The following is a 144,179-nucleotide window of genomic DNA, read 5'->3' on the forward strand; positions in this document are numbered from 1 at the left end:
TGAACCGGTAAAATTATTTCATTAATAGCTCGTGCGTCTAACACTAACCTAATGCTTCCATTTGATTTTTTGACAACAAGTAGAGGACTACAATAAGGTGAGGTGGATGGTTCAATGACCTTCCAGTCTAACATTTGTTTTAATTCTTGCCACACAGCAGGTCGTTGAGATAACGGTACGTTATATGTCTTATGGTAGAAGATCTTGTGAGGCTTAACTTCAATCTTGTACACATACGTGTTGATAACACCTAACCGTTTGGTAAAAACTTGTAAATATTTGGATAACACTTCCTGTAGTTTTATACGTTCATGTACACTGAGAGCTGTAGCTTCACTTATCTTATGATCAAGCAATGTTTTCAAGTCCATTAGCTCTGTGTCAGATGAGTGTGTTTGCATGTCTTGAATGCCATTGTCAAGTACTAACTGAACCTTGTACCCTGTACAGTGTTTGTCATGCTTTAGAGTTCTCCTGTCCAAATCAATAATAATTACACTGCTTTTATCATTTAAAATACATTTACCTTTGGAGAAGTCTATAATGCAGTCCTTCTCGCTCATAATATCTATTCCTAATATGCAATTTGTCACAAGGTTTTGTACAACCAGGAATGGCCATTGTACGGTTCCATTACCTATTTTAACGTTTACAAAAACTTGCTTCGTAACCCTACATGACTTATTACCTAGTGCAGTAGTTATTTTACAGTTTTGGGCAGGAAACTCAGGCACAGGTTCCAATTCACACATCTTTTTATAGAAATTAGAAGACAAAACGCTTACAGCTGCACCTGTATCTAGGATAATAGTAGTTGGAATCCCACCTACTACACCAGTAGTAGATGCTAAAACAATTTCATTTGTGTTTAAACGACATTGTGTACTGTCTTGTAAAAGTTCATCTGATATATTGTTATTGTGGTTGTATCTTATAAATAAAACAGGTAGTTTTTGTTTAGAATTACTCGGCATATCATTATTCCGTTGTTCAAGTGTGGTGTCAAATAACTGATTAACATTGAAGTCGCCCCCCAAGAATTCTTCAGCCACGACCTGGGGCAAAGTAGTGACTGTTTCTAGTTTGTTGGATTAGCATTTGTACTAGGTACTGACACAGATTGAGGTTGTGCATCAGGTGTCATTTCTATTATATTCACATTCGGATATTGCCTATTATGATCTCCAAACTTTTGCGGTTGTTGTTGCTGTTGCGCATTATAACTTACCTGTCGGTCGTAATGTATGCTCCAATTTTGACCTGGTGGCTGCTGTGGTAAAGCAGAGTTTGAATGAAAGTACTGATCGTTACGAGTCCAACCTTGATGCTGTCTTGGCTCGTAGTTACTATTATTTCTATTTCTGTTTGTGTTTTTGTTATTACCATTGTATCCGTTGTTACCGTTGTAGTTATTACCGCGGTGCCTTTTGTATGGATTGCCGCATGAAATGTTATTACTGTTGTAACTATTGTTAGCATTGGAATACGCGTGTTGATTTTGATTTCCGTACTGAGACGGCATGTGAGTTTGCTGTTTTTGTTGTACCGCGTATCCAACTGTGGACGCGCCAGAATTGTGTTGGCAAGCCTGCATGTTTTCCATACCACTAGTGTAAACATTGTGGCTGCTGTTTTGCCGCGCGAAGCGCTGATCTTCAAGTAACATGTCAACCGAATCTAAAGCTGTTAAAAAATAATCTGAATCGTCATCCGGGATATGTAGAAGTTTTTCCTTAATGTTGAAAGGCAATTTGGCCTTCAACGCTCGGAGTATATCACGCGTTGCGACTGGTTCGTCTAAAAATTGTCCCATGTTCAAGTATTTTTCAAAATATCTGCGTAAGTTACCATTTTTACTGTTAAAAGTTGCAGGTTCTAAAATTTGTCTTCTGAGTCGCTCCTGGACGGATTGCGACCAGAATTTGTTCAGAAAAGCACGCTCAAACTCACTGTACGTGGTACATACGTCTGCTTCACTGTATGCCCAGACAGCTGCATCCCCTTGGATGTAACCGACAATATATGAAATCTTTTTCCGGTCACTCCAAGTGCGTGGAAATGCGTTACTAAAAGATTTAAGAAAAATCACCGGATGAATGGTTCGTTTTTCTGGGATAAAAATCTGAAATTGCCTGTGTTTCATTAAGCTTTCATCTTCCTTCGCATTGTGATATGGATTTATTCCACTGTAATTACTGGTATGTTCAGCTGGCGAGTAATTACGATAATGTTGCTGTGGTTTACCATGATAATAGCTTGTGTTTGTGTTTCCACATCGTGGTATGTGTTGTAGTCGTGGTGTGTTTTGTTCTTGTGTATTTGTCGTGTGCGGAATGTGTGTATCATACTCGAATGTATATTGGTTTCTGAACTGTACATTTTGACTGATATTTTCGTTACATTCAGACTGTAGTTGATCGGTGAATTGTCTCATGGGTGCAGTGACGGATTGTACTGCGTCACTGATCAGCTGTTTGTTATTAGTAATGTATTGCGCTACGGAGTCGTGCACAATTGTTGGTAAATTTTCACGTAAGCATCTATCAAAATGTTTGTCTTTGTTCTCAACCCAAACATGAAATTCTTTATTAATATTTTGAAAATGAGCTGTGGCATCTGATTGTAAGATGTCAGTCAGGTGTTGTTCAACATTGTCAAATTTATTCTGTACGTCAGTAATTCGTTTTTCAAGGTTGTCATGTACTGAAGGATATGTTTGAATTTGTTCAGTAAGAACTTCACACGTGACATTAAGGTTTTTTACTTGTGTCTGTAAAAGTGCTACGTCAGTTGTAGTCTTTTCTTGTCTCGTATTGAGCTGGGAAAATTTAGTACTGAGTTCGGTCATCTGTTTGGTCAGTGTGGCGTCTATAAGTTCCACACGTTTACACAAAGTGTCATTACCTATCTTGATTGCTATGAGATCAGATTTGATTTCGTCATTTTGTGTTTTTAACTGTTCATTTAAGGTTGCCATGTTTTCAGCGTTTTGTTTCATTAGCATTTGTAACATGTCGGCAATGTTTACCGTTTGCAATGTCTCTGCCCCCGCCGCGTCATTAGACGTGACGTCATGCATTAACATGGGCTCTGATTGAGATTTTGAAATTTTTGTAGTGGACGTCCTATTGTCAAAATTTTCGTCAACACTTGCGTCAATGTTTGATGAATCGTCACTACCGGTTGCTGTCGTAAAGTCATTTTCTAACACTTGTCTCACGTCCGTGTCGGATTGCGTCTGAATAGTACGTCCTTGCTGTTCCATTTTTGCGTATTGTTTTCTAGTTATTACCATGCCACACGTGATATATGTTTCAAGAAAATTTTTGACACTGATTTTAAAATAAAATGTAGTTGAGCATGAATCGCTCGTAGCAACAATGGCTGTCTGTTAATTTAAAAATGTAAACTGAATTTGAGATTATTGGTAATGGCTGCTGGCCATGTTACATGATATCGTACAGAAGTCGGCCATATTATACACTCGTGTATTGGTATTGTTGCATACGTTATTGTTTAGGGAAAAGTACTGAGAATGAAATTTATCACTGAAAATGTTATGCGGAAAAGAAACACTACAGAATTTACTGAAAAGCTAATACACTGAATTATACGTCTGGTCAAGCCTGCTAATGCAAAGATGCTGCGTCTTACCTTATTTTGCTGGAAGTTTCATTGCGTCTTCCCGCAAAATTTCAGAATTGGAAAATATCTTCAGATTTTGTTATCTCTCATACATTGACGTCCAGGTCCAGAAAGTTGATTTTTTACATGACACAAAGAGAAGAATGTAACAAATGACAAAATAACAAGTCCGACACGCAGTCGCCAATATAAAATAAATAAAATAAATAATAAAAAAATATGTTGTTATTTTAAGTATGTTGATTATTCCATCTGTATGATGGTGATTGTGATTGCAATTGTGTTTGCTTATCTGGAACGTAAACGTTTGATTATCCGTTATCAGACGCTTGACAATGGCTTTTTCTTAAAGGCAATGTTACTCGTAGTTGACCGTGAAATAAAACTGAATAATCGGACTTCGTAATTAAATCGTTTCCAAAGACTGCTGCGGTAGGTGCGGACTCATAATCTAAATCTCAATATTACAATAATTTGCCAGCCATGCCAATACGTCGTACAGAGGTGATTGTCTACTAAACATAAAAAAGTTACACAATTAGTTAAATCAGATATATTCAATGAATAAGCCTACAGTTCATAATCCTACTTACTTTTATAAATATAAATTCTTTACAGAATCGAGTGCCTAGAGTGGTTGCAATTCGCAGTATTGTTCTATTACATGAAATATGGCGGTGTGCCAGACAATAAAATAAAATACGTGCTACTCGCACCACTTCAACCAGAGCTCTCCCTTTCTTAATCAAACATAAGAGTAACGTAATTGTGCTTTTGTTTTAATAGCGACACAGCGCTGCAGTTGTGTGCCATAGGCTTTATTTATTTGTCACTGATTATTTATTTAATTAATATTTCGCGTTTCCGAGGAAACTCACGCTCAGCATGCAAATGTGCCTTTACACACTGCAGGTTCAATGTATTCCTTGGACATACACACTGACGATGAAACACTGAAATTAGATCGGAATTAAATAAAAAAGGCTCAATGCCGCCTTAAGTGCAAGAAGAGTGAGACTTCTTATAGTCTGTGCTTTGATTCTTTCCTGTGAGACCAGTATTAGTTTCCGATACACCACTGCAATTTCAATGTATTCCTTGGACCTTCACATTGACGATGAAACACAGATATCGCATCGGAATTAAATACAAAAGGCACAATGCCTCCATAAGTACAAGAATACAGACTCTTCTTACAGTCGGTGTCTTGAGCACTCCCTGTGAGACCAGTATTAGTTTCCGTTACACCACTGCAGGTTCAATGTATTTCATGGACATACACATTGACGATGAAACACTGACATTAGATCGGAATTAAATAAAAAGGGCTCAATGCCGCCTTAAGTGCAAGAAGAGTGAGACTTCTTAGAGTCTGTGCTTTGATCCTATCCTGTGAGACCAGTATTAGTTTCCGATACACCACTGCAGGTTCAATGTATTCCTTGTCCTTCACATTGACGATGAAACACAGAAATTGCATCGTAATTAAATACAAAAGGCACAATACCTCCATAAGTACAAGAATAGAGACTCTTCTTACAGTCGGTGTTTTGAGCACTCCCTGTGAGACCAGTATTAGTTTGCGATACACCACTGCAGGTTCAATGTATTCCTTGGACATACACATTGACGATGAAACACTGAAATTAGATCGGAATTAATTAAAAAAGGCTCAATGCCGCCTTAAGTGCAAGAAGAGTGAGACTTCTTAGAGTCTGTGCTTTGATCCTTTCCTGTGAGACATGTATTAGTTTCCGATACACCACTGCAGGTTCAATGTATTCCTTGGACCTTCACATTGACGACGAAACACAGAAATCGCATCGGAATTAAATACAAAAGGCACAATGCCGCTTTAAGTGCAAGAAGAGTGATACTTCTTAGAGTCTGTGCATTGATCCTTTCCTGTGAGACCAGTATTAGTTTCCGATACACCACTCTAGGTTCTATGTATTCCTTGGACCCTCACATTGACGATGAAACACTGAAATTAGATCGGAATTAAATAAAAAAGGCTCAATGCCACCTTAAGTGCAAGAAGAGTGAGACTTCTTAGAGTCTGTGCTTTGATACTTTCCTGTGAGACCAGTATTAGTTTCCGATACACCACTGCAGGTTCAATGTATACCTTGGACCTTCATATTGACGATGAAACACAGAAATTGCATCGTAATTAAATACAAAAGGCACAATGCCTCCATAAGTACAAGAATAGAGACTCTTCTTACAGTCGGTGTTTTGAGCACTCCCTGTGAGACCAGTATTAGTTTGCGATACACCACTGCAGGTTCAATGTATTCCTTGGACATACACATTGACGATGAAACACTGAAATTAGATCGGAATTAAATAAAAATGGCTCAATGCCATCTTAAGTGCAAGAACAGTGAGACTTCTTAGAGTCTGTGCTTTGATCCTTTCCTGTGAGACCAGTATTAGTTTCCGATACACCACTGCAGGTTCAATGTATTCCTTGGACCTTCACATTGACGATGAAACACAGAAATCGCATCGGAATTAAATACAAAAGGCACAATGCCGCTTTAAGTGCAAGAAGAGTGATACTTCTTAGAGTCTGTGCATTGATCCTTTCCTGTGAGACCAGTATTAGTTTCCGATACACCACTGCAGGTTCAATGTATTCCTTGGACCTTCACATTGACGATGAAACACAGAAATCGCATCGGAATTAAATACAAAAGGCACAATGCCGCTTTAAGTGCAAGAAGGGTGATACTTCTTAGAGTCTGTGCATTGATCCTTTCCTGTGAGACCAGTATTAGTTTCCGATACACCACTGCAGGTTCTATGTATTCCTTGGACCTTCACATTAACGATGAAACAATGAAATTAGATCGGAATTAAATAAAAAAGGCTCAATGCCGCCTTAAGTGCAAGAAGAGTGAGACTTCTTAGAGTCTGTGTTTTGATCCTTTCCTGTGAGACCAGTATTAGTTTCCGATACACCACTGCAGGTTCAATGAATTCCTTGGACCTTCAAATTGACGATGAAACACAGAAATCGCATCGGAATTAAATACAAAAGGCACAATGCCTCCATAAGTACAAGAATAGAGACTCTTCTTACAGTCGGTGTTTGCATCACTCCCTGTGAGACCAATATTAGTTTGCGATACACCACTGCAGGTTCAACGTATTCCTTGGACATACACATTGACGGTGAAACACTGAAATTAGATCGGAATATAAAAAAAAAGGCTCAATGCCGCCTTAAGTGCAAGAAGAGTGAGACTTCTTAGAGTCTATGCTTTGATCCTTTCCTGTGAGACCAGTATTAGTTTCCGATACACCACTGCAGGTTCAATGTATTCCTTGGACCTTCACATTGACGATGAAACACAGAAATCGCATCGGAATTAAATACAAAAGGCACAATGCCTCCATAAGTACAAGAATAGAGACTCTCCTTACAGTCGGTGTTTTGAGCACTCCCTGTGAGACCAGTATTAGTTTGCGATACACCACTGCAGGTTCAATGTATTCCTTGGACATACACATTGACGATGAAACAATGAAATTAGATCGGAATTAAATAAAAAATTCTCAATGCCGCCTTAAGAGCAAGAAGAGTGAGATTTCTTAGAGTCTGTGCTTGATCCTTTCCTGTGAGACCAGTATTAGTTTCCGATACACCACTGCAGGTTCAATGTATTCCTTGGACCTTCACATTGACGATGAAACACAGAAATCGCATCGGAATTAAATACAAAATGCACAATGCCGCCTTAAGTGCAATAAGAGTGAGACTTCTTAGAGTCTGTGCATTGATCCTTTCCTGTGAGACCAGTATTAGTTTCCGATACACCACTGCAGGTTCTATGTATTCCTTGGACCTTCACACTGACGATGAAACACCGTAATAGCATCGGAAATAAATACAAAAGGCACAATGCCTCCATAAGTACAAGAATAGATACTCTTCTTACAGTCGGTGTTTTGAGCACTCCCTGTGAGACCAGTATTAGTTTGCGATACACCACTGCAGGTACAATGTATTCCTTGGATATACACATTGACGATGAAACACTGAAATTAGATCGGAATTAAATAAAAAAGTCTCAATGCCGCCTTAAGTGCAAGAAGAGTGAGACTTCTTATAGTCTGTGCTTTGATCCTTTCCTGTGAGACCAGTATTAGTTTCCGATAAGCCACTGCAGGTTCTATGTATTCCTTGGACCTTCACATTGACGATGAAACAAAGAAATCGCATCGGAATTAAATACAAAAGGCACAATGCCTCCATAAGTACACGAATAGGGACTCTTCTAACAGTCGGTGTTTTGAGCACTCCGTGTGAGACCAGTATTAGTTTGCGATACACCACTGCAGGTTCAATGTATTCCTTGGACATACACATTAACGATGAAACACTGAAATTAGATCGGAATTAAATAAAAAATTCTCAATGCCGCCTTAAGAGCAAGAAGGGTGAGATTTCTTAGAGTCTGTGCTTGATCCTTTCCTGTGAGACCAGTATTAGTTTCCGATACACCACTGCAGGTTCAATGTATTCCTTGGACCTTCACATTGACTATGAAACACAGAAATCGCATCGGAATTAAATACAAAATGCACAATGCCGCCTTAAGTGCAATAAGAGTGAGACTTCTTAGAGTCTGTGCATTGATCCTTTCCTGTGAGACCAGTATTAGTTTCCGATACACCACTGCAGGTTCTATGTATTCCTTGGACCTTCACATTGACGATGAAACACCGTAATAGCATCGGAAATAAATACAAAAGGCACAATGCCTCCATAAGTACAAGAATAGATACTCTTCTTACAGTCGGTGTTTTGAGCACTCCCTGTGAGACCAGTATTAGTTTGCGATACACCACTGCAGGTACAATGTATTCCTTGGAAATACACATTGACGATGAAACACTGAAATTAGATCGGAATTAAATAAAAGAGTCTCAATGCCGCCTTAAGTGCAAGAAGAGTGAGACTTCTTATAGTCTGTGCTTTGATCCTTTCCTGTGAGACCAGTATTAGTTTCCGATAAACCACTGCAGGTTCTATGTATTCCTTGGAATTCACATTGACGATGAAACACAGAAATCGCATCGGAATTAAATACAAAAGGCACAATGCCTCCATAAGTACACGAATAGGGACTCTTCTTACAGTCGAAGTTTTGAGCACTCCCTGTGAGACCAGTATTAGTTTGCGATACACCACTGCAGGTTCAATGTATTCCTTGGACATACACATTGACGATGAAACACTGAAATTAGATCGGAATTAAATAAAAATGGCTCAATTCCATCTTAAGTGCAAGAACAGTGAGACTTCTTAGAGTCTGTGCTTTGATCCTTTCCTGTGAGACCAGTATTAGTTTCAGATACACAACTGCAGGTTCAATGTATTCCTTGGACCTTCACATTGACGATGAAACACAGAAATCGCATCGGAATTAAATACAAAAGGCACAATGCCTCCATAAGTACAAGAATAGAGACTCTTCTTACAGTCGGTGTTTTGAGCACTCCCTGTGAGACCAGCACTAGTTTGCGATACACCACTGCAGGTTCAATGTATTGCTTGGACATACACATTGACAATGAAACAATGAAATTTGATCGGAATTAAATAAAAAAGGCTCAATGCCGCCTTAAGTGCAAGAAGAGTGAGACTTCTTAGAGTCTGTGCTTTGATCCTTTCCTGTGAGACCAGTATTAGTTTCCGATACACCACTGCAGGTTCAATGTATTCCTTGGACCTTCACATTGATGATGAAACACAGAAATCGCATCGGAATTAAATACAAAATGCACAATGCCTCCATAAGTACAAGAATAGAGACTCTTCTCACAGTCGGTGTTTTGAGCACTCCCTGTGAGACCAGTACTAGTTTGCGATACACCACTGCAGGTTCAATGTATTCCTTGGACATACACATTGACGATGAAACACTGAAATTAGATCGGAATTAAATAAAAAAGGCTCAATACCGCCTTAAGTGCCAGAAGAGTGAGACTTCTTAGAGTCTGTGCTTTGATCCTTTCCTGTGAGACCAGTATTAGTTTCCGATACACCACTGCAGGTTCAATGTATTCCTTGGACCTTCACATTGACGATGAAACACAGAAATCGCATCGGAATTAAATACAAAAGGCACAATGCCGCTTTAAGTGCAAGAAGAGTGATACTTCTTAGAGTCTGTGCATTGATCCTTTCCTGTGAGACCAGTATTAGTTTCCGATACACCACTGCAGGTTCTATGTATTCCTTGGACCTTCACATTGACGATGAAACACTGAAATTAGATCGCAATTAAATAAAAAAGGCTCAATGCCGCCTTAAGTGCAAGAAGAGTGAGACTTCTTAGAGTCTGTGCTTTGATCCTTTCCTGTGAGACCAGTATTAGTTTCCGATACACCACTGCAGGTTCAATGAATTCCTTGGACCTTCAAATTGACGATGAAACACAGAAATCGCATCGGAATTAAATACAAATGGCACAATGCCTCCATAAGTACAAGAATAGAGACTCTTCTTACAGTCGGTGTTTTCATCACTCCCTGTGAGACCAATATTAGTTTGCGATACACCACTGCAGGTTCAACGTATTCCTTGGACATACACATTGACGATGAAACACTGAAATTAGATCGGAATAAAGAAAAAGGCTCAATGCCGCCTTAAGTGCAAGAAGAGTGAGACTTCTTACAGTCTGTGCTTTGATCCTTTCCTGTGAGACCAGTATTAGTTTCCGATACACCACTGCAGGTTCAATGTATTCCTTGGACCTTCACATTGACGATGAAACACAGAAATCGCATCGGAATTAAATACAAAAGGCACAATGCCTCCATAAGTACAAGAATAGAGACTCTCCTTACAGTCGGTGTTTTGAGCACTCCCTGTGAGACCAGTATTAGTTTGCGATACACCACTGCAGGTTCAATGTATTCCTTGGACATACACATTGACGATGAAACACTGAAATTAGATCGGAATTAAATAAAAAATTCTCAATGCCTCCTTAAGAGCAAGAAGAGTGAGATTTCTTAGAGTCTGTGCTTGATCCTTTCCTGTGAGACCAGTATTAGTTTCCGATACACCACTGCAGGTTCAATGAATTCCTTGGACCTTCAAATTGACGATGAAACACAGAAATCGCATCGGAATTAAATACAAAAGGCACAATGCCTCCATAAGTACAAGAATAGAGACTCTTCTTACAGTCGATGTTTTCATCACTCCCTGTGAGACCAATATTAGTTTGCGATACACCACTGCAGGTTCAACGTATTCCTTGGACATACACATTGACGATGAAACACTGAAATTATATCGGAATAAAAAAAAAAGGCTCAATGCCGCCTTAAGTGCAAGAAGAGTGAGACTTCTTACAGTCTGTGCTTTGATCCTTTCCTGTGAGACCAGTATTAGTTTCCGATACACCACTGCAGGTTCAATGTATTCCTTGGACCTTCACATTGACGATGAAACACAGAAATCGCATCGGAATTAAATACAAAAGGCACAATGCCTCCATAAGTACAAGAATAGAGACTCTCCTTACAGTCGGTGTTTTGAGCACTCCCTGTGAGACCAGTATTAGTTTGCGATACACCACTGCAGGTTCAATGTATTCCTTGGACATACACATTGACGATGAAACACTGAAAATAGATCGGAATTAAATAAAAAATTCTCAATGCCGCCTTAAGAGCAAGAAGAGTGAGATTTCTTCGAGTCTGTGCTTGATCCTTTCCTGTGATACCAGTATTTGTTTCCGATACACCACTGCAGGTTCAATGAATTCCTTGGACCTTCAAATTGACGATGAAACACAGAAATCGCATCGGAATTAAATACAAAAGGCACAATGCCTCCATAAGTACCAGAATAGAGACTCTTCTTACAGTCGGTGTTTTCATCACTCCCTGTGAGACCAATATTAGTTTGCGATACACCACTGCAGGTTCAACGTATTCCTTGGACATACACATTGACGATGAAACACTGAAATTAGATCGGAATAAAGAAAAAAGGTTCAATGCCGCCTTAAGTGCAAGAAGAGTGAGACTTCTTAGAGTCTGTGCTTTGATCCTTTCCTGTGAGACCAGTATTAGTTTCCGATACACCACTGCAGGTTCAATGTATTCCTTGGACCTTCACATTGACGATGAAACACAGAAATCGCATCGGAATTAAATACAAAAGGCACAATGCCTCCATAAGTACAAGAATAGAGACTCTCCTTACAGTCGGTGTTTTGAGCACTCCCTGTGAGACCAGTATTAGTTTGCGATACACCACTGCAGGTTCAATGTATTCCTTGGACCTTCACATTGACGATGAAACACAGAAATCGCATCGGAATTAAATACAAAATGCACAATTCCGCCTTAAGTGCAATAAGAGTGAGACTTCTTAGAGTCTGTGCATTGATCCTTTCCTGTGAGACCAGTATTAGTTTCCGATACACCACTGCAGGTTCTATGTATTCCTTGGACCTTCACATTGACGATGAAACACCGTAATAGCATCGGAATTAAATACAAAAGGCACAATCCCTCCATAAGTACAAGAATAGATACTCTTCTTACAGTCGGTGTTTTGAGCACTCCCTGTGAGACCAATATTAGTTTGCGATACACCACTGCAGGTTCAACGTATTCCTTGGACATACACATTGACGATGAAACACTGAAATTAGATCGGAATAAAAAAAAAAGGCTCAATGCCGCCTTAAGTGCAAGAAGAGTGAGACTTCTTACAGTCTGTGCTTTGATCCTTTCCTGTGAGACCAGTATTAGTTTCCGATACACCACTGCAGGTTCAATGTATTCCTTGGACCTTCACATTGATGATGAAACACAGAAATCGCATCGGAATTAAATACAAAATGCACAATGCCTCCATAAGTACAAGAATAGAGACTCTTCTTACAGTCGGTGTTTTGAGCACTCCCTGTGAGACCAGTACTAGTTTGCGATACACCACTGCAGGTTCAATGTATTCCTTGGACATACACATTGACGATGAAACACTGAAATTAGATCGGAAGTAAATAAAAAAGGCTCAATGCCGCCTTAAGTGCCAGAAGAGTGAGACTTCTTAGAGTCTGTGCTTTGATCCTTTCCTGTGAGACCAGTATTAGCTTCCGATACACCACTGCAGGTTCAATGTATTCCTCGGACCTTCACATTGACGATGAAACACAGAAATCGCATCGGAATTAAATACAAAAGGCACAATGCCGCTTTAAGTGCAAGAAGAGTGATACTTCTTAGAGTGTGTGCATTGATCCTTTCCTGTGAGACCAGTATTAGTTCCCGATACACCACTGCAGGTTCTATGTATTCCTTGGACCTTCACATTGACGATGAAACACTGAAATTAGATCGGAATTAAATAAAAAAGGCTCAATGCCGCCTTAAGTGCAAGAAGAGTGAGACTTTTTGGAGTCTGTGCTTTGATCCTTTCCTGTGAGACCAGTATTAGTTTCCGATACACCACTGCAGGTTCAATGAATTCCTTGGACCTTCAAATTGACGATGAAACACAGAAATCGCATCGGAATTAAATACAAAAGGCACAATGCCTCCATAAGTACAAGAATAGAGACTCTTCTTACAGTCGGTGTTTTCATCACTCCCTGTGAGACCAATATTAGATTGCGATACACCACTACAGGTTCAACGTATTCCTTGGACATACACATTGACGATGAAACACTGAAATTAGATCGGAATAAAAAAAAAAGGCTCAATGCCGCCTTGAGTGCAAGAAGAGTGAGACTTCTTACAGTCTGTGCTTTGATCCTTTCCTGTGAGACCAGTATTAGTTTCCGATACACCACTGCAGGTTCAATGTATTCCTTGGACCTTCACATTGACGATGAAACACAGATATCGCATCGGAATTAAATACAAAAGGCACAATGCCTCCATAAGTACAAGAATAGAGACTCTCCTTACAGTCGGTGTTTTGAGCACTCCCTGTGAGACCAGTATTAGTTTGCGATACACCACTGCAGGTTCAATGTATTCCTTGGACATACACATTGACGATGAAACATTGAAATTAGATCGGAATTAAATAAAAAATTCTCAATGCCGCCTTAAGAGCAAGAAGAGTGAGATTTCTTAGAGTCTGTGCTTGATCCTTTCCTGTGAGACCAGTATTAGTTTCCGATACACCACTGCAGGTTCAATGTATTCCTTGGACCTTCACATTGACGATGAAACACAGAAATCGCATCGGAATTAAATACAAAATGCACAATTCCGCCTTAAGTGCAATAAGAGTGAGACTTCTTAGAGTCTGTGCATTGATCCTTTCCTGTGAGACCAGTATTAGTTTCCGATACACCACTGCAGGTTCTATGTATTCCTTGGACCTTCACATTGATGATGAAACACCGTAATAGCATCGGAATTAAATACAAAAGGCACAATGCCTCCATAAGTACAAGAGTAGATACTCTTCTTACAGTCGGTGTTTTGAGCACTCCCTGTGAGATCAGTATTAGTTTGCGATACACCACTGCAGGTACAATGTATTCCTTGGAAATACACATTGACGATGAAACACTGAAATTAGATCGGAATTAAATAAAAAAGTCTCAATGCCGCCTTAAGTGCAAGAAGAGTGAGACTTCTTATAGTCTGTGCTTTGATCCTTTCCTGTGAGACCAGTATTAGTTTCCGATAAACCACTGCAGGTTCTATGTATTCCTTGGACCTTCACATTGACGATGAAACACAGAAATCGCATTGGAATTAAATACAAAAGGCACAATGCCGCCTTAAGTACAAGAATAGAGACTCTTCTTACAGTTGGTGCTTTGAGCATTCCCTGTGAGACCAGTATTAGTTTCCGCTACACCTCTGCAGGTTCAATGTATTCCTTGGACCTTCACATTGCCGATGAAACGCTGAAATCGCATCGGAATTAAATACAAAAGGCACAATGCCGCCTTAAGTATAAGAATAGAGACTCTTCTTACAGTCGGTGCTTTGAGCATTCCCTGTGAGACCAGTATTAGTTTTCGATACACCACTGCAGGTTCTATGTATTCCTTGGACCTTCACATTGACGATGAAACACAGAAATCGCATCGGAATCAAATACAAAAGCCACAATGCCGCCTTAAGTACAAGAATAGAGACTCTTCTTACAGTCGGAGCTTTGAGCATTCCCTGTGAGACCGGTATTAGTTTCCGATACACCAGTGCAATTTCAATGTATTCCTTGGACCTTCACATTGACGATGAAACACAGAAATGGCATCGGAGTTAAATCCTAAACGCACAATGCCGCCTTAAGTACAAGTATAGAGGCTCTTCTTACAGTCGGTGCTTTCAGCATTCCCTGTGAGACCAGTATTAGTATCCGATACACCTCTGCATGTTCAGTTTATTCCTTGGACCTTCACATTGACGATGAAACACAGAAATCGCATCGGAATTAAATACAAAAGGCCCAATGAAGCCTTAAGAACAAGAATAGGGACTCTTCTTACAGTCGGTGCCTTGAGCATTCCCTGTGAGACCAGTATTAGTTTCCGCTACACCTCTGCTGGTTCAGTTTATTCCTTGGACCTTCACATTGACGATGAAACACAGAAATCGCATCGGAATTAAATACAAAAGGCACAATGCCGCCTTAAGTACAAGAATAGAGACTCTTCTTACAGTCGGTGCTTTGAGCATTCCCTGTGAGACCAGTAATAGTATCCGATACACCACTGCAGGATCAATCTATTTCTTGGACATACACATTGACGATGAAACACAGAAATTACAACGGAATTAAATACAAAAGTAACAATGCCGCCTTAAGTACAAGAATAGAGACCCTTCTTACCGTCGGTGCTTCGAGCATTCCCTGTGAGACCAGTATTAGTTTCCGATACACCACCGGAGGTTCAATGATTTCCTTGGACATTCACATTGACGATGAAACACTGAAATTGCATCGGAATTAAATACAAATGCACAATGCCGCCTTAAGTACAAGAATAGAGACTCTTCTTACCGTCGCTGATTTGAGCATTCCCTGTGAGAACAGTATTAGTTTCTGATACACTACTGCAGGTTCAATGTATTCCTTGGAACTTCACATTGACGATGAAACACAGAAATCGCATCGGAATTAAATCAAAAACGCACAATGCGCCTTAAGTACAAGAATAGAGACCCTTCTTACAGTCGGTGCTTTGAGCATTCCCTGTGAGACCAGTATTAGTTTCCGATACACCACTGCAGGTTCTATGTATTCCTTGAACCTTCACATTGACGATGAAACACAGAAATGGCATCGGAATTAAATCCAAAACGCACAATGCCGCCTTAAGTACAAGAATAGAGACTCTTCTTACAGTCGGTGCTTTGAGCATTCCCTGTGAGACCAGTATTACTATCCGATACACCACTGCAGGTTCAATGTATTCCTTGGACCTTCACATTGACAATGAAACACAGAAATGGCATCGGAATTAAATCCAAAACGCACAATGCCGCCATAAGTACAAGAATTGAGACTCTTCTTACAGTCGGTGCTTTGAGCATTCCCTGTGAGACCAGTATTAGTTTCCGCTACACCTCTGCAGGATCAGTTTATTCCTTGGACCTTCACATTGACGATAAAACACAGAAATCGCATCGGAAATAAATACAAAAGGCACAATGCCGCCTTAAGTACAAGAATAGAGACTCTTCTTACAGTAGGTGCTTTGAGCATTCCCTGTGAGACCAGTATTAGTTTCCGATACACCACTGCAGGTTCAATGTACTCCTTGGACCCCTCACATTTACGATGAAACACAGAAATGGCATCGGAATTAAATCCAAAATGCACAATGCCGCCTTAAGTACAAGTATAGAGACTCTTCTTACAGTCGGTGCTTTGAGCATTTCCTGTGAGACCAGTATAAGTTTCGGCTACACCTCTGCAGGTTCAGTTTATTCCTTGGACCTTCACATTGACGATGAAACACAGAAATCGCATCGGAATTAAATACAAAAGGCACAATGCCGCCTTAAGTGCAAGATTAGAGACTCTTCTTACAGTCGGTGCTTTGAGCAATCCCTGTGAGACCAGTAATAATATCCGATACACCACTGCAGGTTCAACCTATTCCTTGGACATACACATTGACGATGAAACACAGAAATTACATCGGAATTAAATACAAAAGGAACAATGCCGCCTTAGGTACAAGAATAGAGACTCTTCTTACCGTCGTTGCTTTGAGCATTCCCTGTGAGACCAGTATTAGTTTCCGATACACCACTGGAGGTTCAATGAATTCCTTGGACAGTCACATTGACGATGAAACACTGAAATTACATCGGAATTAACTACAAAAGGCACAAATCCGCCATACGTACAAGAATTGAGACTCTTCTTACAGTCGGTGCTTTGAGCATTGAATGTTAGACCAGTAATAGTATCCGATACACCACTGCAGGTTCAATCTATTCCTTGGACGTACACATTGACGATGAAAAACAGAAATTACATCGGAATTAAATACAAAAGGCACAATGCCGCCTTAAGTACAAGAATAGAGTCTCTTCTTACAGTCGGTGCTTTGAGCATTCCCTGTGAGACCTGTATTAGTTTCCGCTACACCTCTGCAGGTTCAGTTTATTCCTTGGACCTTCACATTGACGATGAAACACAGAAATCGCATCGGAATTAAATGCAAAAGGCACAATGCGGCCGTTAGTACAAGAATAGAGACTCTTCTTACAGTCGGTGCTTTGTGCATTCCCTGTGAGACCAGTATTAGTTTCCGCTACACCTCTGCAGGTTCAGTTTATTCCATGGACCTACACATTGACGATGAAACACAGAAATCGCATCGGAATTAAATATTAAAGGCACAATGCCGCCTTAAGTACAAGAATAGAGACTCTTCTTACTGTCGGTGCTTTGAGCATTCCCTGTGAGACCAGTATTAGTCTCCGCTACACCTCTGCAGGTTCCGTTTATTCCTTGGACCTTCACATTGACGATGAAACATAGAAATCGCATCGGAATTAAATCCAAAACGCACAATGCCACCTTAAGTACAAGAATAGAGACTCTTCTTGCAGTCGGTGCTCTGAGCATTCCCTGTGAGACAAGTAATAGTATCCGATACATCTCTGCAGGTTCAGTTTATTCCTTGGACCTTCCCATTGACGATGAAACAGTGAAATTACATCTAAACTAAATACAAAAGGCACAATGCCGCCTTAAGTACAAGAATAGAGACTCTTCTTACAGTCGGTGCTTTGAGCATTCCCTGTGAGACCAGTATTAGTTTCAGCTACACCTCTGCAGGTTCAACTTATTCCTTGGGCCTTCACATTGACAATGAAACACAGAAATCGCATCGGAATTAAAGCCAAAACGCACAATGCCACCTTAAGTACAAGAATAGAGACTCTTCTTACAGTCGGTGTTTTGAGCATTCCCTGTGAGACCAGTATTAGTTTCCGCTACATCTCTGCAGGTTCAGTTTATTCCTTGGACCTTCACATTGACGATGAAACACAGAAATCGCATCGGCATTAAATACAAAAGGCACAATGCCGCCTTAAGTACAAGAATAGAGACTCTTCATACAGTCGGTGCTTTGAGCATTCCCTGTAAGACCAGTATTAGTTTCCGATACACCACTGCCGGTTCAATGTATTCCTTGGACCTTCACATTGACGATGAAACACTAAAATTACATCGGAATTAAATACAAAAGGCACAATGCCGCCTTAAGTACAAGAATGGAGACTCTTCTTACAGTCGGTGCTTTGAGCATTCCCTGTGAGACCAGTATTAGTTTCCGCTACACCTCTGCAGGTTCAGTTTATTCCTTGGACCTTCACATTGACGATGAAACACAGAAATCGCATCGGAATTAAATACAAAAGCACAATGCCGCCTTAAGTACAAGAATAGAGACTCTTCTTACAGTCGGTGCTTCGAGCATTCCCTGTGAGACCAGTATTAGTTTCCGCTACACCTCTGCAGGTTCAGTTAATTCCTTGGACCTTCACATTGACGATGAAACACAGAAATCGCATCGGAATTAAATACAAAAGGCACAATGCCGCCTAAGCACAAGATTAGAGACTCTTCTTACAGGCGGTGCTTTGAACATTCCCTGTGAGACCAGAAGTAATACCCGATACACCTCTGCAGGTTCAACCTATTCCTTGGACATACACATTGACGATGAAACACAGATATTACATGGGAATTAAATACAAAAGGAACAATGCCGCCTTAAGTACAAGAATAGAGACTCTTCTTACCGTCGGTGCTTTGAGCATTCCCTGTGAGACCAGTATTAGTTTCCGATACACCACTGGAGGTTCAATGAATTCCTTGGACATTCACATTGACGATGAAACACTGAAATTACATCGGAATTAAATACAATAGGCACAAATCCGCCTTAAGTACAAGAATAGAGACTCTTCTTACAGTCGGTACTTTGAGCATTCCATGTGAGCCCAGTAATAGTATCCGATACACCATTGCAGGTTCAATCTATTCCTTGGACGTACACATTGACGATGAAAAACAGAAATTACAACGGAATTAAATACAAAAATCACAATGCCGCCTTAAGTACAAGAATAGAGACTCTTCTTACAGTCGGTGCTTTGAGCATTCCCTGTGAGACCAGTATTACTTTCCGCTACACTTCTGCAGGTTCAGTTTATTCCTTGGACCTTCACATTGACGATGAAACACAGAAATCGCATCGGAATTAAATATTAAATGCACAATGCCGCCTTAAGTACAAGAATAGAGACTCTTCTTACAGTCGGTGCTTTGAGCATTTCCTGTGAGACCAGTATTAGTCTCCGCTACACCTCTGGACGTTCAGTTTATACCTTGGACCTTCACATTGACGATGAAACACAGAAATCGCATCGGAATGAAATCCAAAACGCACTATGCTGCCTTAAGTACAAGAATAGAGACTCCTCTTGCAGTCGGTGCTTTGAGCATTCCCTGTGAGACCAGTATAAGTTTCCGCTACACGTCTGCAGGTTCAATGTATTACTTGGACCTTCACATTGACGATGCAACACCGAAATTACATTGGAATTAAATACGAAAGGCACAATGCCGCCTTAAGTACAAGAATAGAGACTCTTCTTACAGTCGGTACTTTGAGCATCCCTGTGAGATCAGTATTTGTTTCCGATACCCCACTGCAGGTTCAATGTATTACTTGGACCTTCACATTGACGATGCAACACCGAAATTACATTGGAATTAAATACAAAAGGCACAATGACGCCTTAAGTACAAGAATACAGACTCTTCTTACAGTCGTTGCTTTGAGCATTCCCTGTGAGACCAGTATTAGTTTCCGCTACCCCTCTGCAGGTTCAGTTTATTCCTTGGACCTTCACATTGACGATGAAACACGGAAATCGCATCGGAATTAAATACAAAAGGCACAATGCCGCCTTAAGTACAAGAATAGAGATTCTTCTTACAGTCGGTGCTTTGAGCATTCCCTGTGAGACCAGTATTAGTTTCCGCTACACCTCTGCAGGTTCAGTTTATTCCTTGGACCTTCGCATTGACGATGAAACACAGAAATCGCTTCGGAATTAAATACATAAGGCACAATGCCTCCTGAAGTACAAGAATCGAGACTCTTCTTACCGTCGGTGCTTTGAGCATTCCCTGTGAGACCAGTATTAGTTTCCGATTCACCACTGCAGGTTCAATGTATTCCTTGGACCTTCCCATTGACGATGAAACACTTAAATTACATCGGAATTAAATACAAAAGGCACAATGCCGCCTTAAGTACAAGAATAGAGACTCTCCTTACAGTCGGTGCTTTGAGCATTCCCTGTGAGACCAGTATTAGTTTCCGCTACACCTCTGCAGGTTCAGTTTATTCCTTGGACCTTCACATTGACGATGAAACACAGAAATCGCATCGGAATTAAATACAAAAGGCACAATGCCGCCTTAAGTACAAGAATGGAGACTCTTCTTACAGTCGGTGCTTTGAGCATTCCCTGTGAGACCAGTATTAGTTTCCGTTACACCTCTGCAGGTTCAGTTTATTCCATGGACCTTCAAATTGACGATGAAACACAGAAATCGCATCGGCATTAAATACAAAAGCACAATGCCGCCTTAAGTACAAGAATAGAGACTCTTCTTACAGTCGGTGCTTCGAGCATTCCCTGTGAGTCCAGTATTAGTTTCCGCTACACCTCTGCAGGTTCAGTTAATTCCTTGGACCTTCACATTGACGATGAAACACAGAAATCGCATCGGAATTAAATACAAAAGGCACAATGCCGCCTTAAGCACAAGATTAGAGACTCTTCTTACAGGCGGTGCTTTGAACATTCCCTGTGAGACCAGAAGTAATACCCGATACACCGCTGCAGGTTCAACCTATTCCTTGGACATACACATTGACGATGAAACACAGATATTACATGGGAATTAAATACAAAAGGAACAATGCCGCCTTAAGTACAAGAATAGAGACTCTTCTTACCGTCGGTGCTTTGAGCATTCCCTGTGAGACCAGTAATAGTTTCCGATACACCACTGGAGGTTCAATGAATTCCTTGGACATTCACATTGACGATGAAACACTGAAATTACATCGGAATTAAATACAAAAGGCACAAATCCGCCTTAAGTACAAGAATAGAGACTCTTCTTACAGTCGGTACTTTGAGCATTCCATGTGAGCCCAGTAATAGTATCCGATACACCACTGCAGGTTCAATCTATTCCTTGGACGTACACATTGACGATGAAAAACAGAAATTACAACGGAATTAAATACAAAAATCACAATGCCGCCTTAAGTACAAGAATAGAGACTCTTCTTACAGTCGGTGTTTTGAGCATTCCCTGTGAGACCAGTATTACTTTCCGCTACACTTCTGCAGGTTCAGTTTATTCCTTGGACCTTCACATTGACGATGAAACACAGAAATCGCATCGGAATTAAATATTAAATGCACAATGCCGTCTTAAGTACAAGAATAGAGACTCTTCTTACAGTCGGTGCTTTGAGCATTTCCTGTGAGACCAGTATTAGTCTCCGCTACACTTCTGGACGTTCAGTTTATTCCTTGGACCTTCACATTGACGATGAAACACAGAAATCGCATCGGAATGAAATCCAAAACGCACTATGCTGCCTTAAGTACAAGAATAGAGACTCCTCTTGCAGTCGGTGCTTTGAGCATTCCCTGTGAGACCAGTATTAGTTTCCGCTACACGTCTGCAGGTTCAGTTTATTCCTTGGACCTTCACATTGACGATGAAACATAGAAATCGCATCGGAATTAAATACGAAAGGCACAATGCCGCCTTAAATACAAGAATAGAGACTCTTCTTACAGTCGGTGCTTTGAGCATCCCTGTGAAACCAGTATTCGTTTCCGATACCCCACTGCAGGTTCAATGTATTACTTGGACCTTCACATTGACGATGCAACACCGAAATTACATTGGAATTAAATACAAAAGGCACAATGCCGCCTTAAGTACAAGATTACAGACTCTTCTTACAGTCGTTGCTTTGAGCATACCCTGTGAGACCAGTATTAGTTTCCGCTACACCTCTGCAGGTTCAGTTTATTCCTTGGACCTTCACATTGACGATGAAACACGGAAATCGCATCGGAATTAAATACAAAAGGCACAATGCCGCCTTAAGTACAAGAATAGAGATTCTTCTTACAGTCGGTGCTTTGAGCATTCCCTGTGAGACCAGTATTAGTTTCCGCTACACCTCTGCAGGTTCAGTTTATTCCTTGGACCTTCACATTGACGATGAAACACAGAAATCGCTTCGGAATTAAATACAAAAGGCACAATGCCTCCTGAAGTACAAGAATCGAGACTCTTCTTACCGTCGGTGCTTTGAGCATTCCCTGTGAGACCAGTATTATTTTCCGATTCACCACTGCAGGTTCAATGTATGCCTTGGACCTTCCCATTGACGATGAAACACTGAAATTACATCGGAATTAAATACAAAAGGCACAATGCCGCCTTAAGTACAAGAATAGAGACTCTTCTTACAGTCGGTGCTTTGAGCATTCCCTGTGAGACCAGTATTAGGTTACGCTACACCTCTGCAGGTTCAGTTTATTCCTTGGACCTTCACATTGATGCTGAAACACAGAAATCGCATCGGAATTAAATACAAAAGGCACAATGCCGCCTTAAGTACAAGAATAGAGACTCTTCTTACAGTCGGTGATTTGAGCATTCCCTGTGAGACCAGTATTAGTTTCCGCTACACCTCTGCAAGTTCAATTTACTCCTTGGACCTTCACATTGACGATGAAACACAGAAATCGCATCGGAATTAAATACAAAAGGCACAATGCCGCCTTAAGTACAAGAATAGAGACTCTTTTTACAGTCGGTGTTTGAGCATTCCCTGTGAGACCAGTATTAGTTACCGCTACACCTTTGCAGGTTCAGTTTATTCCATGGACCTTCACATTGGCGATGAAACACAGAAATCGCATCGGAATTAAATACAAAAGGCACAATTCCGCCTTAAGTACAAGAATTGAGACTCTTCTTACAGTCGGTGCTTTGAGCATTCCCTGTGAGACCAGTAGTAGTTTCCGCTACACCTCTGCAGGTTCAGTTTATTCCTTGGACCTTCACATTGACGATGAAACACAGAAAACGCATCGGAATTAAATACAAAAGACACAATGCCGCCTTATGTACAAGAATAGAGACTCTTCTTACTGTCGGTAGTTTGAGCATTCCCTGTAAGACGAGTATTAGTTTCCGCTACACCTCTGCAGGTTCAGTTTATTCCTTGGACCTTCACATTGACGATGAAACACAGAAATCTCATCGGAATTAAATACAAAAGGTAAAATGCCGCCTTAAGTACAAGAATAAAGACTCTTCTTACAGTCGGTGCTTTGAGCATTCCCTGTGAGATCAGTATTAGTTTCCGCTACACCTCTGCAGGTTCAGTTTATTCCCTGGACCTTCACATTGACAATGAAACACAGAAATCGCATCGGAATTAAATACAAAATGCACAATGCCGCCTTAAGTACAAGAATAGAGACTCTTCTTACAATCGGTGCTTTGAGCATTCCCTGTGAGACCAGTATTAGTTTCCGCTACACTTCTGCAGGTTCAGTTTATTCCTTGGACCTTCACATTGACGATGAAACGCAGAAATCGCATCGGAATTAAAAACAAAAGGCACAATGCCGCCTTAAGTACAAGAATAGAGACTCTTCTTACAGTCGGTGCTTTGAGCATTCCCTATGAGTCCAGTATTAGTTTCCGCTACACCTCTGCAGGTTCAGTTTATTCCTTGGCCCTTCACATTGACGATGAAACACAGATATCGCATCGGAATTAAATACAAAAGGCACAATGCCGCCTTAAGTACAAGAATAGAGACTCTTCTTACAGTCGGTGCTTTGAGCATTCCCTGTGAGATCTGTATTAGTTTCCGCTATACCTCTGCAGGTTCAGTTTATTCCTTGGACCTTCACATTGACGATGAAACACAGAAATCGCATTGGAATTAAATACAAAAGGCACAATGCCGCCTTAAGTACAAGAATAGAGACTCTACTTACCGTCGGTGCTTTGAGCATTCCCTGTGAGACCAGTATTAGTTTCCGATACACCACTGCAGGTTCAATGTATTCCTTGGACCTTCACATTGACGATGAAACACAGAAATGGCATCGGAATTAAATCCGAAACGCACAATGCCGCCGTAAGTACAAGATTAGAGACTCTTCTTACTGTCGGTGCTTTGAGCATTCCCTGTGAGACCAGTATTAGTTTCCGCTACACCTCTGCAGGTTCAGTTTATTCCTTGGACCTTCACATTAACGATGAAACACAGAAATGGCATCGGAATTAAATACAAAAGGCACAATGCCGCCTTAAGTACAAGAATGTAGACTCTTCTTACAGTAGGTTCTTTGAGCATTCCCTGTCACACCAGTATTAGTTTTCGATTCACCTCAGCAGGTTCAATGTATTCCTTGGACCTTCGCATTGACGAAGAAACACAGAAATCGCATCGGAATCAAATACAAAAGGCACAATGCCGCCTTAAGTACAAGAATAGAGACTCTTCTTACAGTCGGTGCTTTGAGCATTCCCTGTGAGACCAGTAAAAGTATCCGATTCACCACTGCAGGTTCAATCTACTCCTTGGACATACACATTGACGATGAAACACAGAAATCGCATCCGAATTAAATACTAAAGGCACAATGCCGCCTTAAGTACAAGAATAGAGACTCTTCTTACCGTCGGTGCTTTGAGCATTCCCTGTGAGACCTGTATTAGATTCGGATACCCCACTGGAGGTTCAATGAATTCCTTAAACATTCACATTGACGATGAAACACAGAAATCGCATCGGAATTAAATATAAATGGCACAATGCCGCCTTAAGTACAAGAATAGAGACTTTTCTTACAGTTGGTGCTATGAGCTTTCCTTGTGAGACCAGTATTAGTTTCCGATACACCACTGCAGGTTCAATGTATTCCTTGGACCTTCAGATTGACGATTAAACACTGAAATCGCATCGGAAATAAAAACAAAAGGGACAATGCCGCCTTAAGGGCAAGAAGAGTGAGACTTCTTAGAGTCTGTGCTTCGATCCTTTCCTGTGAGACCAGTATTAGTTTCTGATACACCACTGCAGGTTCAATGTATTCCTTGGACCCTCGCATTGACGATAAAAAACAGAAATTGCATCGGAATTAAATACAAAAGGCACAATGGAGCCTTAAGTACAAGAATAGAGACTCTTCTAACAGTCGGTGCTTGGAGCATTCCCTGTGAGACCAGTATTAGATTCCGAAACACCACTGCAGATTCAATGTATTTCTTGGAGCTTCACATTGACGATGAAACACTGAAATCGCATCGGAATTAAATACAAAAGGCACAAAACCGCCTTAAGTGAGGGAGTAGAGACTCTTCTTACAGTCGTTGCTTTGGGCATTCCCTGTGAGACCAGTATTAGTTTCCGATACACAGCAGCAGGTTCAATGTATTCCTTGGACATTCACATTGACGATCAAACACTGAAATTACATTGGAATTAAATACAAAAGGCACAATGCCGCTTTATTGCAAGAAGAGTTAGACTTCATAGAGTCATTGCTTTGATCCATTCCTGTGAGAACAGTATTAGTTTCCGATACACCACTGCAGGTTCAATGTATGCCTTGGACCTTTACATGGACGATGAAACACAGAAATCGCATCGGAATTAAATAGAAAAGGCACAATGCCGCCTTAAGTACAAGAACACAGACTCTTCTTACAGTCTGTGCTTTGAGCATACCCTGTGAGACCAGTATTAGTTTCCGATACACCACTGCAGGTTTAATGTATTCCTTGGACCTTCACATTTACGAAGAAACACAGAAATCGCATCGGAATTAAATACAAAAGGCACAATGCCGCCTTAAGTACAAGAATAGAGACTCTTCTTACAGTTGGTGCTTTGAGCATTCCCTGTGAAACCAGTATTAGTTTCCGATACACCACTGCAGGTTCAATGTATTCCTTGGACCTTCACATTGACGATGAAACACAGAAATCGCATCGGATTTAAATACAACAGGCACAATGCCGCCTAAAGTACAAGAATGGAGGCTCTTCTTACAGTCGGTGCTTCGAGCATTCCCTGTGAGACCAGTATTAGTTTCCGATACAACGCTGCAGGTTCAATGTATTTCTTGGACGTACACATTGACGATGAATACTGAAATTACATCGGAATTAAATACAAAAGTCACAATGCCGCCTTAAGTGCTAGAAGAGTGAGACTTCTTAGAGTCTGTGCCTTGATCCTTTCCTGTGAGACCAGAATTAGTTTCCGATACACCACTGCCGGTTCAATGTATTCCTTGGACCTTCACATTGACTATGAAACACAGAAGTCGCATCGGAATTAAATAAAAAAGGCACAAGGAAGCCTTAAGTAAAAGATTAGAGACTCTTCTTACAGTAGGTGTTTTGAGCATTCCCTGTTAGACCAGTATTAGTTTCCGATACACCACTGCAGGTTCAAAGTATTCCTTGGACCTTCACATTGACTATGAAACACAGAAATCGCATTGGGATTAAATACAAAAGCCACAATGCCGCCTTAAGTACAAGAATAGAGACACTTCTCTCAGTCGGTACTTTGAGCATTGCCTCTGAGAGCAGTATTAGTTTCCGATACACCACTGCAGGTTTAAGGTATGCCTTGGACCTTCACATTGACTATGAAACACAGAAATCGCATCGGAATTAAATACAAAGGCACAAGGCCGCCTTAAGTACAAGAATACAGACTCTTCTTACAGTCGGTGCTTTGAGCAATCCCTGTGAGACCAGTATTAGTTTCCCATACACCACAGCAGGTTCAAAGTATTCCTTGGACCTTCACATTGACTATAAAACACAGAAATCGCATCGGAATTAAATACAAAAGGCACAATGCCGCCTTAAGAACAAGTATAGAGACACATCTTACAGTCGGAGCTTTGAGCATATCCTCTGAGAGCAGTATTAGTTTCCGATACACCACAGCAGGTTCAAAGTATTCCTTGGTCCTTCACATTGACTATGAAACAAAGAAATCGCAACGGAATTAAATACAAAAGGCACAATGCCCCCTTAAGACGAGAATAGAGACTCTTCTTACAGTCGGTGCTTTGAGCATTCCCTGTGAGACCAGTATTAGTTTCCGATACACCACTGCCGGTCCAATGTATTCCTTGGACATTCACATTGACGATCAAACACTGAAATTACATTGGAATTAAATACAAAAGGCACACAGCCGCCTTAATTGCAAGAAGAGTGAGACTTCTTAGAATCTGTGCTTCGATTCTTTCCTGTGAGACCAGTATTAGTTTCCGATACACCACTGCACGTTCAATGTACTCCTTGGACGGTCAAATTGAATATGAAAGACAGAAATCGTATCGGAATTAAACTCAAGAAGCACTAAGCCACCTTAAGTACAAGAATACAGACCCTTCTTACAGTCGATGCTCTGAGCATTCCCTGTGAGACCTGTATTAGTTTCCGATACAACACTGCAGGTTCAATGTATTCCTTGGACCTTCACATTGACGATGAAAAACAGAAATCGCTTCGGATTTAAATAAAACAGGCACAATGCCGCCTTAAGTACAAGAATAGAGGCTCTTCTTACAGTCGGTGCTTTGAGCATTCCCTGTGAGACCAGTATTAGTTTCCCATACACCACTGCAGGTTCAATGTATTTCTTGGACATACACATTGACGATGAAATACTGAAATTACATCGGAATTAAATACAAACGTCACAATGCCGCCTTAAGTGCTAGAAGAGTGAGACTTCTTAGAGTCTGTGCCTTGATCCTTTCCTTTGAGACCAGTATTAGTTTCCGATACACCACTGCAGGTTCAATGTATGGCTTGGACCTTCACATTGACGATGAAACACAGAAATCACATCGGAATTAAATACAAAAGGCACAATGCCGCCTTAATTACAAGAATAGAGACTCTTCTTACAGTCGGTGCTTTGAGCATTCCCTGTGAGACCAGTAATAATTTCCGATACACCACTGCAGGTTAAATGTATTCCTTGGACGTTCATATTCTCGATGAAACACAGAAATCGCATCGGAATTAAATACTAAAGGCACAATGCCGCCATAAGTACAAGAATAGAGACACTTCTTACAGTCGGTGCTTTGAGAATTGCCTCTTATTTCAGTATTAGTTTCCGATACACCACTGCAGGTTCAAGGTATTCCTTGGACCTTCACATTGACTATGAAACACAGAAGTCGCATCGGAATTAAATACAAAAGGCACAAGGAAGCCTTAAGTAAGAGATTAGAGACTCTTCTTACAGTCGGTGCTTTGAGCATTCCCTGTGAGACCAGTATTAGTTTCCGATACACCACTGCAGGTTCAATGTATTCCTCGGACCCTCGCATTGACGATAAAAAACAGAAATTGCATCGGAATTAAATACAAAAGGCACAATGCCGCCTTAAGTACAAGAATAGAGACTCTTCTAACAGTCGGTGTTTTAAGCATTCCCTGTGAGACCAGTATTAGTTTCCGATACACCACTGCAGGTTCAATGTATTCCTTGGACCTTCACATTGACGATGAAACACAGAAATCGCATCGGATTTAAATACAACAGGCACAATGCCGCCTTAAGTACAAGAATGGAGGCTCTTCTTACAGTCGGTGCCTCGAGCATTCCCTGTGAGACCAGTATTAGTTTCCGATACAACACTGCAGGTTCAATGTATTTCTTGGACATACACATTGACGATGAATACTGAAATTACATCGGAATTAAATACAAAAGTCACAATGCCGCCTTAAGTGCTAGAAGAGTGAGACTTCTTAGAGTCTGTGCCTTGATCCTTTCCTGTGAGACCAGAATTAGTTTCCGATACACCACTGCACGTTCAATGTATTGCTTGGACCTTCACATTGACGATGAAACACAGAAATCACATCGGAATTAAATACAAAAGGCATAATGCCGCCTTAATTACAAGAATAGGGACTCTTCTTACAGTCGGTGCTTTGAGCATTCCCTGTGAGACCAGTAATAATTTCCGATACACCACTGCAGGTTCAATGTATTCCTTGGACGTTCATATTCACGATGAAACACAGAAATCGCATCGGAATTAAATACAAAAGGCACAATGAAGCCTTAAGTAGAAGAATAGAGACACTTCTTACAGTCGGTGATTTGAGAATTGCCTCTTAGGGCAGTATTAGTTTCCGATACAGCACTGCAGGTTCAAGGTATTCCTTGGACCTTCACATTGACTATGAAACACAGAAGTCGCATCGGAATTAAATACAAAAGGCACAAGGAAGCGTTAAGTAAAAGATTAGAGACTCTTCTTACAGTAGGTGTTTTGAGCATTCCCTGTTAGACCAGTATTAGTTTCCGATACACCACTGCAGGTTCAAAGTATTCCTTGGACCTTCACATTGACTATGAAACACAGAAATCGCATCGGGATTAAATACAAAAGGCACAATGCAGCCTTAAGTACAAGAATAGAGACACTTCTCTCAGCCGGTACTTTGAGCATTGCCTCTGAGAGCAGTATTAGTTTCCGATACACCACTGCAGGTTCAAGGTATACCTTGGACCTTCACATTGACTATGAAACACAGAAATCGCATCGGAATTAAATACAAAGGCACAACGCCGCCTTAAGTACAAGAATACAGACTCTTCTTACAGTCGGTGCTTTGAGCATTTCCTGTGAGACCAGTATTAGTTTCCCATACACCACAGCAGGTTCAAAGTATTCCTTGGACCTTCACATTGACTATAAAACACAGAAATCGCATCGGAATTAAATACAAAAGGCACAATGCCGCCTTAAGAACAAGTATAGAGACACTTCTTACATTCGGAGTTTTGAGCATATCCTCTGAGAGCAGTATTAGTTTCCGATACACCACAGCAGGTTCAAAGTATTCCTTGGACCTTCACATTGACTATGAAACAAAGTAATCGCATCGGAATTAAATACAAAAGGCACAATGCCCCCTTAAGACGAGAATAGAGACTCTTCTTACAGTCGGTGCTTTGAGCATTCCCTGTGAGACCAGTATTAGTTTCCGATACACCACTGCCGGTTCAATGTATTCCTTGGACATTCACATTGACGATCAAACACTGAAATTACATTGGAATTAAATACAAAAGGCACACAGCTGCCTTAATTGCAAGAAGAGTGAGACTTCTTAGAATCTGTGCTTTGATCCTTTCCTGTGAGACCAGTATTAGTTTCCGATACACCACTGCACGTTCAATGTACTCCTTGGACGGTCAAATTGAATATGAAAGAAAGAAATCGTATCGGAATTAAACTCAAGAAGCACTAAGCCACCTTAAAAACAAGAATACAGACTCTTCTTACAGTCGATGCTCTGAGCATTCCGTGTGAGACCTGTATTAGTTTCCGATACAACACTGCAGGTTCAATGTATTCCTTGGACCTTCACATTGACGATGAAAAACAGAAATCGCTTCGGATTTAAATACAACAGGCACAATGCCGCCTTAAGTACAAGAATAGAGGCTCTTCTAACAGTCGGTGCTTTGAGCATTCCCTGTGAGACCAGTATTAGTTTCCCATACACCACTGCAGGTTCAATGTATTTCTTGGACATACACATTGACGATGAAATACTGAAATTACATCGGAATTAAATACAAGAGTCACAATGCCGCCTTAAGTGCTAAAAGAGTAAGACTTCTTAGAGTCTGTGCCTTGATCCTTTCCTGTGAGACCAGTATTAGTTTCCGATACACCACTGCAGGTTCAATGTATTGCTTGGACCTTCACATTGACGATGAAACACAGAAATCACATCGGAATTAAATACAAAAGGCACAATGCCGCCTTAATTACAAGAATAGAGACTCTTCTTACAGTCGGTGCTTTGAGCATTCCCTGTGAGACCAGTAATAATTTCCGATACACCACTGCAGGTTCAATGTATTCCTTGGACGTTCATATTCTCGATGAAACACAGAAATCGCATCGGAATTAAATACTAAAGGCACAATGAAGCCATAAGTACAAGAATAGAGACACTTCTTACAGTCGGTGCTTTGAGAATTGCCTCTTATTTCAGTATTAGTTTCCGATACACCACTGCAGGTTCAAGGTATTCCTTGGACCTTCACATTGACTATGAAATTCAGAAGTCACATCGGAATTGAATACAAAAGGCACAAGGAAGCCTTAAGTAAAAGATTAGAGACTCTTCTTACAGTCGGTGCTTTGAGCATTCCCTGTGAGACTAGTATTAGTTTCCGATACACCACTTCAGGTTCAAAGTAATCCTTGGACCTTCACATTGACGATGAAACACAGAAATCGCATCGGAATTAAATATAAAAGGCACAATGTCGCCTTAAGTACAAGAATAGAGACTTTTCTTACAGTCGGTGCTATAAGCTTTCTATGTGAGACCAGTATTAGTTTCCGATACACCACTGCAGGTTCAATGTATTCCTTGGACCTTCAGATTGACGATGAAACACTGAAATCGCATCGGAAATTAATACAAAAGGGACAATGCCACCTTAAGTGCAAGAGGAGTGAGACTTCATAGAGTCTGTGCTTTGATCCTTTCCTGTGAGACCAGTATTAGTTTCTGATACACCACTGCAGGTTCAATGTATTCCTTGGACCCTCGCATTGACGATAAAAAACAGAAATTGCATCGGAATTAAATACAAAAGGCACAATGGAGCCTTAAGTACAAGAATAGAGACTCTTCTAACAGTCGGTGCTTGGAGCATTCCCTGTGAGACCAGTATTAGTTTTTGAAACACCACTGCAGATTCAATGTATTTCTTGGAGCTTCACATTGACGATGAAACACAGAAATCGCATCGGAATTAAATACAAAAGGCACAAAACCGCCTTAAGTGAGGGAGTAGAGACTCTTCTTACAGTCGTTGCTTTGAGCATTCCCTGTGTGACCAGTATTAGTTTCCGATACACAGCAGCAGGTTCAATGTATTCCGTGGACATTCACATTGACGATCAAACACTGAAATTACATTGGAATTAAATACAAAAGGCACAATGCCGCTTTGTTGCAAGAAGAGTTAGACTTCTTAGAGTCATTGCTTTGATCCTTTCCTGTGAGACCAGTATTAGTTTCCGATACACCACTGCAGGTTCAATGTATTCCTTGGACATACACATTGACGATGAAACCCAGAAATGGCATCGGAATTAAATACGAAAGGCACAATGCCGCCTTAAGTACAAGATTAGAGACTCTTCTTACAGTCGGTGCTTAGAGCATCCCCTGTGAGACCAGTATTAGTTTCCGATTCACCACTGCAGTTTCAATGTATTCCTTGGACATTCACATTGACGATGAACTTAGAAATCGTATCGGAATCAAATACAAAAGGCACAATGCCGCCTTAAGTACAAGAATACAGACTCTTCTTACAGTCGGTGCATTGAGCATTCCCTGTGGGACCAGTAATAGTATCCGATACACCACTGCAGGTTCAATCTATTCCTTGGACATACACATTGATGATGAAACACAGAAATTACATCGGAATTAAATACAAAGGGCACAATGCCGCCTTAAGTACAAGAATAGAGACTCTTCTTACCGTCGGTGCTTTGAGCATTCCCTGTGAGACCAGTATTAGTTTCCGATACACCACTGCAGGTTCAATGTATTCCTTGGACCTTCACATTGACGATGAAACACAGAAATGGCATCGGAATTAAATCCAAAACGCACAATGCCGCCGTAAGTACAAGATTAGAGACTCTTCTTACTGTCGGTGTTTTGAGCATTCCCTGTGAGACCAGTATTAGTTTCCGCTACACCTCTGCAGGTTCAGTTTATTCCTTGGACCTTCACATTAACGATGAAACACAGAAATGGCATCGGAATTAAATACAAAAGGCACAATGCCGCCTTAAGTACAAGAATGTAGACTCCTCTTACAGTAGGTTCTTTGAGCATTCCCTGTCACACCAGTATTAGTTTTTGATACACCTCTGCAGGTTCAATGTATTCCTTGGACCTTCGCATTGACGAAGAAACACAGAAATCGCATCGGAATCAAATACAAAAGGCACAATGCCGCCTTAAGTACAAGAATAGAGACACTTCTTACAGTCGGTGCTTTGAGCATTCCCTGTGAGACCAGTAAAAGTATCCGATTCACCACTGCAGGTTCAATCTACTCCTTGGACATACACATTGACGATGAAACACAGAAATCGCATCCGAATTAAATACTAAAGGCACAATGCCGCCTTAAGTACAAGAATAGAGACTCTTCTTACCGTCGGTGCTTTGAGCATTCCCTGTGAGACCTGTATTAGATTCGGATACACCATTGGAGGTTCAATGAATTCCTTGGACATTCACATTGACGATGAAACACAGAAATCGCATCGGAATTAAATATAAAAGGCACAATTCCGCCTTAAGTACAAGAATAGAGACTTTTCTTACAGTTGGTGCTATGAGCTTTCCTTGTGAGACCAGTATTAGTTTCCGATACACCACTGAAGGTTCAATGTATTCCTTGGACCTTCAGATTGACGATGAAACACTGAAATCGCATCGGAAATAAATACAAAAGGGACAATGCCGTCTTAAGGGCAAGAAGAGTGAGACTTCATAGGGTCTGTGCTTTGATCCTTTCCTGTTAGACCAGTATTTGTTTCTGATACACCACTGCAGGTTCAATGTATTCCTTGGACCCTCGCATTGACGATAAAAAACAGAAATTGCATCGGAATTAAATACAAAAGGCACAATGGAGCCTTAAGTATAAGAATAGAGACTCTTCTAACAGTCGGTGCTTGGAGCATTCCCTGTGAGACCAGTATTAGTTTCCGAAACACCACTGCAGATTCAATGTATTTCTTGGAGCTTCACATTGACGATGAGACACTGAAATCGCATCGGAATTAAATACAAAAGGCACAAAACCGCCTTAAGTGAGGGAGTAGAGACTCTTCTTACAGTCGTTGCTTTGAGCATTCCCTGTGAGACCAGTATTAGTTTCCGATACACAGCAGCAGGTTCAATGTATTCCTTGGACATTCACATTGACGATCAACAATGAAATTACATTGGAATTAAATACAAAAGGCACAATGCCGCTTTATTGCAAGAAGAGTTAGACTTCTTAGAGTCATTGCTTTGATCCTTTCCTGTGAGACCAGTATTAGTTTCCGATACACCACTGCAGGTTCAATGTATGCCTTGGACCTTTACATGGACGATGAAACACAGAAATCGCATCGGAATTAAATACAATAGGCACAATGCCGCCTTAAGTACAAGAACACAGACTCTTCTTACAGTCTGTGCTTTGAGCATACCCTGTGAGACCAGTATTAGTTTCCGATTCACCACTGCAGGTTTAATGTATTCCTTGGACCTTCACATTTGCGAGGAAACACAGAAATCGCATCGGAATTAAATACAAAAGGCACAATGCCGCCTTAAGTACAAGAATAGAGACTCTTCTTACAGTTGGTGCTTTGAGCATTCCCTGTGAAACCAGTATTAGTTTCCGATACACCACTGCAGGTTCAATGTATTCCTTGGACCTTCACATTGACGATGAAACACATAAATCGCATCGGAATTAAACACAAAAGGCACAATGCCGCCTTAATGCAAGACGGGTGAGATTTTATACAGTCCATTCTTTGATCCTTTCCTGTGAGTCCAGTATTAGTTTCCGATACACCACTGCAGGTTCTAGGTATTCCTCGGACCCTCCCATTGACGATAAAAAACAGAAATTGCATCGCAATTAAATACAAAAGGCACAATGCCGCCTTAAGTACAAGAATAGAGACTCTTCTTACAGTCGGTGTTTTAAGCATTCCCTGTGAGACCAGTATTAGTTTCCGATACACCACTGCAGGTTCAATGTATTCCTTGGACCTTCACATTGACGATGAAACACAGAAATCACATCGGAATTAAATACAAAAGGCACAATGCCGCCTTAATTACAAGAATAGAGACTCTTCTTACTGTCGGTGCTTTGAGCATTTCCTGTGAGACCAGTAATAATTTCCGATACATCACTGCAGGTTCAATGTATTTCTTGGACGTTCATATTCACGATGAAACACAGAAATCGCATCGGAATTAAATACAAAAGGCACAATGCCGCCTTAAGTAGAAGAATAGAGACACTTCTCTCAGTCGGTATTTTGAGCATTGCCTCTGAGAGCAGTATTAGTTTCCGATACACCACTGCAGGTTCAAGGTATACCTTGGACCTTCACATTGACTATGAAACACAGATATCGCATCGGAATTAAATACAAAGGCACAAGGCCGCCTTAAGTACAAGAATACAGACTCTTCTTACAGTCGGTGCTTTGAGCATTTCCTGTGAGACCAGTATTAGTTTCCCATACACCACAGCAGGTTCAAAGTATTCCTTGGACCTTCACATTGACTATAAAACACAGAAATCGCATCGGAATTAAATACAAAAGGCACAATGCCGCCTTAAGAACAAGTATAGAGACACTTCTTACAGTCGGAGTTTTGAGCATATCCTCTGAGAGCAATATTAGTTTCCGATACACCACAGCAGGTTCAAGGTATTCCTTGGACCTTCACATTGACTATGAAACAAAGAAATCGCATCGGAATTAAATACAAAAGGCACAATGCCCCCTTAAGACAAGAATAGAGACTCTTCTTACAGTCGGTGCTTTGAGCATTCCCTGTGAGACCAGTATTAGTTTCCGATACACCACTGCCGGTTCAATGTATTCCTTGGACATTCACATTGACGATCAAACACTGAAATTACATTGGAATTAAATACAAAAGGCACACAGCCGCCTTAATTGCAAGAAGAGTGAGACTTCTTAGAATCTGTGCTTTGATCCTTTCCTGTGAGACCAGTATTAGTTTGCGATACACCATTGCACGTTCAATGTGCTCCTTGGACGGTCAAATTGAATATGAAAGACAGAAATCGTATCGGAATTAAACTCAAGAAGCACTAAGCCACCTTAAGTACAAGAATACAGACCCTTCTTACAGTCGATGCTCTGAGCATTCCCTGTGAGACCTGTATTAGTTTCCGATACAACACTGCAGGTTCAATGTAATCCTTGGACCTTCACATTGACGATGAAAAACAGAAATCGCTTCGGATTTAAATACAACAGGCACAATGCCGCCTTAAGTACAAGAATAGAGGCTCTTCTTACAGTCGGTGCTTTGAGCATTCCCTGTGAGACCAGTATTAGTTTCCCATACACCACTGCAGCTTCAATGTATTTCTTGGACATACACATTGACGATGAAATACTGAAATTACATCGGAATTAAATACAAAAGTCACAATGCCGCCTTAAGTGCTAGAAGAGTGAGACTTCTTAGAGTCTGTGCCTTGATCCTTTCCTGTGAGACCAGTATTAGTTTCCGATACACCACTGCAGGTTCAATGTATTCCTTGGACCTTCAGATTGACGATGAAACACTGAAATCGCATCCGAAATTAATACAAAAGGGACAATGCCGCCTTAAGTGCAAGAAGAGTGAGACTTCATAGAGTCTGTGCTTTGATCCTTTCCTGTGAGACCAGTATTAGTTTCTGATACACCACTGCAGGTTCAATGTATTCCTTGGACCTTCACATTTGCGAAGAAACACAGAAATCGCATCGGAATTAAATACAAAAGGCACAATGCCGCCTTAAGTAAAAGAATAGAGACTCTTCTTACAGTTGGTGCTTTGAGAATTGTATCTTAGGGCAGTATTAGTTTCCGATACACCACTGCAGGTTCAAGGTATTCCTTGGACCTTCACATTGACTACGAAACACAGAAGTCGCGTCGGAATTAAATACAAAGGGCACAAGGAAGCCTTAAGTAAAGGATTAGAGACTCTTCTTACAGTAGGTGTTTTGAGCATTCCCTGTGAGACCAGTATTTGTTTGCGATACACCACTGCAGGTTCAAAGTATTCCTTGGACCTTCACATTGACTATGAAACACAGAAATCGCATCGGGATTAAATACAAAAGGCACAATGATGCCTTAAGTACAAGAATAGAGACACTTCTCTCAGTCGGTACTTTGAGCATTGCCTCTGAGAGCAGTATTAGTTTCCGATACACCACTGCAGGTTCAGGGTATACCTTGGACCTTCACATTGACTATGAAACACAGAAATCGCATCGGAATTAAATACAAAGGCACAAGGCCGCCTTAAGTACAAGAATACAGACTCTTCTTACAGTCGGTGCTTTGAGCATTTCCTCTGAGAGCAGTATTAGTTTCCGATACTCCACAGCAGGTTCAAAGTATTCCTTGGACCTTCACATTGACTATGAAACAAAGAAATCGCATCGGAATTACATACAAAAATCACAATGCCCCCTTAAGACAAGAATAGAGACTCTTCTTACAGTCGGTGCTTTGAGCATTCCCTGTGAGACCAGTATTAGTTTCCGATACACCACTGCCGGTTCAATGTATTCCTTGGACCTTCACATTGACGATGAAAAACAGAAATCGCATCGGATTTAAATACAACAGGCACAATGCCGCCTTAAGTAAGAGAATAGAGGCTCTTCTTACTGTCGGTGCTTTGAGCATTCCCTGTGAGACCAGTATTAGTTTCCCATACACCACTGCAGGTTCAAAGTTTTTCTTGGACATACACATTGACGATGAAATACTGAAATTACATCGGAATTAAATACAAAAGTCACAATGGCGCCTTAAGTGCTAGAAGAGTGAGACTTCTTAGAGTCTGTGCCTTGATCCTTTCCTGTGAGACCAGTATTAGTTTCCGATACACCACTGCAGGTTCAATGTATTGCTTGGACCTTCACATTGACGATGAAACACAGAAATCACATCGGAATTAAATACAAATGGCACAATGCCGCCTTAATTACAAGAATAGAGACTCTTCTTACAGTCGGTGCTTTGAGCATTCCCTGTGAAACCAGTAATAATTTCCGATACACCACTGCAGGTTCAATGTATTCCTTGGACGTTCATATTCACGATGAAACACAGTAATCGCATCGGAATTAAATACTAAAGGCACAATGCCGCCATATGTACAAGAATAGAGACACTTCTTACAGTCGGTGCTTTGAGAATTGCCTCTTATTTCAGTATCAGTTTCCGATACACCACTGCAGGTTCAAGGTATTCCTTGGACCTTCACATTGACTATGAAACACAGAAGTCGCATCGAAATTAAATACAAAAGAGACAAGGAAGCCTAAGTAAAAGATTAGAGACTCTTCTTACAGTCGGTGCTTTGAGCATTCCCTGTGAGTCCAGTATTAGCTTCCGATACACCACTGCAGGTTCAAAGTAATCCTTGGACCTTCACATTGACGATGAAACACAGAAATCGCATCGGAATTAAATACAAAGGCACAAGGCCGCCTTAAGTACAAGAATACAGACTCTTCTTACAGTCGGAGCTTTGAGCATTTCCTGTGAGACCAGTATTAGTTTCCCATACACCACAGCAGGTTCAAAGTATTCCTTGGACCTTCACATTGACTATAAAACACAGAAATCGCATCGGAATTAAATACAAAAGGCACAATGCCGCCTTAAGAACAAGTATAGAGACACTTTTTACAGTCGGAGCTTTGAGCATTTCCTCTGAGAGCAGTATTAGTTTCCGATACACCACGGCAGGTTCAAAGTATTCCTTGGACCTTCACATTGACTATGAAACAAAGAAATCGCATCGGAATTAAATACAACAGGCACAATGCCGCCTTAAGTAAGAGAATAGAGGCTCTTCTTACAGTCGGTGCTTTGAGCATTCCCTGTGAGACCAGTATTAGTTTCCCATACACCACTGCAGGTTCAATGTATTCCTTGGACGTTCATATTCACGATGAAACACAGAAATCGCATCGGAATTAAATACTAAAGGCACAATGCCGCCATAAGTACAAGAATAGAGACACTTCTTACAGTCGGTGCTTTGAGAATTGCCTCTTATTTCAGTATTAGTTTCCGATACACCACTGCAGGTTCAATGTATTCCTTGGACCTTCAGATTGACGATGAAACACAGAAATCGCATCGGAATTAAATACAAAAGGCACAAAACCGCCTTAAGTGAGGGAGTAGAGACTCTTCTTACAGTCGTTGCTTTGAGCATTCCCTGTGAGACCAGTATTAGTTTCCGATACACAGCAGCAGGTTCAATGTATTCCGTGGACATTCACATTGACGATCAAACACTGAAATTACATTGGAATTAAATACAAAAGGCACAATGCCGCTTTATTGCAAGAAGAGTTAGACTTCTTAGAGTCATTGCTTTGATCCTTTCCTGTGAGACCAGTATTAGTTTCCGATACACCACTGCAGGTTCAATGTATGCCTTGGACCTTTACATGGACGATGAAACACAGAAATCGCATCGGAATTAAATACAAAAGGCACAATGCACCTTAAGTACAAGAACACTGACTCTTCTTACAGTCTGTGCTTTGAGCATACGCTGTGAGACCAGTATTAGTTTCCGATACACCACTGCAGGTTTAATGTATTCCTTGGACCTTCACATTTGCGAAGAAACACAGAAATCGCATCGGAATTAAATACAAAAGGCACAACGCCGCCTTAATGCAAGACGAGTGAGACTTCATACGGTCCATTCTTTGATATTTTCCTGTGAGTCCAGTATTAGTTTCCGATACACCACTGCAGGTTCAATGTATTCCCTGGACCCTCGCATTGACGATAAAAAACAGAAATTGCATCGGAATTAAATACAAAAGGCACAATGCCGCCTTAAGTACAAGAATAGAGACTCTTCTTACAGTCGGTGTTTTAAGCATTCCCTGTGAGACCAGTATTAGTTTCAGATACACCACTGCAGGTTCGATGTATTACTTGGACCTTCACATTGACGATGAAACACAGAAATCGCATCGGATTTAAATACAACAGGCACAATACCGCCTTAAGTACAAGAATGGAGGCTCTTCTTACAGTCGGTGCTTTGAGCATTCCCTGTGAGACCAGTATTAGTTTCCGATACACCACTGCAGGTTCAATGTATTTCTTGGACGTACACATTGACGATGAAATACTGAAATTACATCGGAATTAAATACAAAAGTCACAATGCCGACTTAAGTGCTAGAAGAGAGAAACTTCTTAGAGTCTGTGCCTTGATCCTTTCCTGTGAGACCAGAATTAGTTTCCGATACACCACTACAGGTTCAATGTATTCCTTGGACTTTCACATTGACGATGAAACACAGAAATCACATCGGAATTAAATACAAACGGCACAATGCCGCCTTCATTACAAGAATAGAGACTCTTCTTACAGTCGGTGCTTTGAGCATTCCCTGTGAGACCAGTATTAATTTACAATACACCATTACAGGTTCAATGTATTCCTTGGACGTTCATATACTCGATGAAACACAGAAATCGCATCGGAATTAAATACAAAAGGCACAATGCCGCCTTAAGTAGAAGAATAGAGACACTTCTTACAGTCGGTGCTTTGAGAATTGCCTCTTAGGGCAGTATTAGTTTCCGATACGCCACTGCAGTTTCAAGGTATTCCTTGGACCTTCACATTGACTATGAAACACAGAAGTCGCATCGGAATTAAATACAAAAGGCACAAGGAAGCCTTAAGTAAGAGATTAGAGACTCTTCTTACAGTAGGTGCTTTGAGCATTCCCTGTGAGACCAGTATTAGTTTCCGATATACCACTGCAGGTTCAAAGTGTTCCTTGGACCTTCACATTGACTATGAAACACAGAAATCGCATCGGGATTAAATACAAAAGGCACAATGCCGCCTTAAGTACAAGAATAGAGACACTTCTCTCAGTCGGTACTTTGAGCATTGCCTCTGAGAGCAGTATTAGTTTCCGATACACCACTGCAGGTTAAAGGTATACCTTGGACCTTCACATTGACTATGAAATACAGAAATCGCATCGGAATTAAATACAAAGGCACAAGGCCGCCTTAAGTACAAGAATACAGACTCTTCTTACAGTCGGTGCTTTGAGATTTCCTCTGAGACCAGTATTAGTTTCCCATACACCACAGCAGGTTCACAGTATTCCTTGGACCTTCACATTGACTATAACACACAGAAATCGCATCGGAATTAAATACAAAAGGCACAATGCCCCCTTAAGGCAACAATAGAGACTTTTCTTACAGTCGGTGCTTTGAGCATTCCCTGTGAGACCAGTATTAGTTTCCGATACACCACTGCCGGTTCAATGTATTCCTTGGACATTCACATTGACGATCAAACACTGAAATTACATTGGAATTAAATACAAAATGCACACAGCCGCTTTAATTGCAAGAAGAGTGAGACTTCTAAGAATCTGTGCTTTGATCCTTTCCTGTGAGACCAGTATTAGTTTCCGATACACCACTGCACGTTCAATGTACTCCTTGGACGGTCAAATTGAATATGAAAGACAGAAATCGTATCGGAATTAAACTCAAGAAGCACTAAGCCACCTTAAGTACAAGAATACCGACCCTTCTTACAGTCGATGCTTTGAGCATTCCCTGTGAGACCTGTATTAGTCTCCGATACAACACTGCAGGTTCAATGTATTCCTTGGATCTTCACATTGACGATGAAAAACAGAAATCGCATCGGATTTAAATACAACAGGCACAATGCCGCCTTAAGTACAAGAAAGAGGCTCTTCTTACAGTCGGTGCTTTGAGCATTCCCTGTGAAACCAGTATTAGTTTCCGATACACCACTGCAGGTTCAATGTATTTCTTGGACATACATATTGACGATGATATACTGAAATTACATCGGAATTAAATACAAAAGTCACAATGCCGCCTTAAGTGCTAGAAGAGTGAGACTTCTTAGAGTCTGTGCCTTGATCCTTTCCTGTGAGACCAGTATTAGTTTCCGATACACCACTGCAGGTTCAATGTATAGCTTGGACCTTCACATTGACGATGAAACACAGAAATCACATCGGAATTAAATACAAAAGGCACAATGCCGCCTTAATTACAAGAATAGAGACTCTTCTTACAGTCGGTGCTTTGAGCATTCCCTGTGAGACCAGTAATAATTTCCGATACACCACTGCAGGTTCAATGTATTCCTCGGACGTTCATATTCACGATGAAACACAGAAACCGCATCGGAATGAAATACTAAAGGCACAATGCCGCCATAAGTACAAGAATAGAGACACATCTTACAGTTGGTGCTTTGAGAATTGCCTCTTAGGTCAGTATTAGTTTCCGATACACCACTGCACTTTCAAGGTATTCCTAGGACCTTCACATTGACTATGAAACACAGAAGTCGCATCGGAATTAAATACAAAAGGCACAAGGAAACCTTAAGTAAAAGATTAGAGACTCTTCTTACAGCTGGTGCTTTGAGCATTCCCTGTGAGACCAGTATTAGTTTCCGATACACCACTGCAGGTTCAAAGTATTCCTTGGACCTTCACATTGACTATGAAACACAGGAATCGCATCGGAATTAAATGTAAAAGGCACAAAGCCGCCTTAAGTACAAGAATAGAGACTCTTCTTACAGTCGGTGTTTTGAGCATTTCCTGTGAGACCAGTATTAGTTTCCGATACACCACTGCAGGTTCAATGTATTCCTTGGACCTTCACATTGACGATGAAACACAGAAATCGCATCGGAATTAAATACAAAAGGCACAACGCCTCCTTAAGTACAAGAACAGAGACTCTTTTTACAGTCGGTGCTTTGAGCATTCCCTGTGAGACCAGTATTAGTTTCCGATACACCACTGCAGGTTCAATGTATTCCTTGGACATACACATTGACGATGAAATACTGAAATTACATCGGAATTAAATACAATAGGCACAATGCCGCCTTAAGTGCTAGAGGACTGAGACTTCTTAGAGTCTGTACTTTGATCCTTTCCTGTGAGACCAGTATTAGTTTCCGATACACCACTGCCGGTTCAATGTATTCCTTGGACCTTCACATTGACAATGAAACACAGAAATCGCATCGGAACTAAATACAAAAGGCACAATGCCGCCATAATTACAAGAATAGAGACTCTTCTTACAGTCGGTGTTTTGAGCATTCCCTGTGAGACCAGTAATAGTTTCCGATACACCACTGCAGGTTCAAAGCATTCCTTGGACCTTCACATTGACTATGAAACACAGAAATCGCATCGGAATTTACTGCAAAAGGCACAAAGCCGCCTTAAGTACAAGAATAGAGACTCTTCTAACAGTCGGTGATTTGAGCATTTCCTGTGAGACCAGTATTAGTGTCCGATACACCACTGCAGGTTCAATGTATACCTTGGAACTTCTCATTGACGATGAAACACAGAAATCTCATTGGAATTAAGTACAAAAGGCACAATGCCGCCCTAAGTACAAGAATAGAGACACTTCTCTCAGTCGGTGCTTTGAGCATTGCCTCTGAGACCAGTATTAGTTTCCGATACACCACTGCAGGTTCAAAGTATTCCTTGGACCTTCACATTCCCTATGAATCACAGAACTCTCATCGGAATTAAATACAAAAGGCACAATGCCGCCTTAAGTAGAAGAATAGAGACACTTCTTACAGTCGGTGATTTGAGAATTGCCTCTTAGGGCAGTATTAGTTTCCGATACACCACTGCAGTTTCAAGGTATTCCTTGGACCTTCACATTGACTATGAAACACAGAAGTCGCATCGGAATTAAATACAAAAGGCACAAGGAAGCCTTAAGTAAGAGATTAGAGTCTCTTCTTACAGTAGGTGCTTTGAGCATTCCCTGTGAGACCAGTATTAGTTTCCGATATACCACTGCAGGTTCAAAGTGTTCCTTGGACCTTCACATTGACTATGAAACACAGAAATCGCATCGGGATTAAGTACAAAAGGCACAATGCCGCCTTAAGTACAAGAATAGAGACACTTCTCTCAGTCGGTACTTTGAGCATTGCCTCTGAGAGCAGTATTAGTTTCCGATACACCACTGCAGGTTAAAGGTATACCTTGGACCTTCACATTGACTATGAAATACAGAAATCGCATCGGAATTAAATACAAAGGCACAAGGCCGCCTTAAGTACAAGAATACAGACTCTTCTTACAGTCGGTGCTTTGAGATTTCCTCTGAGTCCAGTATTAGTTTCCCATACACCACAGCAGGTTCAAAGTATTCCTTGGATCTTCACATTGACTATAAAACACAGAAATCGCATCGGAATTAAATACAAAAGGCACAATGCCGCCTTAAGAACAAGTATAGAGACACTTCTTACAGTCGGAGCTTTGAGCATTTCCTCTGAGAGCAGTATTAGTTTCCGATACACCACAGCAGGTTCAAAGTATTTCTTGGACCTTCACATTGTCTATGAAACACAGAAATCGCATCGGAATTAAATACAAAAGGCACAATGCCCCCTTAAGGCAAGAATAGAGACTCTTCTTACAGTCGGTGCTTTGAGCATTCCCTGTGAGACCAGTATTAGTTTCCGATACACCACTGCCGGTTCAATGTATTCCTTGGACATTCACATTGACGATCAAACACTGAAATTACATTGGAATTAAATACAAAAGGCACACAGCCGCCTTAATTGCAAGAAGAGTGAGACTTCTAAGAATCTGTGCTTTGATCCTTTCCTGTGAGATCAGTATTAGTTTCCGTTACACCACTGCACGTTCAATGTACTCCTTGGACGGTCAAGTTGAATATGAAAGAAAGAAATCGTATCGGAATTATACTCAAGAAGCACTAAGCCACCTTAAGTACAAGAATACAGACCCTTCTTACAGTTGATGCTTTGAGCATTCCCTGTGCGACCTGTATTAGTTTCCGATACAACACTGCAGGTTCAATGTATTCCTTGGATCTTCACGTTGACGATGAAAAATTGAAATCGCATCGGATTTAAATACAACAGGCACAATGCCACCTTAAGTACAAGAATAGAGACTCTTCTTACAGTCGGTGCTTTGAGCATTCCCTGTGAGACCAGTATTAGTTTCCGATACACCACTGCAGGTTCAATGTATTTCTTGGACACACACATTGACGATGATATACTGAAATTACATCGGAATTAAATACAAAAGTCACAATGCCGCCTTAAGTGCTAGAAGAGTGAGACTTCTTAGAGTCTGTGCCTTGATCCTTTCCTGTGAGACCAGTATTAGTTTCCGATACACCACTGCAGGTTCAATGTATTCCTTGGACCTTCACATTGACGATGAATCACAGAAATCACATCGGAATTAAATACAAAAGGCACAATGCCGCCATAATTACAAGAATAGAGACTCTTCTTACAGTCGGTGCTTTGAGCATTCCCTGTGAGACCAGTAATAATTTCCGATACACCACTGCAGGTTCAATGTATTCCTTGGACGTTCATATTCACGATGAAACACAGAAATCGCATCGGAATTAAATACTAAAGGCACAATGCCGCCATAAGTACAAGAATAGGGACACTTCTTACAGTCGGTGCTTTGAGAATTGCCTCTTAGGTCAGTATTAGTTTCCGATACACCACTGCAGGTTCAAGGTATTCCTTGGACCTTCACATTGGCTATGAAACACAGAAGTCGCATCGGAATTAAATACAAAAGGCACAAGGATACCTTAAGTAAAAGATTAGAGACTCTTCTTACAGTTGGTGCTTTGAGCATTCCCTGTGAGACCAGTATTAGTTTCCGATACACCACTGCAGGTTCAAAGTATTCCTTGGACCTTCACATTGACTATGAAACACAGGAATCGCATCGTATTTAAATGTAAAAGGCACAAAGCCGCCTTAAGTACAAGAATAAAGACTCTTCTTACAGTCGGTGTTTTGAGCATTTCCTGTGAGACCAGTATTAGTTTCCGATTCACCACTGCAGGTTCAATGTATTCCTTGGACCTTCACATTGACGATGAAACACAGAAATCGCATCGGAATTAAATACAAAAGGCACAACGCCGCCTTAGGTACAAGAATAGAGACTCTTTTTACAGTCGGTGCTTTGAGCATTCCCTGTGAGACCAGTATTAGTTTCCGATACACCACTGCAGGTTCAATGTATTCCTTGGACATACACATTGACGGTGAAATACTGAAATTACATCGGAATTAAATACAATAGGCACAATGCCGCCTTAAGTGCTAGAGGACTGAGACTTCTTAGAGTCTGTACTTTGATCCTTTCCTGTGAGACCAGTATTAGTTTCCGATACACCACTGCAGGTTCAATGTATTCCTTGGACCTTCACATTGACAATGAAACACAGAAATCTCATCGGAACCAAATACAAAAGGCACAATGCCGCCATAATTACAAGAATAGAGACACTTCTTACAGTCGGTGTTTTGAGCATTCCCTGTGAGACCAGTAATAGTTTCCGATACACGACTACAGGTTCAATGTATTCTTTGGACCTTCACATTCACGATGAAACACAGAAATCGCATCGGGATTAAATACAGAAGGCACAATGCCGCCTTAAGTACAAGAATGGAGACACTTCTCTCAGTCGGTGCTTTGAGCATTGCCTCTGAGAGCAGTATTAATTTCCGATACACCACTGCAGGTTCAAGGTATACCTTGGACCTTCACATTGACTATGAAACACAGAAATCGCATCGGAATTAAATACAAAGGCACAAGGCCGCCTTAAGTACAAGAATACAGACTCTTCTTACAGTCGGTGCTTTGAGCATTTCCTGTGAGACCAGTATAAGTTTCCCATACACCACAGCAGGTTCAAAGTATTCCTTGGACCTTCACATTGACTATAAAACACAGAAATCGCATCGGAATTAAATACAAAAGGCACAATGCCGCCTTAAGAACAAGAATAGAGAGACTTCTTACAGTCGGAGCTTTGAGCATTTCCTCAGAGAGCAGTATTAGTTTCCGATACACCACTGCACGTTCATTGTACTCCTTGGACGGTCAAATTGAATATGAAAGACTGAAATCGTATGGTAATTAAACTCAAGAAGCACTAAGCCGCCTTAAGTACAAGAATACAGACTCTTCTTACAGTCGATGATTTGAGCATTCCCTGTGAGACCTGTATTAGTTTCCGATACAACACTGCTGGTTCAATGTATTCCTTGGACCTTCACATTGACGATGAAACGCAGAAATCGCATCGAAATTAAATATAAAAGGCACAATGCCGCCGTAAGTACAAGAATAGAGACTTTTCTTACAGTCGTTGCTATGAGCTATCCTTGTGAGACCAGTATTAGTTTCCGATACACCACTGCAGGTTCAATGTATTCCTTAGACCATCACATTGACGATGAAACACTGAAATCGCGTCGGAATTAAATACAAAAGGGACAATGCCGCCTTAAGTGCAAGGAGAGTGAAACTTCATTGAGTCTGTGCTTTGATCCTTTCCTGTGAGACCAGTATTAGTCTCTGATACACCACTGCAGGTTCAATGTATTCCTTGGACCTTCACATTGACGATGAATCACAGAAATCGCATCGAAATTAAATACAAAAGGCACAATGAAGCCTTAAGTACAAGAATAGAGACTATTCTAACAGTCGGTGCTTGGAGCATTCCCTGTGAGACCAGTATTAGTTTCCGAAATACCACTGCAGATTCAATGTATTCCTTGGACCTTCACATGTGCGAAGAAACACAGAAATCGCATCGGAATTAAATACAAAAGGCACAATGCCGCCATAAGTACAAGAATAGAGACTCTTCTTACAGTCGGTGCTTTGAGCATTCCCTGTGAGACCAGTATTACTTTCTGATAGACCACTGCAGGTTCAATGTATTCCTTGGACCCTCGCATTGACGATAAAAAACAGAAATTGCATCGGAATTAAATACAAAAGGCACAATGCCGCCTTAAGTACAAGAATAGAGACTCTTCTTACAGTCGGTGTTTTGAGCATTCCCTGTGTGACCAGTATTAGTTTCCGATACACCACTGCAGGTTCAATGTATTCCTTGGACCTTCACATTGACGATGAAACACAGAAATCGCATCGGAATTAAATACAACAGGCACAATGCCGTCTTAAGTACAAGAATAGAGGCTCTTCTTACAGTCCGTGCTTTGAGCATTCCCTGTGAGACCAGTAATAATTTCCGATACACCACTGCAGGTTCAATGTATTCCTTGGACGTTCATATTCACGATGAAACACAGAAATCGCATCGGAATTAAATACAAAAGGCACAATGCCGCCTTAAGTACAAGAATAGAGACACTTCTTACAGTCGGTGCTTTAAGCATTGCCTCTGAGGCCAGTATTAGTTTCCGATACACCACTGCAGGTTCAAGGTATTCCTTGGACCTTCACATTGACTATGAAACACAGAAGTCGCATCGGAATTAAATACAAAAGGCACAAGGAAGCCTTAAGTAAAAGATTAGAGACTCTTCTTACAGTCGGTGCTTTGAGCATTCCCTGTGAGACCAGTATTAGTTTCCGATACACCACTGCAGGCTCAAAGTATTCCTTGGACCTTCACATTGACTATGAAACTCAGAAATCGCATCGGAATTAAATGCAAAAGGCACAAAGCCGCCTTAAGTACAAGAATAGCGACTCTTATTACAGTCGGTGTTTTGAGCCTTTCCTGTGAGACCAGTATTAGTTTCCGATACACCACTGCAGGTTCAATGTATTCCTTGGACCTTCACATTGACGATGAAACACAGAAATCGCATCGGACTTAAATACAAAAGGCACAATGCCGCCTTAAGTACAAGAATAGAGGCTCTTCTTACAGTCGGTGCTTTGAGCATTCCCTGTGAGAATAGTAATAATTTCCGATACACCACTGCAGGTTCAATGTATTCCTTGGACCTTCACATTGGCGATGAAACACAGAAATCGCATCGGAATTAAATACAAAAGTCACAATGCCACCTTAATTCCAAGAAGAGTGAGATTTCTTAGAGTCTGTGCCTTGATCCTTTCCTCTGAGACCAGTATTAGTTTCCGATACACCACTGCAGGTTCAATGTATTCCTTGGACCTTCACATCGACGATGAAACACAGAAATCGCATCGGAATTAAATACAAAAGGCACAATGCCGCCTTAATTACAAGAATAGAGACACTTCTGACAGTCGGTGCTTTGAGCATTCCCTCTGAGAGCAGTATTAGTTTCCGATACACCACTGCTGTTTCAAAGTATTCCTTGGACCTTCACATTGACTATGAAACACAGAAATCGCTTCGGAATTTCGGAATTAAATACAAAAGGCACAATGCCGCCTTAAGTACAAGAATATAGACTCTTCTTACAGTCGGTGCTTTGAGCATTCCCTGTGAGACCAGTATTAGTTTTCGATACACCACTGCCGGTTCAAGGTATTCCTTAGACCTTCACATTGACGATGAAACACAGAAATGGCATCGGAATTGAATACAAAAGGCACAATGCCGCCTTAAGTACTAGAATAGAGACACTTCTTACAGTCGGTGATTTGAGCATTCCTTTCGAGAGCAGTATTAGTTTCCGATACACCACTGCCGGTTCAAGGTATTCCTTGGACTTTCACATTGACTATGAAACACAGAAATGGCATCGGAAATAAATACAAAAGTCACAAGGACGCCTTAAGTACAAGTATAGAGGCTCCTCTTACAGTCAGTGCTTTGAGCATTCCCTGTGAGACCAGTATTAGTTTCCGATACACCACTGCAGGTTCAAAGTATTCCCTGGACCTTCACAATGACTATGAAACACAGAAATCGCATCGGAATTAAATACAAAAATCACAATGCCGCCTTAATTACAAGAATAGAGACTCTTCTTACAGTCGGTGTTTTGAGCACTCCCTGTGAGACCAGTATTAGTTTCAGATACACCACTTCAGGTTCAATGAATTCCTTGGACCTTCACATTGACGATGAAACACAGAAATCGCATCGGAATGAAATACAAAAGGCACAATGCCGCCTTAAGTACAAGATTAGAGACACTTCTTACAGTCGGTGCTTTGAGCATTCCCTGTGAGACCATTATTAGTTTCCGATACACCACTGCAGGTTCAATGTATTCCTTGGACCTTCACATTGACGATGAAACAAAGAAATCGCATCGGAATTAAATCCAAAAAGCACAATGCCGCCTTAAGTACAAGAATAGAGACTCTTCTTACAGTCGGTGATTTGAGCATTCCCTGTGAGACCAGTATTAGCTTCCGATACACCACTGCAGGTTCAATGTATTCCCTGGACATACACAATGACGATGAAACACTGAAATTACATCGGAATTAAATACAAAAGACACAATGCTGCCTTAATGCAAGAAGAGTGAGACTTCTTAGAGTCCATTCTTTGATCCTTTCCTGTGAGACCAGTATTAGTTTCCGATACACCACTGCAGGTACAATGTATTCCTCGGACCTTCACATTGACGATGAAACACAGAAATAGCATCGGAATTAAATACAATAGGCACAATGACCCCTTAATTACAAGAATAGAGACTCTTCTTGCAGTCGGTGATTTGTGCATTCCCTGTGAGACCAGTATTAGTTTCCGATACACCACTGCAGGTTGAATGTATTCCTTTGACCTTCACATTGACAATGAAACACAGAAATCGCATCGGAATTAAATACAAAAGGCACAATTCCGCCATAAGTACAATAATAGAGACACTTCTTACAGTCGGTGCTTTGAGCATTCCTTCTGAGAGCAGTATAAGTTTCCGATACACCACTGCAGGTTCAAGGTATTCCTTGGACCTTCACATTGATATGAAACACAGAAATCGCATCGGAATTAAATACAAAAGGTACAAGGCTGCCTTAAGTACAAGAATAGAGACTCTTCTTACAGTCAGTGCTTTGAGCATTCCCTGTGAGACCAGTATTAGTTTCCGATACACCACTGCAGGTTTAAAGTATTCCTTGGACCTTCAGATTGACTATGAAACACAGAAATCGCATCGGAGTTAAATACAAAAAGCACAATGCCGCCTTAAGTACAAGAATAGAGACTCTCCTTACAGTCCGTGCTTTGAGCATTCCCTGTGAGACCAGTATTAGTTTCCGATACACCAATGCAGGGTCAATGTATTACTTGGACCTTCATATTGACGATGAAACACAGAAATCGCATCGGAATTAAATACAAAAGGCACAAGGCCGACTTAAGTACCAGAATAAAGACTCTTCTTACAGTTAGTGCTTTGAGCATTCCCTGTGAGACCAGTATTAGTTTCCGATACACCACTGCAGGTTCAAAGTACTCCGTGCACCTTCACATTGACTATGAAACACAGAAATCGCATCGGAATTAAATACAAAAGGCACAATGCCGCTTAAGTACAAGAATCGAGACACTTCTTACTGTCGATGCTATGAGCATTCCCTCTGAGAGCAGTATTAGTTTCCGATACACTACTGCAGGTTCAAAGTATTCCTTGTCATACACATTGACGATGAAACACTGAAATTACATCGGAATTAAATACAAAAGGCAAAATGCCGCCTTAAGTACAAGAATAGAGACTCTTCTTACAGTAGGTGCTTTGAGCATTCCCTGTGAGACCAGTATTAGTTTCCGATACACCACTGTAGGTTCAATGTATTCCTTGGACATACACATTGACGATGAAATACTGAAATTACTTCGGAATTAAATACAAAAGGCAAATGCCGCCTTAAGTGCTAGAAGAGTGAGACTTCTTAGAGTCTGTGCCTTGATCCTTTCCTGCGAGACCAGTATTAGTTTCTGATACACCACTGCAGGTTCAATGTATTCCTTGGACCTTCACATTGACGATGAAACACAGAAATCGCATTGGAATTAAATACAAAAGGCACAATTCCGCCATAAGTACAAGAATAGAGACACTTCTTACAGTCGGTGCTTTGAGCATTCCTTCTGAGAGCAGTATAAGTTTCCAATACACCACTGCAGGTTCAAGGTATTCCTTGGACCTTCACATTGACTATGAAACACAGAAATCGCATCGGAATTAAATACAAAAGGTACAAGGCTGCCTTAAGTACAAGAATAGAGACTCTTCTTACAGTCAGTGCTTTGAGCATTCCCTGTGAGACCAGTATTAGTTTCCGATACACCACTGCAGGTTTATAGTATTCGTTGGACCTTCACATTGACTATGAAACACAGAAATCGCATCGGAGTTAAATACAAAAGGCACAATGCCGCCTTAAGTACAAGAATAGAGACCCTTCTTACAATCGGTGCATTGAGCATTCCCTGTGTGACCAGTATTAGTTTCCGATACACCAATGCAGGTTCAATGTATTACTTGGACCTTCATATTGACGATGAAACACAGAAATCGCATCGGAATTAAATACAAAAGGCACAAGGCCGACTTAAGTACCAGAATAAAGACTCTTCTTACAGTTTTTGCTTTGAGCATTCCCTGTGAGACCAGTATTAGTTTCCGATGCACCACTGCAGGTTCAAAGTATTCCGTGCACCTTCACATTGACTATGAAACACAGAAATCGCATCGGAATTAAATACAAAAGGCACAATGCCGCCTTAAGTACAAGAATAAGGACACTTCTTACTGTCGATGCTGTGAGCATTCCCTCTGAGAGCAGTATTAGTTTCCGATACACCACTGCAGGCTCAAAGTATTCCTTGTCATACACATTGACGATGAAACACTGAAATTACAACGGAATTAAATACAAAAGGCACAATGCCGCCTTAAGTGCTAGAAGAGTGAGACTTCTTAGAGTCTGTGCCTTGATCCTTTCCTGCGAGACCAGTATTAGTTTCCGATACACCACTGCAGGTTCAATGTATTCCTTGGACCTTCACATTGACGATGAAGCACAGAAATCCCATCGGAACTAAATACAAAAGGCACAATGGCGCCTTAGTTACAAGAATAGAGACTCTTCTTACAGTCGGTGCTTGAGCATTCCCTGTGAGACCAGAAATAGTTTCCGATACACCACTGCAGGTTCAATGTATTCCTTGGACCTTCACATTGACGATGAAACACAGAAATCCCATCGGAACTAAATACAAAAGGCACAATGGCGCCTTAGTTACAAGAATAGAGACTCTTCTTACAGTCGGTGCTTGAGCATTCCCTGTGAGACCAGAAATAGTTTCCGATACACCACTGCAGGTTCAATGTATTCCTTGGACCTTCACATTGACGATGAAACACAGAAATCGCATCGGAATTAAATACAAAAGGCACAATGCCGCCTTAAGTACAAGAATAGAGACACTTCTCACGGTCGGAGCTTTGAGCATTCCCTCAGAGAGCAGTATTAGCTTCCGATACACCACTGCAGGTTCAAAGTATTCCTTGGACCTTCACATAGACTATGAAACACAGAAATCGCATCGGAATTACATACAAAAGGCACAATGCCGCCTTAAGTACAAGAATAGAGACTCTTCTTACAGTCGGTGGTTTGAGCATTCCCTGTGTGACCAGTATTAGTTTCCGATACACCACTGCAGGTTCAATGTATTCCTTGGACCTTCACATTGACTATGAAACACAGAAATCGCATCGGAATAAAATACAAAAGGCACAATGCCGCCTTAAGTACAAGAATAGAGACTCTTCTTACAGTCGGTGCTTTGAGCATTCCCTGTGAGACCAGTATTAGTTTCCGATACACCACTGCAGGTTCAAAGCATTCCTTGGACCTTCACATTGACTACGAAACACAGAAATCGCATCGGAATTAAATGCAAAAGGCACAAAGCCGCCTTAAGTACAAGAATAGAGACTCTTCTAACAGTCGGTGTTTTGAGCATTTCCTGTGAGACCAGTATTAGTTTCCGATTCACCACTGCAGGTTCAATGTATTCCTTGGACCTTCACATTGACGATGAAACACAGAAATCTCATCGGAATTAAATACAAAAGGCACAATGCCGCCTTAAGTACAAGAATAGAGACTCTTCTTACAGTCGGTGTTTGAGCATTCCCTGTGAGACCAGTATTAGTTTCCGATACACCACTGCAGGTTCAATGTATTCCTTGGACATACACATTGACGATGAAATACTGAAATTACATCGGAATTCAATACAAAAGGCACAATGCCGCCTTAAGTGCTAGAGGAGTGAAACTTCTTAGTTTCTGTGCCTTGATCCTTTCCTGTGAGACCAGTATTAGTTTCCGATACACCACTGCAGGTTCAATGTATTCCTTGGACCTTCACATTGACGATGAAACACTGAAATCGCATCGGAACTAAATACAAAATGCACAATGCCGCCTTAATTACAAGAATAGAGACTCTTCTTACAGTCGGTGCTTGAGCATTCCCTGTGAGACCAGAAATAGTTTTCGATACACCACTGCAGGTTCAATGTATTCCTTGGACCTTCACATTGACGATGAAACACAGAAATCGCATCGGAATTAAATACAAAAGGCACAATGCCACCTTAAGTACAAGAATAGAGACACTTCTCTCAGTCGGTGCTTTGAGGATTGCCTCTGAGATCAGTATTAGTTTCCGATACACCACTGCAGGTTCAAAGTATTCATTGGACCTTCACGTTGACTATGAAACACAGAAATCGCATCGGAATTAAATACAAAAGGCACAATGCCGCCTTAAGTACAAGAATAGAGACTCTTCTAACAGTCGGTGCTTTGAGCATTCCCTGTGAGACCAGTAATAGTTTCCAATACACAACTGCAGGTTCAGTGTATTCCTTGGACATTCATATTGACTATGAAACACAGAAATCGCATCGGAATTAAATACAAAGACACAATGCCGCCTTAAGTACAAGAATAGAGATTCTTAATACAGTCGGTGTTTTGGGCATTCCCTGTGAGACCAGTATTAGTTTCCGATACACCACTGCAGGTTCAACGTATTCCTTGGACCTTCACATTGACGATGAAACACAGAAATCGCATCGGAATAAAATACAAAAGGCACAATGCCGACTTAAGTACAAGAATAGAGACTCTTCTTTCTGTCGTTGCTTTGAGCGTTCCCTGTGAGACAAGTATTTGTTTCCGATACACCACTGCAGGTTCAATGTATTGCTTGGAGCTTCAAATTGACGATGAAACGCAGAAATCGCATCGGAATTAAATACAAAAGGCACAATGCCGCCTTAAGTAAAGGAGTAGAGACCCTTCTTACAGTTGGTGCTTTGAGCATTCCCTGTGAGACCTGTATTAATTTCCGATACACCACTGCAGGTTCAATGTATTCCTTGTCATACACATTGACGATGAAACACTGAAATTACATCGGAATTAAATACAAAAGGCACAATGCCGCCTTAAGTGCAAGAATAGAGACTCTTCTTACAGTCGGTGTTTTGAGCATTCCCTGTGAGTCCAGTATTAGTTTCCGATACACCACTGCAGGTTCAATGTATTCCTTGGAACTTCAAATTGACGATGAAACACAGAAATCGCTTTGGAATTAAATACTAAAGGCACAATGCCGGCTTAAGTACAAGAATACAGACTCTTCTTACAGTCGGTGCTTTGAGATTCCGTGTGAGACCAGTATTAGTTTCCGATACACCACTCCAGGTTCAATGTATTCCTTGGTCATACACAATGACGATGAAACACTGAAATTATATCGTAATTAAATACAAAAGATAGAATGCAGCCTTAATGCAAGAAGAGTAAGACTTCTTAGAGTCCATTCTTTGATCCTTTCCAGTGAGACCAGTATTAGTTTCCGATACACCACTGTAGGTTCAATGTATTCCTTGGATCTTCACACTGAAGATGAAACACATAAATCGCATCGGAATTAAATGCAAAAGGCACAATGCCGCGTTAAGTACAAGAATAGAGACTCTTCTTACGGTCGGTGTTTTGAGCATTCCCTGTGAGACCAGTATTAGTTTCCGATACACCACTGCAGGTTCAATGTATTCCTTGGACGTTCACATTGACGATGAAACACAGAAATCGCATCGGAATTAAATACAAAAGGCACAATGCCGCCTTAAGAACAAGAATAGAGACTCTTCTTACAGTCGGTGCTATGAGCATTCCCTGTGAGACCAGTATTAGTTTCCGATACACCACTGCAGGTTCAATGTATTCCTTGGACCTTCACATTGACGATGAAAAACAGAAATCGCATAGGAACTAAATACAAAAGGCACAATGCCGCCTTAATTACAAGAATAGAGACTCTTCTTACAGTCGGTGCTTGAGCATTCCCTGTGAGACCAGTAATAGTTTTCGATACACCACTGCAGGTTCAATGTATTCCTTGGACCTTCACGTTGACGATGAAACACAGAAATCGCATCGGAATTAAATACAAAAGGCACAATGCCGCCTTAAGTACAAGAATAGAGACACTTCTCTCTGTCGGTGCTTTGAGCATAGCCTCTGAGACCAGTATTAGTTTCCGATACACCACTGCAGGTTCAAAGTATTCCTTGGACCTTCACATTATCTATGAAACACAGAAATCGCATCGGAATTAAATACAAAAGGCACAATGCCACCTTAAGTACAAGAATAGAGACTCTTCTTACAGTCGGTGCTTTGAACATTCCCTGTGAGACCAGTATTAGTTTCCGATACACCACTGCAGGTTCAATGTATTCCTTGGACATACACATTGACGATGAAACACTGAAATTACATCGGAATTAAATACAAAAGGCACAATGCCGCCTTAAGTGCAAGAAGAGTGAGACTTCTTAGAGTCTGTGGCTTGATCCTTTCCTGTGCGACCAGTATTAGTTTCCGATACACCACTGCAGGTTCAATGTATTCCTTGGACCTTCACATTGACAATGAAACACAGAAATCGCATCGCAATTAAATACAAAAGGCACAATGCCGACTTAAGTACATGAATAGAGACTCTTCTAACAGTCGGTGCTTTGAGCGTTCCCTGTGAGACCAGTATTAGTTTCCGATACACCACTGCAGGTTCAATGTATTGCTTGGGGCTTCACATTGACGATGAAACACAGAAATCGCATCGGAATTAAATACAAAAGGCACAATGCCGCCTTAAGTCCAGGAGTAGAGACCCTTCTTACTGTCGGTGCTTTGAGCATTCCCTGTGAGACCAGTATTAGTTTCCGATACACCACTGCAGGTTCAATGTATTCCTTGGACGTTCACATTGACGATGAAACACAGAAATCGCATCGGAATTAAATACGAAAGCCACAATGCCGCCTTAAGTACAAGAATAGAGTCTCTTCTTACAGTCGGTGATTTGGGCATTCTCTGTGAGACCAGTATTAGTTGCCGATACACCAATGCAGGTTCAATGTATTCCTTGGACGTTCACATTGACGATGAAACACAGATATCGCACCGGAATTAAATACAAGAGGCACAATGCCGCCTTAATTACAAGAATGGAGACTCTTCTTACACTCGGTGAATTGAGCATTCCCTGTGAGACCAGTATTATTATTCGATACACCACTGCAGGTTCAATGTATTCCTTAGACCATCACATTGACGATGAAACACAGAAATGGCATCGGAATAAAATACAAAAGGCACAATTCCGCCTTAAGTACAAGAATAGAGACACTTCTTACAGTCGGTGATTTGAGCATTCCTTTTGAGAGCAGTATTAGTTTCCGATACACCACTGCAGGTTCAAGGTATTCCTTGGACCTTCACATTGACTATGAAACACAGAAATGGCATCGGAAATAAATACAAAAGTCACAAGGACGCCTTAAGTACAAGAATAGAGGCTCCTCTTACAGTCAGTGCTTTGAGCATTCCCTGTGAGAAGAGTATTATATTCCGATACACCACTGCAGGTTCAAAGTATTCCTTGGACCTTCACATTGACTATGAAACACAGAAATCGCATCGGAATTAAATACAAATGGCACAATGCCGCCTTAAGTACAATTATAGAGACTCTTCTTACAGTCGGTGCTTTGAGCTTTCCCTGTGAGTCCAGTATTAGTTTCCGATACACCACTGTAGGTTCAATGTATTCCTTGGACCTTCAGATAGACGATGGAACACAGAATTCGCATCGGAATTAAATACAAAAGGCACAATGCCGCCTTAATTAAAAGAATAGAGACTCTTCTTACAGTCGGTGTTTTGAGCATTCCCTGTGAGACCAGTATTAGTTTCAGATACACCACTGCAGGTTCAATGAATTCCTTGGACCTTCACATTGACGATGAAACACAGAAATCGCTTCGGAATGAAATACAAAAGGCACAATGGCGCCTTAAGTACAAGATTAGAGACTCTTCTTACAGTCGGTGCTTTGAGCATTCCCTGTGAGACCAGTATTAGTTTCCGATACACCACTGCAGGTTCAATGTATTCCTTGGACCTTCACATTGACGATGAAACACAGAAATCGCATCGGAATTAAATCCAAAAAGAACAATGCCGCCTTAAGTACAGGAATAGAGACTCTTCTTACAGTCGGTGATTTGAGCATTCCCTGTGAGACCAGTATTAGTTTCCGATACACCACTGCAGGTTCAATGTATTCCCTGGACATACACAATAACGATGAAACACTGAAATTACATCGGAATTAAATACAAAAGACACAATGCTGCCTTAATGCAAGAAGAGTGAGACTTCTTAGAGTCCATTCTTTGATCCTTTCCTGTGAGACCAGTATTACTTTCCGATACACCACTGCAGGTTGAATGTATTCCTTGGACCTTCACATTGACGATGAAACACAGAAATGGCATCGGAACTAAATACAAAAGGCACAATGCCGCCTTAAGTCCAGAAGTAGAGACCCTTCTTACAGTCGGTGCTTTGAGCACTCCCTGTGAGACCAGTATTAGTTTTCAATACACAACTGCAGGTTCAGTGTATTCCTTGGACATTCATATTGACTATGAAACACAGAAATCGCATCGGAATTAAATACAAAAACACAATGCCGCCTTAAGTACAAGAATTGAGATTCTTGTTACAGTCAGTGCTTTGAGCATTCCCTGTGAGACCAGTATTTGTTTCAGATACACCACTGCATTTTCAATGTATTCCTTAGACCTTCACATTGACGATGAAACACAGAAATCGCATCGGAATTAAATACGAAAGCCACAATGCCGCCTTAAGTACAAGAATAGAGTCTCTTCTTACAGTCGGTGATTTGGGCATTCTCTGTGAGACCAGTATTAGTTGCCGATACACCAATGCAGGTTCAATGTACTCCTTGGACCTTCATATTGACGATAAAACAAAGAAATCGCATCGGAGTTAAATACAAGAGGCACAATGCCGCCCTAATTACAAGAATGGAGACTCTTCTTACAGTCGGTGAATTGAGCATTCTCTGTGAGACCAGTATTATTATTCGATACACCACTGCGGGTTCAATTTATTCCTTAGACCTTCACATTGACGATGAAACACAGATATGGCATCGGAATAAAATACAAAAGGCACAATGCCGCCTTAAGTACAAGAATAGAGACACTTCTTACAGTCGGTGATTTGAGCATTCCTTTTGAGAGCAGTATTAGTTCCCGATACACCACTGCAGGTTCAAGGTATTCCTTGGACCTTCACATTGACTATGAAACACAGAAATGGCATCGGAAATAAATACAAAAGTCACAAGGACGCCTTAAGTACAAGAATAGAGGCTCCTCTTACAGTCAGTGCTTTGAGCATTCCCTGTGAGACCAGTATCAGTTTCCGATACACCACTGCAGGTCAAAGTATTCCTTGGACCTTCACATTGACTATGAAACACAGAAATCGCATCGGAATTAAATACAAAAGGCACATTGCCGCCTTAAGTACAATTATAGAGACTCTTCTTACAGTCGGTGCTTTGAGCATTCCCTGTGAGTCCAGTATTAGTTTCCGATACACCACTGCAGGTTCAATGTATTCCTTGGACCTTCACATTGACGATGAAACACAGAAATCGCATCAGAATTAAATACAAAAGGCACAATGCCGCCTTAATTATAAGAATAGAGACTCTTCTTACAGTCGGTGTTTTGAGCATTCCCTGTGAGACCAGTATTAGTTTCAGATACACCACTGCAGGTTCAATGAATTCCTTGGACCTTCACATTGACGATGAAACACAGAAATCGCATCGGAATGAAATACAAAAGGCACAATGGCGCCTTAAGTACAAAATTAGAGACTCTCCTTACAGTCGGTGCTTTGAGCATTCCCTGTGAGACCAGTATTAGTTTCCGATACACCACTGCAGGTTCAATGTATTCCTTGGACCTTCACATTGACGATGAAACACAGAAATCGCATCGGAATTAAATCCAAAAAGAACAATGCCGCCTTAAGTACAAGAATAGAGACTCTTCTTACAGTCGGTGATTTGAGCATTCCCTGTGAGACCAGTATTAGTTTCCGATACACCACTGCAGGTTCAATGTATTCCCTGGACATACACAATGACGATGAAACACTGAAATTACATCGGAATTAAATACAAAAGACGCAATGCTGCCTTAATGCAAGAAGAGTGAGACTTCTTAGAGTTCATTCTTTGATCCTTTCCTGTGAGGCCAGTATTAGTTTCCGATACACCACTGCAGGTAGAATGTATTCCTCGGACCTTCACATTGACGATGAAACACAGAAATAGCATCGGAATTAAATACAAAAGGCACAATGCCCCCTTAATTACAAGAATAGAGACTCTTCTTGCAGTCGGTGAATTGAGCATTCCCTGTGAGACCAGTATTAGTTTCCGATACACCACTGCAGGTTGAATATATTCCTTGGACCTTCACATTGACGATGAAACACAGTAATCGCATCGGAATTCAATACAAAAGGCACAATGCCGCCATAAGTACAAGAATAGAGACACTTATTACAGTCGGTGCTTTGAGCATTCCTTCTGAGAGCAGTATAAGTTTCCGATACACCACTGCAGGTTCAAGGTATTCCTTGGACCTTCACATTGACTATGAAACACAGAAATCGCATCGGAATTAAATACAAAAGGTACAAGGCTGCCTTAAGTACAAGAATAGAGACCCTTCTTACAGTCAGTGCTTTGAGCATTCCCTGTGTGGACCAGTATTAGTTTCCGATACACCACTGCAGGTTTAAAGTATTCCTTGGACATTCACATTGACTATGAAACACAGAAATCGCATCGGAGTTAAATACAAAAGGCACAATGCCACCCTAAGTACAAGAATAGAGACTCTTCTTACATTCGGTGCTTTGAGCATTCCCTGTGAGACCATTATTAGTTTCCGATACACCAATGCAGGTTCAATGTATTACTTGGACCTTCATATTGACGATGAAACACAGAAATCGCATCGGAATTAAATACAAAAGGCACAAGGCCGCCTTAAGTACAAGAATAAAGACTCTTCTCACAGTTGGTGCTTTGAGCATTACCTGTGAGACCAGTATTAGTTTCCGATACACCACTGCAGGTTCAAAGTATTCCGTGCACCTTCACATTGACTATGAAATACAGAAATCGCATCGGAATTAAATACAAAAGGCACAATGCCGCCTTTAGTGCAAAATGAGTGAGACTTCTTAGAATCTGCGCTTTGATCCTTTAATGTGAGACCAGTATTAGTTTCTGATACACGACTGCAGGTTCAAAGTATTCCTTGGACCTCCACATTGACTTTGAAACACAGAAATCGCATCGGAATGAAATACAAAAGGCACAATGCCGGCTTAAGTCCAAGAATAGAGACTCTTGTTACAGTTAGTGCTTTGAGCATTCCCTGTTAGGCCAGTATTAATTTCCGATACACCACTGCCGGTTCAATGTATTCCTTGTCATACACATTGACGATGAAACACTGAAATTACATCGGAATTAAATACAAAAGGCAAAATGCCGCCCTAAGTACAAGAATAGAGACTCTTCTTACAGTCGGTGCTTTGAGCATTCCTTCTGAGAGCAGTATAAGTTTCCGATACACCACTGCAGGTTGAAGGTATTCCTTGGACCTTCACATTGACTATGAAACACAGAAATCGCATCGGAACTAAATACAAAAGGCACAATGGCGCCTTAGTTACAAGAATAGAGACTCTTCTTACAGTTGGGGCTTGAGCATTCCCTGTGAGACCAGAAATAGTTTCCGATACACCACTGCAGGTTCAATGTATTGCTTGGAGCTTCACATTGACGATGAAACACAGAAATCGCATCGGAATTAAATACAAAAGGCACAATGCCGCCTTAAGTACAAGAATAGACACACTTCTCTCAGTTGGTGCTTTGAGCATTGCCTCTGAGACCAGTATTAGTTTCCGATACACCACTGCAGGTTCAAAGTATTCCTTGGACCGTCACATTGACTATAAAAAACAGAAATCGCATCGCAATTAAATACAAAAGGCACAATGCCGCCTTAAGTACAAGAATAGAGACTCTTCTTACAGTCGGTGGTTTGAGCATTCCCTGTGAGACCAGTATTAGTTTCCGATACACCACTGCAGGTTCAATGTATTCCATGGACCTTCACATTGACTATGAAACACAGAAATCGCATCGGAATTAAATACAAAAGGCACAATGCCGCCTTAAGTACAAGAATAGAGACTCTTCTTACAGTCGGTGCTATGAGCATTCCCTGTGAGACCAGTATTAGTTTCCGATACACCACTGCAGGTTCAAAGCATTCCTTGGACCTTCACATTGACTATGAAACACAGAAATCGCATCGGAATTAGATGCAAAAGGCACAAAGCTGCCTTAAGTACAAGAATAGAGACTCTTCTAACAGTCGGTGTTTGAGCATTTTCTGTGCGACCAGTATTAGTTTCCGATTCACCACTGCAGGTTCAATGTATTCCTTGGACCTTCACATTGACGATGAAACACAGAAATCTCATCGGAATTAAATACAAAAGGCACAATGCCGCCTTAAGTACAAGAATAGAGACTCTTCTTACAGTCGCTGCTTTGAGCATTCCCTGTGAGACCAGTATTAGTTTCCGATACACCACTGCAGGTTCAATGTATTCCTTGGACATACACATTGACGATGAAATACTGAAATTACATCGGAATTAAATACAAAAGGCACAATGCCGCCTTAAGTGCTAGAGGAGTGAGACTTCTTAGTGTCTGTGCCTTGTTCCTTTCCTGTGAGACCAGTATTAGTTTCCGATACACCACTGCAGGTTCAATGTATTCCTTGGACCTTCACATTGCCGATGAAACACAGAAATCGCATCGGAACTAAATACAAAAGGCACAATCCCGCCTTAATTACAAGAATAGAGACTCTTCTTACAGTCGGTGCTTGAGCATTCCCTGTGAGACCAGTAATAGTTTTCGATACACCACTGCAGGTTCAATGTATTCCTTAGACCTTCACATTGACGATGAAACACAGAAATCGCATCGGAATTATATACAAAAGGCACAATGCCGCCTTAAGTACAAGAATAGAGACACTTCTCTCAGTCGGTGCTTTGAGCATTGCCTCTGAGGCCAGTATTAGTTTCCGATACACCACTGCAGGTTCAAAGTATTCCTTGGACCTTCACATTCTCTATGAAACACAGAAATCGCATCGGAATTAAATACAAAAGACACAATGCCGCCTTAAGTACAAGAATAGGGACACTTCTTACAGTCGGAGCTTTGAGCATTCCCTCTGACAGCAGTATTAGTTTCCGATACACCACTGCAGGTTCAAAGTATTCATTGGACCTTCACATTGGCTATGAGACACAGAAATCGCATCGGAATTAAATACAAAAGGCACAATGCCGCCTTAAGTACAAGAATAGAGACTCTTCTTACAGTCGGTGCTTTGAGCATTCCCTGTGAGACCAGTATTAGTTTCCGATACACCACTGCAGGTTCAATGTATTCCTTGGACCTTCACATTGACTATGAAACACAGAAATCGCATCGGAATTAAATACAAAAGGCACAATGCCGCCTTAAGTACAAGAATAGAGACTCTTCTTACAGTCGGTGCTTTGAACATTCCCTGTGAGTCCAGTATTAGTTTCCGATACACCACTGCAGGTTCAATGTATTCCTTGGACATACACATTGACGATGAAACACTGAAATTACATCGGAATTAAATACAAAAGGCACAATGCCGCCTTAAGTGCTAGAATAGTGAGAATTCTTAGAGTCTGTGGCTTGATCCTTTCCTGTGCGACCAGTATTAGTTTCCGATACACCACTGCAGGTTCAATGTATTCCTTGGACCTTCACATTGACGATGAAACACAGAAATCGCATCGCAATTAAATACAAAAGGCACAATGCCGACTTAAGTACGTGAATAGAGACTCTTCTAACAGTCGGTGCTTTGAGCGTTCCCTGTGAGACCAGTATTAGTTTCCGATACACCACTGCAGGTTCAATGTATTGCCTGGAGCTTCACATTGACGATGAATACAGAAATCGCATCGGAATTAAATACAAAAGGCACAATGCCGCCTTAAGTCCAGGAGTAGAGACCATTCTTACAGTCGGTGCTTTTAATATTCGCTGTGAGACCAGTATTAATTTCCGATAAACCACTGCAGCTTCAATGTATTCCTTGTCATACACATTGACGATGATACACTGAAATTACATCGGAATCAAATACAAAAGGCACAATGCCGCCTTAAGTGCAAGAAGAGTGAGAATTCTTAGAGTCTGTGGCTTGATCCTTTCCTGTGCGACCAGTATTAGTTTCCGATACACAACTGCAGGTTCAGTGTATTCCTTGGACATTCATATTGACTATGAAACACAGAAATCGCATAGGAATTAAATACAAAAACACAATGCCGCCTTAAGTACAAGAATAGAGATTCTTGTTACAGTCGGTGCTTTGAGCATTCCCTGTGAGACCAGTATTTGTTTCCGATACACCACTGCAGGTTCAATGTACTCCTTGGACCTTCACATTGACGATGAAACACAGAAATCGCATCGTAATAAAATACAAAAGGCACAAGGCCGCCTTAAGTGCAAGAATAGAGACTGTTCTTACAGTCGGTGCTTTGAGCATTCCCTATGAGTCCAGTATTAGTTTCCGATACACCACTGCAGGTTCAATGTATTCCTTGGAACTTCAAGTTGACGATGAAACACAGAAATCGCATCGGAATTAAATACAAAAGGCACAACGCAACCTTAAGTACAAGAATAGGGATTCTTCTTACAGTTGGTGTTTTGAGCATTCCCTATGAGTCCCGTATTAGTTTCCGATACACCACTGCAGGTTCCATGTATTCCTTGGAACATCAAGTTGGCGATGAAACACAGAAATCGCTTTGGAATTAAATACTAAATGCACAATGCCGGCTTAAGTACAAGAATACAGACTCTTCTTACAGTCGGTGCTTTGAGATTCCCTGTGAGACCAGTATTAGTTTCCGATACCCCACTGCAGGTTCAATGTATTCCTTGGACATACACAATGACGATGAAACACTGAAATTACATCGTAATTAAATACAAAAGATAGAATGCCGCCTTAATGCAAGAAGAGTAAGACTTCTTAGAGCCCATTGAGAGTCCAGTGAGACCAGTATTAGTTTCCGATACACCACTGTAGCTTCAATGTATTCCTTGGACCTTCACATTGAAGATGAAACACATAAATCGCATCGGAATTAAATACAAAAGGCACAATGCCGCCTTAATTACAAGAATAGAGACTCTTCTTACAGTTGGTGCTTTGAGCATTCCCTGTGTGACCAGTAATTGTTTCCGATACACCACTGCAGATTCAAAGTATTCCTTGGACCTTCACATTGACTATGAAACACAGAAATCGACGCGGAATAAAATGCAAAAGGCACAATGCCGCCTTAAGTACAAGAATAGAGACTCTTCCTATGGTCGGTGTTTTGAGCATTCCCTGTGAGACCAGTATTAGTTTCAGATACACCACTGCAGGTTCAATGTATTCCTTGGACGTTCACATTGACGATGAAACACAGAAATCGCATCGGAATTAAATACAAAGGGCACAATGCCGCCTTAATAACAAGAGTAGAGACTCTTCTTACATTCGGTGCTTTGAGCATTCCCTGTGAGACCAGTAATAGTTTCCGATACACCGCTGCAGGTTCAATGTATTCCTTGGACTTTCACATTGACGATGAAACACAGAAATCGCATCGGAATTTAATACAAGAAGCACAATGCTGCGTAAAGTACAAGATCAGAGACTCTTCTACAGTCTGTGCCTTGAACACTCCCCGTGAGACCAGTTTTAGTTTCCGATACACTACTGCAGGTTCAATGTATTCCTTGGACGTACACATTGACGATGAAACTCTGAAATTACATCGAAATTAAATACAAAAGGCACAATGCCGCCTTACGTGCAAGAGGAGTGAGATTTCTTAGAGTCTGTGCTTTGATCCTTTCCTGTGAGACCAGTATTAGTTTCCGATACACCACTGCAGGTTCAATGTATTCCTTGGACCTTCACATTGACGATGAAACACCAAAATCGCATCGGAATTAAATACAAGAAGCACAATGCCGCGTAAAGTACAAGATCAGAGACTCTTCTACAGTCTGTGCCTTGAAAACTCCCTGTGAGACCAGTATTAGTTTCCGATACTACACTGTAGATTCAATGTATTCCTTGGACCTTCACATAGACTATGAAACACAGAAATCGCATCGGAATTAAATACAAAAGGCACAATGCCGCCTTAAGTACAAGAATAGAGACTCTTCTTACAGTCGGTGGTTTGAGCATTCCCTGTGAGACCAGTATTAGTTTCCGATACACCACTACAGGTTCAGCGCATTCCTTGGACCTTCACATTGACTATGAAACACAGAAATCGCATCGGAATTACATGCAAAAGGCACAAAGCCGCCTTAAGTACAAGAATAGAGACTCTTCTAACAGTCGGTGTTTTGAGCATTTTCTGTGAGACCAGTATTAGTTTCCGATTCACCACTGCTGGTTCAATGTATTCCTTGGACCTTCACATTGACGATGAAACACAGAAATCTCATCGGAATTAAATATAAAAGGCACAATGCCGCCTTAAGTACAAGAATAGAGACTCTTCTTACAGTCGGTGCTTTGAGCATTCCCTGTGAGACCAGTATTAGTTTCCGATACACCACTGCAGGTTCAATGTATTCCTTGGACATACACATTGACGATGAAATACAGAAATTACATCGGAATTAAATACAAAAGGCACAATGCCGCCTTAAGTGCTAGAGGAGTGAGACTTCTTAGTGGCTGTGCCTTGTTCCTTTCCTGTGAGACCAGTATTAGTTTCCGATACACCACTGCAGGTTCAATGTATTCCTTGGACCTTCACATTGACGATGAAACACAGAAATCGCATCGGAACTAAATACAAAAGGCACAATGCCGCCTTAATTACAAGAATAGAGACTCTTCTTACAGTCGGTGCTTGAGCATTCCCTGTGAGACCAGTAATAGTTTTCGATACACCACTGCAGGTTCAATGTATTCCTTGGACCTTCACATTGACGATGAAACACAGAAATCGCATCGGAATTAAATACAAAAGGGACAATGCCGCCTTAAGTACAAGAATAGAGACACTTCTCTCAGTCGGTGCTTTGAGCATTGCCTCTGAGGCCAGTATTAGTTTCCGATACACCACTGCAGGTTCAAAGTATTCCTTGGACCTTCACATTCTCTATGAAACACAGAAATCGCATCGGAATTAAATACAAAAGGCACAATGCCGATTTAAGTACAAGAATAGAGACTCTTCTTACAGTCGGTGCTTTGAACATTCCCTGTGAGAACAGTGTTAGTTTCCGATACACCACTGCAGATTCAAAGTATTCCTTGGACCTTCACATTGACTATGAAACACAGAAATCGACGCGGAATTAAATGCAAAAGGCACAATGCCGCCTTAAGTACAAGAATAGGGACTCTTCTTACGGTCGGTGTTTTGAGCATTCCCTGAGAGACCAGTATTAGTTTCCGATACACCACTGCAGGTTCAAAGTATTCATTGGACCTTCACGTTGACTATGAAACACAGAAATCGCATCGGAATTAAATACAAAAGGCACAATGCCGCCTTAAGTACAAGAATAGAGACTCTTCTAACAGTCGGTGCTTTGAGCATTCCCTGTGAGACCAGTAATAGTTTCCAATACACAACTGCAGGTTCAGTGTATTCCTTGGACATTCATATTGACTATGAAACACAGAAATCGCATCGGAATTAAATACAAAGACACAATGCCGCCTTAAGTACAAGAATAGAGATTCTTAATACAGTCGGTGTTTTGGGCATTCCCTGTGAGACCAGTATTAGTTTCCGATACACCACTGCAGGTTCAACGTATTCCTTGGACCTTCACATTGACGATGAAACACAGAAATCGCATCGGAATAAAATACAAAAGGCACAATGCCGACTTAAGTACAAGAATAGAGACTCTTCTTTCTGTCGTTGCTTTGAGCGTTCCCTGTGAGACAAGTATTTGTTTCCGATACACCACTGCAGGTTCAATGTATTGCTTGGAGCTTCAAATTGACGATGAAACACAGAAATCGCATCGGAATTAAATACAAAAGGCACAATGCCGCCTTAAGTAAAGGAGTAGAGACCCTTCTTACAGTTGGTGCTTTGAGCATTCCCTGTGAGACCTGTATTAATTTCCGATACACCACTGCAGGTTCAATGTATTCCTTGTCATACACATTGACGATGAAACACTGAAATTACATCGGAATTAAATACAAAAGGCACAATGCCGCCTTAAGTGCAAGAATAGAGACTCTTCTTACAGTCGGTGCTTTGAGCATTCCCTATGAGTCCAGTATTAGTTTCCGATACACCACTGCAGGTTCAATGTATTCCTTGGAACTTCAAATTGACGATGAAACACAGAAATCGCTTTGGAATTAAATACTAAAGGCACAATGCCGGCTTAAGTACAAGAATACAGACTCTTCTTACAGTCGGTGCTTTGAGATTCCGTGTGAGACCAGTATTAGTTTCCGATACACCACTCCAGGTTCAATGTATTCCTTGGTCATACACAATGACGATGAAACACTGAAATTATATCGTAATTAAATACAAAAGATAGAATGCAGCCTTAATGCAAGAAGAGTAAGACTTCTTAGAGTCCATTCTTTGATCCTTTCCAGTGAGACCAGTATTAGTTTCCGATACACCACTGTAGGTTCAATGTATTCCTTGGATCTTCACACTGAAGATGAAACACATAAATCGCATCGGAATTAAATGCAAAAGGCACAATGCCGCGTTAAGTACAAGAATAGAGACTCTTCTTACGGTCGGTGTTTTGAGCATTCCCTGTGAGACCAGTATTAGTTTCCGATACACCACTGCAGGTTCAATGTATTCCTTGGACGTTCACATTGACGATGAAACACAGAAATCGCATCGGAATTAAATACAAAAGGCACAATGCCGCCTTAAGAACAAGAATAGAGACTCTTCTTACAGTCGGTGCTATGAGCATTCCCTGTGAGACCAGTATTAGTTTCCGATACACCACTGCAGGTTCAATGTATTCCTTGGACCTTCACATTGACGATGAAAAACAGAAATCGCATAGGAACTAAATACAAAAGGCACAATGCCGCCTTAATTACAAGAATAGAGACTCTTCTTACAGTCGGTGCTTGAGCATTCCCTGTGAGACCAGTAATAGTTTTCGATACACCACTGCAGGTTCAATGTATTCCTTGGACCTTCACGTTGACGATGAAACACAGAAATCGCATCGGAATTAAATACAAAAGGCACAATGCCGCCTTAAGTACAAGAATAGAGACACTTCTCTCTGTCGGTGCTTTGAGCATAGCCTCTGAGACCAGTATTAGTTTCCGATACACCACTGCAGGTTCAAAGTATTCCTTGGACCTTCACATTATCTATGAAACACAGAAATCGCATCGGAATTAAATACAAAAGGCACAATGCCACCTTAAGTACAAGAATAGAGACTCTTCTTACAGTCGGTGCTTTGAACATTCCCTGTGAGACCAGTATTAGTTTCCGATACACCACTGCAGGTTCAATGTATTCCTTGGACATACACATTGACGATGAAACACTGAAATTACATCGGAATTAAATACAAAAGGCACAATGCCGCCTTAAGTGCAAGAAGAGTGAGACTTCTTAGAGTCTGTGGCTTGATCCTTTCCTGTGCGACCAGTATTAGTTTCCGATACACCACTGCAGGTTCAATGTATTCCTTGGACCTTCACATTGACAATGAAACACAGAAATCGCATCGCAATTAAATACAAAAGGCACAATGCCGACTTAAGTACATGAATAGAGACACTTCTAACAGTCGGTGCTTTGAGCGTTCCCTGTGAGACCAGTATTAGTTTCCGATACACCACTGCAGGTTCAATGTATTGCTTGGGGCTTCACATTGACGATGAAACACAGAAATCGCATCGGAATTAAATACAAAAGGCACAATGCCGCCTTAAGTCCAGGAGTAGAGACCCTTCTTACAGTCGGTGCTTTGAATATTCGCTGTGAGACCAGTATTAATTTCCGATAAACCACTGCAGCTTCAATGTATTCCTTGTCATACACATTGACGATGATACACTGAAATTACATCGGAATTAACTACAAAAGGCACAATGCCGCCTTAAGTGCAAGAACAGAGACTCTTCTTACAGTCGGTGAATTGAGCATTCCCTGTGACACCCGTATTATTATTCGATACACCACTGCAGGTTCAATGTATTCCTCAGACCTTCACATTGACGATGAAACACAGAAATGGCATCGGAATTAAAAAAAAAACGCACAATGCCGCCTTAAGTCCAGGAGTAGAGACCCTTCTTACAGTCGGTGCTTTGAGCATTCCCTGTGAGACCAGTATTAGTTTTCAATACACAACTGCAGGTTCAGTGTACTCCTTGGACATTCATATTGACTATGAAACACAGAAATCGCATCGGAATTAAATACAAAAACACAATGCCGCCTTAAGTACAAGAATAGAGATTCTTGTTACAGTCGATGCTTTGAGCATTCCCTGTGAGACCAGTATTTGTTTCCGATACACCACTGCAGGTTCAATGTATTCCTTGGACCTTCACATTGACGATGAAACACATAAATCGAATCGGAATAAAATACAAAAGGCACAATGCCGACTTAAGTACAAGAATTCTTACAGTCGGTGCTTTGAGCATTTCCTGTGAGACCAGTATTAGTTTCCGATACACCACTGCAGGTTCAATGTATTCCTTGGACGTTCACATTGACGATGAAACACAGAAATCGCATCGGAATTAAATACAAAAGGAACAATGCCGCCTTAAGTACAAGAACAGAGACTCTTCTTACAGTCGGTGATTTGAGCATTCTCTGTGAGACCAGTATTAGTTTCCGATACACCACTGCAGGTTCAATGTACTCCTTGGACCTTCATGTTGACGATGAAACAAAGAAATCGCATCGGAATTAAATACAAGGAGCACAATGCCGCCTTAATTACAAGAATGGAGACTCTTCTTACAGTCGGTGAATTGAGCATTCCCTGTGAGACCAGTATTAGTTTCCGATACACCACTGCAGGTTCAATGTACTCCTTGGACCTTCATATTGACGATGAAACAAAGAAATCGCATCGGAATTAAATACAAGAGGCACAATGCCGCCTTAATTACAAGAATGGAGACTCTTCTTACAGTCGGTGAATTGAGCATTCCCTGTGAGACCAGTATCATTATTCGATACACCACTGCAGGTTCAATGTATTCCTTAGACCATCACATTGACGATGAAACACAGAAATGGCATCGGAATAAAATACAAAAGGCACAATGCCGCCTTAAGTACAAGAATAGAGACACTTCTTACAGTCGGTGATTTGAGCATTCCTTTTGAGAGCAGTATTAGTTTCCGATACACCACTGCAGGTTCAAGGTATTCCTTGGACCTTCACATTGACTATGAAACTCAGAAATGGCATCGGAAATAAATACAAAAGTCACAAGGACGCCTTAAGTACAAGAATAGAGGCTCCTCTTACAGTCAGTGCTTTGAGCATTCCCTGTGAGAAGAGTACTATATTCCGATACACCACTGCAGGTTCAAAGTATTCCTTAGACCTTCACATTGACTATGAAACACAGAAATCGCATCGGAATTAAATACAAAAGGCACAATGCCGCCTTAAGTACAATTATAGAGACTCTTCTTACAGTCGGTGCTTTGAGCTTTCCCTGTGAGTCCAGTATTAGTTTCCGATACACCACTGTAGGTTCAATGTATTCCTTGGACCTTCAGATTGACGATGGAACACAGAATTCGCATCGGAATTAAATACAAAAGGCACAATGCCGCCTTAATTACAAGAATAGAGACTCTTCTTACAGTCGGTGTTTTGAGCATTCCCTGTGAGACCAGTATTAGTTTCAGATACACCACTGCAGGTTCAATGAATTCCTTGGACCTTCACATTGACGATGAAACACAGAAATCGCTTCAGAATGAAATACAAAAGGCACAATGGCGCCTTAAGTACAAGATTAGAGACTCTTCTTACAGTCGGTGCTTTGAGCATTCCCTGTGAGACCAGTATTAGTTTCCGATTCACCACTGCAGGTTCAATGTATTCCTTGGACCTTCACATTGACGATGAAACACAGAAATCGCATCGGAATTAAATCCAAAAAGAACAATGCCGCCTTAAGTACAGGAATAGAGACTCTTCTTACAGTCGGTGATTTGAGCATTCCCTGTGAGACCAGTATTAGTTTCCGATACACCACTGCAGGTTCAATGTATTCCCTGGACATACACAATAACGATGAAACACTGAAATTACATCGGAATTAAATACAAAAGACACAATGCTGCCTTAATGCAAGAAGAGTGATACTTCTTAGAGTCCATTCTTTGATCCTTTCCTGTGAGACCAGTATTACTTTCCGATACACCACTGCAGGTTGAATGTATTCCTTGGACCTTCACATTGACGATGAAACACAGTAATCGCATCGGAATTAAATACAAAAGGCACAATGCCGCCATAAGTACAAGAATAGAGACACTTCTTACAGTCGGTGCTTTGAGCATTCCTTCTGAGAACAGTATAAGTTTCCGATACACCACTGCAGGTTGAAGGTATTCCTTGGACCTTCACATTGACTATGAAACACAGAAATCGCATCGGAATTAAATACAAAAGGCACAATGCCGCCTTAACTACAAGACTAAAGACTCTTCTTACAGTCGGTGCTTTGAGCATTCCCTCTGAGAGCAGTAATAGTTTCCGATACACCACTGCAGGTTCAAGGTATTCCTTGGACCTTCACGTTGACTATGAAACACAGAAATCGCATCGGAATTAAATACAAAAGGCACAAGGCCGCCTTAAGTACAAGAATAGAGACTCTTCTTACAGTCGGTGCTTTAAGCATTCCCTGTGAGACCAGTATTAGTTTCCGATACACCACTGCAGATTCAAAGTATTCCTTGGACCTTCACATTGACTATGAAACACAGAAATCGACGCGGAATTAAATGCAAAAGGCACAATGCCGCCTTAAGTACAAGAATAGAGACTCTTCTTACGGTCGGTGTTTTGAGCATTCCCTGTGAGACCAGTATTAGTTTCCGATACACCACTGCAGGTTCAATGTATTCCTTGGACGTTCACATTGACGATGAAACACAGAAATCGCATCGGTATTAAATACAAAAGGCACAATGCCGCCTTAATTACAAGAGTAGAGACTCTTCTTACATTCGGTGCTTTGAGCATTCCCTGTGAGACCAGTAATAGTTCCCGATACACCACTGCAGGTTCAATGTATTCCTTGGACGTTCACATTGACGATGAAACACAGAAATCGCATCGGAATTAAATACAAGAAGCACAATGCTGCGTAAAGTACAAGATCAGAGACTCTTCTACAGTCTGTGCCTTGAACACTCCCTGTGAGACCAGTTTTAGTTTCCGATACACCACTGCAGGTTCAATGTATTCCTTGGACATACACATTCACGATGAAACTCTGAAATTACATCGAAATTAAATACAAAAAGCGCAATGCAGCCTTACGTGCAAGGGGAGTGAGATTTCTTAGAGTCTGTGCTTTGATCCTTTCCTGTGAGACCAGTATTAGTTTCCGATACACCACTGCCGGTTCAATGTATTCCTTGGACCTTCACATTGACGATGAAACACAGAAATCGCATCGGAATTAAATACAAGAAGCACAATGCCGCGTAAAGTACAAGATCAGAGACTCTTCTACAGTTTGTGCCTTGAAAACTACCTGTGAGACCAGTATTAGTTTCCGATACACCACTGCAGGATCAATGTATTCCTTGGACCTTCACATAGACTATGAAACACAGAAATCGCATCGGAATTAAATTCAAAAGGCACAATGCCGCCTTAAGTACAAGAATAGAGACCCTTCTTACAGTCGGTGGTTTGAGCATTCCCTGTGAGACCAGTATTAGTTTCCGATACACCACTGCAGGTTCAATGTTTTCCTTGGACCTTCACATTTACTATGAAACACAGAAATCGCATCGGAATTGAATACAAAAGGCACAATGCCGCCTTAAGTACAAGAATAGAGACTCTTCTTACAGTCGGTGCTATGAGCATTCCCTGTGAGACCAGTATTAGTTTCCGATACACCACTGCAGGTTCAATGTATTCCTTGGACCTTCACATTGACGATGAAAAACAGAAATCGCATAGGAACTAAATACGAAAGGCACAATGCCGCATTAATTACAAGAATAGAGACTCTTCTTACAGTCGGTGCTTGAGCATTCCCTGTGAGACCAGTAATAGTTTTCGATACACCACTGCAGGTTCAATGTATTCCTTGGACCTTCACATTGACGATGAAACACAGAAATCGCATCGGAATTAAATACAAAAGGCACAATGCCGCCTTAAGTACAAGAATAGAGACACTTCTCTCAGTCGGTGCTTTGAGCATAGCCTCTGAGACCAGTATTAGTTTCCAATACACCACTGCAGGTTCAAAGTATTCCTTGGACCTTCACATTATCTATGAAACACAGAAATCGCATCGGAATTAAATTCAAAAGGCACAATGCCGCCTTAAGTACAAGAATAGAGACTCTTCTTACAGTCGGTGCTTTGAACATTCCCTGTGAGACCAGTATTAGTTTCCGATACACCACTGCAGGTTCAATGTATTCCTTGGACATACACATTGACGATGAAACACTGAAATTACATCGGAATTAAATACAAAAGGCACAATGCCGCCTTAAGTGCAAGAAGAGTGAGACTTCTTAGAGTCTGTGGCTTGATCCTTTCCTGTGCGACCAGTATTAGTTTCCGATACACCACTGCAGGTTCAATGTATTCCTTGGACCTTCACATTGACAATGAAACACAGAAATCGCATCGCAATTAAATACAAAAGGCACAATGCCGACTTAAGTACATGAATAGAGACTCTTCTAGCAGTCGGTGCTTTGAGCGTTCCCTGTGAGACCAGTATTAGTTTCCGATACACCACTGCAGGTTCAATGTATTGCTTGGAGCTTCACATTGACGATGAAACACAGAAATCGCATCGGAATTAAATCCAAAAGGCACAATGCCGCCTTAAGTCCAGGAGTAGAGACCCTTCTTACAGTCGGTGCTTTGAATATTCGCTGTGAGACCAGTATTAATTTCCGATAAACCACTGCAGCTTCAATGTATTCCTTGTCATACACATTGACGATGATACACTGAAATTACATCGGAATTAAATACAAAAGGCACAATGCCGCCTTAAGTGCAAGAATAGAGACTCTTCTTACAGTCGGTAAATTGAGCATTCCCTGTGAGACCAGTATTAGTTTCAGATACACCACTGCAGGTTCAATGAATTCCTTGGACCTTCACATTGACGATGAAACACAGAAATCGCATCGGAATAAAATACAAAAGGCACAATGCCGACTTAAGTACAAGAATCGAGACTATTCTTACAGTCGGTGCTTTGAGCATTCCCTGTGAGACCAGTATTAGTTTCCGATACACCACTGCAGGTTCAATGTATTCCTTGGACGTTCACATTGACGATGATACACAGAAATCGCATCGGAATTAAATACAAAAGCCACAATGCCGCCTTAGGTACAAGAATAGAGACTCTTCTTACAGTCGGTGATTTGAGCATTCTCTGTGAGACCAGTATTAGTTTCCGATACACCACTGCAGGTTCAATGTACTCCTTGGACCTTCATATTGACGATGAAACAAATAAATCGCATCGGAATTAAATACAAGAGGCACAATGCCGCCTTAATTACAAGAGTGGTGACTCTTCTTACAGTCGGTGAATTGAGCATTCTCTGTGAGACCAGTATTAGTTTTCGATACACCACTGCAGGTTCAATGTACTCCTTGGACCTTCATATTGACGATGAAACAAAGAAATCGCATCGGAATTAAATACAAGAGGCACAATGCCGCCTTAATTACAAGAATGGAGACTCTTCTTACAGTCGGTGCTTTGAGCATTCCCTGCGAGACCAGTATTAGTTTCCGATACACCACTGCAGGTTCAATGTATTCCTTAGACCATCACATTGACGATGAAACACAGAAATGGAATCGGAATAAAATACAAAAGGCACAATGCCGCCTTAAGTACAAGAATAGAGACACTTCTTACAGTCGGTGATTTGAGCATTCCTTTTGAGAGCAGTATTAGTTTCCGATACACCACTGCAGGTTCAAGGTATTCCTTGGACCTTCACATTGACTATGAAACACAGAAATTGCATCGGAAATAAATACAAAAGTCACAAGGACGCCTTAAGTACAAGAATAGAGGCTCCTCTTACAGTCAGTGCTTTGAGCATTCCCTGTGAGACCAGTATTAGTTTCCGATACACCACTGCAGGTTCAAAGTATTCCTTGGACCTTCACATTGACTATGAAACACAGAAATCGCATCGGAATTAAATACAAAAACACAATGCCGCCTTAAGTACAAGAATAGAGATTCTTGTTACAGTCGGTGCTTTGAGCATTCCCTGTGAGACCAGTATTTGTTTCCGATACACCACTGCAGGTTCAATGTATTCCTTGGACCTTCACATTGACGATGAAACACAGAAATCGCATCGGAATAAAATACAAAAGGCACAATGCCGACTTAAGTACAAGAATAGAGACTCTTCTTACAGTCGGTGCTTTGAGCATTCCCTGTGAGACCAGTATTAGTTTCCGATACACCACTGCAGGTTCAATGTATTCCTTGGACGTTCACATTGACGATGAAACACAGATATCGCATCGGAATTAAATACAAGAGGCACAATGCCGCCTTAATTACAAGAATGGAGACTCTTCTTACAGTCGGTGAATTGAGCATTCCCTGTGAGACCAGTATTATTATTCGATACACCACTGCAGGTTCAATGTATTCCTTAGACCATCACATTGACGATGAAACACAGAAATGGCATCGGAATAAAATACAAAAGGCACAATTCCGCCTTAAGTACAAGAATAGAGACACTTCTTACAGTCGGTGATTTGAGCATTCCTTTTGAGAGCAGTATTAGTTTCCGATACACCACTGCAGGTTCAAGGTATTCCTTGGACCTTCACATTGACTATGAAACACAGAAATGGCATCGGAAATAAATACAAAAGTCACAAGGACGCCTTAAGTACAAGAATAGAGGCTCCTCTTACAGTCAGTGCTTTGAGCATTCCCTGTGAGAAGAGTATTATATTCCGATACACCACTGCAGGTTCAAAGTATTCCTTGGACCTTCACATTGACTATGAAACACAGAAATCGCATCGGAATTAAATACAAAAGGCACAATGCCGCCTTAAGTACAATTATAGAGACTCTTCTTACAGTCGGTGCTTTGAGCTTTCCCTGTGAGTCCAGTATTAGTTTCCGATACATTACTGTAGGTTCAATGTATTCCTTGGACCTTCAGATAGACGATGGAACACAGAATTCGCATCGGAATTAAATACAAAAGGCACAATGCCGCCTTGATTAAAAGAATAGAGACTCTTCTTACAGTCGGTGTTTTGAGCATTCCCTGTGAGACCAGTATTAGTTTCAGATACACCACTGCAGGTTCAATGAATTCCTTGGACCTTCACATTGACGATGAAACACAGAAATCGCTTCGGAATGAAATACAAAAGGCACAATGGCGCCTTAAGTACAAGATTAGAGACTCTTCTTACAGTCGGTGCCTTGAGCATTCCCTGTGAGACCAGTATTAGTTTCCGATACACCACTGCAGGTTCAATGTATTCCTTGGACCTTCACATTGACGATGAAACACAGAAATCGCATCGGAATTAAATCCAAAAAGAACAATGCCGCCTTAAGTACAGGAATAGAGACTCTTCTTACAGTCGGTGATTTGAGCATTCCCTGTGAGACCAGTATTAGTTTCCGATACACCACTGCAGGTTCAATGTATTCCCTGGACATACACAATAACGATGAAACACTGAAATTACATCGGAATTAAATACAAAAGACACAATGCTGCCTTAATGCAAGAAGAGTGAGACTTCTTAGAGTCCATTCTTTGATCCTTTCCTGTGAGACCAGTATTACTTTCCGATACACCACTGCAGGTTGAATGTATTCCTTGGACCTTCACATTGACGATGAAACACAGAAATGGCATCGGAATTAAATACAAAAGGCACAATGCCGCCTTAAGTCCAGAAGTAGAGACCCTTCTTACAGTCGGTGCTTTGAGCACTCCCTGTGAGACCAGTATTAGTTTTCAATACACAACTGCAGGTTCAGTGTATTCCTTGGACATTCATATTGACTATGAAACACAGAAATCGCATCGGAATTAAATACAAAAACACAATGCCGCCTTAAGTACAAGAATTGAGATTCTTGTTACAGTCAGTGCTTTGAGCATTCCCTGTGAGACCAGTATTTGTTTCAGATACACCACTGCATTTTCAATGTATTCCTTAGACCTTCACATTGACGATGAAACACAGAAATCGCATCGGAATAAAATACAAAAGGCACAATGCTGACTTAAGTACAAGAATAGAGACTCTTCTTACTGTCGGTGCTTTGAGCATTCCCTGTGAGACCAGTATTAGTTTCCGATACACCACTGCAGGTTCAATGTATTCCTTGGACGTTCACATTGACGATGAAACACAGAAATCGCATCGGAATTAAATACGAAAGCCACAATGCCGCCTTAAGTACAAGAATAGAGTCTCTTCTTACAGTCGGTGATTTGGGCATTCTCTGTGAGACCAGTATTAGTTGCCGATACACCAATGCAGGTTCAATGTATTCCTTGGACGTTCACATTGACGATGAAACACAGATATCGCACCGGAATTAAATACAAGAGGCACAATGCCGCCTTAATTACAAGAATGGAGACTCTTCTTACAGTCGGTGAATTGAGCATTCCCTGTGAGACCAGTATTATTATTCGATACACCACTGCAGGTTCAATGTATTCCTTAGACCATCACATTGACGATGAAACACAGAAATGGCATCGGAATAAAATACAAAAGGCACAATTCCGCCTTAAGTACAAGAATAGAGACACTTCTTACAGTCGGTGATTTGAGCATTCCTTTTGAGAGCAGTATTAGTTTCCGATACACCACTGCAGGTTCAAGGTATTCCTTGGACCTTCACATTGACTATGAAACACAGAAATGGCATCGGAAATAAATACAAAAGTCACAAGGACGCCTTAAGTACAAGAATAGAGGCTCCTCTTACAGTCAGTGCTTTGAGCATTCCCTGTGAGAAGAGTATTATATTCCGATACACCACTGCAGGTTCAAAGTATTCCTTGGACCTTCACATTGACTATGAAACACAGAAATCGCATCGGAATTAAATACAAATGGCACAATGCCGCCTTAAGTACAATTATAGAGACTCTTCTTACAGTCGGTGCTTTGAGCTTTCCCTGTGAGTCCAGTATTAGTTTCCGATACACCACTGTAGGTTCAATGTATTCCTTGGACCTTCAGATAGACGATGGAACACAGAATTCGCATCGGAATTAAATACAAAAGGCACAATGCCGCCTTAATTAAAAGAATAGAGACTCTTCTTACAGTCGGTGTTTTGAGCATTCCCTGTGAGACCGGTATTAGTTTCAGATACACCACTGCAGGTTCAATGTATTCCTTGGACCTTCACATTGACGATGAAACACAGAAATCGCATCGGAATTAAATCCAAAAAGAACAATGCCGCCTTAAGTACAGGAATAGAGACTCTTCTTACAGTCGGTGATTTGAGCATTCCCTGTGAGACCAGTATTAGTTTCCGATACACCACTGCAGGTTCAATGTATTCCCTGGACATACACAATAACGATGAAACACTGAAATTACATCGGAATTAAATACAAAAGACACAATGCTGCCTTAATGCAAGAAGAGTGAGACTTCTTAGAGTCCATTCTTTGATCCTTTCCTGTGAGACCAGTATTACTTTCCGATACACCACTGCAGGTTGAATGTATTCCTTGGACCTTCACATTGACGATGAAACACAGAAATGGCATCGGAACTAAATACAAAAGGCACAATGCCGCCTTAAGTCCAGAAGTAGAGACCCTTCTTACAGTCGGTGCTTTGAGCACTCCCTGTGAGACCAGTATTAGTTTTCAATACACAACTGCAGGTTCAGTGTATTCCTTGGACATTCATATTGACTATGAAACACAGAAATCGCATCGGAATTAAATACAAAAACACAATGCCGCCTTAAGTACAAGAATTGAGATTCTTGTTACAGTCAGTGCTTTGAGCATTCCCTGTGAGACCAGTATTTGTTTCAGATACACCACTGCATTTTCAATGTATTCCTTAGACCTTCACATTGACGATGAAACACAGAAATCGCATCGGAATTAAATACGAAAGCCACAATGCCGCCTTAAGTACAAGAATAGAGTCTCTTCTTACAGTCGGTGATTTGGGCATTCTCTGTGAGACCAGTATTAGTTGCCGATACACCAATGCAGGTTCAATGTACTCCTTGGACCTTCATATTGACGATAAAACAAAGAAATCGCATCGGAGTTAAATACAAGAGGCACAATGCCGCCCTAATTACAAGAATGGAGACTCTTCTTACAGTCGGTGAATTGAGCATTCTCTGTGAGACCAGTATTATTATTCGATACACCACTGCGGGTTCAATTTATTCCTTAGACCTTCACATTGACGATGAATCACAGATATGGCATCGGAATAAAATACAAAAGGCACAATGCCGCCTTAAGTACAAGAATAGAGACACTTCTTACAGTCGGTGATTTGAGCATTCCTTTTTAGAGCAGTATTAGTTCCCGATACACCACTGCAGGTTCAAGGTATTCCTTGGACCTTCACATTGACTATGAAACACAGAAATGGCATCGGAAATAAATACAAAAGTCACAAGGACGCCTTAAGTACAAGAATAGAGGCTCCTCTTACAGTCAGTGCTTTGAGCATTCCCTGTGAGACCAGTATCAGTTTCCGATACACCACTGCAGGTCAAAGTATTCCTTGGACCTTCACATTGACTATGAAACACAGAAATCGCATCGGAATTAAATACAAAAGGCACATTGCCGCCTTAAGTACAATTATAGAGACTCTTCTTACAGTCGGTGCTTTGAGCATTCCCTGTGAGTCCAGTATTAGTTTCCGATACACCACTGCAGGTTCAATGTATTCCTTGGACCTTCACATTGACGATGAAACACAGAAATCGCATCAGAATTAAATACAAAAGGCACAATGCCGCCTTAATTATAAGAATAGAGACTCTTCTTACAGTCGGTGTTTTGAGCATTCCCTGTGAGACCAGTATTAGTTTCAGATACACCACTGCAGGTTCAATGAATTCCTTGGACCTTCACATTGACGATGAAACACAGAAATCGCATCGGAATGAAATACAAAAGGCACAATGGCGCCTTAAGTACAAAATTAGAGACTCTCCTTACAGTCGGTGCTTTGAGCATTCCCTGTGAGACCAGTATTAGTTTCCGATACACCACTGCAGGTTCAATGTATTCCTTGGACCTTCACATTGACGATGAAACACAGAAATCGCATCGGAATTAAATCCAAAAAGAACAATGCCGCCTTAAGTACAAGAATAGAGACTCTTCTTACAGTCGGTGATTTGAGCATTCCCTGTGAGACCAGTATTAGTTTCCGATACACCACTGCAGGTTCAATGTATTCCCTGGACATACACAATGACGATGAAACACTGAAATTACATCGGAATTAAATACAAAAGACGCAATGCTGCCTTAATGCAAGAAGAGTGAGACTTCTTAGAGTTCATTCTTTGATCCTTTCCTGTGAGACCAGTATTAGTTTCCGATACACCACTGCAGGTAGAATGTATTCCTCGGACCTTCACATTGACGATGAAACACAGAAATAGCATCGGAATTAAATACAAAAGGCACAATGCCCCCTTAATTACAAGAATAGAGACTCTTCTTGCAGTCGGTGAATTGAGCATTCCCTGTGAGACCAGTATTAGTTTCCGATACACCACTGCAGGTTGAATATATTCCTTGGACCTTCACATTGACGATGAAACACAGTAATCGCATCGGAATTCAATACAAAAGGCACAATGCCGCCATAAGTACAAGAATAGAGACACTTATTACAGTCGGTGCTTTGAGCATTCCTTCTGAGAGCAGTATAAGTTTCCGATACACCACTGCAGGTTCAAGGTATTCCTTGGACCTTCACATTGACTATGAAACACAGAAATCGCATCGGAATTAAATACAAAAGGTACAAGGCTGCCTTAAGTACAAGAATAGAGACCCTTCTTACAGTCAGTGCTTTGAGCATTCCCTGTGTGGACCAGTATTAGTTTCCGATACACCACTGCAGGTTTAAAGTATTCCTTGGACATTCACATTGACTATGAAACACAGAAATCGCATCGGAGTTAAATACAAAAGGCACAATGCCACCCTAAGTACAAGAATAGAGACTCTTCTTACATTCGGTGCTTTGAGCATTCCCTGTGAGACCATTATTAGTTTCCGATACACCAATGCAGGTTCAATGTATTACTTGGACCTTCATATTGACGATGAAACACAGAAATCGCATCGGAATTAAATACAAAAGGCACAAGGCCGCCTTAAGTACAAGAATAAAGACTCTTCTCACAGTTGGTGCTTTGAGCATTACCTGTGAGACCAGTATTAGTTTCCGATACACCACTGCAGGTTCAAAGTATTCCGTGCACCTTCACATTGACTATGAAATACAGAAATCGCATCGGAATTAAATACAAAAGGCACAATGCCGCCTTTAGTGCAAAATGAGTGAGACTTCTTAGAATCTGCGCTTTGATCCTTTAATGTGAGACCAGTATTAGTTTCTGATACACGACTGCAGGTTCAAAGTATTCCTTGGACCTCCACATTGACTTTGAAACACAGAAATCGCATCGGAATGAAATACAAAAGGCACAATGCCGGCTTAAGTCCAAGAATAGAGACTCTTGTTACAGTTAGTGCTTTGAGCATTCCCTGTTAGGCCAGTATTAATTTCCGATACACCACTGCCGGTTCAATGTATTCCTTGTCATACACATTGACGATGAAACACTGAAATTACATCGGAATTAAATACAAAAGGCAAAATGCCGCCCTAAGTACAAGAATAGAGACTCTTCTTACAGTCGGTGCTTTGAGCATTCCTTCTGAGAGCAGTATAAGTTTCCGATACACCACTGCAGGTTGAAGGTATTCCTTGGACCTTCACATTGACTATGAAACACAGAAATCGCATCGGAACTAAATACAAAAGGCACAATGGCGCCTTAGTTACAAGAATAGAGACTCTTCTTACAGTTGGGGCTTGAGCATTCCCTGTGAGACCAGAAATAGTTTCCGATACACCACTGCAGGTTCAATGTATTGCTTGGAGCTTCACATTGACGATGAAACACAGAAATCGCATCGGAATTAAATACAAAAGGCACAATGCCGCCTTAAGTACAAGAATAGACACACTTCTCTCAGTTGGTGCTTTGAGCATTGCCTCTGAGACCAGTATTAGTTTCCGATACACCACTGCAGGTTCAAAGTATTCCTTGGACCGTCACATTGACTATAAAAAACAGAAATCGCATCGCAATTAAATACAAAAGGCACAATGCCGCCTTAAGTACAAGAATAGAGACTCTTCTTACAGTCGGTGGTTTGAGCATTCCCTGTGAGACCAGTATTAGTTTCCGATACACCACTGCAGGTTCAATGTATTCCTTGGACCTTCACATTGACTATGAAACACAGAAATCGCATCGGAATTAAATACAAAAGGCACAATGCCGCCTTAAGTACAAGAATAGAGACTCTTCTTACAGTCGGTGCTATGAGCATTCCCTGTGAGACCAGTATTAGTTTCCGATACACCACTGCAGGTTCAAAGCATTCCTTGGACCTTCACATTGACTATGAAACACAGAAATCGCATCGGAATTAGATGCAAAAGGCACAAAGCTGCCTTAAGTACAAGAATAGAGACTCTTCTAACAGTCGGTGTTTGAGCATTTTCTGTGCGACCAGTATTAGTTTCCGATTCACCACTGCAGGTTCAATGTATTCCTTGGACCTTCACATTGACGATGAAACACAGAAATCTCATCGGAATTAAATACAAAAGGCACAATGCCGCCTTAAGTACAAGAATAGAGACTCTTCTTACAGTCGCTGCTTTGAGCATTCCCTGTGAGACCAGTATTAGTTTCCGATACACCACTGCAGGTTCAATGTATTCCTTGGACATACACATTGACGATGAAATACTGAAATTACATCGGAATTAAATACAAAAGGCACAATGCCGCCTTAAGTGCTAGAGGAGTGAGACTTCTTAGTGTCTGTGCCTTGTTCCTTTCCTGTGAGACCAGTATTAGTTTCCGATACACCACTGCAGGTTCAATGTATTCCTTGGACCTTCACATTGCCGATGAAACACAGAAATCGCATCGGAACTAAATACAAAAGGCACAATCCCGCCTTAATTACAAGAATAGAGACTCTTCTTACAGTCGGTGCTTGAGCATTCCCTGTGAGACCAGTAATAGTTTTCGATACACCACTGCAGGTTCAATGTATTCCTTAGACCTTCACATTGACGATGAAACACAGAAATCGCATCGGAATTATATACAAAAGGCACAATGCCGCCTTAAGTACAAGAATAGAGACACTTCTCTCAGTCGGTGCTTTGAGCATTGCCTCTGAGGCCAGTATTAGTTTCCGATACACCACTGCAGGTTCAAAGTATTCCTTGGACCTTCACATTCTCTATGAAACACAGAAATCGCATCGGAATTAAATACAAAAGACACAATGCCGCCTTAAGTACAAGAATAGGGACACTTCTTACAGTCGGAGCTTTGAGCATTCCCTCTGACAGCAGTATTAGTTTCCGATACACCACTGCAGGTTCAAAGTATTCATTGGACCTTCACATTGGCTATGAGACACAGAAATCGCATCGGAATTAAATACAAAAGGCACAATGCCGCCTTAAGTACAAGAATAGAGACTCTTCTTACAGTCGGTGCTTTGAGCATTCCCTGTGAGACCAGTATTAGTTTCCGATACACCACTGCAGGTTCAATGTATTCCTTGGACCTTCACATTGACTATGAAACACAGAAATCGCATCGGAATTAAATACAAAAGGCACAATGCCGCCTTAAGTACAAGAATAGAGACTCTTCTTACAGTCGGTGCTTTGAACATTCCCTGTGAGTCCAGTATTAGTTTCCGATACACCACTGCAGGTTCAATGTATTCCTTGGACATACACATTGACGATGAAACACTGAAATTACATCGGAATTAAATACAAAAGGCACAATGCCGCCTTAAGTGCTAGAATAGTGAGAATTCTTAGAGTCTGTGGCTTGATCCTTTCCTGTGCGACCAGTATTAGTTTCCGATACACCACTGCAGGTTCAATGTATTCCTTGGACCTTCACATTGACGATGAAACACAGAAATCGCATCGCAATTAAATACAAAAGGCACAATGCCGACTTAAGTACGTGAATAGAGACTCTTCTAACAGTCGGTGCTTTGAGCGTTCCCTGTGAGACCAGTATTAGTTTCCGATACACCACTGCAGGTTCAATGTATTGCCTGGAGCTTCACATTGACGATGAATACAGAAATCGCATCGGAATTAAATACAAAAGGCACAATGCCGCCTTAAGTCCAGGAGTAGAGACCATTCTTACAGTCGGTGCTTTTAATATTCGCTGTGAGACCAGTATTAATTTCCGATAAACCACTGCAGCTTCAATGTATTCCTTGTCATACACATTGACGATGATACACTGAAATTACATCGGAATCAAATACAAAAGGCACAATGCCGCCTTAAGTGCAAGAAGAGTGAGAATTCTTAGAGTCTGTGGCTTGATCCTTTCCTGTGCGACCAGTATTAGTTTCCGATACACAACTGCAGGTTCAGTGTATTCCTTGGACATTCATATTGACTATGAAACACAGAAATCGCATAGGAATTAAATACAAAAACACAATGCCGCCTTAAGTACAAGAATAGAGATTCTTGTTACAGTCGGTGCTTTGAGCATTCCCTGTGAGACCAGTATTTGTTTCCGATACACCACTGCAGGTTCAATGTACTCCTTGGACCTTCACATTGACGATGAAACACAGAAATCGCATCGTAATAAAATACAAAAGGCACAAGGCCGCCTTAAGTGCAAGAATAGAGACTGTTCTTACAGTCGGTGCTTTGAGCATTCCCTATGAGTCCAGTATTAGTTTCCGATACACCACTGCAGGTTCAATGTATTCCTTGGAACTTCAAGTTGACGATGAAACACAGAAATCGCATCGGAATTAAATACAAAAGGCACAACGCAACCTTAAGTACAAGAATAGGGATTCTTCTTACAGTTGGTGTTTTGAGCATTCCCTATGAGTCCCGTATTAGTTTCCGATACACCACTGCAGGTTCCATGTATTCCTTGGAACATCAAGTTGGCGATGAAACACAGAAATCGCTTTGGAATTAAATACTAAATGCACAATGCCGGCTTAAGTACAAGAATACAGACTCTTCTTACAGTCGGTGCTTTGAGATTCCCTGTGAGACCAGTATTAGTTTCCGATACCCCACTGCAGGTTCAATGTATTCCTTGGACATACACAATGACGATGAAACACTGAAATTACATCGTAATTAAATACAAAAGATAGAATGCCGCCTTAATGCAAGAAGAGTAAGACTTCTTAGAGCCCATTGAGAGTCCAGTGAGACCAGTATTAGTTTCCGATACACCACTGTAGCTTCAATGTATTCCTTGGACCTTCACATTGAAGATGAAACACATAAATCGCATCGGAATTAAATACAAAAGGCACAATGCCGCCTTAATTACAAGAATAGAGACTCTTCTTACAGTTGGTGCTTTGAGCATTCCCTGTGTGACCAGTAATTGTTTCCGATACACCACTGCAGATTCAAAGTATTCCTTGGACCTTCACATTGACTATGAAACACAGATATCGACGCGGAATAAAATGCAAAAGGCACAATGCCGCCTTAAGTACAAGAATAGAGACTCTTCCTATGGTCGGTGTTTTGAGCATTCCCTGTGAGACCAGTATTAGTTTCAGATACACCACTGCAGGTTCAATGTATTCCTTGGACGTTCACATTGACGATGAAACACAGAAATCGCATCGGAATTAAATACAAAGGGCACAATGCCGCCTTAATAACAAGAGTAGAGACTCTTCTTACATTCGGTGCTTTGAGCATTCCCTGTGAGACCAGTAATAGTTTCCGATACACCGCTGCAGGTTCAATGTATTCCTTGGACTTTCACATTGACGATGAAACACAGAAATCGCATCGGAATTTAATACAAGAAGCACAATGCTGCGTAAAGTACAAGATCAGAGACTCTTCTACAGTCTGTGCCTTGAACACTCCCCGTGAGACCAGTTTTAGTTTCCGATACACTACTGCAGGTTCAATGTATTCCTTGGACATACACATTGACGATGAAACTCTGAAATTACATCGAAATTAAATACAAAAGGCACAATGCCGCCTTACGTGCAAGAGGAGTGAGATTTCTTAGAGTCTGTGCTTTGATCCTTTCCTGTGAGACCAGTATTAGTTTCCGATACACCACTGCAGGTTCAATGTATTCCTTGGACCTTCACATTGACGATGAAACACCAAAATCGCATCGGAATTAAATACAAGAAGCACAATGCCGCGTAAAGTACAAGATCAGAGACTCTTCTACAGTCTGTGCCTTGAAAACTCCCTGTGAGACCAGTATTAGTTTCCGATACTACACTGTAGATTCAATGTATTCCTTGGACCTTCACATAGACTATGAAACACAGAAATCGCATCGGAATTAAATACAAAAGGCACAATGCCGCCTTAAGTACAAGAATAGAGACTCTTCTTACAGTCGGTGGTTTGAGCATTCCCTGTGAGACCAGTATTAGTTTCCGATACACCACTACAGGTTCAGCGCATTCCTTGGACCTTCACATTGACTATGAAACACAGAAATCGCATCGGAATTACATGCAAAAGGCACAAAGCCGCCTTAAGTACAAGAATAGAGACTCTTCTAACAGTCGGTGTTTTGAGCATTTTCTGTGAGACCAGTATTAGTTTCCGATTCACCACTGCTGGTTCAATGTATTCCTTGGACCTTCACATTGACGATGAAACACAGAAATCTCATCGGAATTAAATATAAAAGGCACAATGCCGCCTTAAGTACAAGAATAGAGACTCTTCTTACAGTCGGTGCTTTGAGCATTCCCTGTGAGACCAGTATTAGTTTCCGATACACCACTGCAGGTTCAATGTATTCCTTGGACATACACATTGACGATGAAATACAGAAATTACATCGGAATTAAATACAAAAGGCACAATGCCGCCTTAAGTGCTAGAGGAGTGAGACTTCTTAGTGGCTGTGCCTTGTTCCTTTCCTGTGAGACCAGTATTAGTTTCCGATACACCACTGCAGGTTCAATGTATTCCTTGGACCTTCACATTGACGATGAAACACAGAAATCGCATCGGAACTAAATACAAAAGGCACAATGCCGCCTTAATTACAAGAATAGAGACTCTTCTTACAGTCGGTGCTTGAGCATTCCCTGTGAGACCAGTAATAGTTTTCGATACACCACTGCAGGTTCAATGTATTCCTTGGACCTTCACATTGACGATGAAACACAGAAATCGCATCGGAATTAAATACAAAAGGGACAATGCCGCCTTAAGTACAAGAATAGAGACACTTCTCTCAGTCGGTGCTTTGAGCATTGCCTCTGAGGCCAGTATTAGTTTCCGATACACCACTGCAGGTTCAAAGTATTCCTTGGACCTTCACATTCTCTATGAAACACAGAAATCGCATCGGAATTAAATACAAAAGGCACAATGCCGATTTAAGTACAAGAATAGAGACTCTTCTTACAGTCGGTGCTTTGAACATTCCCTGTGAGAACAGTGTTAGTTTCCGATACACCACTGCAGATTCAAAGTATTCCTTGGACCTTCACATTGACTATGAAACACAGAAATCGACGCGGAATTAAATGCAAAAGGCACAATGCCGCCTTAAGTACAAGAATAGGGACTCTTCTTACGGTCGGTGTTTTGAGCATTCCCTGAGAGACCAGTATTAGTTTCCGATACACCACTGCAGGTTCAATGTATTCCTTGGACGTTCACATTGACGATGAAACACAGAAATCGCATCGGAATTAAATACAAAGGGCACAATGCCGCCTTAATTACAAGAGTAGAGACTCTTCTTACATTCGGTGCTTTGAGCATTCCCTGTGAGACCAGTAATAGTTTCCGATACACCACTGCAGGTTCAATGTATTCCTTGGACTTTCACATTGACGATGAAACACAGAAATCGCATCGGAATTAAATATAAGAAGCACAATGCTGCGTAAAGTACAAGATCAGAGACTCTTCCACAGTCTGTGCCTTGAACACTCCCTGTGAGACCAGTTTTAGTTTCCGATACACCACTGCAGGTTCAATGTATTCCTTGGACATACACACTGACGATGAAACTCTGAAATTACATCGAAATTAAATACAAAAGGCACATTGCCGCCTTACGTGCAAGAGGAGTGAGATTTCTTAGAGTCTGTGCTTTGATCCTTTCCTGTGAGACCAGTATTAGTTTCCGATACACCACTGCAGGTTCAATGTATTCCTTGGACCTTCACATTGACGATGAAACACAGAAATCGCATAGGAATTAAATACAAAAACACAATGCCGCCTTGCCGGCCGAAGTGGCCGTGCGGTTAAAGGCGCTGCAGTCTGGAACCGCAAGACCGCTACGGTCGCAGGTTCGAATCCTGCCCCGGGCATGGATGTTTGTGATGTCCTTAGGTTAGTTAGGTTTAACTAGTTCTAAGTTCTAGGGGACTAATGACCTCAGCAGTTGAGTCCCATAGTGCTCAGAGCCATTTGAACCATTTTGAACAATGCCGCCTTAAGTACAAGAATAGAGATTCTTGATACAGTCGGTGCTTTGAGCATTCCCTGTGAGACCAGTATTTGTTTCCGATACACCACTGCAGGTTCAATGTATTCCTTGGCCCTTCACATTGACGATGAAACACAGAAATCGCATCGGAATAAAATACAAAAGGCACAATGCCGCCTTAAGTGCAAGAATAGAGACTCTTCTTACAGTCGGTGCTTTGAGCATTCCCAATGAGTCCAGTATTAGTTTCCGATACACCACTGCAGGTTCAATGTATTCCTTGGAACTTCAAGTTGACGATGAAACACAGAAATCGCTTTGGAATTAAATACTAAAAGCACAATGCCGGCTTAAGTACAAGAATACAGACTCTTCTTACAGTCGGTGCTTTGAGATTCCCTGTGAGACCAGTATTAGTTTCCGATACACCATTGCAGGTTCAATGTATTCCTTGGACATACACAATGACGATGAAACACTGAAATAACATCGTAATTAAACACAAAAAATAGAACGCCGCCTTAATGCAAGAAGAGTAAGACTTCTTAGAGTCCATTATTTGACCCTTTCCAGTGAGACCAGTATTGGTTTCCGATACACCACTGTAGGTTCAATGTATTCCTGGGACCTTCACATTGAAGATGAAACACATAAATCGCATCGGAATTAAATACAAAAGGCACAATGCTGCCTTAATTACAAGAATAGAGACTCTTCTTACAGTTGGTGCTTTGAGCATTCCCTGTGAGACCAGTAATAGTTTCCGATACACCACTGCAGGTTCAAAGTATTCCTTGGACCTTCACATTGACTATGAAACACAGAAATCGACGCGGAACTAAATGCAAAAGGCACAATGCCGCCTTAAGTACATGAATAGGGACTCTTCTTACGGTCGGTGTTTTGAGCACTCCCTGAGAGACCAGTATTAGTTTCCGATACACCACTGCAGGTTCAATGTATTCCTTGGACGTTCACATTGACGATGAAACACAGAAATCGCGTCGGAATTAAATACAAAGGGCACAATGCCGTCTTAATTACAAGAGTAGAGACTCTTCTTACATTCGGTGCTTTGAGCATTCCCTGTGAGTCCAGTAATAGTTTCCGATACACCACTGCAGGTTCAATGTATTCCTTGGACTTTCACATTGACGATGAAACACAGAAATCGCATCGGAATTAAATACAAGAAGCACAATGCTGCGTAAAGTACAAGATCAGAGACTCTTCCACAGTCTGTGCCTTGAACACTCCCTGTGAGACCAGTATTAGTTTCCGATACACCACTGCAGGTTCAATGTATTCCTTGGACCTTCACATTGACGGTGAAACACCGAAATCGCATCGGAATTAAATGCAAGAAGCACAATGCCGCGTAAAGTACAAGATCAGAGACTCTTCTACAGTCTGTGCCTTGAAAACTCCCTGTGAGACCAGTATTAGTTTCCGATACACCACTGTAGATTCAATGTATTCCTTGGACCTTCACATAGACTATGAAACACAGAAATAGCATCGGAATTAAATACAAAAGGCACAATGCCGCCTTAAGTACAAGAATAGAGACTCTTCTTACAATCGGTGGTTTGAGCATTCCCTGTGAGACCAGTATTAGTTTCCGATACACCACTGCAGGTTCAATGTATTCCTTGGACCTTCACATTGACTATGAAACACAGAAATCGCATCGGAATTAAATACAAAAGGCACAATGCCGCCTTAAGTACAAGAATAGAGACGCTTCTAACAGTCGGTGCTATGAGCATTCCCTGTGAGACCAGTATTAGTTTCCGATACACCACTGCAGGTTCAAAGCATTCCTTGGACCTTCACATTGACTATGAAACACAGAAATTGCATCGGAATTAAATGCAAAAGGCACAAAGCCGCCTTAAGTACAAGAATAGAGACTCTTCTAACAGTCGGTGATTTGAGCATTTCCTGTGAGACCAGTATTAGTGTCCGATACACCACTGCAGGTTCAATGTATTCCTTGGACCTTCTCATTGACGATGAAACACAGAAATCTCATCGGAATTAAATACAAAAGGCACAATGCCGCCTTAAGTACAAGAATAGAGACACTTCTGTCAGTCGGTGCTTTGAGCATTGCCTCTGAGACCAGTATTAGTTTCCGATACACCACTGCAGGTTCAAAGTATTCCTTGGACCTTCACATTCCCTATGAATCACAGAACTCTCATCGGAATTAAATACAAAAGGCACAATGCCGCCTTAAGTACAAGAATAGAGACACTTCTTACAGTCGGACTTTTGAGCATTCCCTCTGACAGCAGTATTAGTTTCCGATACACAACTGCAGGTTCAATGTATTCCTTGGACCCTCACAGTGACTATGAAACACAGAAATCGCATCGGAACTAATACAAAAGGCACAATGCCGCCTTAAGTACAAGAATAGAGACTCTTCTTACAGTCGGTGCTTTGAACATTCCCTGTGAGACCAGTATTAGTTTCCGATACACCACTGCAGGTTCAATGTATTCCTTGGACATACACATTGACGATGAAACACTGAAATTACATCGGAATTAAATACAAAAGGCACAATGCCGCCGTAAGTGCAAGAAGAGTGAGACTTCTTAGAGTCTGTGGCTTGATCCTTTCCTGTGAGACCAGTATTAGTTTCCGATACACCACTGCAGGTTCAATGTATTCCGTGGACCTTCACATTGACGATGAAACACAGAAATCGCATCGGAATTAAATACAAAAGGCACAATGCCGCCTTAATTACAAGAATAGAGACTCTTCTTACAGTCGGTGTTTTGAGCATTCCCTGTGAGACCAGTATTAGTTTCAGATACACCACTGCAGGTTCAATGTATTCCTTGGACCTTCACATTGACGATGAAACACAGAAATCGCATCGGAATGAAATACAAAAGGCACAATGCCGCCTTAAGTACAAGATTAGAGGCTCTTCTTACAGTCGGTGCTTTGAGCATTCCCTGTGAGACCAGTATTAGTTTCCGACACACCACTGCAGGTTCAATGTGTGGTGTCACCGCCAGACACCACACTTGCTAGGTGGTAGCTTAAATCGGCCGCGGTCCATTTAGTACATGTCGGACCCGCGTGACGCCACTGTGATCGCAGACCAAGCGCCACCACCAAGGCAGGTCTCGTGATACGAGAGAGCACTCGCCCCAGTTGTACGAGAACCTAGCTACCGACCAGATGTACGAAGCCTTTCTCTCTCATTAGCTGAGAGACAGAATAGCCATCAGCTAAGTTAATGGCTACGAACTAGCAAGGCGCCATTAGCCATACAGTGATTGTAATTAAAGTCTCCTGTGTATCGTCAAGATCGACGTACCACAATGATATTAAAGATAAGTATTAATACAGCTACGTACTTTTCTTAAGAACATTAATTACGTATCCTGTTCCAGTACTTCACGCCCGTCTGCGTTAGTCTAGCGTGCATTTTCAGCCATCTCAACTTCACGGTGTCGGCCCAGCTAACGACACAACACAATGTATTCCTTGGACCTTCACATTGACGATGAAACACAGAAATCGCATCGGAATTAAATCCAAAAAGCACAATGCCGCCTTAAGTACAAGAATAGAGACTCTTCTTACAGTCGGTGTTTTGAGCATTTCCAGTGAGACCAGTATTAGTTTCCGATAGACCACTGCAGGTTTAATGTATTCCTTGGACATACACATTGACGATGAAATACTGAAATTACATCGGAATTAAATACAAAAGTCATAATGCCGCCTCAAGTGCTAGAGGAGTGACACTTCTTATGTCTATGCCTTGATCCTTTCCTGTGAGACCAGTTTTAGTTTCCGATTAAGCACTGCAGGTTCAATGTATTCCTTGGACCTTCACATTGACGATGAAACACAGAAATCGCATCGGAACTAAATACAAAAGGCACAATGGCGCCTTAGTTACAAGAATAGAGACTCTTCTTACAGTTGGGGCTTGAGCATTCCCTGTGAGACCAGAAATAGTTTCCGATACACCACTGCTGGTTCAATGTATTCCTTGGACCTTCACATTGACGATGAAACACAGAAATCGCATCGGAATTAAATACAAAAGGCACAATGCCGCCTTAAGTACAAGAATAGACACACTTCTCTCAGTCGGTGCTTTGAGCATTGCCTCTGAGACCAGTATTAGTTTCCGATACACCACTGCAGGTTCAAAGTATTCCTTGGACCTTCACATTGACTATGAAAAACAGAAATCGCATCGGAATTAAATACAAAAGGCACAATGCCGCCTTAAGTACAAGAATAGAGACACTTCTTACGGTCGGAGCTTTGAGCATTCCCTCTGAGAGCAGTATTAGCTTCCGATACACCACTGCAGGTTCAAAGTATTCCTTGAACCTTCACATAGACTATGAAACACAGAAATCGCATCGGAATTAGATACAAAAGGCACAATGCCGCCTTAAGTACAAGAATAGAGACTGTTCTAACAGTCGGTGGTTTGAGCATTCCCTGGAGACCAGTAATAGTTTCCGATACACCACTGCAGGTTCAATGTTTTCTTTGGACCTTCACATTGACTATGAAACACAGAAATCGCATCGGAATTAAATACAAAAGTCACAAGGACGCCTTAAGTACAAGAAGAGAGACTCTTCTTACAGTCGGTGCTTTGAGTATTCCCTGTGAGACCAGTATTAGTTCCCGATACACCACTGCAGGTTCAATGTATTCCTTGGACATACACATTGACGATGAAACACAGAAATCGCATCGCAATTAAATACAAAAGGCACAATGCCGACTTAAGTACATGAGTAGAGACTCTTCTAACAGTCGGTGCTTTGAGCATTCCCTGTGAGACCAGTATTAGTTTCCAATACACAACTGCAGGTTCAGTGTATTCCTTGGACATTCATATTGACTATGAAACACAGAAATCGCATAGGAATTAATTACAGATCACAATGCCGCCTTAAGTACAAGAATAGAGATTCTTGTTACAGTCGGTGCTTTGAGCATTCCCTGTGAGACCAGTATTTGTTTCCGATACACCACTGCTGGTTCAATGTATTCATTGGACCTTCACATTGAGGATGAAACACAGAAATCGCATCGGAATAAAATACAAAAGGCACAATGCCGCCTTAATTACAAGAATAGGGATTCTTCATACAGTTGGTGCTTTGAGCATTCTCTATGAGTCCAGTATTAGTTTCCGATACACCACTGCAGGTTCAATGTATTCCTTGGAACTTCAAGTTGACGATGAAACACAGAAATCGCTTTGGAATTAAATACTAAAGGCACAATGCCGGCTTAAGTACAAGAATAGAGACTCTTCTTACAGTCGGTGCTTTGAGATTCCCTGTGAGACCAGTATTAGTTTCCGATACACCACTGCAGGTTCAATGTATTCCTTGGACATACACAATGACGATGAAACACTGAAATTACATCGTAATTCAATAGAAAAGATAGAATGCCGCCTTAATGCAAGAAGAGTAAGACTTCTTAGAGTCCATTCTTTCATCCTTTCCAGTGAGACCAGTATTAGTTTCCGATACACCACTGTAGGTTCAATGTATTCCTTGGACCTTCACATTGAAGATGAAACACATATATCGCACCGGAATTAAATACAAAAAACACAATGCCGCCTTAATTACAAGAATAGAGACTCTTCTTACAGATGGTGCTTTGAGCATTCCCTGAGACCAGTTTCAGTTTCCGATACACCACTGTAGGTTCAATGTATTCCTTGGACATACACATTGACGATGAAACTCTGAAATTACATCGAAATTAATTACAAAAGGCACAATGCCGCTTTACGTGCAAGAGGAGTGAGATTTCTTAGAGTCTGTGCTTTGATCCTTTCCTGTGAGACCAGTATTAGTTTCCGATACACCACTGCACGTTCAATGTGTTCCTTGGACCTTCACATTGACGATGAAACACAGAAATCGCATCGGAATTAAATACAAGAAGCACAATGCCGCGTAAAGTACAAGATCAGAGACTCTTCTACAGTCTGTGCCTTGAAAACTCCCAGTGAGGCCAGTATTAGTTTCCGATACACCACTGAAGATTCAATGTATTCCTAGGACCTTCACATAGACTATGAAACACAGAAATCGAATCGGAATTAAATACAAAAGGCACAATGCCGCCTTAAGTACAAGAATAGAGACTCTTCTTACAGTCGGTAGTTTGAGCATTACCTGTGGGACCAGTATTAGTTTCCGATACACCACTGCAGGTTCAATGTATTCCTTGGACCATCACATTGACTATGAAACACAGAAATCGCATCGGAATTAAATACAAAAGGCACAATGCCGCCTTAAGTACAAGAATAGAGACTCTTCTAACAGTCGGTGCTATGAGCATTCCTTGTGAGACCAGTATTAGTTTCCGACACACCACTGCAGGTTCAAAGCATTCCTTGGACCTTCACATTGACTATGAAACACAGAAATCGCATCGGAATTAAATGCAAAAGGCACAAAGCCGTCTTAAGTACAAGAATAGAGACTCTTCTAACAGTCGGTGATTTGAGCATTTCCTGTGAGACCAGTATTAGTGTCCGATACACCACTGCAGGTTCGATGTATTCCATGGACCTTCACATTGACAATGAAACACAGAAATCTCATCGGAATTAAATACAAAAGGCACAATGCCGCCTTAAGTACAAGAATAGAGACTCTTCTTACAGTCGGTGCTTTGAGCATTCCCTGTGAGACCAGTATTAGTTTCCGATACACCACTGCAGGTTCAATGTATTCCTTGGACATACACATTGACGATGAAATACTGAAATTACATCGGAATTAAATACAAAAGGCACAATGCCGCCTTAAGTGCTAGAGGAGTGAGACTTCTTAGTGTCTGTGCCTTGATCCTTTCCTGTGAGACCAGTATTAGTTTCCGATACACCACTGCAGGTTCAATGTATTCCTTGGACCTTCACATTGACGATGAAACACAGAAATCGCATCGGAACTAAATACAAAAGGCACAATGCCGCCTTAATTACAAGAATAGAGACTCTTCTTACAGTCGGTGCTTGAGCATTACCTGTGAGACCAGTAATAGGTTTCGATACACCACTGCAGGTTCAATGTATTCCTTGGACCTTCACATTGACGATGAAACACAGAAATCGCATCGGAATTAAATACAAAAGGCACAATGCCGCCTTAAGTACAAGAATAGAGACACTTCTCTCAGTTGGTGCTTTGAGCATTGCCTCTGAGACCAGTATTAGTTTCCGATACACCACTGCAGGTTCAAAGTGTTCCTTGGACCTTCACATTCTCTATGAAACACAGAAATCGCATCGGAATTAAATACAAAAGGCACAATGCCGCCTTAAGTACAAGAATAGAGACACTTCTTACAGTCGGAGCTTTGAGCATTCCCTCTGACAGCAGTATTAGTTTCCGATACACCACTGCAGGTTCAAAGTATTCATTGGGCCTTCACATTGACTATGAAACACAGAAATCGCATCGGAATTAAATACAAAAGGCACAATGCCGCCTTAAGTACAGGAATAGAGACTCTTCTTACAGTCGGTGCTTTGAGCATTCCCTGTGAGACCAGTATTAGTTTCCGATACACCACTGCAGGTTCAATGTATTCCTTGGATCTTCACATTGACTATGAAACACAGAAATCGCATCGGAATTAAATACAAAAGGCACAATGCCGCGTTAAGTACAAGAATAGAGACTCTTCTTACAGTCGGTGCTTTGAACTTTCCCTGTGAGACCAGTTTTAGTTTCCGATACACCACTGCAGGTTCAATGTATTCCTTGGACATACACATTGACGATGAAACACTGAAATTACATCGGAATTAAATACAAAAGGAACAATGCCGCCTTAAGTGCAAGAAGAGTGAGACTTCTTAGAGTCTGTGGCTTGATCCTTTCCTGTGCGACCAGTATTAGTTTCCGATACACCACTGCAGGTACAATGTATTCCTTGGACCTTCACATTGACGATGAAACACAGAAATCGCATCGCAATTAAATACAAAAGGCACAATGCCGACTTAAGTACATGAATGGAGACTCTTCTAACAGTCGGTGCTTTTAGCGTTCCCTGTGAGACCAGTATTAGTTTCCGATACACCACTGCAGGTTCAATGTATTGCTTGGAGCTTCACATTGACGATGAAACACAGAAATCGCATCGGAATTAAATACAAAAGGCACAATGCCGCGTTAAGTCCAGGAGTAGAGACCCTTCTTACAGTCGGTGGTTTGAATACTCGCTGTGAGACCAGTATTATTTTCCGATAAACCACTGCAGCTTCAATGTATTCCTTGTCATACACATTGACGTTGATACACTGAAATTACATCGGAATTAAATACAAAAGGCACAATGCCGCCTTAAGTGCAAGAATAGAGACTCTTTTTACAGTCGGTGCTTTGAGCATTCCCTGTGAGACCAGTATTAGTTTTCAATACACAACTGCAGGTTCAGTGTATTCCTTGGACATTCATATTGACTATGAAACACAGAAATCGCATCGGAATTAAATACAAAAGGCACAATGCCGCCATAAGTACAAGAATAGAGACACTTCTTACAGTCGGTGCTTTGAGCATTCCTTCTGAGAGCAGTATAAGCTTCCGATACACCACTGCAGGTTCATGGTATTCCTTGGACCTTCACATTGACTATGAGACACAGAAATCGCATCGGAATTAAATACAAAAGGTACAAGGCTGCCTTAAGTACAAGAATAGAGACTCTTCTTACAGTCAGTGCTTTGAGCATTCCCTGTGTGACCAGTATTAGTTTCCGATACACCACTGCAGGTTGAATGTATTCCTTGGACCTTCACATCGACGATGAAACACAGAAATCGCATCGGAGATAAATACAAAAGGCACAATGCCGCTTTAAGTACAAAAATAGAGACTCTTCTTACATTCGGTGCTTTGAGCATTCCCTGTGAGACCATTATTAGTTTCCGATACACCAATGCAGGTTCAATGTATTACTTGGACCTTCATATTGACGATGAAACACAGAAATCGCATCGGAATTAAATACAAAAGGCACAAGGCCGCCTTAAGTACAAGAATAAAGACTCTTCTTACAGTTGGTGCTTTGAGCACTCCCTGTGAGACCAGTATTAGTTTCCGATACACCACTGCAGGTTCAAAGTATTCCGTGCACCTTCACATTGACTATGAAACACAGAAATCGCATCGGAATTAAATACAAAAGGCACAATGCCGCCTTAAGTACAAGAATAGAGACTCTTCTTACCGTCGGTGCTTTGAGCATTCCCTGTGAGACCAGTATTAGTTTCCGATACACCACTGGAGGTTCAATGAATTCCTTGTCATACACATTGACGATGAGAAGCTGAAAATACATCGGAATTAAATACAAAAGGCAAAATGCCGCCTTAAGTACAAGAATAGAGACTCTTCTTACAGTTGGTGCTTTGAGCATTCCCTGTGAGACCAGTATTAGTTTCCGATACACCACTGTAGGTTCAATGTATTCCTTGGACATACACATTGACGATGAAATACTGAAATTACATCGGAATTAAATACAAAAGGCACATAGCCGCCTTAAGTGCTAGAAGAGTGAGACTTCTTAGAGTCTGTGCCTTGATCCTTTCCTGCGAGACCAGTATTAGTTTCCGATACACCACTGCAGGTTCAATGTATTCCTTGGACCTTCACATTGACGATGAAACACAGAAATCGCATCGGAACTAAATACAAAAGGCACAATGCCGCCTTAACTACAAGAATAGAGACTCTACTTACAGTCGGTGCTTTGAGCATTCCCTGTGAGGCCAGTAATAGTTTCCGATACACCACTGCAGCTTCAATGTATTCCTTGGACCTTCACATTGACGGTGAAACACAGAAATCGCATCGGAATTAAATACAAAAGGCACAATGCCGCCTTAAGTACAAGAATAGAGACTCTTCTTACTGTCGGTGCTTTGAGCATTCCCTCTGAGAGCAGCATTAATTTCCGATACACCACTGCAGGTTCAAGGTATTCCTTGGATCCTCACATTGACTATGAAACACAGAAATCGCATCGGAATTAAATACAAAAGGCACAATGCCGCCTTAAGTACAAGAATAGGGACTCTTCTTACAGTCGGTGTTTTGAGCATTTCCTGTGAGACCAGTATTAGTTTCCGATACACCACTGCAGGTTCAATGTAATCCTTGGACCTTCACATTGACGATGAAACACAGAAATCGCATCGGAATTAAATGCAAAAGGCACAAAGCCGCCTTAAGTATAAGAATAGAGACTCCTCTTACAGTCGGTGTTTTGAGCATTTCCTGTGAGACCAGTATTAGTATCCGATAGACCACTGCAGGTTCAATGTATTCCTTGGACATACACATTGACGATGAAATACTGAAATTACATCGGAATTAAATACAAAAGTCACAATGCCGCGTTAAGTGCTAGAGGAGTGACACTTCTTAGTGTCTGTGCCTTGATCCTTTCCTGTGAGACCAGTTTTAGTTTCCGATACAGCACTACAGGTTCAATGTATTCCTTGGACCTTCACATTGACGATGAAACACAGAAATCGCATCGGAACTAAATACAAAAGGCACAATGGCGCCTTAGTTACAAGAATAGAGACTCTTCTTACAGTTGGTGCTTGAGCATTCCCTGTGAGACCAGAAATAGTTTCCGATACACCTCTGAGGGTTCAATGTATTCCTTGGACCTTCACATTGACGACGAAACACAGAAATCGCATCGGAATTAAATACAAAAGGCACAATGCCGCCTTAAGTACAAGAATAGAGACTCTTCTTACAGTCAGTGCTTTGAGCATTCCCTTTGTGACCAGTATTAGTTTCCGATACACCACTGCAGGTTGAATGTATTCCTTGGACCTTCACATCGACGATGAAACACAGAAATCGCATCGGAGATAAATACAAAAGGCACAATGCCGCTTTAAGTACAAAAATAGAGACTCTTCTTACAGTCGGTGCTTTGAACATTCCCTGTGAGACCAGTATTAGTTTCCGATACACCACTGCAGGTTCAGTGTATTCCTTGGACATACACATTGTCGATGAAACACTGAAATTACATCGGAATTAAATACAAAAGGCACAATGCCGCCTTAAGTGCAAGAAGAGTGAGACATCTTAGAGTCTGTGGATAGATCCTTTCCTGTGCGACCAGTATTAGTTTCCGATACACCACTGCAGGTTCAATGTATTCCTTGGACCTTCACATTGACGAAGAAACACAGAAATCGCATCGCAATTAAATACAAAAGGCACAATGCCGACTTAAGTACATGAATAGTGACTCTTCTAACAGTCGGTGCTCTTAGCGTTCCCTGTGAGACCAGTATTAGTTTCCGATACACCACTGCAGGTTCAATGTATTGCTTGGAGCTTCACATTGTCGATGAAACACAGAAATCGCATCGGAATTAAATACAAATGGCACAATGCTGCCTTAAGTCCAGGAGTAGAGACCCTTCTTACAATCGGTGCTTTGTATATTCGCTGTGAGACCAGTATTAATTTCCGATAAACCACTGCAGCTTCAATGTATTCCTTGTCATACACATTGACGATGATACACTGACATTACATCGGAATTAAATACAAAAGGCACTATGCCGCCTTAAGTGCAAGAATAGAGACTCTTCTTACAGTCGGTGCTTTGAGCATTCCCTGTGAGACCAGTATTAGTTTTCAATACACAACTGCAGGTTCAGTGTATTCCTTGGAGAGTCATATTGACTATGAAACCCAGAAATCGCATCGGAATTAAATACAAAAACACAATGCCGCCTAAAGTACAAGAATAGAGATTCTTGTTACAGTCGGTGCTTTGAGCATTCCCTGTGAGACCAGTATTTGTTTCCGATACACCACTGCAGGTTCAATGTATTCCTTGGACCTTCACATTGACGATGAAACACAGAAATCATATCGGAATTAAATACAAAAGGCACAATGCCGCCTTAAGTACAATTATAGAGACTCTTCTTACAGTCGGTGCTTTGAGCATTCCCTGTGAGACCAGTATTAGTTTCCGATACACCACTGCAGGTTCAATGTATTCCTTGGACCTTCACATTGACGATGAAACACAGAAATCATATCGGAATTAAATACAAAAGGCACAATGCCGCCTTAAGTACAATTATAGAGACTCTTCTTACAGTCGGTGCTTTGAGCATTCCCTGTGAGACCAGTATTAGTTTCCGATACACCACTGCAGGTTCAATGTATTCCTTGGACCTTCACATTGAAGATGAAACACAGAAATCGCATCGGAATTAAATACAAAAGGCACAATGCCGCCTTAATTACAAGAATAGAGACTCTTCTTACAGTCGGTGCTTTGAGCATTCCCTGCGAGACCAGTATTAGTTTCAGATACACCACTGCAGGTTCAATGAATTCCTTGGACCTTCACATTGACGATGAAACACAGAAATCGCATCGAAATGAAATACAAAAGGCACAATGCCGCCTTAAGTACAAGATTAGAGACTCTTCTTACAGGCGGTGCTTTGAGCATTCCCTGTGAGACCAGTATTAGTTTCCGATACACCACTGCAGGTTCAATGTATTCCTTGGACCTTCACATCGACGATGAAACACAGAAATCGCATCGGAATTAAATACAAAAGGCACAATGCCGCCATAAGTACAAGAATGGAGACACTTCTTACAGTCGGTGCTTTGAGCATTCCTTCTGAGAGCAGTATAAGTTTCCGATACACCACTGCAGGTTCATGGTATTCCTTGGACCTTGACATTGACTATGAAAAACAGAAATCGCATCGGAATTAAATACAAAAGGTACAAGGCTGCCTTAAGTACAAGAATAGAGACTCTTCTTACAGTCAGTGCTTTGAGCATTCCCTGTGAGACCAGTATTAGTCTCCGATACACCACTGCAGGTTTAAAGTATTCCTTGGACCTTCACATTGACTATGAAACACAGAAATCGCATCGGAGTTAAATACCAAAGGCACAATGCCGCCTTAAGTACAAGATTAGAGACTCTTCTTACATTCGGTGCTTTGAGCAATCCCTGTGAGACCATTATTAGTTTCCGATACACCAATGCAGGTTCAATGTATTACTTGGACCTTCATATTGACGATGAAACACAGAAATCGCATCGGAATTAAATACAAAAGGCACAAGGCCGCCTTAAGTACAAGAATAAAGACTCTTCTTACAGTTGGTGCTTTGAGCACTCCCTGTGTGACCAGTATTAGTTTCCGATACACCACTGCAGGTTCAAAGTATTCCGTGCACCATCACATTGACTATGAAACACAGAAATCTCATCGGAATTAAATACAAAAGGCACAATGCCGCCTTTAGTGCAAGATGAGTCAGACTTCTTAGAATCTGTGCTTTGATCCTTTAATGTGAGACCATTATTAGTTTCTGATACACGACTGCAGGTTCAAAGTATTCCTTGGACCTTCACATTGACTATGAAACACAGAAATCGCATCGGAATGAAATACAATAGGCACAATGCCGCCTTAAGTACAAGAATAGAGACTCTTCTTACCGTCGGTGCTTTGAGCATTCCCTGTGAGACCAGTATTAGTTTCCGATACACCACTGTAGGTTCAATGTATTCCTTGGACATACACATTGACGATGAAATACTGAAATTACATCGGAATTAAATACAAAAGGCACATAGCCGCCTTAAGTGCTAGAAGAGTGAGACTTCTTAGAGTCTGTGCCTTGATCCTTTCCTGCGAGGCCAGTATTAGTTTCCGATACACCACTGCAGGTTCAATGTATTCCTTGGACCTTCACACTGACGATGAAACACAGAAATCGCATCGGAACTAAATACAAAAGGCACAATGCCGCCTTAACTATAAGAATAGAGACTCTACTTACAGTCGGTGCTTTGAGCATTCCCTGTGAGGCCAGTAATAGTTTCCGATACACCACTGCAGCTTCAATGTATTCCTTGGACCTTCACATTGACGGTGAAACACAGAAATCGCATCGGAATTAAATACAAAAGGCACAATGCCGCCTTAAGTACAAGAATAGAGATTCTTGTTACAGTCGGTGCTTTGAGCATTCCCTGTGAGACCAGTATTTGTTTCCGATACACCACTGCAGGTTCAATGTATTCCTTAAACCTTCACATTGACGATGAAACACAGAAATCGCATCGGAATAAAATACAAAAGGCACAATGCCGACTTAAGTACAAGAATAGAGACTCTTCTCACTGTCGGTGCTTTGAGCATTCCCTGTGAGACCAGTACTAGTTTCCGATTCACCACTGCAGGTTCAAAGTATTCCTTGGACCTTCACATTGACTATCAAACACAGAAATCGCATCGGAATTAAATACAAAAGGCACAATGCCGCCTTAAGTACAATTATAGAGACTCTTCTTACAGTCGGTGCATTGAGCATTCCCTGTGAGACCAGTATTAGTTTCCGATACACCACTGCAGGTTCAATGTATTCCTTGGACCTTCACATTGACGATGAAACACAGAAATCGCATCGGAATGAAATACAAAAGGCACAATGCCGCCTTAATTAAAAGAATAGAGACTCTTCTTACAGTCGGTGTTTTGAGCATTCCCTGTGAGACCAGTATTAGTTTCAGATACACCACTGCAGGTTCAATGAATTCCTTGGACCTTCACATTGACGATGATGCACAGAAATCGCATCGAAATGAAATACAAAAGGCACAATGCCGCCTTAAGTACAAGATTAGAGACTCTTCTTACAGGCGGTGCTTTGAGCATTCCCTGTGAGACCAGTATTAGTTTCCGATACACCACTGCAGGTTCAATGTATTCCTTGGACCTTCACATTGACGATGAAACGCAGAAATCGCATCGGAATTAAATCCAAAACGCACAATGCCGCCTTAAGTACAAGAATAGAGACTCTTCTTACAGTCGGTGATTTGAGCATTCCCTGTGAGGCCAGTATTAGTTTTCGATACACCACTGCAGGTTCAATGTATTCCCTGGACATACACAATGACGATGAAACACTGAAATTACATCGGAATTAAATACAAAAGACACAATGCTGCCTTAATGCAAGACGAGTGGGACTTCTTAGAGTCCATTCCTTGATCCTTTCCTGTGAGACCAGTATTAGTTTCCGATACACCACTGCAGGTACAACGTATTCCTCGGACCTTCACATTGACGATGAAACACAGAAATAGCATCGGAATTAAATACAAAAGGCACAATGCCCCCTTAATTACAAGAATAGAGACTCTTCTTGCAGTCGGAGATTTGAGCATTCCCTGTGAGACCAGTATTAGTTTCCGATACACGACTGCAGGTTGAATGTATTGCTTGGACCTTCACATTGACGATGAAACACAGAAATCGCATCGGAATTAAATACAAAAGGCACAATGCCGCCATAAGTACAAGAATAGAGACACTTCTTACAGTCGGTGCTTTGAGCACTCCTTCTGAGAGCAGTATAAGTTTCCGATACACCACTGCAGGTTCAATGTATTCCTTGGACCTTCACATTGACTATGAAACACAGATATCGCATCGGAATTAAATACAAAAGGTACAAGGCTGCCTTAAGTACAAGAATAGAGACTCTTCTTACAGTCAGTGCTTTGAGCATTCCCTGTGAGACCAGTATTAGTTTCCAGAAACACCACTGCAGGTTTAAAGTATTCCTTGGACCTTCACATTGACTATGAAACACAGAAATCGCATCGGAGTTAAATACAAAAGGCACAATGCCGCCTTAAGTACAAGAATAGAGACTCTTCTTACATTCGGTGCTTTGAGCATTCCCTGTGAGACCATTATTAGTTTCCGATACACCAATGCAGGTTCAGTGTATTACTTGGACCTTCATATTGACGATGAAACACTGAAATCGCAATCGGAAGTAAATACAAAAGGCACAAGGCCGCCTTAAGTACAAGAATAAAGACTCTTCTTACAGGTGGTGCTTTGAGCACTCCCTGTGAGACCAGTATTAGTTTCCGATACACCACTGCAGGTTCAAAGTATTCCGTGCACCTTCACATTGACTATGAAACACAGAAATCGCATCGGAATTAAATACAAAAGGCACAATGCCGCCTTTAGTGCAAGATGAGTGAGACTTCCTAGAATCTGTGCTTTGATCCTTTAATGTGAGACCAGTATTAGTTTCTGATACACGACTGCAGGTTCAAAGTATTCCTTGGATCTTCACATTGACTATGACACACAGAAATCGCATCGGAATTAAATACAAAAGGCACAATGCCGCCTTAATTACAAGAATAGAGACTCTACTTACAGTCGGTGCTTTGAGCATTACCTGTGAGGCCAGTAATAGTTTCCGATTCACCACTGCAGCTTCAATGTATTCCTTGGACCTTCACATTCACGGTGAAACACAGAAATCGCATCGGAATTAAATACAAAAGGCACAATGCCGCCTTAAGTACAAGAATAGAGACTCTTCTTTCAGTCGGTGCTTTGAGCATTCCCTCTGAGAGCAGCATTAGTTTCCGATACACCACTGCAGGTTCAAGGTATTCCTTGGATCTTCACATTGACTATGACACACAGAAATCGCATCGGAATTAAATACAAAACGCACAATGCCGCCTTAAGTACAAGAATAGAGACTATTCTTACAGTCGGTGTTTTGAGCATTTCCTGTGAGACCAGTATTAGTTTCCGATACACCACTGCAGGTTCAATGTATTCCTTGGACCTTCACATTGACGATGAAACACAGAAATCGCATCGGAATTAAATGCAAAAGGCACAAAGCCGCCTTAAGTATAAGAATAGAGACTCTTCTTACAGTCGGTGTTTTGAGCATTTCCTGTGAGACCAGTATTAGTTTGCGATAGACCACTGCAGGTTCAATGTATTCCTTGGACATACACATTGACGATGAAATACTGGAATTACATCGGAATTAAATACAAAAGTCACAATGCTGCCTTAAGTGCTAGAGGAGTGACACTTCTTAGTGTCTGTGCCTTGATCCTTTCCTGTGAGACCAGTTTTAGTTTCCGATACAGCACTGCAGGTTCAAAGTATTCCTTGGACGATCACATTGACTATGAAATACAGAAATCGCATCGGAATTAAATACAAAAGGCACAATACCGCCTTAAGTAAAAGAATAGAGACACTTCTTACGGTCGGAGCTTAGAGCATTCCCTCTGAGAGCAGTAATAGCTTCCGATACACCACTGCAGGTTCAAAGTATTCGTTGGACCTTCACATAGACTATGAAAGACAGAAATCGCATCGGAACTGAATACAAAAGGCACAATGCCGCCTTAATTACAAGAATAGAGACTCTTCTTACAGTCGGTGCTTGAGCATTCCCTGTGAGACCAGTAATAGTTTTCGATACACCACTGCAGGTTCAATGTATTCCTTGGACCTTCACATTGACGATGAAGCACCGAAATCGCATCGGAATTAAATACAAAAGGCACAATGCCGCCTTAAGTACAAGAATAGAGACACTTCTCTCAGTCGGTGGTTTGAGCATTGCCTCTGAGACCAGTATTAGTTTCCGATACACCACTGCAGGTTCAAAGTATTCCTTGGACCTTCACATTCTCTATGAAACACAGAAATCGCATCGGAATTAAATACAAAAGGCACAATGCCGCCTTAAGTACAAGAATAGAGACACTTCTTACAGTCGGAGTTTTGAGCATTCCCTCCGACAGCAGTATTAGTTTCCGATACACCACTGCAGGTTCAAAGTATTCATTGGACCTTCACATTGACTATGAAACACAGAAATCGCATCGGAATTAAATACAAAAGGCACAATGCCGCCTTAAGTACAAGAATAGAGACTCTTCTTACAGTCGGTGATTTGAGCATTCCCTGTGAGACCAGTATTAGTTTCCGATACACCACTGCAGGTTCAATGTATTCCTTGGACCTTCACATTGACTATGAAACACAGAAATCGCATCGGAATTAAATACAAAAGGCACAATGCCGCCTTAAGTACAAGAATAGAGACTCTTCTTACAGTCGGTGTTTTGAACATTCCCTGTGAGACCAGTATTAGTTTCCGATACACCACTGCAGGTTCAATATATTCCTTGGACATACACATTGACGATGAAACACTGAAATTACATCGGAATTAAATACAAAAGGCACAATGCTGCCTTAAGTGCAAGAAGAGTGAGACTTCTTATAGTCTGTGGCTTGATCCTTTCCTGTGCGACCAGTATTAGTTTCCGATACACCACTGCAGGTTCAATGTATTCCTTGGACCTTCACATTGACGATGAAACACAGAAATCGCATCGCAATTAAATACAAAAGGCACAATGCCGACTTAAGTACATGAATAGAGACTCTTCTAACAGTCGGTGCTTTGAGCGTTCCCTGTGAGACCAGTATTAGTTTCCGATAAACCACTGCAGGTTCAAAGTATTCCTTGGACGATCACATTGACTATGAAATACAGAAATCGCATCGGAATTAAATACAAAAGGCACAATACCGCCTTAAGTAAAAGAATAGAGACACTTCTTACGGTCGGAGCTTTGAGCATTCCCTCTGAGAGCAGTAATAGCTTCCGATACACCACTGTAGGTTCAAAGTATTCGTTGGACCTTCACATAGACTATGAAAGACAGAAATCGCATCGGAACTAACTACAAAAGGCACAATGCCGCCTTAATTACAAGAATAGAGACTCTTCTTACAGTCGGTGCTTGAGCATTCCCTGTGAGACCAGTATTAGTTTTCAATTCACAACTGCAGGTTCAGTGTATTCCTTCGACATTCATATTGACTATGAAACACAGAAATCGCATCGGAATTAAATACAAAAACACAATGCCGCCTTAAGTACAAGAATAGAGATTCTTGTTACAGTCGGTGCTTTGAGCATTCCCTGTGAGACCAGTATTTGTTTCCGATACACCACTGCAGGTTCAATGTATTCCTTGGACCTTCACATTGACGATGAAACACAGAAATCGCATCGGAATAAAATACAAAAGGCACAATGCCGACTTAAGTACAAGAATAGAGACTCTTCTTACTGTCGGTGCTTTGAGCATTCCCTGTGAGACCAGTATTAGTTTCCGATACACCACTGCAGGTTCAATGTATTCCTTGGACGTTCACATTGACGATGAAACACAGAAATCGCATTGGAATTAAATACAAAAGCCACAATGCCGCCTTAAGTCCAGGAGTAGAGACCCTTCTTACAGTCGGTGCTTTGAATATTCGCTGTGAGACCAGTATTAATTTCCGATAAACCACTGCAGCTTCAATGTATTCCTTCTCATACACATTGACGATGATACACTGAAATTACATCGGAATTAAATACAAAAGGCACAATGCCGCCTTAAGTGCGAGAATAGAGACTCTTCTTACAGTCGGTGCTTTGGGCATTCCCTGTGAGACCAGTATTAGTTTCCAATACACAACTGCAGGTTCAGTGTATTCCTAGGACATTCATATTGACTATGAAACACAGAAATCGCATCGGAATTAAATACAAAAACACAATGCCGCCTTAAGTACAAGAATAGAGATTCTTGTTACAGTCGGTGCTTTGAGTATTCCCTGTGAGACCAGTATTTGTTTCCGATACACCACTGCAGGTTCAATGTATTCCTTGGACCTTCACATTGACGATGAAACACAGAAATCGCATCGGAATAATATACAAAAGGCACAATGTCGACTTAAGTACAAGAATAGAGACTCTTCTTACTGTCGTTGCTTTGAGCGTTCCCTGTGAGACCAGTATTAGTTTCCGATACACCACTGCAGGTTCAATGTATTCCTTGTCATACACATTGACGATGATACACTGAAATTACATCGGAATTAAATACAAAAGGCACAATGCCGCCTTAAGTGCAAGAATAGAGACTCTTCTTACAGTCGGTGCTTTGAGCATTCCCTATGAGTCCAGTATTAGTTTCCGATACACCACTGCAGGTTCAATGTATTCCTTGGAACTTCAAGTTGACGATGAAACACAGAAATCGCATCGGAATTATATACAAAAGGCACAATGCCGCCTTAAGTACAAGAATAGGGATTCTTCTTACAGTTGGTGCTTTGAGCATTCCCTATGAGACCAGTTTTAGTTTCCGATACACCACTGCAGGTTCAATGTATTCCTTGGACATACACATTGACGATGAAACACTGAAATTACATCGGAATTAAATACAAAAGGAACAATGCCGCCTTAAGTGCAAGAAGAGTGAGACTTCTTAGAGTCTGTGGCTTGATCCTTTCCTGTGCGACCAGTATTAGTTTCCGATACACCACTGCAGGTACAATGTATTCCTTGGACCTTCACATTGACGATGAAACACAGAAATCGCATCGCAATTAAATACAAAAGGCACAATGCCGACTTAAGTACATGAATGGAGACTCTTCTAACAGTCGGTGCTTTTAGCGTTCCCTGTGAGACCAGTATTAGTTTCCGATACACCACTGCAGGTTCAATGTATTGCTTGGAGCTTCACATTGACGATGAAACACAGAAATCGCATCGGAATTAAATACAAAAGGCACAATGCCGCCTTAAGTCCAGGAGTAGAGACCCTTCTTACAGTCGGTGGTTTGAATACTCGCTGTGAGACCAGTATTATTTTCCGATAAACCACTGCAGCTTCAATGTATTCCTTGTCATACACATTGACGATGATACACTGAAATTACATCGGAATTAAATACAAAAGGCACAATGCCGCCTTAAGTGCAAGAATAGAGACTCTTTTTACAGTCGGTGCTTTGAGCATTCCCTGTGAGACCAGTATTAGTTTTCAATACACAACTGCAGGTTCAGTGTATTCCTTGGACATTCATATTGACTATGAAACACAGAAATCGCATCGGAATTAAATACAAAAGGCACAATGCCGCCATAAGTACAAGAATAGAGACACTTCTTACAGTCGGTGCTTTGAGCATTCCTTCTGAGAGCAGTATAAGCTTCCGATACACCACTGCAGGTTCATGGTATTCCTTGGACCTTCACATTGACTATGAGACACAGAAATCGCATCGGAATTAAATACAAAAGGTACAAGGCTGCCTTAAGTACAAGAATAGAGACTCTTCTTACAGTCAGTGCTTTGAGCATTCCCTGTGTGACCAGTATTAGTTTCCGATACACCACTGCAGGTTGAATGTATTCCTTGGACCTTCACATCGACGATGAAACACAGAAATCGCATCGGAGATAAATACAAAAGGCACAATGCCGCTTTAAGTACAAAAATAGAGACTCTTCTTACATTCGGTGCTTTGAGCATTCCCTGTGAGACCATTATTAGTTTCCGATACACCAATGCAGGTTCAATGTATTACTTGGACCTTCATATTGACGATGAAACACAGAAATCGCATCGGAATTAAATACAAAAGGCACAAGGCCGCCTTAAGTACAAGAATAAAGACTCTTCTTACAGTTGGTGCTTTGAGCACTCCCTGTGAGACCAGTATTAGTTTCCGATACACCACTGCAGGTTCAAAGTATTCCGTGCACCTTCACATTGACTATGAAACACAGAAATCGCATCGGAATTAAATACAAAAGGCACAATGCCGCCTTAAGTACAAGAATAGAGACTCTTCTTACCGTCGGTGCTTTGAGCATTCCCTGTGAGACCAGTATTAGTTTCCGATACACCACTGGAGGTTCAATGAATTCCTTGTCATACACATTGACGATGAGAAGCTGAAAATACATCGGAATTAAATACAAAAGGCAAAATGCCGCCTTAAGTACAAGAATAGAGACTCTTCTTACAGTCGGTGCTTTGAGCATTCCCTGTGAGACCAGTATTAGTTTCCGATACACCACTGTAGGTTCAATGTATTCCTTGGACATACACATTGACGATGAAATACTGAAATTACATCGGAATTAAATACAAAAGGCACATAGCCGCCTTAAGTGCTAGAAGAGTGAGACTTCTTAGAGTCTGTGCCTTGATCCTTTCCTGCGAGACCAGTATTAGTTTCCGATACACCACTGCAGGTTCAATGTATTCCTTGGACCTTCACATTGACGATGAAACACAGAAATCGCATCGGAACTAAATACAAAAGGCACAATGCCGCCTTAACTACAAGAATAGAGACTCTACTTACAGTCGGTGCTTTGAGCATTCCCTGTGAGGCCAGTAATAGTTTCCGATACACCACTGCAGCTTCAATGTATTCCTTGGACCTTCACATTGACGGTGAAACACAGAAATCGCATCGGAATTAAATACAAAAGGCACAATGCCGCCTTAAGTACAAGAATAGAGACTCTTCTTACTGTCGGTGCTTTGAGCATTCCCTCTGAGAGCAGCATTAGTTTCCGATACACCACTGCAGGTTCAAGGTATTCCTTGGATCCTCACATTGACTATGAAACACAGAAATCGCATCGGAATTAAATACAAAAGGCACAATGCCGCCTTAAGTACAAGAATAGGGACTCTTCTTACAGTCGGTGTTTTGAGCATTTCCTGTGAGACCAGTATTAGTTTCCGATACACCACTGCAGGTTCAATGTAATCCTTGGACCTTCACATTGACGATGAAACACAGAAATCGCATCGGAATTAAATGCAAAAGGCACAAAGCCGCCTTAAGTATAAGAATAGAGACTCCTCTTACAGTCGGTGTTTTGAGCATTTCCTGTGAGACCAGTATTAGTATCCGATAGACCACTGCAGGTTCAATGTATTCCTTGGACATACACATTGACGATGAAATACTGAAATTACATCGGAATTAAATACAAAAGTCACAATGCCGCGTTAAGTGCTAGAGGAGTGACACTTCTTAGTGTCTGTGCCTTGATCCTTTCCTGTGAGACCAGTTGTAGTTTCCGATACAGCACTACAGGTTCAATGTATTTCTTGGACCTTCACATTGACGATGAAACACAGAAATCGCATCGGAACTAAGTACAAAAGGCACAATGGCGCCTTAGTTACAAGAATAGAGACTCTTCTTACAGTTGGTGCTTGAGCATTCCCTGTGAGACCAGAAATAGTTTCCGATACACCTCTGAGGGTTCAATGTATTCCTTGGACCTTCACATTGACGACGAAACACAGAAATCGCATCGGAATTAAATACAAAAGGCACAATGACGCCTTAAGTACAAGAATAGAGACTCTTCTTACAGTCAGTGCTTTGAGCATTCCCTTTGTGACCAGTATTAGTTTCCGATACACCACTGCAGGTTGAATGTATTCCTTGGACCTTCACATCGACGATGAAACACAGAAATCGCATCGGAGATAAATACAAAAGGCACAATGCCGCTTTAAGTACAAAAATAGAGACTCTTCTTACAGTCGGTGCTTTGAACATTCCCTGTGAGACCAGTATTAGTTTCCGATACACCACTGCAGGTTCAGTGTATTCCTTGGACATACACATTGTCGATGAAACACTGAAATTACATCGGAATTAAATACAAAAGGCACAATGCCGCCTTAAGTGCAAGAAGAGTGAGACATCTTAGAGTCTGTGGATAGATCCTTTCCTGTGCGACCAGTATTAGTTTCCGATACACCACTGCAGGTTCAATGTATTCCTTGGACCTTCACATTGACGAAGAAACACAGAAATCGCATCGCAATTAAATACAAAAGGCACAATGCCGACTTAAGTACATGAATAGTGACTCTTCTAACAGTCGGTGCTCTTAGCGTTCCCTGTGAGACCAGTATTAGTTTCCGATACACCACTGCAGGTTCAATGTATTGCTTGGAGCTTCACATTGTCGATGAAACACAGAAATCGCATCGGAATTAAATACAAATGGCACAATGCTGCCTTAAGTCCAGGAGTAGAGACCCTTCTTGCAATCGGTGCTTTGTATATTCGCTGTGAGACCAGTATTAATTTCCGATAAACCACTGCAGCTTCAATGTATTCCTTGTCATACACATTGACGATGATACACTGACATTACATCGGAATTAAATACAAAAGGCACTATGCCGCCTTAAGTGCAAGAATAGAGACTCTTCTTACAGTCGGTGCTTTGAGCATTCCCTGTGAGACCAGTATTAGTTTTCAATACACAACTGCAGGTTCAGTGTATTCCTTGGAGAGTCATATTGACTATGAAACCCAGAAATCGCATCGGAATTAAATACAAAAACACAATGCCGCCTAAAGTACAAGAATAGAGATTCTTGTTACAGTCGGTGCTTTGAGCATTCCCTGTGAGACCAGTATTTGTTTCCGATACACCACTGCAGGTTCAATGTATTCCTTGGACCTTCACATTGACGATGAAACACAGAAATCATATCGGAATTAAATACAAAAGGCACAATGCCGCCTTAAGTACAATTATAGAGACTCTTCTTACAGTCGGTGCTTTGAGCATTCCCTGTGAGACCAGTATTAGTTTCCGATACACCACTGCAGGTTCAATGTATTCCTTGGACCTTCACATTGACGATGAAACACAGAAATCATATCGGAATTAAATACAAAAGGCACAATGCCGCCTTAAGTACAATTATAGAGACTCTTCTTACAGTCGGTGCTTTGAGCATTCCCTGTGAGACCAGTATTAGTTTCCGATACACCACTGCAGGTTCAATGTATTCCTTGGACCTTCACATTGACGATGAAACACAGAAATCGCATCGGAATTAAATACAAAAGGCACAATGCCGCCTTAATTACAAGAATAGAGACTCTTCTTACAGTCGGTGCTTTGAGCATTCCCTGTGAGACCAGTATTAGTTTCAGATACACCACTGCAGGTTCAATGAATTCCTTGGACCTTCACATTGACGATGAAACACAGAAATCGCATCGAAATGAAATACAAAAGGCACAATGCCGCCTTAAGTACAAGATTAGAGACTCTTCTTACAGGCGGTGCTTTGAGCATTCCCTGTGAGACCAGTATTAGTTTCCGATACACCACTGCAGGTTCAATGTATTCCTTGGACCTTCACATCGACGATGAAACACAGAAATCGCATCGGAATTAAATACAAAAGGCACAATGCCGCCATAAGTACAAGAATGGAGACACTTCTTACAGTCGGTGCTTTGAGCATTCCTTCTGAGAGCAGTATAAGTTTCCGATACACCACTGCAGCTTCATGGTATTCCTTGGACCTTCACATTGACTATGAAAAACAGAAATCGCATCGGAATTAAATACAAAAGGTACAAGGCTGCCTTAAGTACAAGATTAGAGACTCTTCTTACATTCGGTGCTTTGAGCAATCCCTGTGAGACCATTATTAGTTTCCGATACACCAATGCAGGTTCAATGTATTACTTGGACCTTCATATTGACGATGAAACACAGAAATCGCATCGGAATTAAATACAAAAGGCACAAGGCCGCCTTAAGTACAAGAATAAAGACTCTTCTTACAGTTGGTGCTTTGAGCACTCCCTGTGTGACCAGTATTAGTTTCCGATACACCACTGCAGGTTCAAAGTATTCCGTGCACCATCACATTGACTATGAAACACAGAAATCGCATCGGAATTAAATACAAAAGGCACAATGCCGCCTTTAGTGCAAGATGAGTCAGACTTCTTAGAATCTGTGCTTTGATCCTTTAATGTGAGACCATTATTAGTTTCTGATACACGACTGCAGGTTCAAAGTATTCCTTGGACCTTCACATTGACTATGAAACACAGAAATCGCATCGGAATGAAATACAATAGGCACAATGCCGCCTTAAGTACAAGAATAGAGACTCTTCTTACCGTCGGTGCTTTGAGCATTCCCTGTGAGACCAGTATTAGTTTCCGATACACCACTGTAGGTTCAATGTATTCCTTGGACATACACATTGACGATGAAATACTGAAATTACATCGGAATTAAATACAAAAGGAACATAGCCGCCTTAAGTGCTAGAAGAGTGAGACTTCTTAGAGTCTGTGCCTTGATCCTTTCCTGCGAGGCCAGTATTAGTTTCCGATACACCACTGCAGGTTCAATGTATTCCTTGGACCTTCACACTGACGATGAAACACAGAAATCGCATCGGAACTAAATACAAAAGGCACAATGCCGCCTTAACTACAAGAATAGAGACTCTACTTACAGTCGGTGCTTTGAGCATTCCCTGTGAGGCCAGTAATAGTTTCCGATACACCACTGCAGCTTCAATGTATTCCTTGGACCTTCACATTGACGGTGAAACACAGAAATCGCATCGGAATTAAATACAAAAGGCACAATGCCGCCTTAAGTACAAGAATAGAGATTCTTGTTACAGTCGGTGCTTTGAGCATTCCCTGTGAGACCAGTATTAGTTTCCGATACACCACTGCAGGTTCAATGTATTCCTTGGACCTTCACACTGACGATGAAACACAGAAATCGCATCGGAATTAAATACAAAAGGCACAATGCCGCCTTAAGTACAATTATAGAGACTCTTCTTACAGTCGGTGCATTGAGCATTCCCTGTGAGACCAGTATTAGTTTCCGATACACCACTGCAGGTTCAATGTATTCCTTGGACCTTCACATTGACGATGAAACACAGAAATCGCATCGGAATGAAATACAAAAGGCACAATGCCGCCTTAATTACAAGAATAGAGACTCTTCTTACAGTCGGTGTTTTGAGCATTCCCTGTGAGACCAGTATTAGTTTCAGATACACCACTGCAGGTTCAATGAATTCCTTGGACCTTCACATTGACGATGATGCACAGAAATCGCATCGAAATGAAATACAAAAGGCACAATGCCGCCTTAAGTACAAGATTAGAGACTCTTCTTACAGGCGGTGCTTTGAGCATTCCCTGTGAGACCAGTATTAGTTTCCGATACACCACTGCAGGTTCAATGTATTCCTTGGACCTTCACATTGACGATGAAACGCAGAAATCGCATCGGAATTAAATCCAAAACGCACAATGCCGCCTTAAGTACAAGAATAGAGACTCTTCTTACAGTCGGTGATTTGAGCATTCCCTGTGAGGCCAGTATTAGTTTTCGATACACCACTGCAGGTTCAATGTATTCCCTGGACATACACAATGACGATGAAACACTGAAATTACATCGGAATTAAATACAAAAGACACAATGCTGCCTTAATGCAAGACGAGTGGGACTTCTTAGAGTCCATTCCTTGATCCTTTCCTGTGAGACCAGTATTAGTTTCCGATACACCACTGCAGGTACAACGTATTCCTCGGACCTTCACATTGACGATGAAACACAGAAATAGCATCGGAATTAAATACAAAAGGCACAATGCCCCCTTAATTACAAGAATAGAGACTCTTCTTGCAGTCGGAGATTTGAGCATTCCCTGTGAGACCAGTATTAGTTTCCGATACACGACTGCAGGTTGAATGTATTGCTTGGACCTTCACATTGACGATGAAACACAGAAATCGCATCGGAATTAAATACAAAAGGCACAATGCCGCCATAAGTACAAGAATAGAGACACTTCTTACAGTCGGTGCTTTGAGCACTCCTTCTGAGAGCAGTATAAGTTTCCGATACACCACTGCAGGTTCAAGGTATTCCTTGGACCTTCACATTGACTATGAAACACAGATATCGCATCGGAATTAAATACAAAAGGTACAAGGCTGCCTTAAGTACAAGAATAGAGACTCTTCTTACAGTCAGTGCTTTGAGCATTCCCTGTGAGACCAGTATTAGTTTCCAGAAACACCACAGCAGGTTTAAAGTATTCCTTGGACCTTCACATTGACTATGAAACACAGAAATCGCATCGGAGTTAAATACAAAAGGCACAATGCCGCCTTAAGTACAAGAATAGAGACTCTTCTTACATTCAGTGCTTTGAGCATTCCCTGTGAGACCATTATTAGTTTCCGATACACCAATGCAGGTTCAGTGTATTACTTGGACCTTCATATTGACGATGAAACACTGAAATCGCAATCGGAAGTAAATACAAAAGGCACAAGGCCGCCTTAAGTACAAGAATAAAGACTCTTCTTACAGGTGGTGCTTTGAGCACTCCCTGTGAGACCAGTATTAGTTTCCGATACACCACTGCAGGTTCAAAGTATTCCGTGCACCTTCACATTGACTATGAAACACAGAAATCGCATCGGAATTAAATACAAAAGGCACAATGCCGCCTTTAGTGCAAGATGAGTGAGACTTCCTAGAATCTGTGCTTTGATCCTTTAATGTGAGACCAGTATTAGTTTCTGATACACGACTGCAGGTTCAAAGTATTCCTTGGATCTTCACATTGACTATGACACACAGAAATCGCATCGGAATTAAATACAAAAGGCACAATGCCGCCTTAATTACAAGAATAGAGACTCTACTTACAGTCGGTGCTTTGAGCATTACCTGTGAGGCCAGTAATAGTTTCCGATTCACCACTGCAGCTTCAATGTATTCCTTGGACCTTCACATTGACGGTGAAACACAGAAATCGCATCGGAATTAAATACAAAAGGCACAATGCCGCCTTAAGTACAAGAATAGAGACTCTTCTTTCAGTCGGTGCTTTGAGCATTCCCTCTGAGAGCAGCATTAGTTTCCGATACACCACTGCAGGTTCAAGGTATTCCTTGGATCTTCACATTGACTATGACACACAGAAATCGCATCGGAATTAAATACAAAACGCACAATGCCGCCTTAAGTACAAGAATAGAGGCTCTTCTTACAGTCGGTGTTTTGAGCATTTCCTGTGAGACCAGTATTAGTTTCCGATACACCACTGCAGGTTCAATGTATTCCTTGGACCTTCACATTGACGATGAAACACAGAAATCGCATCGGAATTAAATGCAAAAGGCACAAAGCCGCCTTAAGTATAAGAATAGAGACTCTTCTTACAGTCGGTGTTTTGAGCATTTCCTGTGAGACCAGTATTAGTTTCCGATAGACCACTGCAGGTTCAATGTATTCCTTGGACATACACATTGACGATGAAATACTGGAATTACATCGGAATTAAATACAAAAGTCACAATGCCGCCTTAAGTGCTAGAGGAGTGACACTTCTTAGTGTCTGTGCCTTGATCCTTTCCTGTGAGACCAGTTTTAGTTTCCGATACAGCACTGCAGGTTCAAAGTATTCCTTGGACGATCACATTGACTATGAAATACAGAAATCGCATCGGAATTAAATACAAAAGGCACAATACCGCCTTAAGTAAAAGAATAGAGACACTTCTTACGGTCGGAGCTTAGAGCATTCCCTCTGAGAGCAGTAATAGCTTCCGATACACCACTGCAGGTTCAAAGTATTCGTTGGACCTTCACATAGACTATGAAAGACAGAAATCGCATCGGAACTAAATACAAAAGGCACAATGCCGCCTTAATTACAAGAATAGAGACTCTTCTTACAGTCGGTGCTTGAGCATTCCCTGTGAGACCAGTAATAGTTTTCGATACACCACTGCAGGTTCAATGTATTCCTTGGACCTTCACAATGACGATGAAACACCGAAATCGCATCGGAATTAAATACAAAAGGCACAATGCCGCCTTAAGTACAAGAATAGAGACACTTCTCTCAGTCGGTGGTTTGAGCATTGCCTCTGAGACCAGTATTAGTTTCCGATACACCACTGCAGGTTCAAAGTATTCCTTGGACCTTCACATTCTCTATGAAACACAGAAATCGCATCGGAATTAAATACAAAAGGCACAATGCCGCCTTAAGTACAAGAATAGAGACACTTCTTACAGTCGGAGTTTTGAGCATTCCCTCTGACAGCAGTATTAGTTTCCGATACACCACTGCAGGTTCAAAGTATTCATTGGACCTTCACATTGACTATGAAACACAGAAATCGCATCGGAATTAAATACAAAAGGCACAATGCCGCCTTAAGTACAAGAATAGAGACTCTTCTTACAGTCGGTGATTTGAGCATTCCCTGTGAGACCAGTATTAGTTTCCGATACACCACTGCAGGTTCAATGTATTCCTTGGACCTTCACATTGACTATGAAACACAGAAATCGCATCGGAATTAAATACAAAAGGCACAATGCCGCCTTAAGTACAAGAATAGAGACTCTTCTTACAGTCGGTGTTTTGAACATTCCCTGTGAGACCAGTATTAGTTTCCGATACACCACTGCAGGTTCAATATATTCCTTGGACATACACATTGACGATGAAACACTGAAATTACATCGGAATTAAATACAAAAGGCACAATGCTGCCTTAAGTGCAAGAAGAGTGAGACTTCTTAGAGTCTGTGGCTTGATCCTTTCCTGTGCGACCAGTATTAGTTTCCGATACACCACTGCAGGTTCAATGTATTCCTTGGACCTTCACATTGACGATGAAACACAGAAATCGCATCGCAATTAAATACAAAAGGCACAATGCCGACTTAAGTACATGAATAGAGACTCTTCTAACAGTCGGTGCTTTGAGCGTTCCCTGTGAGACCAGTATTAGTTTCCGATAAACCACTGCAGGTTCAAAGTATTCCTTGGACGATCACATTGACTATGAAATACAGAAATCGCATCGGAATTAAATACAAAAGGCACAATACCGCCTTAAGTAAAAGAATAGAGACACTTCTTACGGTCGGAGCTTTGAGCATTCCCTCTGAGAGCAGTAATAGCTTCCGATACACCACTGTAGGTTCAAAGTATTCGTTGGACCTTCACATAGACTATGAAAGACAGAAATCGCATCGGAACTAACTACAAAAGGCACAATGCCGCCTTAATTACAAGAATAGAGACTCTTCTTACAGTCGGTGCTTGAGCATTCCCTGTGAGACCAGTATTAGTTTTCAATTCACAACTGCAGGTTCAGTGTATTCCTTCGACATTCATATTGACTATGAAACACAGAAATCGCATCGGAATTAAATACAAAAACACAATGCCGCCTTAAGTACAAGAATAGAGATTCTTGTTACAGTCGGTGCTTTGAGCATTCCCTGTGAGACCAGTATTTGTTTCCGATACACCACTGCAGGTTCAATGTATTCCTTGGACCTTCACATTGACGATGAAACACAGAAATCGCATCGGAATAAAATACAAAAGGCACAATGCCGACTTAAGTACAAGAATAGAGACTCTTCTTACTGTCGGTGCTTTGAGCATTCCCTGTGAGACCAGTATTAGTTTCCGATACACCACTGCAGGTTCAATGTATTCCTTGGACGTTCACATTGACGATGAAACACAGAAATCGCATTGGAATTAAATACAAAAGCCACAATGCCGCCTTAAGTCCAGGAGTAGAGACCCTTCTTACAGTCGGTGCTTTGAATATTCGCTGTGAGACCAGTATTAATTTCCGATAAACCACTGCAGCTTCAATGTATTCCTTCTCATACACATTGACGATGATACACTGAAATTACATCGGAATTAAATACAAAAGGCACAATGCCGCCTTAAGTGCGAGAATAGAGACTCTTCTTACAGTCGGTGCTTTGGGCATTCCCTGTGAGACCAGTATTAGTTTCCAATACACAACTGCAGGTTCAGTGTATTCCTAGGACATTCATATTGACTATGAAACACAGAAATCGCATCGGAATTAAATACAAAAACACAATGCCGCCTTAAGTACAAGAATAGAGATTCTTGTTACAGTCGGTGCTTTGAGTATTCCCTGTGAGACCAGTATTTGTTTCCGATACACCACTGCAGGTTCAATGTATTCCTTGGACCTTCACATTGACGATGAAACACAGAAATCGCATCGGAATAATATACAAAAGGCACAATGTCGACTTAAGTACAAGAATAGAGACTCTTCTTACTGTCGTTGCTTTGAGCGTTCCCTGTGAGACCAGTATTAGTTTCCGATACACCACTGCAGGTTCAATGTATTCCTTGTCATACACATTGACGATGATACACTGAAATTACATCGGAATTAAATACAAAAGGCACAATGCCGCCTTAAGTGCAAGAATAGAGACTCTTCTTACAGTCGGTGCTTTGAGCATTCCCTATGAGTCCAGTATTAGTTTCCGATACACCACTGCAGGTTCAATGTATTCCTTGGAACTTCAAGTTGACGATGAAACACAGAAATCGCATCGGAATTATATACAAAAGTCACAATGCCGCCTTAAGTACAAGAATAGGGATTCTTCTTACAGTTGGTGCTTTGAGCATTCCCTATGAGTCCAGTATTAGTTTCCGATACAGCACTGCAGGTTCAATGTATTCCTTGGAACTTCAAGTTGACGATGAAACACAGAAATCGCTTTGGAATTAAATACTAAAGGCACAATGCCGGCTTATGTACAAGAACACAGACTCTTCTTACAGTCGGTGCTTTGAGATTCCCTGTGAGACCAGTATTAGTTTCCGATACACCACTGCAGGTTCAATGTATTCCTTGGACATACACAATGACGATGAAACACTGAAATTACATCGTAATTAAATACAAAAGATAGAATGCCGCCTTAATGCAAGAAGAGTAAGACTTCTTAGAGTCCATTCTTTGATCCTTTCCAGTGAGACCAGTATTAGTTTCCGATACACCACTGTAGGTTCATTGTATTCCTTGGACCTTCACATTGAAGATGAAACACATAAATTGCATCGGAATTAAATACAAAAGGTACAATGCCGCCTTAATTACAAGAATAGAGACTCTTCTTACAGTTGGTGCTTTGAGCATTCCCTGTGAGACCAGTAAGAGTTTCCGATACACCACTCCAGATTCAAAGTATTCCTTGGACCTTCACATTGACTATGAAACACAGATATCGACGCGGAATTAAATGCAAAAGGCACAATGCCGCCTTAAGTACAAGAATAGTGACTCTTCTTACGGTCGGTGTTTTGAGCATTCCCTGTGAGACCAGTATTAGTTTCCGATACACCACTGCAGGTTCAATGTATTACTTGGACTTTCACATTGACGATGAAACACAGAAATCGCATCGGAATTAAATACAAGAAGCACAATGCTGCGTAAAGTACAAGATCAGAGACTTCTCCACAGTCTGTGACTTGAACACTAACTGTGAGACCAGTTTTAGTTTCCGATACACCACTGCAGGTTCAATGTATTCTTTGGACATACACATTGACGATGAAACTCTGAAATTACATCGAAATTAAATACAAAAGGCACAAAACCGCCTTACGTGCAAGAGGAGTGAGATTTCTTAGAGTCTGTGCTTTGATCCTTTCATGTGAGACCAGTATTAGTTTCCGATACACCACTGCAGGTTCAATGTATTCCTTGGACCTTCACATTGACTATGAAACACAGAAATCGCATCGGAATTAAATACAAAAGGCACAATGCCGCCTTAAGTACAAGAATAGATACTCTTCTAACAGTCGGTGCTATGAGCATTCCCTGTGAGACCAGTATTAGTTTCCGATACACCACTGCAGGTTCAAAGCATTCCTTGGACCTTCACATTGACTATGAAACACAGAAATCGCATCGGAATTAAATGCAAAAGGCACAAAGCCGCCTTAAGTACAAGAATAGAGACTCTTCTAACAGTCGGTGTTTTGAGCATTTCCTGTGAGACCAGTATTAGTTTCCGATACACCACTGCAGGTTCAATGTATTCCCTGGACCTTCACATTGACGATGAAACACAGAAATCTCATCGGAATTAAATACAAAAGGCACAATGCCGCCTTAAGTACAAGAATAGAGACTCTTCTTACAGTCGGTGCTTTGAGAATTCCCTGTGAGACCAGTATTAGTTTCCGATACACCACTGCAGGTTCAATGTATTCCTTGGACATACACATTGACGATGAAATACTGAAATTACATCGGAATTAGATACAAAAGGCACAATGCCGCCTTAAGTGCTAGAGGAGTGAGACTTCTTAGTGTCTGTGCCTTGATCCTTTCCTGTGAGACCAGTATTAGTTTCCGATACACCACTGCAGGTTCATGTATTCCTTGGACCTTCACATTGACGATGAAACACAGAAATCGCATCGGAACTAAATACAAATGGCACAATGACGCCTTAATTACAAGAATAGAGACTCTTCTTACAGTCGGTGCTTGAGCATTCCCTGTGAGACCAGTAATAGCTTTCGATAACCACTGTAGGTTCAATGTATTCCTTGGACCTTCACATTGACGATGAAACACAGAAATCGCATCGGAATTAAATACAAAAGGCACAATGCCGCCTTAAGTATAAGAATAGAGACACTTCTCTCAGTCGGTGCGTTGAGCATTGCCTCTGAGACCAGTATTAGTTTCCGATACACCACTGTAGGTTCAAAGTATTCCTTGGACCTTCACATTCTCTATGAAACACAGAAATCGCATCGGAATTAAATACAAAAGGCACAATGCCGCCTTAAGTACAAGAATAGAGACACTTCTTACAGTCGGAGCTTTGAGCATTCCCTCTGACAGCAGTATTAGTTTCCGATACACCACTGCAGGTTCAAAGTATTCATTGGACCTTCACATTGACTATGAAACACAGGAATCGCATCGGAATTAAATACAAAAGGCACAATGCCGCCTTAAGTACAAGAGTAGAGACTCTTCTTACAGTCGGTGCTTTGAGCATTCCCTGTGAGACCAGTATTAGTTTCCGATACACCACTGCAGGTTCAATGTATTCCTTGGACCTTCACATTGACGATGAAACACAGAAATCGCATCGCAATTAAATACAAAAGGTACAATGCCGACTTAAGTACATGAATAGAGACTCTTCTAACAGTCGGTGCTTTGAGCGTTCCCTGTGAGACCAGTATTAGTTTCCGATACACCACTGCAGTTTCAATGTATTGCTTGGAGCTTCACATTGACGATGAAACACAGAAATCGCATCGGAATTAAATACAAAAGGCACAATGCCGCCTTAAGTCCAGGAGTAGAGATCCTTCTTACAGTCGGTGCTTTGAATATTCGCTGTGAGACCAATATTAATTTCCGATAAACCACTGCTGCTTCAATGTATTCCTTTTCATACACATTGACGATGATACACTCAAATTACATCGGAATTAAATACAAAAGGCACAATGCCGCCTTAAGTGCAAGAATAGAGACTCTTCTTACAGTCGGTGCTTCGAGCATTCCCTGTGAGACCAGTATTAGTTTTCAGTACACAACTGCAGGTTCAGTGTATTCCTTGGACATTCATATGGACTATGAAACACAGAAATCGCATCGGAATTAAATACAAAAGGCACAATGCCGCCTTAAGTACAATAATAGAGACTCTTCTTACAGTCGGTGCTTTGAGCAATCCCTTTGAGACCAGTATTAGTTTCCGATACACAACTGCAGGTTCAATGTATTCCTTGGACCTTCACATTGACGATGAAACACAGAAATCACATCGGAATTAAATCCAAAATGCACAACGCCGCCTTAAGTACAAGAATAGAGACTCTTCTTACAGTCGGTGATTTGAGCATTCCCTGTGAGACCAGTGTTAGTTTCCGATACACCACTGCAGGTTCAATGTATTCCCTGGACATACTCAATGACGATGAAACACTGAAATTACATCGGAATTAAATACAAAAGACACAATGCTGCCTTAATGCAAGAAGAGTGAGACTTCTTAGAGTCCATACTTGATCCTTTCTTGTGAGACCAGTATTAGTTTCCGATACACCACTGCAGGTACAATGTATTCCACGGCCCTTCACATTGACGATGAAACACAGAAATAGCATCGGAATTAAATACAAAAGGCACAATGCCCCCTTAATTACAAGAATAGAGACTCTTCTTGCAGTCGGTGATTTGAGCATTCCCTGTGAGACCAGTATTAGTTTCCGATACACCACTGCAGGTTGAATGTATTCCTTATACCTTCACATTGACGATGAAACACAGAAATCGCATCGGAATTAAATACAAAAGGCACAATGTCGCCATTAGTACAAGAATAGAGACACTTCTTACAGTCGGTGCTTTGAGTATTCCTTCTGAGAGCAGTATAAGTTCCCGATACACCACTGCAGGTTCAAGGTACTCCTTGGACCTTCACATTGACTATGAAACACAGAAATCGCATCGGAATTAAATACAAAGGTACAAGGCTGCCTTAAGTACAAGAATAGAGACTCTTCTTACAGTCGGTGTTTTGAGCATTCCCTGTGAGACCAGTATTAGTTTCAGATACACCACTGCAGGTTCAATGAATTCCTTGGACCTTCACATTGACGATGAAACACAGAAATCGCATCAGAATGAAATACAAAAGGCACAATGCCGCCTTAAGTACAAGATTAGAGACTCTTCTTACAGTCGGTGTTTTGAGCATTCCCTGTGAGACCAGTATTAGTTTCCGATACACCACTGCGGTTCAATGTATTCCTTGGACCTTCACATTGACGATGTAACACAGAAATCGCATCGGAATTAAATCCAAAAAACACAATGCCACCTTAAGTACAAGAATAGAGACTCTTCTTACAGTCGGTGATTTGAGCATTCCCTGTGAGACCAGTATTAGTTTCCGATACACCACTGCAGGTTCAATGTATTCCCTGGACATACACTATGACGATGAAACACTGAAATTACATCGGAATTAAATACAAAAGACACAATGCTGCCTTAATGCAAGAAGAGTGAGACTTCTTAGAGTCCATTCTTTGATCCTTTCTTGTGAGACCAGTATTAGTTTCCGATACACCACTGCAGGTACAATGTATTCCTCGGACCTTCACATTGACGATGAAACACAGAAATAGCATCGGAATTAAATACTAAAGGCACAATGCCCCCTTCATTACAAGAATAGAGACTCTTCTTGCAGTCGGTGATTTGAGCATTCCCTGTGAGACCAGTATTAGTTTCAGATACACCACTGCAGGTTCAATGAATTCCTTGGACCTTCACATTGACGATGAAACACAGAAATCGCATCGGAATTAAATACAAAGGTACAAGGCTGCCTTAAGTACAAGAATAGAGACTCTTCTTGCAGTCGGTGATTTGAGCATTCCCTGTGAGAAAAGTATTAGTTTCCGATACACCACTGCAGGTTGAATGTATTCCTTGGACCTTCACATTGACGATGAAACACAGAAATCGCATCGGAATTAAATACAAAAGGCAAAATGCCGCCATAAGTACAAGGATAGAGACACTTCTTACAGTTGGTGCATTGAGCATTCCTTCTGAGAGCAGTATAAGTTTCCGATACACCACTGCAGGTTCAAGGTATTCCTTGGACCTTCACATTGACTATGAAACACAGAAATCGCATCGGAATTAAATACAAAAGGTACAAGGCTGCCTTAAGTACAAGAATAGAGACTCTTCTTACAGTCAGTGCTTTGAGCATTCCCTGTGAGACCAGTAATAGTTTCCGATACACCACTGCAGGTTTAAAGTATTCCTTGGACCTTCACATTGACTATGAAACACAGAAATCGCATCGGAGTTAAATACAAAATGCACAATGCCGCCTTAAGTACAAGAATAGAGACTCTTCTTACAGTCGGTGCTTTGAGCATTCCCTGTGAGACCAGTATTAGTTTCCGATACACCAATGCAGGTTCAATGTATTACTTGGACCTTCATATTGACGATGAAACACAGAAATCGCATCGGAATTAAATACAAAAGGCACAAGGCCGCCTTAAGTACAAGAATAAAGACTCTTCTTACAGTTGGTGCTTTGAGCATTCCCTGTGAGACCAGTATTAGTTTCCGATACACCACTGCAGGTTTAAAGTATGCCGTGCACCTTCACATTGACTATGAAACACAGAAATCGCATCGGAATTAAATACAAAAGGTACAATGCCGCCTTTAGTACAAGAATAGAGACACTTCTTACTGTCGATGCTTTGAGCATTCCCTCTGAGAGCAGTATTAGTTTCCGATACACCACTGCAGGTTCAAAGTATTCCTTGGACCTTCACATTGACAATGAAACACAGAAATCGCATCGGAATGAAATACAAAAGGCACAATGCCGGCTTAAGTACAAGAATAGAGTCCCTTCTTACAGTTAGTGCTTTGAGCATTCCCTGTGAGACCAGTATTACTTTCCGATACACCACTGCAGGTTAAATGTATTCCTTGTCATACACATTGACGATGAAACACTGAAATTACATCGGAATTAAATACAAAAGACACAATACTGCCTTAATGCAAGAAGAGTGAGACTTCTTAGAGTCCATTCTTTGATCCTTTCTTGTGAGACCAGTATTAGTTTCCGATACACCACTGCAGGTACAATGTATTCCTCGGACCTTCACATTGACGATGAAACACAGAAATAGCATCGGAATTAAATACTAAAGGCACAATGCCCCCTTCATTACAAGAATAGAGACTCTTCTTGCAGTCGGTGATTTGAGCATTCCCTGTGAGACCAGTATTAGTTTCCGATACACCACTGCAGGTTGAATGTATTCCTTATACCTTCACATTGACGATGAAACACAGAAATCGCATCGGAATTAAATACAAAAGGCACAATGCCGCCATAAGTACAAGAATAGAGACACTTCTTACAGTCGGTGCTTTGAGTATTCCTTCTGAGAGCAGTATAAGTTTCCGATACACCACTGCAGGTTGAATGTATTCCTTGGACCTTCACATTGACGATGAAACACAGAAATCGCATCGGAATTAAATACAAAGGTACAAGGCTGCCTTAAGTACAAGAATAGAGACTCTTCTTACAGTCGGTGTTTTGAGCATTCCCTGTGAGACCAGTATTAGTTTCAGATACAGCACTGCAGGTTCAATGAATTCCTTGGACCTTCACATTGACGATGAAACACAGAAATCGCATCAGAATGAAATACAAAAGGCACAATGCCGCCTTAAGTACAAGATTAGAGACTCTTCTTACAGTCGGTGTTTTGAGCATTCCCTGTGAGACCAGTATTAGTTTCCGATACACCACTGCAGGTTCAATGTATTCCCTGGACATACACAATGACGATGAAACACTGAAATTACATCGGAATTAAATACAAAAGACACTATGCTGCCTTAATGCAAGAAGAGTGAGACTTCTTAGAGTCCATTCTTTGATCCTTTCTTGTGAGACCAGTATTAGTTTCCGATACACCACTGCAGGTACAATGTATTCCTCGGACCTTCACATTGACGATGAAACACAGAAATAGCATCGGAATTAAATACAAAAGGCACAATGCCCCCTTAATTACAAGAATAGAGACTCTTCTTGCAGTCGGTGATTTGAGCATTCCCTGTGAGACCAGTATTAGTTTCCGATACACCACTGCAGGTTGAATGTATTCCGTGGACCTTCACATTGACGATGAAACACAGAAATAGCATCGGAATTAAATACAAAAGCACAATGCCCCCTTAATTACAAGAATAGAGACTCTTCTTGCAGTCGGTGATTTGAGCATTCCCTGTGAGACCAGTATTAAGTTCCGATACACCACTGCAGGTTGAATGTATTCCTTGGACCTTCACATTGACGATGAAACACAGAAATCGCATCGGAATTAAATACAAAAGGCACAATGCCGCCATAAGTACAAGAATAGAGACACTTCTTACAGTCGGTGCTTTGAGCATTCCTTCTGAGAGCAGTATAAGTTTCCGATACACCACTGCAGGTTCAAGGTATTCCTTGGACCTTCACATTGACTATGAAACACAGAAATCGCATCGGAATTAAATACAAAAGGTACAAGGCTGCCTTAAGTACAAGAATAGAGACTCTTCTTACAGTCAGTGCTTTGAGCATTCCCTGTGAGACCAGTATTAGTTTCCGATACACCACTGCAGGTTTAAAGTATTCCTTGGACCTTCACATTGACTACGAAACACAGAAATCGCATCGGAGCTAAATACAAAAGGCACAATGCCGCCTTAAGTACAAGACTAGAGACTCTTCTTACACTCGGTGCTTTGAGCATTCCCTGTGAGACCAGTATTAGTTTCCGATACACCAATGCAGGTTCAATGTATTACTTGGACCTTCATATTGACGATGAAACACAGAAATCGCATCGGAATTAAATACAAATGGCACAAGGCCGCCTTAAGTACAAGAATAAAGACTCTTCTTACAGTTGGTGCTTTGAGCATTCCCTGTGAGACCAGTATTAGTTTCCGATACACCACTGCAGGTTTAAAGTATTCCGTGCACCTTCACATTGACAATGAAACACAGAAATCGCATCGGAATGAAATACAAAAGGCACAATGCCGGCTTAAGTACAAGAATAGAGACCCTTCTTACAGTTAGTGCTTTGAGCATTCCCTGTGAGACCAGTATTACTTTCCGATACACCACTGCAGGTTAAATGTATTCCTTGGACTATCACATTGACGGTGAAACACAGAAATCGCACCGGAATTAAATACAAGAAGCACAATGCCGGCTTAAGTACAAGAATAGAGACTCTTGTTACAGTTAGTGCTTTGAGCATTCCCTGTTAGGCCAGTATTAATTTCCGATACACCACTGCCGGTTCAATGTATTCCTTGTCATACACATCGACGATGAAACACTGAATTTACATCGGAATTAAATACAAAAGGCAATATGCCGCCTTAAGTACAAGAATAGAGACTCTTCTTACAGTCGGTGCTTTGAGCATTCCCTGTGAGACCAGTATTAGTTTCCGATACACCACTGTAGGTTCAATGTATTCCTTGGACATACACATTGACGATGAAATACTGAAATTACATCGGAATTAAATACAAAAGGCACAATGCCGCCTTAAGTGCTAGAAGAGTGAGACTTCTTAGAGTCTGTGCCTTTATCCTTTCCTGCGAGACCAGTAGTAGTTTCCGATACACCACTGCAGGCTCAATGTATTCCTTGGACGTTCACATTGACGATGAAACACAGAAATCGCATCGGAACTAAATACAAAAGGCACAATGCCGCCTTAATTACAAGAATAGAGTCTCTACTTACAGTCGGTGCTTTGAGCATTCCCTGTGAGGCCAGTAATAGTTTCCGATACACCACTGCAGCTTCAATGTATTCCTTGGACCTTCACATTGACGGTGAAACACAGAAATCGCATCGGAATTAAATACAAAAGGCACAATGCCGCCTTAAGTACAAGAATAGAAACTCTTCTTACAGTCGGTGCTTTGAGCATTCCCTCTGAGAGCAGCATCAGTTTCCGAAACACCACTGCAGGTTCAAGGTATGCCTTGGATCTTCACATTGACTATGAAACACAGAAATCGCATCGGAATTAAATACAAAAGGCACAAGGTAGCCTTAAGTACAAGAATAGGGACTCTTCTTACAGTCGGTGTTCTGTGCATTTCCTGTGAGAACAGTATTAGTTTCCGATAAACCGCTGCAGCTTCAATGTATTCCTTGTCATACACATTGACGATGATACACTGAAATTACATCGGAATTAAATACAAAAGGCACAATGCCGCCTAAAGTGCAAGAATAGAGACTCTTCTTACAGTCGGTGCTTTGAGCATTCCCTGTGAGACCAGTATTAGTTTTCAATACACAACTGCAGGTTCAGTGTATTCCTTGGACATTCATATTGACTATGAAACACAGAAATCGCATCGGAATTAAATACAAAAACACAATGCCGCCTTAAGTACAAGAATAGAGATTCTTGTTACAGTCGGTGGTTTGAGCATTCCCTGTGAGACCAGTATTAGTTTCCGATACACCACTGCGGGTTCATAGCATTCCTTGGACCTTCACAATGACTATGAAACACAGAAATCGCATCGGAATTAAATGCAAAAGGCACAAAGCCGCCTTAAGTACAAGAATAGAGACTCTTCTAACATTCGGTGTTTTGAGCATTTCCTGTGAGACCAGTATTAGTTTCCGATACACCACTGCAGATTCAATGTATTCCTTGGACCTTCACATTGACGATGAATCACAGAAATCTCATCGGAATTAAATACAAAAGGCACAATGCCGCCTTAAGTACAAGAATAGAGACACTTCTCTCAGTCGGTGCTTTGAGCATTGCCTCTGAGACCAGTATTAGTTTCCGATACACCACTGCAGGTTCAAAGTATTACTTGGACCTTCACATTCTCTATGAAACACAGAAATCGCATCGGAATTAAATACAAAAGGCACAATGCCGCCTTAAGTACAAGAATAGAGACACTTCTTACAGTCGGAGCATTGAGCATTCCCTCTGACAGCAGTATTAGTTTCCGATACACCACTGCAGGTTCAAAGTATTCATTGGACATACACATTGACGATGAAATACTGAAATTACATCGGAATTAAATACAAAAGGCACAATGCCGCCTTAAGTGCTAGAGGAGTGAGACTTCTTAGTGTCTGTGACTTGATCCTTTCCTGTGAGACCAGTATTAGTTTCCGATACACCACTGCAGGTTCAATGTATTCCTTGGACCTTCACATTGACGATGAAACACAGAAAACTCATCGGAATTAAATACAAAAGGCACAATGCCGCCTTAAGTACAAGAATAGAGACACTTCTCTCAGTCGGTGCTTTGAGCATTGCCTCTGAGACCAGTATTAGTTTCCGATACACCACTGCAGGTTCAAAGTATTCCTTGGACCTTCACATTCTCTATGAAACACAGAAATCGCATCGGAATTAAATACAAAAGGCACAATGCCGCCTTAAGTACAAGAATAGAGACACTTCTTACAGTCGGAGCATTGAGCATTCCCTCTGACAGCAGTATTAGTTTCCGATACACCACTGCAGGTTCAAAGTATTCATTGGACCTTCACATTGACTATGAAACACAGAAATCGCATCGGAATTATATACAAAAGGCGCAATGCCGCCTTAAGTGCAAGAATAGAGACTCTTCTTACAGTCGGTGCTTTGAGCATTCCCTGTGAGACCAGTATTAGTTTCCAATACACAACTGCAGGTTCAGTGTATTCCTTGGACATTCATATTGACTATGAAACACAGAAATCGCATCGGAATTAAATACAAAATCACAATGCCGCCTTAAGTACAAGAATAGAGATTCTTGTTACAGTCGGTGATTTTAGCATTCCCTGTGAGACCTGTATTTGTTTCCGATACACCACTGCCGGTTCAATGTATTCCTTGGACCTTCACATTGACGATGAAACACAGAAATCGCATCGGAATAAAATACAAAAGGCACAATGCCGACTTAAGTACAAGAATAGAGACTCTTCTTACTGTCGTTAGTTTGAGCATTCCCTGTGAGACCAGTATTAGTTTCCGGTACACCACTGCAGGTTCAATGTATTGCTTGGAGCTTCAAATTGACGATGAAACACAGAAATCGCATCGGAATTAAATACAAAAGGCACAATGCCGCCTTAAGTAAAGGAGTAGAGACCCTTCTTACAGTTGGTGCTTTGAGCATTCCCTGTGAGACCTGTATTAATTTCCGATACACCACTGCAGGTTCAATGTATTCCTTGTCATACACATTGACGATGAAACACTGAAATTACATCGGAATTAAATACAAAAGGCACAATGCCGCCTTAAGTGCAAGATTAGAGACTCTTCTTACAGTCGGTGCTTTGAGCATTCCCTGTGAGACCAGTATTAGTTTCCGATACACAACTGAAGGTTCAGAGTATTCCTTGGACCTTCACATTGACGATGAAACACAGAAATCGCATCGGAATTAAATACAAAAGGCACAATGCCGCCTTAAGTACAAGAATAGGGATTCTCCTTACAGTTGGTGCTTTGAGCATTCCCTATGAGTCCAGTATTAGTTTCCGATACACCACTGCAGGTTCCATGTATTCCTTGGAACTTCAAGTTGACGATGAAACGCAGAAATCGCTTTGGAATTAAATACTAAAGGCACAATGCCGGCTTAAGTACAAGAATACAGACTCTGCTTACAGTCGGTGCTTTGAGATTCCCTGTGAAACCAGTATTAGTTTCCGATACACCACTGCAGGTTCAATGTATTCCTTGGACATACACAATGACGATGAAACACTGAAATTACATCGTAATTAAATACAAAAGATAGAATGCCGACTTAATGCAAGAAGAGTAAGACTTCTTAGAGTCCATTCTTTGATCCTTTCCAGTGAGACCAGTATTAGTTTCCGATACACCACTGCAGGTTCAATGTATTCCTTGGACCTTCACATTGAAGATGAAACACATAAATCGCATCGGAATTAAATACAAAAGGCACAATGCCGCCTTAATTAAAAAGAATAGAGACTCTTCTTACAGTCGGTGCTTTGAGCATTCCCTGTGAGACCAGTATTAGTTTCCTAAACACCACTGCAGGTTCAATGTATTCCTTGGACCTTCACATTGACGATGAACCCAGAAAACGCATCGGAATTAAATACAAAAGGCACAATGCCGCCTTAAGTACAAGAATAGAAACTCTTCTTACAGTCTGTGTTTTGAGCATTCCCTCTGAGAGCAGTAATAGTTTCCGATACACCACTGCAGGTTCAAGGTATTCCTTGGAACTTCACATTGACTATGAAACACAGAAATCGCATCGGAATTAAATACAAAAGGCACAAGGCCGCCTTAAGTACAAGAATAGAGACTCTTCTTACAGTCGGTGCTTTAAGCATTCCCTGTGAGACCAGTATTAGTTTCCGATACACCACTGCAGATTCAAAGTATTCCTTGGACCTTCACATTGACTATGAAACACAGAAATCGACGCGGAATTAAATGCAAAAGGCACAATGCCGCCTTAAGTACAAGAATGGAGACTCTTCTTACGGTCGGTGTTTTGAGCATTCCCTGTGAGACCAGTATTAGTTTCCGATACACCACTGCAGGTTCAATGTATTCCTTGTACATTCACATTGACGATGAAACACAGAAATCTCATCGAAATTAAATGTAAAATACACAATGCCGCCTTAATTACAAGAGTAGAGACTCTTCTTACATTCGGTGCTTTGAGCATTCCCTGTGAGACCAGTACTAGTTTCCGATAAACCACTGCAGGTTCAAAGCATTCCTTGGACCTTCACATTGACTATGAAACACAGAAATGGCATCGGAATTAAATGCAAAAGGCACAAAGCCGCCTTAAGTACAAGAATAGAGACTTTTCTAACAGTCGGTGTTTTGAGAATTTCCTGTGAGACCAGTACTAGTTTCCGATACACCACTGCAGGTTCAAAGCATTCCTTGGACCTTCACATTGACGATGAAATACTGAAATTACATCGGAACTATATACAAAAGGCACAATGCCGCCTTAAGTGCTAGTGGAGTGAGACTTCTTAGTGTCTATGCCTTGATCCTTTCCTGTGAGACCAGTATTACTTTCCGATACACCACTGCAGGTTCAATGTATTCCTTGGACCTTCACATTGACGATGATACACAGAAATCGCATCGGAACTAAATACAAAAGGCACAATGCCGCCTTAATTACAAGAATAGAGACTCTTCTTACAGTCGGTGCTTGAGCATTCCCTGTGAGACCAGTAATAGTTTTCGATACACCACTGCAGGTTCAATGTATTCCTTGGACCTTCACATTGACGATGAAACACAGAAATCTCATCGGAATTAAATACAAAAGGCACAATGCCGCCTTAAGTACAAGAATAGAGACACTTCTCTCAGTCGGTGCTTTGAGCATTGCCTCTGAGACCAGTATTAGTTTCCGATACACCACTGCAGGTTCAAAGTATTCCTTGGACCTTCACATTCTCTATGAAACACAGAAATCGCATCGGAATTAAATACAAAAGGCACAATGCCGCCTAAAGTACAAGAATAGAGACACTTCTTACAGTCGGAGCTTTGAGCATTCCCTCTGACAGCAATATTAGTTTCCGATACACCACTGCAGGTTCAAAGTATTGATTGGACCTTCACATTGACTATGAAACACAGAAATCGCATCGGAATTAAATACAAAAGGCACAATGCCGCCTTAAGTACAAGAATAGAGACTCTTCTTACAGTCGGTGCTTTGAGCATTCCCTGTGAGATCAGTATTAGTTTCCGATACACCACTGCAGGTTCATTTTATTCCTTGGACCTTCACATTGATGCTGAAACACAGAAATCGCATCGGAATTAAATACAAAAGGCACAATGCCGCCTTAAGTACAAGAATAGAGACTCTTCTTACAGTCGGTGCTTTGAACATTCCCTGTGAGACCAGTATTAGTTTCTGATACACAACTGAAGGTTCAATGTATTGCTTGGAGCTTCACATTGACGATGAAACACAGAAATCGCAACGGAATTAAATACAAATGGCACAATGCCGCCTTAAGTCCAGGAGTAGAGACCCTTCTTCCAGTCGGTGCTATGAATATTCGCTGTGAGACCAGTATTAATTTCCGATAAACCACTGCAGCTTCAATGTATTCCTTGTCATACACATTGACGATGATACACTGAAATTACATCGGAATTAAATACAAAAGGCACAAAGCCGCCTTAAGTGCAACAATAGAGACTCTTATTACAGTCGGTGCTTTGAGCATTCCCTGTGAGTCCAGTATTAGTTTCCAATACACAATTGCAGGTTCAGTGTATTCCTTGGACATCCATATTGACTATGAAACACAGAAATCGCATCGGAATTAAATACAAAAGGCACAATGCCGCCTTAAGTACAAGAATAGGGATTCTTCTTACAGTTGGTGCTTTGAGCATACCCTATGAGTCCAGTATTAGTTTCCGATACACCACTGCAGGTTCAATGTATTGCTTGGAGCTTCAAATTGACGATGAAACACAGAAATCGCATCGGAATTAAATACAAAAGGCACAATGCCGCCTTAAGTAAAGGAGTAGAGACCCTTCTTACAGTTGGTGCATTGAGCATTCCCTGTGAGACCTGTATTAATTTCCGATACACCACTGTAGGTTCAATGTATTCCTTGTCATACACATTGACGATGAAACACTGAAATTACATCGGAATTAAATACAAAAATCACAATGCCGCCTTAAGTGCAAGAATAGAGGCTCTTCTTACAGTCGGTGCTTTGAGCATTCCCTATGAGTCCAGTATTAGTTTCCGATACACCACTGCAGGTTCAATGTATTCCTTGGAACTTCAAGTTGACGTTGAAACACAGAAATCGCTTTGGAATTAAATACTAAAGGCACAATGCCGGCTTAAGTACAGGAATACAGACTCTTCTTACAGTCGGTGCTTTGAGATTCCCTGTGAGACCAGTATTAGTTTCCGATACACCACTGCAGGTTCAATGAATTCCTTGGGCATACACAATGACGATGAAACACTGAAATTACATCGTAATTAAATACAAAAGATAGAATGGCGCCTTAATGCAAGAAGAGTAAGACTTCTTACAGTCCATTCTTTGATCCTCTCCAGTGAGACCAGTATTAATTTCCGATACAGGACTGTAGGTTCAATGTATTCCTTGGCCCTTCACATTGAAGATGAAACACATAAATCGCATCGGAATTAAATACAAAAGGCACAATGCCGCCTTAATTACAAGAATAGAGACTCCTCTTACAGTCGGTGCTTATAGCATTCCCTGTGAGACCAGTATTAGTTTCCTAAACACCACTGCAGGTTCAATGTATTCCTTGGACCTTCACATTGACGATGAACCCAGAAATCGCATCGGAATTAAATACAAAAGGCAAAATGCCGCCTTAAGTACAAGAATAGAGACTCTTCTTACAGTCGGTGCTTTGAGCATTCCCTCTGAGAGCAGTAATAGTTTCCGATACACCACTGCAGGTTCAAGGTATTCCTTGGACCTTCACATTGACTATATAACACAGAAATCGCATCGGAATTAAATACAAAAGGCACAAGGCCGCCTTAAGTACAAGAATAGAGACTCTTCTTACAGTCGGTGCTTTAAGCATTCCCTGTGAGACCAGTATTAGTTTCCGATATATCACTGCAGATTCAAAGTATTCTTTGGACCTTCACATTGACTATGAAACACTGAAATCGACGCGGAATTTAATGCAAAAGACACAATGCCGCCTTAAGTACAAGAATAGGTACTATTCTCACGGTCGGTGTTTTGAGCATTCCCTGTGAGACCAGTATTAGTTTCCGATACACCACTGCAGGTTCAATGTATTCCTTGGACGTTCACATTGACGATGAAACACAGAAATCGCATCGGAATTAAATACAAAAGGCACAATGCCACCTTAATTACAAGAGTAGAGACTCTTCTTACATTCGGTGCTTTGAGCATTCCCTGTGAGACCAGTAATAGTTTCCGATACACCACTGCAGGTTCAATGTATTCCTTGGACTTTCACATTGACGATGAAACACAGAAATCGCATCGGAATTAAATACAAGAATCTCAATGCTGCGTAAAGTACAAGATCAGAGACTCTTCTACAGTCTGTGCCTTGGACACTCCCTGTGAGACCAGTTTTAGTTTCCGTTACACCACTGCAGGTTCAATGTATTCCTTGGACATACACATGGACGATGAAACTCTGAAATTACATCGAAATTAAATTCAAAAGGCACAATGCCGCCTTACGTGCAAGAGGAGTGAGATTTCTTAGAGTCTGTGCTTTGATCCTTTCCTGTGAGACCAGTATTAGTTTCCGATACACCACTGCAGGTTCAATGTGTTCCTTGGACCTTCACATTGACGATGAAACACAGACATCGCATCGGAATTAAATACAAGAAGCACAATGCCGCGTAAAGTACAAGATCAGTGACTCTTCTACAGTCTGTGCCTTGAAAACTCCCTGTGAGACCAGTATTAGTTTCCGATACACCACTGCAGGATCAATGTATTCCTTGGACATACACATTGACGATGAAACACTCAAATTACATCGGAATTCAATACAAAATGCACAATGCCGAATTAAGTGCCAGAAGAGTGAGACTTCTTATTGTCTGTGTTTTGATCGTTTCCTGTGAGACCAGTATTTGTTTCCGATACACCACAGCAGGTTCAATGTATTTCTTGGACCTTCACATTGACGATGAAACACTGAATTCGCATCGGAATTAAATACAAGAAGCACAATGCCGCGTAAAGTACAAGATCAGAGACTCTTCTACAGTCTGTGCCTTGAACACTCCCTGTGTGACCAGTATTAGTTTCCGATGCACCACTGCCGGCTCAATGTATTCCTTGGACCTAAACATTGACGATGAAACACAGAAATTACATCGTAATTAAATACAAAAGGCACAATGCCGCCTTTAGTGCAAGATGAGTGAGACTTCTTAGAATCTGTGTTTTGATCCTTTAATGTGAGACCAGTTTTTGTTTCCGATACACGACTGCAGGTTCAATGTATTCCTTGGACGTTCACATTGACGATGAAACACAGAAGTCGCATCGAAATTAAATACAAAAGGCACAATGCCGCCTTAATTACAAGAGTAGAGACTCTTCTTACATTCGGTGCTTTGAGCATTCCCTGTTAGACCAGTAATAGTTTCCGATACACCACTGCAGGTTCAATGTATTCCTTGGACTTTCACATTGACGATGAAACACAGAAATCGCATCGGAACTAAATACAAGAAGCACAATGCTGCGTAAAGTACAAGATCAGAGACTCTTCTACAGTGTGTGCCTTGAACACTCGCTGTGAGACCAGTTTTAGTTTCCGATACACCACTGCAGGTTCAATGTATTCCTTGGACATACACATGGACGATGAAAATCTGAAATTACATCGCAATTAAATACATAAGGCACAATGCCGCCTTACGTGCAAGAGGAGTGAGATTTCTTAGAGTCTGTGATTGGATCCTTTCCTGTGAGACCAGTATTAGTTTCCGACACACCACTGCAGGTTCAATGTATTTTTTGGACCTTCACATTGACGATGAAACACAGAAATCGCATCGGAATTAAATACAAGAAGCACAATGCCGCGTAAAGTACAAGATCAGAGGCTCTTCTACAGTCTGTGCCTTGAAAACTCCCTGTGAGACCAGTATTAGTTTCCGATACACCACTGCAGGATCAATGTATTCCTTGGACATACACATTGACGATGAAACACTCAAATTACATCGGAATTAAATACAAAATGCACAATGCCGAATTAAGTGCCGGAAGAGTGAGACTTCTTATTGTCTGTGTTTTGATCGTTTCCTGTGAGATCAGTATTTGTTTCCGATACACCACTGCAGGTTCAATGTATTCCTTGGCCCTTCACATTGAAGATGAAACACATAAATCGCATCGGAATTAAATACAAAAGGCACAATTCCGCCTTAATTACAAGAATAGAGACTCCTCTTACAGTCGGTGCTTATAGCATTCCCTGTGAGACCAGTATTAGTTTCCTAAACACCACTGCAGGTTCAATGTATTCCTTGGACCTTCACATTGACGATGAACCCAGAAATCGCATCGGAATTAAATACAAAAGGCAAAATGCCGCCTTAAGTACAAGAATAGAGACTCTTCTTACAGTCGGTGCTTTGAACATTCCCTCTGAGAGCAGTAATAGTTTCCGATACACCACTGCAGGTTCAAGGTATTCCTTGGACCTTCACATTGACTATATAACACAGAAATCGCATCGGAATTAAAAACAAAAGGCACAAGGCCGCCTTAAGTACAAGAATAGAGACTCTTCTTACAGTCGGTGCTTTAAGCATTCCCTGTGAGACCAGTATTAGTTTCCGATATATCACTGCAGATTCAAAGTATTCTTTGGACCTTCACATTGACTATGAAACACTGAAATCGACACGGAATTTAATGCAAAAGACACAATGCCGCCTTAAGTACAAGAATAGATACTATTCTCACGGTCGGTGTTTTGAGCATTCCCTGTGAGACCAGTATTAGTTTCCGATACACCACTGCAGGTCCAATGTATTCCTTGGACGTTCACATTGACGATGAAACACAGAAATCGCATCGGAATTAAATACAAAAGGCACAATGCCACCTTAATTACAAGAGTAGAGACTCTTCTTACATTCGGTGCTTTGAGCATTCCCTGTGAGACCAGTAATAGTTTCCGATACACCACTGCAGGTTCAATGTATTCCTTGGACTTTCACATTGACGATGAAACACAGAAATCGCATCGGAATTAAATACAAGACTCTCAATGCTGCGTAAAGTACAAGATCAGAGACTCTTCTACAGTCTGTGCCTTGAACACTCCCTGTGAGACCAGTTTTAGTTTCCGTTACACCACTGCAGGTTCAATGTATTCCTTGGACATACACATGGACGATGAAACTCTGAAATTACATCGAAATTAAATTCAAAAGGCACAATGCCGCCTTACGTGCAAGAGGAGTGAGATTTCTTAGAGTCTGTGCTTTGATCCTTTCCTGTGAGACCAGTATTAGTTTCCGATACACCACTGCAGGTTCAATGTGTTCCTTGGACCTTCACATTGACGATGAAACACAGACATCGCATCGGAATTAAATACACGAAGCACAATGCCGCGTAAAGTACAAGATCAGAGACTCTTCTACAGTCTGTGCCTTGAAAACTCCCTGTGAGACCAGTATTAGTTTCCGATACACCACTGCAGGATCAATGTATTCCTTGGACATACACATTGACGATGAAACACTCAAATTACATCGGAATTCAATACAAAATGCACAATGCCGAATTAAGTGCCAGAAGAGTGAGACTTCTTATTGTCTGTGTTTTGATCGTTTCCTGTGAGACCAGTATTTGTTTCCGATACACCACAGCAGGTTCAATGTATTTCTTGGACCTTCACATTGACGATGAAACACTGAAATCGCATCGGAATTAAATACAAGAAGCACAATGCCGCGTAAAGTACAAGATCAGAGACTCTTCTACAGTCTGTGCCTTGAACACTCCCTGTGTGACCAGTATTAGTTTCCGATGCACCACTGCCGGCTCAATGTATTCCTTGGACCTAAACATTGACGATGAAACACAGAAATTACATCGGAATTAAATACAAAAGGCACAATGCCGCCTTTAGTGCAAGATGAGTGAGACTTCTTAGAATCTGTGTTTTGATCCTTTAATGTGAGACCAGTTTTTGTTTCCGATACACGACTGCAGGTTCAATGTATTCCTTGGACGTTCACATTGACGATGAAACACAGAAATCGCATCGAAATTAAATACAAAAGGCACAATGCCGCCTTAATTACAAGAGTAGAGACTCTTCTTACATTCGGTGCTTTGAGCATTCCCTGTTAGACCAGTAATAGTTTCCGATACACCACTGCAGGTTCAATGTATTCCTTGGACTTTCACATTGACGATGAAACACAGAAATCGCATCGGAACTAAATACAAGAAGCACAATGCTGCGTAAAGTACAAGATCAGAGACTCTTCTACAGTCTGTGCCTTGAACACTCGCTGTGAGACCAGTTTTAGTTTCCGATACACCACTGCAGGTTCAATGTATTCCTTGGACATACACATGGACGATGAAAATCTGAAATTACATCGCAATTAAATACATAAGGCACAATGCCGCCTTACGTGCAAGAGGAGTGAGATTTCTTAGAGTCTGTGTTTTGATCCTTTCCTGTGAGACCAGTATTAGTTTCCGATACACCACTGCAGGTTCAATGTATTTTTTGGACCTTCACATTGACGATGAAACACAGAAATCGCATCGGAATTAAATACAAGAAGCACAATGCCGCGTAAAGTACAAGATCAGAGACTCTTCTACAGTCTGTGCCTTGAAAACTCCCTGTGAGACCAGTATTAGTTTCCGATACACCACTGCAGGATCAATGTATTCCTTGGACATACACATTGACGATGAAACACTCAAATTACATCGGAATTAAATACAAAATGCACAATGCCGAATTAAGTGCCGGAAGAGTGAGACTTCTTATTGTCTGTGTTTTGATTGTTTCCTGTGAGATCAGTATTTGTTTTCGATACACCACTGCAGGTTCAATGTATTCCTTGGAACTTCAAGTTGACGATGAAACACAGAAATCGCTTTGGAATTAAATACTAAAGGCACAATGCCGGCTTAAGTACAAGAATACAGACTCTTCTTACAGTCGGTGTTTTGAGCATTCCCTGTGAGACCAGTATTAGTTTACGATACACCACTGCAGGTTCAAAGTATTCCCTGGACCTTCACATTGACTATGAAACACAGAAATCGCATCGGAATTAAATACAAAAGGCACAATGCCGGCTTATGTACAAGAATAGAGACTCCTCTTACAGTTAGTGCTTTGAGCATTCTCTTTGAGGCCAGTATTAATTTCCGTTACACAACTGCAGGTTCAATGTATTCCTTGTCATACACATTGACGATAAAACACTGAAATTACATCGGAATTAAATACAAAAGGCACAATGCCGCCTTAACTGCAAGAATAGAGACTCTTCTTACAGTCGGTGCTTTGAGCATTCCCTGTGAGACCAGTATTAGTTTCCGATACACAACTGCAGGTGCAGTGTATTCCTTGGACCTTCACATTGACGATGAAACACAGAAATCGCATAGGAATTAAATACAAAAGGCACAAAGCCGCCTTAAGTACAACAATAGAGATCCTTCTTACAGTCGGAGCTTTGAGCATTCCCTATGAGACCAGTA

This window comes from Schistocerca americana, chromosome 1, assembly GCF_021461395.2.
Source record: "Schistocerca americana isolate TAMUIC-IGC-003095 chromosome 1, iqSchAmer2.1, whole genome shotgun sequence".
Classification (NCBI taxonomy): Eukaryota; Metazoa; Arthropoda; class Insecta; order Orthoptera; family Acrididae; genus Schistocerca; species Schistocerca americana.